The 144,179-nt window shown below is 36.3% G+C and overlaps 7 protein-coding genes across 10 annotated transcripts; 2 read left to right on the top strand and 5 right to left on the bottom strand.

Moving 5' to 3' along the window:
- The first annotated feature begins 22,328 nt into the window (after nucleotides 1–22,328).
- Nucleotides 22,329–24,902, top strand: LOC140887405 (gibberellin receptor GID1B-like). Of its 2 annotated transcripts, XM_073294635.1 has the most exons (3): nucleotides 22,329–22,404; nucleotides 22,626–22,867; nucleotides 23,425–24,902. In XM_073294635.1, exons 2-3 carry the CDS (start codon nucleotides 22,829–22,831, stop codon nucleotides 24,418–24,420), a joined length of 1,035 nt encoding a protein of 344 aa, XP_073150736.1. In that variant the 5' UTR covers nucleotides 22,329–22,404; nucleotides 22,626–22,828; the 3' UTR covers nucleotides 24,421–24,902. The 2 variants fall into 2 exon arrangements, with proteins under 2 accessions (XP_073150736.1, XP_073150735.1); XM_073294634.1 differs by having other exon boundaries at nucleotides 22,337–22,867.
- A 5,251-nt stretch (nucleotides 24,903–30,153) lies between these two features.
- On the bottom strand, nucleotides 30,154–33,146 carry LOC140891313 (pentatricopeptide repeat-containing protein At2g30780). Its single transcript, XM_073299752.1, has 2 exons — nucleotides 32,619–33,146; nucleotides 30,154–32,229 (listed from the first exon to the last, which is right to left on the bottom strand). Exons 1-2 carry the CDS (start codon nucleotides 33,045–33,047, stop codon nucleotides 31,117–31,119), a joined length of 1,542 nt encoding a protein of 513 aa, XP_073155853.1. The 5' UTR covers nucleotides 33,048–33,146; the 3' UTR covers nucleotides 30,154–31,116.
- A 673-nt stretch (nucleotides 33,147–33,819) lies between these two features.
- LOC140892923 (probable indole-3-pyruvate monooxygenase YUCCA10) lies at nucleotides 33,820–37,113 on the bottom strand. Its single transcript, XM_073301970.1, has 4 exons — nucleotides 36,446–37,113; nucleotides 34,464–34,697; nucleotides 34,212–34,334; nucleotides 33,820–34,124 (listed from the first exon to the last, which is right to left on the bottom strand). The coding sequence occupies exons 1-4, from the start codon at nucleotides 37,085–37,087 to the stop codon at nucleotides 33,960–33,962; spliced, it is 1,164 nt and encodes a 387-aa protein (XP_073158071.1). The 5' UTR covers nucleotides 37,088–37,113; the 3' UTR covers nucleotides 33,820–33,959.
- Nucleotides 37,114–41,125: 4,012 nt separating this feature from the next.
- On the bottom strand, nucleotides 41,126–43,202 carry LOC140891774 (uncharacterized). Of its 3 annotated transcripts, XM_073300411.1 has the most exons (3): nucleotides 42,960–43,163; nucleotides 41,747–41,969; nucleotides 41,126–41,371 (listed from the first exon to the last, which is right to left on the bottom strand). In XM_073300411.1, the coding sequence occupies exons 1-3, from the start codon at nucleotides 42,979–42,981 to the stop codon at nucleotides 41,284–41,286; spliced, it is 333 nt and encodes a 110-aa protein (XP_073156512.1). In that variant the 5' UTR covers nucleotides 42,982–43,163; the 3' UTR covers nucleotides 41,126–41,283. The 3 variants fall into 3 exon arrangements, 1 of the variants encoding a protein (XP_073156512.1); XR_012152602.1 differs by having other exon boundaries at nucleotides 41,126–41,969; nucleotides 42,902–43,202; XR_012152603.1 differs by lacking the exon at nucleotides 42,960–43,163 and having other exon boundaries at nucleotides 41,459–42,891.
- A 9,561-nt stretch (nucleotides 43,203–52,763) lies between these two features.
- On the top strand, nucleotides 52,764–56,329 carry LOC140887148 (protein TRANSPORT INHIBITOR RESPONSE 1-like). Its single transcript, XM_073294214.1, has 3 exons — nucleotides 52,764–53,323; nucleotides 54,508–55,000; nucleotides 55,277–56,329. The coding sequence occupies exons 1-3, from the start codon at nucleotides 52,869–52,871 to the stop codon at nucleotides 56,072–56,074; spliced, it is 1,746 nt and encodes a 581-aa protein (XP_073150315.1). The 5' UTR covers nucleotides 52,764–52,868; the 3' UTR covers nucleotides 56,075–56,329.
- Nucleotides 56,330–76,033: 19,704 nt separating this feature from the next.
- LOC140888812 (uncharacterized) lies at nucleotides 76,034–76,511 on the bottom strand. Its single transcript, XM_073296515.1, has 2 exons — nucleotides 76,481–76,511; nucleotides 76,034–76,428 (listed from the first exon to the last, which is right to left on the bottom strand). Exons 1-2 carry the CDS (start codon nucleotides 76,509–76,511, stop codon nucleotides 76,034–76,036), a joined length of 426 nt encoding a protein of 141 aa, XP_073152616.1.
- A 16,792-nt stretch (nucleotides 76,512–93,303) lies between these two features.
- On the bottom strand, nucleotides 93,304–95,709 carry LOC140892389 (uncharacterized). Its single transcript, XM_073301251.1, has 3 exons — nucleotides 95,395–95,709; nucleotides 94,085–94,194; nucleotides 93,304–93,844 (listed from the first exon to the last, which is right to left on the bottom strand). The coding sequence occupies exons 1-3, from the start codon at nucleotides 95,582–95,584 to the stop codon at nucleotides 93,551–93,553; spliced, it is 594 nt and encodes a 197-aa protein (XP_073157352.1). The 5' UTR covers nucleotides 95,585–95,709; the 3' UTR covers nucleotides 93,304–93,550.
- Nucleotides 95,710–144,179: the final 48,470 nt, after the last annotated feature.

The raw sequence follows: 144,179 nt of genomic DNA on the forward strand, positions 1-144,179 counted from the left end.
TTATTAAATCTCATGAAAATATGCTTGCAGATTTCTTAACAAGAGATAGAAGGAAGTGACGTAGATTCCATCATGAAAATGCAGAGGCATCTCAGGGAACACCTTGGGTTGCTTCAAACCGAGTTCAACCAGCTTGTCATAAGTGTCGATATGACGGGCAGGTTACAACAAGCTGATCGGATCAAAGTATCCAATCGAATCACAGGATGTATGCAAACTCAAACTCAACTATGGGCTGCTATTCAAGGGCCAATTATGCGTGCCATAGAAAAACCACTGGTTTCTCAAAAACAAGAAATACAGCCACCGGTTGTAAAATAATATGTTGAGGATTCTAATACTCAAGAAACAAGTGCTAATCTATCATTAGCTTTTGATGATCTAGATAAAGCAACAATTGATGAGGATAACTCATCAAGTCAACCCTCCGCCTCTGGGGTAAAAGATGAAGAGATCAATCTTAGGCCCCACACTGACAAGGGCAAATCTAAGATTGATACTAACCCAGCTGTAATTTCTCCATTTCAGGTTTATCAATAAAGATGGGAGAAATTAAGTACAAGAAGTGAAATCAACCCGATCACTTGCAGGGTTGATGTTGCAGGAATATATCCAAGGGTTTGGCTAAAAAACAATGTAAATCCTAAGGATGTAAAGCTATGGTATGAATTTGGGGCTCTAGCCTCAGTTTATACAACTTCACCAGGCTTCCAAGAAATATCACAACTACCAAAATGGATTCAGGAAGCAGTCCAAGAAACATGGAAAAATAATGATCATTTGTCCAGAGTAGATGTGCTCGAGTTATACTTCTTTAGTGCTGCTCCAGAACCAACAGGGAAAGGATCACACGAGCCCTTTCATTTAATCAAGATAAGGAGACCTGACATGAATAATCAAAGATTTATCAAGGATCCTATATCTGAATAAATACCATTGGTGTCCACCTTTGGAGAAAATGAAATTTCAACCAGAAGGGCATGGGGTATTTGGGTTTGTCTCACCGAGATGGATAAGGTCAAGTTTTCGTTCAAATTTTATCAAAATTCTGTGAACAGATCATTCATGTTAAACACAATGACAGGAAAAACTACGGCTTTTGCGGAAGAACTCTTCGAAAAGAAGAGGAACTTTTTGTGGAACAACAAGCTGCCGGGGAGTAAAGAAACTCGCCGAAAATTTTGTAACATGGCTCATATCGGAAGATGGTCAGAGAATATCTGCCCAGAATGTCCAAACCAGAAGGAGCCAGAATTCGGAAAAACCTTCAAACCCCGAACGGATCGAAAAAAAAATTTCGAGACAAGCAAAGGTGGACATGGACCAACAAAACCGCGTTTTCCCAAGGGCCCACTGCAAAAGCAAAAGATGCCCCGACAATGATGAAACTTAAAATTTGTAATTATTTATATGTTAAAAAGTGTGTTTTAAAATTAAAGTTTAATTAAAATTATGAAGTTTTATTATTTTAGTGTTATGTGTTTATATTTAAATATTTTACTAAAATGTCGTATTTTACGGTTTGCGCAGGTTTGATAAAAATAAAATTACTCAAGCTACAAAGGTCATAATGGAGTAATATTAAATCATGTAAAATCACAAAAGAGGCATCTTCAACTTTGTAGAAGACAAGAAATTCCAAAAACTTCATTAAGATGATCAAAATAATCAAACATCAAAATGGAGACAGATTTACTTTTACTATGACCAGCTTGGAGTAAAAATATCATAAATATTTTATATTTTATCCAAAAGGGGTGAATGAGTTGTCAAAACACATCTACAAACAAAGGGCTACGTGTTATATGTTTTGTGCAGAAGTAAAATCGGAATTCTAAGGCATCAAACATGCCAATTAAATTTGGGTCAATGTATTGACATTCAAGGAGACAAGCACCCACCAACTTTACTATTCCATATTTAATGAGTCTTGGACCCTTGCTCTTATTTGGCCTATAAATAGATGTGTTGTATAAGCTTTGTAGTGTGCAAGAGTGTAGATAATTCCTCATTTGTAAAATAAATATTGTGTGTGTGAGAATAAAAGTTTGAGTGTGCAAGTTTCTCAAGTTCAAGTATGAAATTTCTTTTATCTTTATTCTTGAGTTTCATGTTCAATGAAAGCTAAATCTTTTTATGTCAAGGTGAAAAAGTTTCATTGTTGGTCAAGTAAGATTGTTTATATTTTGTATATTCTTTTTTTTTCTATTTTTATTTTTACTAATTGATCTTTATTTGTAGGTATAATTTTGGATGATTTGTTGTTATCTATTTACATCAAATGCTTGGTACCTTGAATGTGGTTACCTTGATTTGTTGTCAAATATGATACAATAAATACTACAATAATTATATACTATAAATATATGTATCTATTTATAATAAAGTCATATATATTATTTAGACGATAGCGTGACTCTGTCGGTTGTTCTAAATAATATATTGTGATTTGAACTAACTTTTACTTTTCGCAACTAACTTTTACTTTCCGCATCTAACATTTACTTTTCCGCATCTAACATAAAAAAGGTCATATATTTTATTTAGACAATAGCGTGGCTCTGACGGTTGTTCTAAATGAAATATTGTGATTTGATCTAACAATTAATTTTATGTAAATTTATATTTATGCATTTATATATATATATATTATGGGTACCATGTATTAAATATCGATTAATATGATATTAATATAGTGGGAACTATATTATATGATATACTTGTTTAAATATTTAATTATTCTTTTATGTTTATATTTATGCATCTATATATATATTATGGGTACCATGTATTAAATATCGGTTAATCTGATAATAATATAGTGGGAACTATATTATATGATATATTTGTATAAATATTTAATTATTCTCTTATGTTTATTTTTATTTTAGTTTCTTTTATTTATTTTTGTTAAGCAATCTTAAATAAACCAACAATGAACCTTTGAAGCCTTGACAATTTTATAATTTGTGTATTTGAAGTTTTATAATAATATTTCCATCTATAATATATCATTGCTAAAATTAAACTTACAGCATCCTCTCCGTGGATCGATCTCGCACTCACGAGTATATTACTTGCAGACAACCTATACTTGGGTGAATTACAATTTAAGTTGTAGAAAGTTTTTGGCGCCGTTGCCGGGGAGGTATAAATTAAGTTTAATTTTGTTATTTATGTTATTATGTAAATAATATGCTGTTTTTAATTGTATTATTGTTTGGAGTCATAAACAAAGTGGTAGACTTGTTCGAGTAACTGAAAATATTTTAAACATGGAGGATAATTATAATAATCAAGATGATAATAATAATAATAATAATAATAATAATAATAATAATAATAATAATAATAATAATAATAATAATAATAATAATAATAATAATAATAATAATAATAATAATAATAATCAAGAACATGAACAACCAAGAACACTTAGGAACCATATGAATCCAATAAGAACTAGTATACCATCTTGTTTAGTTTTTCCTCCTGATGCATCTAATTTCAATTTTAAGCCACAAGTTATTCAACTTTTACCAAATTTTCATGGCTTAGATTCTGAAAATTCATATTTGCATTTAAGAGAATTTGAGGAGGTTTGCAACACTTATAATGATCAAAATTGTAGTATGGATACTGTTCGATTAAAGCTTTTCCCTTTTTCCTTAAAAGATAAAGCTAAAACATGGTTGCAAAATTTGAGATCAAGTTCAATAAGATAATGGGAAGAAATGCAACAACAATTTCTAAAAAAGTTTTTTCCTTCCCATAGAACAAACTCTTTTAAAAGACAAATTACAACTTTTTTCTCAAAAACAAGGGAAAACATTTTATCAATGTTGGGATAGATATAAAGAGTTACTTAATACATGCCCACATCATGGTTTTGAAATATGGAGGATAGTTTCTCACTTTTTTGAAGGTTTAATACCTAAATATAGACAAATGATAGAATTTATGTGTAATGGAACTTTTGAAGATAAAAACCCAAATGAAGTTATAGAATATTTGGAGTCATTAGCAGAAAATGCTCAAAATTGGGATAATATAGGCTCAATTGAACCACCAAGTAAAACCAATAATTCAACAAATGGGGGTGGTATTTATCATCTTAAAGATGATGTAGATGTTCAAGCTAAACTTGCATCTTTAGCAAGAAAAATCGAGTCATTAGAAATAAAAATGAGTGATCAATTAAAAAGTGTTCAAGAAATTGTTTGTCATATATGTGACACACATGATCGTCTTACAAAAAATTGTCCTACTTTGCCTTCATTTAAAGAATGCCTCCATGAACAAGTCAATTATGTTAACAATTTTAAAAAACCAACATTAGATCCTTTTTCACAAACATATAATCCTGGTTGGAGAAATCATCCTAATTTTAGTTGGAGAAACGATAATAATGCACAACCTTTACAACAACCTTTTCAAAATAACCAAAATCATCAAGGTTATGCTCCTTATATCCCACCTCCAAGAAAACATTTTGAAGATGAAATTCATGCATACATTCAAAAGCAAGAGTCTATCAATATTCAAAACATTCAATCTATGAATGATTTGAAAAAAACTCTTGCAAAATTTGCATCTGCACTTAATATTCATGAAAAAGGAAAATTTTCATCTCAACCACAACCTAATCCTAAAAATCAAAATCAAGATAAATTTGATCAAGTAAAAGCTGTTATTACTCTTAGAAGTGGTAAAATAGTTAATGATCCATATAGTGATGAAAACAAAGATCAGTCAAACTCAAAGAGTAAGGATGAAAATCTTGATATTTTCGAGAAAGATGATACTTTGAGTCCTAAGATTGAGAAAGTTGATGATAAATTATCTGAAATAATATGTGAGTCAAATAAACATGTTCCTTTTCCTCATGCATTAGTTAATAATAAAAAACAAAAAAATGATTCTGATATTTATGAAGTTTTTAAACAAGTAAAAATAAATATTTCATTATTAGATGCTATTAAACAAGTGCCTTCTTATGCAAAGTTTTTAAAATATTTATGTACTGTGAAAAGACAATTGCATATAAAGAAGAAAGCATTCTTAACAGAGCAAGTAAGCTCTATTATTCAAAATAATTCTACCTTGAAATATAAAGATCCCGGTTGTCCAAAAATTTCATGTATTATTGGAAAAAATAAAATTAAAAAAGCTTTGTTAGATTTGGGAGCAAGTGTGAATTTAATTCCTTATTCAGTTTATGAAAAGCTTAAGTTGGGAGATTTAAAACCTACATCTGTTACTCTTTTACTAGCCGATAGGTCAATCAAAATACCTAGAGGTATCGTAAAAGATGTGTTAGTTCAAGTTGATAAATTCATATATCATGTGGATTTTATTGTCTTGGATACACAACCAATAGAAGTGCATAATGAAATTCCAGTAATATTGAGACGTCCATTTCTAGCAACTTCAAATGCTTTAATTAATTGTCGAAATGGAATAATGAAATTGTCTTTTGGAAATATGACTTTAGAACTTAATGTGTTCAATTTATGTAAACAATCAAGTATTAATGAAGATGAAGATGATAATGCAATAGAAACAATCGTGGAAGAAAATATACACCAAGAAAATTTAAATCAACAATCTGAAGTTTGTTTAGTGCAAAGTTTTTATTCAAAAAATATTTTTAAATCAAAGTTATTTGAAGAAATTAATGAACTTGAAGAAGTAAAAGAAAATGATCATCCAAAACTTGAATTAAAACCCTTACCAATAGAACTAAAATATGCTTTTCTTGGTAAAAATCAAACATATCCTATTGTAATATCTTCTACCCTCTTACCAAAACAAGAAGAAGATTTAATAACACTACTTAAAAAACACAAAAATGCAATTGGATGGACTTTGCAAGATATAAAAAGTATAAATCCTTTAATCTGCACACATAGAATTCACTTGGAAGAAAATGCTAAAACATATCAACAACCACAAAGAAGATTAAATCCACACATGAAAGAAGTTGTTAAAAATAAAGTTTTAAAACTATTAGATGCCGGAATTATTTATCCAATCTCGGATAGTAAATGGGTAAGTCCAACACAAGTAGTACCAAAAAAATCAGGCATCACTGCTATAAAAAATGAAAAGGAAGAATTATTACAAGCTAGGATTCCATCTAGTTGGCGTATGTGCATTGATTATAGAAAATTAAATGATGCAACTAGAAAAGATCACTTTTCGTTACCATTTTTAGATCAAATTTTAGAAAAAGTGACAGGTAATCCTTTTTATTGTTTTCTTTATGGGTATTCGGGGTATTATCAAATACCAATATCATTAGAAGATCAAGAAAAAACTACTTTCACTTGTCCTTTTGGAACTTTTGCATTTAAAAGAATGCCATTTGGCTTATGTAATGCTCCGACAACTTTTCAAAGATGCATGCTAAGTATTTTTAGTGACATGATTGAAGAATTTGTGGAATTTTTTATGGATGATATAACTGTTTTTGGAAACTCATTTGAAAACTGTCTTAAAAATTTGGAAGAAGTTTTAAAAAGATGTGAAGAAAAAAATCTTGTTTTAAATTGGAAAAAATGTCACTACATGGTTAAATCCGAAATTGTGTTAGGGCATGTCATATCTGAAAAAGGAATTGAAGTTGATAAAGCTAAGGTTGATGTTATTGCTAATTTACCATCACCAAACACGATCAAAGAAATTCGATCATTTTTGGATCATGCGGGATTTTATAGAATATTTATAAAAAAATTTAGCATAATATCGAAACCAATTTCAAATCTTTTAACAAAAGATGCACAATTTGAATGGACTCAAGAATGTGAAACTGCTTTTAAAAAGATAATTAATCTTTTAACTACATCACCTATTTTACAACCTCCTGATTGGTCTTTACCATTTGAATTAATGTGTGATGCAAGTGATTATGCTGTAGGAGCCGTGTTAGGACAAAGAAAAGAAGGTAAACCTTATGTGTAGTAGCCCGTACCCGAAATCAGTGATTAAGTATTAATCAATTCATTCATCCTACTAATTAAGAGTAAACGTGATTAAGGGAACTCTTAATGGGTTAACGGAGTCCGGAATTGGATTCAGAACACTTGAAAATGGTTTGAGGGTCATCGAGTTCGGAGGCTTCGAAGTCAAGGTTCGGACGGTCCGAAGTCAGGGTTCGGACGCTCCGAACGTGCTGCCGACAGTCGTCATGGATGATGTCATCATGCTGATGTAAGCAATGACGTAATATCGGGTTCGGACGACCCGAAGACCAGTTCGGACGACCCAAAGTCCAGTTCGGACGATCCGAACTCCGTCTATAAATAGTAGGGCCGAGATTCAGATTTAGACGCATCAATCACCTCTTCTCTCTCGATTCCTTAGCCTTCTAACTCCAATCTAGGGAATTCTAGGCGTCCCATCGGGAATCCGGAAGTGGCATAGCGATCTAGGCGTCGTAGCGGAGCTGTGGCCTAGTTTTGAGGCACTCGACAGCAAAGGGCTAACGACGGACGAAGGTATAACTTTTGCTTTCTATAAATATTTAGGAGTATGCAATAGCTTAGTTAAGGCTTTTAGAGCACTTTAATGATAGTAATATCATTTGGCAGTGTAGAGCAGATTATAGGCGTGGATCTAGGGCTGATAGCACTTGCCTAGTATTTGAGGTACGAAAGTACTGTTCGAGATATCCTGACTGAGTATGCATGTATTATGTGACTGCATGATTTATATGTCATTGATTTATGCTGCATTTATTTGCATACTGAGCCATCTCCTTCGAGATGTCTGTTAGTAGGGTTTTTCCCTATCCTGTTAGTGGTTGGACTTCCATCGATTTGGGTCCGGCATATCCACTGGTATTATGGTATGGGAGCCACCTTCTGAAGCGACGGCACATCGTGCTACATACCAGGGCCCGGTCTGTCTCTGTTATCTGATCCTTGACCTCGAGTTTATAGGGAGTTCACTTTGCATGCATGTATACTCATACTCTCGTACTGAGCGTTTTATGTTCACGTCTCGTACTCTGTGTTTCTGAACACCCTATTCCATGGGGCAGGTTTGCGATTGGACGAGGCGGTGGATCCAAGAGGGGCTAGGCAGTTTTTGGCCAGCTGGAGCTTCGTCTAGGTTTTATTTCTGTTGTTTTGGGTTGATACAGCTATTCGATTTGGTTGTATATTATTTGGCTAAATTACAGATTCCTTTCCTTGGGATTGTATTTATGGTTTCCGCAAGTTTTATTCTGATATCTGTGTAATTAAGTTAATTGCATGCCTAAGTTCTGTTTAGTAGGTGATCCAGATAAGGGTCACTACATTTATGGTATCAGAGCATGCAAAAGTATTCTTGGGATTTAGTCTCATCATGAGGTATTTTTTGTAGATGACAAACTACGATGATGAGAGTAGCCACGGAAGTGGAGGCGGTCGTTGGGGCGATGCCAACCGAGAGCGTCATCGAGAACGGCGTCATCGTCATCATGACGACGAGAGTTTCACTGTGCGTCGATTCTTAGCTATGGGTCCTAAGCCCTTAGTTGGAGGTGAGTCTCCGGAGGATGCGAAGAACTGGTTAGACCGCATGGAGATGACTTTTCAGACTTTCCACTGCACCGAGGAGCAGAAGATGGAGACCCTAGTTTATCTTCTGGATGGACATGCGCGCAGGTGGTAGAGGTTTACTTCTGCATCTTTTGTTGCAGCGAGAGGAGTGGCCACCTGGGCCGAGTTCCGCACAGCTTTTCAAAAGCTGTATTTTCCTCCTGCACTCCGTCAGTCGAAGGCAGGCGAGCTACTGAGTCTACGACAGGGAGCCATGTCTATCGATGAGTATCAGCAAAAGTTCTTTGATCTGCTATCCTATTGCCCCGAGATTGCTGACAGCTCTGGGATGAAGTATAATCTGTTCCTTCAGGGCCTTAACCCTGAGATCCATGATCATGTGGCGGTTGGCGACGACATGTCCTACGAGGGTTTGGTGAGCCGTTGTCACCAGGCGGAGGACAACATTCGGCGGAACAGGTATTTCCCTCAGTCGAGGCCTGCTAGTTCTTTGGGTCCCCATGCCCAATCTTTCAAGAAGTTTGGATCTACTTCTTCTTCCTCTGACTCTACTGGTATTGTCCGTTTCGGTAAGAAGGACAAGTGTGATCACTGTGGGAAGAACCATCCATCCGACAAGTGTTGTATAGCTTCTGGAGCTTGTTTCCGCTGTGGAGAGACCGGTCATATTCGGAGAGATTGTCCACTATCTGGGGGAGGAGGTTCTGGTTCTGGTTCAGGATCTGGTTCTCAGGCCACCATTCAGCAGAGGTCGCAGGGACAGCCTGCTGGGAGTTCTCATTTGAGGCCACGAGCTTCTGGCCAGGTGTTTGCCCTGAGACATGATCAGGCAGTGGAGGAGAATGAGAAAGTCATCGCAGGTACATTTCTGCTTTATGGTATACCTGCTCTTGTACTTATTGACACTGGTGCATCTCATTCCTTTATTTCTGCACGTTTTGTTAAGAGGCATAAGTTACCATGCATTGTACTAGACGTAGTGATGTCTGTTTCTACTCCGATGGGCTAATCTGTTTTGGCTAAGCGTCTAGTGATGGGTTGCCCTTTAGAGTTCGAAGGGAACATTCTGTTAGCGAATCTCATGGTCCTGGCGATGGACGACTTTGATTGCATTTTGGGAATAGATATGTTGACTACCTATCGAGCTTCAGTGGACTGCTATCAGAGATTAGTACGCTTTCATCCGGAGGGGAGTGAGAGCTGGTTTTTCTATGGTGAGGGAGCGCGACCCCCGATGCCTTTGGTATCAGCTTTGAGAGTCTGTCGAGCTCTAGAGTCTGGCGGGGAAGGCTACCTTATCTATGCAGTTGATTTGTCCGCTGAGAGTATTGTGATAGAAAGCATTCCTGTTGTAGATGAATTCCCAGATGTTTTTCCTGATGAGATTCCGGGTTTTCCTCCGGCTAGGAAAGTCGAGTTTGGCATAGATTTGATGTCGGGTACTTCACCTATTTCTCGAGTACCATATCATCTGGCTCCGTCAGAGATGCGTGAATTGAAGAATCAGCTACAGGATCTTTTGGACAAGGGGTACATTCGTCCTAGTGTATCTCCTTGGGGAGCTCCTGTTCTTTTTGTAAAGAAGAAGGATGGGTCGATGCGGCTGTGCATTGATTATCGGCAGCTGAATTGAGTCACTGTGAAGAACAAGTATCCGTTGCCTCGTATTGATGACTTGTTTGATCAGCTGCAGGGAACGTCAATTTACTCCAAGATTGACTTGAGATCAGGGTATCATCATTTGAGAATCCGTGATCAGGACGTAGCCAAAACTGCATTCCGTACTCGCTATGGGCATTACGAGTTCCTAGTGATGCCATTTGGTTTGACTAATGCGCCGGCTATGTTCATGGATCTGATGAACCGTGTCTTCATGGATTATTTGGACAAGTTTGTCGTGGTCTTCATTGACGACATCTTGGTGTATTCGCGTAATACGGAAGAGCACGTTTCTCACTTGCGGTTGGTACTGCAGACTTTTCGAGATGAGCAGTTGTACGCCAAGCTGAGCAAGTGTGAGTTCTGGATGGATCGAGTGGTCTTTCTTGGCCATATCATATCCAGGGAGGGGATTTCTGTTGATCCAAGCAAGATTGAGGCGGTGCTTAATTGGTCGCGTCCGACGACAGTTGCTGAGATCCGTAGTTTTCTGGGTCTAGCAGGTTATTATCGTCGCTTCATTCTGAACTTCTCTCAGTTAGCTCGATCTTTGACGCAACTTACCCGCAAGGGTGTGAATTTCGAGTGGTCCTCCGAGTGTGAGGAAAATTTCTGTGAGCTTCGACGGCGGTTGACTTCTGCGCCGGTGTTGGCATTACCGTCAGGATCTGGAGGGTATGTGGTGTACACTGATGCTTCTCTTCAGGGGTTAGATTGTGTCCTGACTCAGAATGGGCATGTGATCGCATACGCTTCTAGACAGCTGAAGCTTCACGAGGACAACTACCCAGTCCATGATTTGGAGTTAGCAGTCATTGTGTTCGCTTTGAAGATATTGCTTCATTATCTGTATGGCGAGAAATTTGAGATCTTTACCGACCATAAGAGTCTCAAGTATTTGTTCACTCAGGCGGATTTGAACATGAGGCAGAGACTTTGGATGGACTTGCTTAAGGACTATGATTGCGAGATTAAGTACCATTCGGGAGCTGCTAATCTCACCGCTGATGCCTTGAGTTTCAAGGTGCGACTATCTGCACTTCATAATTGTTTGATGTCTAGTGCGATCAGTGACTGTTGTACTTCGGGATATACCTTCAAGCATAAGAAAGGTATGCAGAGTATCCAGATGTTTGCGATACTATCTGAGCCAGCTTTGTATTCGCGGATTCGAGATGCTCAGATGTCTGACTCGAAGACCCAGCGTTTAGCTCGTCTAGCTAACGAGGGTAGCTCGTCTGGATTTCATTATCAGTCAGATGGCTTTATGTGTTTGTCTGGTAGGCTTGTGATTCCGCAGGATGAAGAGTTGCGAGAGAAGATTTTGTCTCAGGTGCATCGCACTAAGTTGAGTATTCATCCTGGGAGCAATAAGATGTACAAGGATCTACGTACTCATTTCTGGTGGAAGGGTATGAAACGCAGTGTTTATCAGTTTGTTTCGAGATGTTTGGTGTGTCAACAGGTCAAAGCAGAGCACCGACGACCTGGAGGATTGCTTCACAGTCTGCCTATTCCTGAATGAAAATGAGAGTTTATCACAATGGACTTTGTGACCCATTTGCCGGTATCCCCGAGAAACTGTGATGCTATCTGGGTTGTGGTGGACCGACTCACCAATTCAGCGCATTTCATTGCCTATAGCCAGGAGTACAATGTGGATCGTATGGCTCGGTTGTACATTCAGGAGATCGTTCGACTTCATGGAGTGCCTGTGAGCATTGTTAGCGATCGGGACCCCAGGTTTACTTCTAGATTCTGGGGGAGTGTTCAGTGTGCGATGGGTACTACTCTCAGTTTGAGTACTGCCTATCATCCGGAGACTGTTGGTCAGTCAGAGCGCACTATCCGTACTTTGGAGGATATGCTTAGAGCGTGCGTCATGGATTTTGGTTCAGCCTAGCAGGATCATTTGCCATTGATCGAGTTCACGTACAACAACAGCTATCATACTAGTATTGGGATGGCACCTTTTGAGGCGTTGTACGGGCAACGTTGTCATACTCCACTCTTCTGGGAAGAAGTGGGGGAGAGACATGTTGAGGGACCAGAGTTTATCCAGCAGGCAATAGACATTGTTGATCAGATCAAGAAACGGATTAAGACTGCAAAGGATCGTCAGGCCAGCTATGCTAATACCAAGCGTAGGCCTTTGCAGTTCGATGTCGGGGAGAAAGTGTTTCTGAGAGTGTCACCTTTCCGTAAGATTCTCAGATTTGGCCTTAAGGGCAAGTTGTCTCCCAGGTTTATCGGTCCGTTTGAGATCTTGGAGAGCATCGGCGATTTGGCTTATCGACTAGCTTTGCCACCGCATCTATCCAGTATTCACGACGTGTTCCACGTATCTCTATTGCGACGGTATGTGGAGGATGAATCTCATATTCTGCAGCGGTGTGAGGTTCAGGTGAACAAGGATTTGACCTATGTTGAGAAACCTATTCGTATCATGGATTATAAGGATAAGGTTTTGCGAAACAAAATCATTCCTTTGGTTTTAGTTCAGTGGCAGCGCCGAGGCACTGAGGAAGCTACTTGGGAGCTTAAAGACAGGATGCGTGAAGACCATCCTGAGTTGTTTTGATTTCATTCTTTTAGTTGTATTCAGTTGCAAACTCTGTAAACGTTTGATTTGAATAAAGAATGTTTCTGATTTCTGTTTTACATTCAGTGCTTAAGATCTGTTTTCGAGGACGAAACATCTTAAGTGGGGGAGAATGTAGTAGCCCGTACCTGAAATCAGTGATTAAGTATTAATCAATTCATTAATCCTACTAATTAAGATTAAACGTGATTAAGGGAACTCTTAATGGGTTAACGGAGTCCGGAATTGGATTCAGAACACTTGAAAATGGTTTGAGGGTCATCGAGTTCGGAGGCTCCGAAGTCAAGGTTCGGACGGTCTGAAGTCAGGGTTCGGACGATCCGAAGAGTGGTTCGGACGCTCCAAACATGCTGCCGACAGTCGTCATGGATGATGTCATCATGCTGACGTAAGCAATGATGTAATATCGGGTTCGGACGACCCGAAGCCCAGTTTGGACGACCCAAAGTCCAATTCGGACGATCCGAACTCCGTCTATAAATAGGAGGGCCGAGATTCAGATTTAGACGCACCAATCACCTCTTCTCTCTCGATTTCTTAGCCTTCTAACTCCGATCTAGGGAATTATAGGCGTTCCATTGGGAATCCGGAAGTGGCATAGCGATCCAGGCGTCGTAGCGGAGCTGTGGCCTAATTTTGAGGCACTCGACAGCAAAGGGCTAACGACGGACGAAGGTATAGCTTTTGCTTCCTATAAATATTTAGGAATATGCAATAGCTTAGTTATGGCTTTTAGAGCACTTTAATGATAGTAATATCATTTGGCAGTGTAGAGCAGATTATAGGCGTGGACCTAGGGCTGATAGCACTTGCCTAGTATTTGAGGTACGAAAGTACTGTTCGAGATATCCTGACTGAGTATGCATGTATTATGTGACTGCATGATTTATATGTCATTGATTTATGCTGCATTTATTTGCATACTGAGCTATCTCCTTCGAGATGTCTGTTAGTAGGGTTTTTTCCTATCCTGTTAGTGGTTGGACTTCCATCGATTTGGGTCCGGCATATCCACTGGTATTATGGTATGGGAGCCACCTCCTGAAGCGACGGCACAGCATGCTACATACCAGGGCCCGGTCTGTCTCTGTTATCTGATCCTTGACCTCGAGTTTATAGGGAGTTCACTTTGCATGCATGTATACTCATACTCTCGTATTGAGCGTTTTATGCTCACGTCTCGTACTCTGTGTTTCTGGACACCCTATTCCATGGGGCAGGTTTGCGATTGGACGAGGCGGGTGGATCCAAGAGGGGCTAGGCAGTTGTTGGACAGCTGGAGCTTCGTCTAGGTTTTATTTCTGTTGTTTTGGGTTGATACAACTATTCGATTTGGTTGTATATTACTTGGATAAATTACAGATTCCTTTCCTTGGGATTGTATTTATGGTTTCCGCAAGTTTTATTCTGATATCCGTGTAATTAATTTAATTTCATGCCTAAGTTCTGTTTAGTAGGTGATCCAGATAAGGGTCACTACATTATGTGATCTATTATGCAAGTAGAACCTTAAATAGTTCTCAAATCAATTATTCAACAACTGAAAAAGAATTACTGTCAGTAGTGTTTGCATTAGATAAATTTCGATCCTATTTAATTGGTTCTACTACTATTGTTTATACTGATCATTCTGCCATAAAATATTTATCAAATAAACAAGATGCTAAGCCGAGATTAATAAGATGGATTTTGTTGTTACAAGAATTTGATCTTGTAATAAAAGATAAAAAAAGGAAAAGAAAATGTAGTAACCGATCATTTATCAAGAATAATTTTTGAATCATCTCAAAATGAAATACCAATAAATGAAAATTTTCCGGATGATCAACTATTTTATGCTACTACTATGCCTTGGTTTGCTAATATTATAAATTTTCTTGTGACAAATAAAATGCCTTCTCATTGGAGTTCACAAGATAAAAATAAATTCTTGAAAGAGGTCAAAAAATTTTATTGGGATGATCCTTATTTGTTTAAGTATTGTCCTGATCAAATTTTTCGACGATGCATACCCGACAATGAGGTAAGTAGTGTCATTAAATTTTGTCATTCTGAGGCATGTGGAGGTCATTTTTTGTCAAAGAAAACAGCTGCAAAAATCTTTCAATGTGGATTTTATTGGCCTTCTTTATTCAAAGATACGCATTCATTTTGCAAATCTTGTGAAAATTGTCAGAAAATGGGTTCAATTTCAAAACGAAACATGATGCCTTTAAATCCAATCATGATTATTGAAATATTTGACAGTTGGGGAATAGATTTTATGGGTCCATTCCCATTCTCTCTTGGATTTACTTATATTTTAGTAGTTGTCGATTATGTTTCAAAATGGATTGAAGCGATTGCATGTAGAACTAATGATCATAAAGTTGTGATAAAATTTTTGAAAAAAAATATTTTTATTCGATTTGGAATACCTAGAGCTATAATCAGTGATGGAGGAAGTTATTTTATAAATAAATCATTTTTTTCGTTGTTAAGAAAATACGGTATTACACATAAAGTTTCTACTACATATCACCCTCAAACGAATGGTCAGGTTGAACTTGCAAATAAAGAAATAAAACAAATTTTGAAAAAAACAGTCAATCCAAATCGAAAAGATTGATCTTTAAGATTAAGTGATGCATTATGGGCATATAAAACTGCATTTAAAACATCTTTGGGGATGTCACCATATAGATTAGTTTTTGGTAAGCATTGTCATCTACCTATTGAAATTGAACATAAAGCTTATTGGGCAATTAAAGCGTTTAATACTAATTTATATGATGCATCTAAATTAAGAAAATTGCAATTAAATGAACTAGAAGAATTAAGAAATGATGCATATGAAAATGCAAAGATTTATAAAGATAAAACAAAAGTCTTTCATGATAAAAATATTATGATAAAATCGTTTGAAATTGGACAAAAAGTTTTACTTTATAATTCTCGCTTGCATTAATTTGTTTCCAGGAAAACTTAGATCATGATGGACAGGTCCATATGTTGTAAAAAATGTTTATCCTCATGGTGATGTTGATGTTGAAAGTCCTAAAAATAATAATGTGTTTAAAGTTAATGGACAAAGACTTAAACCATTTTTAGAAAATAAAATTCTTAATGATGAGTTTATGCCTTTATATGATTCAAATTAATTATTACTTATATTTTTATTTTATTTTTGTAGAATTGAGTTCACTTCCCGGTTAAGTGGCGGATAACGGTACTCCGTGACTACTTTCAGTCGGTTTTATTTCAATTTCCCAAAATAATTGAATATATATATATATATATATATAAATATATATTATGGATGAAGCTATCAAAAAACTTGGTAAATATTTTCCATCTGTTTCTAAAAAAGTTCTGAGAATGATTTATGAAGGCAGATGTGAAAGATTGAGAATGCTTATCCAAAAAAGAATCCCGGAGGATATTCGTCTTATAATTAAAGCCAAGGTTCGATTAGGTGGTGAAGTTCCAAAATTCTTACTTGTTCAAAATATGTCTGGACTAGGAAAAAGTATCTATGCGAAGAAAAGAAGGGCTAAAAGGTTAGATGTTTGTCATAATTGTGCCAGATGGACTTGTAATAGACAATGCAGATCTTTGGGATATGTTTCCACAAATAGAGAAGATAAAATTGATTTCATTAAGAATGGGCTGAGTAAAGAGTCATTAGATGATATCTCATTGACTCTTGAGACGCATTTTAGTGGAGATGTGCAAGGTCAACTTCTCCGTTTATGGAAACTATTCCAAGCACAGCGTCATGGTAATGGTCTCGAGAATCTGACTAAAACAGACCCTATTTGCCAATTTATAAGAAAATTGGATGGTAAGCCAACCCTCGACTCATAAATATTGAAGGAACACTGTGAGCCACAATCACATCACTGTTTATACGCATGCATGCTATTATTGTATATTATTGGTTTTTACTATTTTCATCATTTTGTTCACATATGTATTCCTATTGCTATCTTATTCCTTGTTTTCCTTATAAAATCACTCAACTCTCTCTATATTTTTGAAAATAAAAAAAAAAATATGACAGGATCTTCTTCACAAAAATTGAAAAATATTTGTGTCTTTTGTGGTTCTAATACTGGAAAGAATGAAATATTTGTTGATGCAGCAATTAATCTTGGAAAAAAGTTAGCAGAGAGAAAAATTCACTTGGTTTACGGATGAGGCAATATTGGGTTAATGGGATCTATTTCAACAGCAGCTCATCTTGGAGGTAGTCAGGTTTTGGGTATTATTCCTACAGCTTTAGCTGAAGGAAATATTACAGGTGTTACGGTTGGGGAAGAGTTGAAAGTTTCATCAATGTACGAGAGAATAACTAAAATGATAGAAAATTCTGATGCTTTTATTGCCTTACCTGGTGGTTTTGATACTTTAGAAGAAATTTTTCATGTTGTTTCTTGGGCACAACTTAATATCCATAATAAACCTGTTGGCTTGTTGAATATCAATAACTATTATGATGGTTTGTTGATTTTTCTTAATGTAGCCGTGGAACAAAATTTTATTTCAGAAAATTCACGAATGATGTTCATCTCTGCTTCGAATGAAGACCAATTAATTGATGATCTCCAAGCTTTTGTTCATCAACCTGATTCGGCTATAACAAATATAAATTGGTCTCAACCAACCAGTAAGAAAAGGAAACTGGATCATTGATTCAACATGTCACGAAATGGTTTGTATTTGTTCCTTATCTTCAATAAATTCCAGGTGATATCTCTTTCATCATGTACTCTTTATTTTTCTTAAAAAAAATTAAAAACAATGTCATATTCAGGTTTGGGGGAGGGTTTATCTTTAAAAAAAATAAAATTTTAAAAAAAATATTTTTATAATAATATATATTTTTCCTTTTTCAATGGCAGAGTAAGGAGTCAAAAACTCCTGATACGCATTAGATTTTATTTATCATATTATCACAATAGATTAGATTTTAATATTTCGTATATATTTAAATTGCAAACTACTAAGAAAATGAAGTCTTTTTGTATATATTTTTATTTATTTTTCTTTTTATCAATTTAATAGAAAATATATAATTGATGGGATATAAGTTATAGATAATATATAATTGTGTGTTTTCAAATAACATATTTTCTAAAATTTTTATGAGTATATAATTAAAGTGATATTGATTGAATGAATAATAACATGTATAATTGAGGGAATTAATTTGTAAAAGTGCAATATTTACTCACATAAATTTTGTGGGTGAGAGGTGAGAATTGAAAAAACAACTTATAAGCTTTTATTGATTATTAAGAAATGGTTGATTACTAGATTAAACCCATTTTTTTAAAAAAAAATATTGTGCATATGAAAATTGGCTGCAAAGATTGTTTGAAGTTTGATTGTAAAGATGTAGAGTATTAATATCTCTACTATAATTATCAATGTAATAGATTTACCTCATAAAAAATAAACAAATAAATAAACTTTGAAAAAAAATATGTTACATTTTCAAAGTTTATTGAAGGTATTTGGTTATGTAAAAACAATTTTGCAGCCAAGTAAAAAATAGAAAAAAGAAAAAAAAAATAAATAAAAACAAAATAAAAACAAAATGGGTTTATTCTTTGTAAATTATCCTATCTTATTTTCAATATTAGGTTATTTGATTGTCTGTTTTACATATTAACCATTTTCAATGAGTGTATAATTTTCTTCCAACTCCATGAGTGAAAACCAGTTATATATATAAAAATATATATATATCATAACCCGAGAGAATATGGAATTGAAACTTTTACATTAAAATTCCTGAAGATATACATGTTATGAAAAGGATTTCTATTATCATTTTGATTATATTATTCTCAAAGTTTTTAGAAAATATTTATATAAAAAATTATATATATTTAATATTTTGATATTGTGTGAAATTTATATGTATACCCCATCCAATTATATATTAATATATTAGTTGATATCAAGATTTATAAATAAACATATGATCTTCTTACAAATATGTTTTAAAATTTCAAAGTTTGCAAATTTGAATATATATATTAAGGAATAAAAATCTAACTTGTGATTTTATGAAATTTTATTACTAAGAGACTAGTAATTAGCCGGTTTGGGGGTGTGATAAAACTTAAAATTTGTAATTATTTATATGTTAAAAAGTGTGTTTTAAAATTAAAGTTTAATTAAAATTATGAAGTTGTATTATTTTAGTGTTATGTGTTTATATTTAAATATTTTACTAAAATGTTGTATTTTACGGTTTGCGTAGGTTTGGTAAAAATAAAATTACTCAAGCTACAGAGGTCATAATGGAATAATCTCAAATCCTGTAGAATAAAAAAAGAGGCATCTTCAACTTTGTAGAAGACAAGAAATTCCAAAAACTTCATTAAGATGATCAAAATAATCAAACATCAAAATGGAGACAGATTTACTTTTACTATGACCAGCTTGGAGTAAAAATATCTTAAGTATTTCATATTTTATCCAAAAAGGGTGAATGAGTTGTCAAAACACATCTACAGACAAAGGGCTACGTGTTATATGTTTTGTGCAGAAGCAAAATCGGAAGTCTAAGGCATCAAACATGCCAATTCAAGTTGGATCAATGTATTGATATACAAGGAGACAAGCACCCACCAACTTTACTATTCCATATTTAATGAGTCTTGGACCCTTGCTCTCATTTGGCCTATAAATAGATGTGTTGTATAAGCTTTGTAGTGTGCAAGAGTGTAGAGAATTCCTCATTTGTAAAATAAATATTGTGTGTGTGAGAATAAAAGTTTGAGTATGCAAGTTTCTCAAGTTCAAGTATGAAATTTCTTTTATCTTTATTCTTGAGTTTCATGTTCAATGAAAGCTAAATCTTTTTATGTAAAGGTGAAAAGGTTTCATTGTTGGTCAAGTAAGATTGTTTATATTTTGTATATTCTTTCCTTTTCTATTTTTATTTTTACTAATTGATCTTTATTTGTAGGTATAATTTTGGATGAATTGTTGTTATCTATTTACATCAAATGCTTGGTACCTTGAATGTAGTTACCTTGATTTGTTGTCAAATATGATACAATAAATACTACAATAATTATATACTATAAATATATGTATCTATTTATAATAAAGTCATATATATTATTTAGATGATAGCGTGACTCTGTCGGTTGTTCTAAATAATATATTGTGATTTGAACTAACTTTTACTTTCCGCAACTAACTTTTACTTTCCGCATCTAACATTTACTTTTCCGCATCTAACATAAAAAAAAGTCATATATTTTATTTAGACAATAGCGTGGCTCTGCCGATTGTTCTAAATAAAATATTGTGATTTGATCTAACAATTAATTTTATGTCAATTTATATTTATGCATTTATATATATATATATATATTATGGGTACCATGTATTAAATATCGGTTAATATGATATTAATATAGTGGAAACTATATTATATGATATACTTGTTTAAATATTTAATTGTTCTTTTATGTTTATATTTATGCATCTATATATATATTATGGGTACCATGTATTAAATATCGGTTAATCTGATAATAATATTGGGAACTATATTATATGATATATTTGTATAAATATTTAATTATTCTCTTATGTTTATTTTTATTTTAGTTTCTTTTATTTATTTTTTTTAAGCAATCTTAAATAAACCAACAATGAACCTTTGAAACCTTGACAATTTTATAATTTGTGTATTTGAAGTTTTATAATAATATTTCCATCTATAATATATCATTGCTAAAATTAAACTTACAGCATCCTCTCCGTGGATCGATCTCGTACTCACGAGTATATTACTTGCAGACAACCTACACTTAGGTGAATTACAATTTAAGTTGTAGCAGACAACAATAAAGAAGGCATGCGAGGAGAATAAATCCAAAAGAAAAAGTCAAGCATGTGACTCCTTCACTAGTAAAAGATGTCATCGAGCATGTGACTCTCACTAGCAAAAGATGTCATCAATAATGGTATAAAGAATTCAAAACAGCTGTAAGATTCCCTGAAGTTTCTCGGTGAAACGAGTGGAACTTCGGCTATAAATACAGGATTTTAAGGGAGCTGAAGACATCGATCATTTCCTTCAGTTTTCTTACAAATAAAAGTAATATTTCTCTTTCTATTGTATTAAGTTGTACTTTTATGTATTTCAAAAGCAAGGCTACTATGAGTAGCTAAACAATTTATCTCATCCTCTTCAAAAGAGGTTGATTTATGTAATAATATGTTGTCTGAATAAATTTTCGAAGCTTTTCTCTATCATGATTATTTTATTTAAAAAATTAATCTTTTACTATACGCCCTAAGGTAGGAAACGAAATAGGGTTGTGCTAGCTGCTGCTGAAGGAGTCTGTGTCAGGAACCATCGGTTGCGATCGCGTGGTTTGGTTGTGAGGAACAACCTGTAAAACCCGGTGGACATAACCCGACAATAGTATGGTCAAAGAGGTATTCTGCTTTAATTTACTGATGGAAGCATGATGAGATTAAGCCTTTAAATTTTAAATAGGGAAATAAAGGGTGGAATGGGCATTATTTAGTTTTAAGGACAAATTCAAGAAACTATTTAATGAATCAGGGATATATTTGGAACATGAAAAGTGAAAGAGATATAATACAAAAAATGGAAAAGATACAGAGATATATTTAGGAATTGTCCCAGAATATTGGCAACAATATTGAAAATATTTCGTGGTTATATATGACATCCGATGTTGGTATAACCATCAACCATGTATCAAGACAATTTTCCAAAAAAAAAAAAAACGAAACTTTGCTAATAAAATTACAACTTTCTAAATAAATCAAGGACCTCGTTTCAAAAAAAAAAATTGCAAAATGACATTCAAACACAAAAGATATATACAAAGATTAAACAAAAGAAAAAAATCGAGAATATCATATTTCCAAATTGGGTTAGTTTATGCTACACTAGGAGTGTTTCTTCACCTATTTCAATACCATTAGATCACTTGTGACCCATATATTTTTATGAAAATTGACATATGTGTTGATTATCCATGGTTGATATTTGACCACATCATGAGGAGAGAAATAGTCCAGATGTTGCATAGAATAATCCTTCAAAATCAAGTTCAAAGAAAAATTATTTAGTTAAATAATTATCATATAGTTTTATTAATAATAATATTGATATATTTTAGTTATATATATATATATGATTTATTGATTGAGTCACAATTCCATTATATATAATATAATATTAAAACATAGATTGGTAAAAATAATATTATTTTATTATATTTTTATAAAATATTCTAAACATATATTATTTTTGAATACATTATTAGATAAATTTGCATTGATTTATTGTATTTTAATTAATTGAAAAGGCATGATAGTTATATTATCACCATATAATTTCTAAATAAATATTTTAAAAATATAACTTTTGGCATTATAAATGAACAATATCCGTTTTGTTTCCTAAACTCTAATCTATAAATACATGTATTTTTTTTAAAAAAAAACATATTTAAATAAATGGTTGGCCTTTCTTTATTGCCTAATTCGGCCGCCCTCCGTTTGTCGTCTCTCTCGTCTCCGCCCTGCCTCCGCCGTTCCTTGGTCTTTGACTCCATGCCCCTCTCTCCCTTCTCATCCTCATTTAGTTATTATTATGTATATATTATATATATGTATTATATTATGATTATTGTACTGTGTATATAATATTATATTATTCTCCTTTTTATCTGCCCTCTCCCATCTTTGTTTCTGTATGAATTTTTTGCTTTGTTTAGTGAACAAAACTGAAGCCCTTTCCTTTCTGTCTTTGCATAATTCAGAAGTATCTGCTTTCTTTGTTTGTTGTTCGGAGAAACCCAATAAAGACAAGAAGAAAACGGGAGCACCAGCTCACAATAACAGGGTGGCGTATTAGGGAAGGGGAGAATTGGTGCAAAAACGTTAATTTCTTTTCTTCTTGTATTTTTTTGTGTGGGGGATCACCGACTAAGATTTTTTGGGAGTGATTCTTGAACAGTTCCTCATGGCTGGTAGTAATGAAGTAAATGCTAATGAATCAAAGGTAATTAATCGTGTATCTTTAATCCGTTGTCTGGAATTCTTTGTTTTCAGTCTTGTTCTGAAACTAGGGTGATTTGTGATGTGGGTTTTTAGTTGTTTATTGTTTTTCGTGAAAAAATTGTGATTTATCTTGGGGCCTGAGAAAAGGTTTGAGGAAAAAAGGTCTGATTTGCTGAAAAGTTTGAATTTTTAGTATTTTTTTACCTTTGATCTTTGGGGTTTTTTTTTCTATATTGTCTCTGTATTGAGAGTTTTTCTTTCTTTTTCCCCATACTATTTTCCCCTCTTTGTTTTTTTCTTTCTCCGTGCTTCTGATTTAGCAACCCCATAACCCGATTTTATGCTGGATGTTGGGATTTTTTTGGGGGTGGTTTCTCTGCTTTCCTGTCTCCTTTCTTTTTACAGATGTGGATCCTTTTTCCTTATTTCCTTTCTTAGATTTTTCCGGAAAAGCTGATTACTTTACTGGGATAATCGTACTGATTTGTGATTCTTGTTTGTTATTGATAATTTTCTCCTGAAATTTGGTTTATCCAAGATTTTCTTGACTTCGTGCAGAGGGTGGTTCCACTTAATACATGGATCCTCATATCGAATTTCAAGCTTGCTTATAATTTGCTTCGGCGTCCTGATGGCACTTTTAACCGTGAATTGAACGAGTTTCTTGACCGAAAAGTGCCAGCGAATGCCAATCCTGTCGATGGAGTTTACTCTTTCGATGTTATAGATCGTGCAACAAGCCTTCTTAACCGTGTTTACTTGGCGGCTCGTGATAATGAGACTCAATGGGGTATTGTGGAACTTGAAAAGCCGCTGAGTGCTACTGAAATTGTACCTGTAATCTTATTCTTTCATGGGGGAAGCTTTGTTCATTCCTCAGCCAATAGTGCTATCTATGATACATTTTGTCGTCGCCTTGTGAACACTTGCAAGGCTGCTGTGGTCTCCGTAAATTATCGTAGATCCCCAGAGCATCGGTACCCGAGTGCATATGATGATGGATGGGCGGCTCTTAAGTGGGTTCACTCAAGATCATGGCTTAGAAGTGGGGAAAATTCGAAAGTTCATGTATATTTGGCAGGGGATAGTTCCGGTGGTAATATCGTCCATCACGTTGCTGCTCGAGCTGCAGAAGAGGATGTGGAGGTGTTGGGCAATGTTCTTCTTCATCCACTGTTTGGCGGGGAAGAAAGGACTGAATCGGAGACAAGATTGGACGGGAAATACTTTGTCAGGATACAGGACCGTGATTGGTACTGGAGAGCATACTTACCTGAAGGAGAAGACAGGGACCATCCCGCATGCAACGTGTTTGGGCCGAGGAGCAAAACACTCGACGACCTTAACTTTCCGAAAAGTTTGGTAGTTGTGGCTGGATTAGATCTTCTTCAAGATTGGCAATTACGCTATGTCGAGGGGCTCAAGAAATCCAGTAAAGAAGTGAATCTCCTGTATCTCGAGAAGGCAACAATTGGGTTCTATTTCTTGCCCAACAACGACCATTTCCAGTCTCTAATGGATGAGATCAAAAGCTTCATCCACCCTAACTGTTGATACGTTACTTAACCTCAAATTACAGGCAGCCACACAAGCTTGACATCTTAGTACTGGTGTGTAGTTATATGATTGTGTAGAACCAGTCTTCTTATTGTTCATAACTTGTTATGTGTAGAGGCTATATGATATTTCGAACCTAATGGGGTATCCTCTGTATCGTCGCAAGTTGCATTCCGCGCCAGAAGCTGAGTACATATGGCAAGGTACCTCAGAGTCGTAACTCGTTATTGGATTTAGTAGAAAGATTTCGAGTTTTAGATTTGTAGAACCACTTCAAGTGATGGAGGAGGTTCTTGGACCATCAGGGATCTATCCGGTGGCTCTGGTCTATTCGTAGTTATTCGCCCTTAGGCTACTGCTGTAAAAGCTTATTTCAGTACATGGGTTGAGGAAGTCCATGCTGTTGTGATCTGTATGTTATACTTTTTTCCCTAGAAATATATATTAATATGTGTTTATATGCAAAAAATGCATGAGCCTCTTTGTTTCATTTAGTGCATATACTTTTCTTGGAAATTTAGGAGCAAACATCTTTATGTTTGAAGATTAGTCAAATTGCTCTGACTCGAACCAGACAAGATTTCTCATCTTCCAATGCCGCTTCTTCCAAGTCACCACATCTTCTGAAATTGTTGGTTCATTGTATCCAAACTATTCATGTTTTTGTCTTGATAACCTTATAGGGGAATACAGAATATCAGATATGAGGAAACTTTTAACACACTTGCCTAACTATACCATATGATGGAAAAAACACTTCTTATTGCAAGAAAAATTCTGTTTATATCATCTCAACGGCGTCGATTTGGATTCGGAGAAAACAATAAACATTTAGTCTGTATATAGAAACACTTGCCTATATTACAAGACAACGTTTGAAATAATCTCTTGTATCCCACTATGGATTAATTGTCTCTATTCACCACCTTAAAGCCAGCAAAACAAAACAAAGCATTACATCTCCTTTTCCCCTAAAAATGTGTTCTTTTACACCGTTTTGAAGTGGTGGACCATTGAATCTTAAAGCCAAGACTCCCACGAACCCCGTCCATAAAAAACCCACATGCCAAATAAATTTTAAAAAAAAAATTAAAAGAAAAAATGATTAGACGTGAGTCCAAAGAATGGAATCTCACTATCATCTGACGTTGATTTGATTAATTCTTGGCAGCCGTTGGATAAGTTGTTCCAGAATGAGATGGAAGTATTTTGGCTTTTGGCATTAATAATAATGCCACCAATCATAGTGCTTTGTGGTAACCTCTTTTCTTGATGCTAATGAAACGAGTAAAGGTTGTCGATTTTGATTGGAAAACGTTAAAACAAAGGTGCTTTCTTCGTTTACTACTTTGGAAGGTTAAAGATTAAATCTTCTCCCTTCCAAATATGTATCATTACATGAACACAAGTGTTGCCAATTCATTGGTCCCATGATTTAGCAATTCGTCTCATTTATTATCTAATACTTCTAACATTTTTTCCCCCCATATATTATCATCGTTCATAAAAGCTTTGTTATCAATAATAAGTATTTTTGGTGAATCTTAACTCCGACAATAATTTATTCCAGCCAGATTAAAAATTAGCTCTCCATGCTCTCCATATTTCTTCCACAAGATCTCTCATTTCAACTCCTCACATTTAATTTCTCCACGATCTTGTTCATCTTTTTTATTTTTTGATTTGACTAAATTCATCGAATTGCATCTTGAATTTTGCTTGATGGATAAAATTTTACATGAAAGTGTATCGTATATCATGTCGTGTTCGTGTATATGTTTTTGAATACCATGATGTACAGTTAAGGGAAAATAAAACACTTAATAGTCGGAATATCATACATACATATAAATATATATATATATATATATATTGTTTGTATATAATGGTAAATAATATACATGATGTGTGTGCGCAATGAATGGTAGTTAATGGTGGCATAATCTTGAAAGATTATGGTGCCAAAAATACCTCATAAACGTGTGACATATTATTTTGTCTGTATTCAAGAAATAGGGACCACTTTGGGAGAAAAAAAAATGTACCCCCACAAACCCTTTCAAATTTTAGTTGTTGGGAATGCTTTTTTATGGCCACAAGATAATAGTAAAAACAGCTAAGATAGGAAAATGACATAAAATGATATTTAAACCAAACCCTTCTTTCGTGATTGACTTTCCTTTGCCAAGAAACTGTCCATCAACCCCCCTACTATGTAATTGTAATCACTTTTGTGTGTCTTTGTGTGTTGCACATTGGTGACTATTACATATTCCTATATGCTTTTGTCTTATTATTGTTTGTCTTTTAGGACAGCAAAAGATTTTTTTTTATGTTTGATGGGAATTTATGTTATGTTTTACTCATATTCTGTCCAATATATAAAATCTATCCACTCTGTGGCGTGTATCTAGCATAGACTAGAGTGGAGACAATATAATATTATTCTATATGGCATTGTAATTTTCAGTTGTAATTGATTGGATATTCATTCGATTTGCGAATATGGTCGGCTAATTAATATTATGTTGAATTTTGATAAAATAACGACTAAAACAATTGGCTTTGTTTTCTAAAAAATTTTTGCCTAAGTGTTTTAATTTTTTTTGGGTGTTTTATAAGTTATAAAAAAAAACTCAAAATATGTGTTTGGACAAGATTATTGAAAAATGATTTTTAAAAAGTGTGATTCAATTTTAGTTTAATGACAATTGAGATGTATACTATTATGTTTTTAAATTGAAAGAAATGATGGAAAATAAAACATACTAATGTTAAATTGTAAATATATTTGTATTTGTCGTCTAAAAGCATATTTAATTAATATTAAAACAACTTTTAAATTATCTTATAAAAAAATTAAAAACACTTTTATAAAAAATTTAATAAGTCTTAGTTATTTAGATTTGATCAACTATATATATTTATTTGAAATAAAAAAAAATTGACCACACACTTATTCACACGCCAAACAACAATTCATATGGAGGGTGGCTTTCTTTGTTAAAGACAATGCTAATTAAAGCGAAATTGTGATTTGTCAGCATCTCATCTTCTTGTTAAGCGAGAAATGAGATCATATCCTAAAACATTATTCTGAGATTATATTTATGAGAATTTTATCCATACATATTACATATGATGTCTATATTTTTTTCAATAATCCATATAAGATCTTTAGATATATTTTTTAGATATTATCTAAGAGAAGCATTCAATTTGAGTCATTCAATACTTGTCTAATTTTAATGATAGAGAAGTAAATTGTGTTGTGCTTAGTTCTAATTCCAACTTATTGCGATATTTTTTGGTTAGTATATGTTATATTGAGTGTTTTTTTTTTCTTTTCCAATACCATTAAATCACATAGTCTCTCACAATTTTATGAAAATTTGACATATGTGTTGATGATTCCCATGTTCGTGGGAATAGTCATTCCATCCATTTTGGATGAGAATGGTAATTCTCACTCTCCTTTCTTATTTTTGTAAGGAATTTTTTTTCTATATTTAGTTTATTTTTATCACCCGTCATAAAGCAGTCTTCTACTTCTAGTCGACTTGTGATTCTAACCCCCGTAGGAGATAGAAGAACTCCCGCTTATTCGTATCCTTCGATACGTGCCTGGTCGAAATGTTTGCTTCCGGGTAAGAAAGCCCGATTTTAGGTGTGGTGCACTTTTAGCTATACATATATTTTCACAAATAAACTGCTTTTTTTTTCTTTGAAAAAAGCAGTACAAGGAAACTTTTATTTAAGTCGGATGAGACTAAGCAGCTACCGACCGTTCCGATGCGCCTTCCTTCCAAGGACCCTTCTGTCCAATAATGAGTCTTCAGTACTTACTGCTTGCCGTATTGCCTAACGGCGCCATATCAACAAACTTTGGATTGGTTAAAGGCCAGCTCCTTAGCTCATTAGAAGGAAGAGCTGCTCCTCAACAAACTACTGAATAGTAGGGGAAGCTCTCGCCCTAACCTATCATATGTTATGGGGGGCTCTGACCGCGTGCCTGTTGAAGAATGAGCCGGCGTCCTTTTTCGATATAATTCAGCTCCACATCTAGGCTGGGCAACGCAACAATGTCCCTGAGGGAGGAGTTTAGAGGCCTTATAGTAGCACGGACTTCTTTTTCTTTCTAGGTCATGCGATCGCTCTAGGTTAAAATATAACCTACCACGATTTCTCTCGATTTCTAATCTAATACAAAAAGGAATTGGTTCGATCAAGCTCCTATCGTATGTATCGGCTTGGCTTCGTCCCGTCCCGAACCAAGGAGGCACTCTGGCGACTCAAGCATCACCGCTATCGCTAAGTCTTTATCCAACCTTATATAATAATAACAATAATATTTAATATTATATATAAAACAACAAATTATTATATAATTATTTTACTATTATATATAAATAATTATTATTACGTATATATCATTATTATTAATATGATTTATTATATATTTATATATCGATATTATTATTTAATAAATATTAATTTAAAAAATTAATATTTATTATTATCATTATATATTTTATTATTTTATTATTTAAATAATACTAATAATAATAATTATTATTATATTTTGAATTTTTATTATTATAATAATTATTTTTTTATTATCATAAAAATATTATTATATTAAAAAATAATTTAAAAAATATTTCGATTAATATATAAGATAAATGAAATAAAATAAAATGATTTTATAATATTATTAATTTAGTATTTAATAATAGTAATAATATTAATAATAATAATAACACATGTGTAGTTATTATTATTTTTCTTTTTGATTAAAAATATTTGATTTTTAAAATAATTTCATTCCATTTCATTTCATTTTTTTCAATATCAATCAATGGAATGGAATAAAAGAATCATTCCATTCCCGTTGTCATTCATTCCATTTCAAATTTGATTTTATTCCTTCCTTATTTCATTCTAACGTACCAATCATGCCCTAAGTGTGATATAAAATAATATATTTTTATACGCACATGAAGTAACCTTTTTAAGTGGATGGTTTTTTTAATTTTAAATTATACTGTTTTTCATACTGGAAATTGTTGGTATACTTTTTATGTTGCAATTTTTTCTTCTATTGGAATTCTATAATTAACTATAAAATAATATTTCAAGTTTTCAACTACTAGTATCATAATATTGATAAAATTTGATCTTAAATCTGTTAAGATTTCACAGTCTGGTTACTCGATTTTGTTGATAATAAATTTCTGTGGAGACTTGTATTTTGGATAGCAATCAACTTACATTTTCATCTCAAATTTAAGGTGTTGTCATATTTATTCTATCTTTTCAAGATAATATAAAATTTTAATCACAATTTTGAATTATTTTCAACATATTAAAAAAAATTTGGAACATATTGAGAATTTTAAAATAAATAAAATGTCATAAATATTTCTTGGAGTAAAAATAATCGTCTTTCCAAAAATATTGCCTCATACCGGCCTAGATGTATTTTGGACTTGGCAAGTTGCACGCGGGCCTTCTGGTTGGCGTTGCGTGTTTATAGTAGAAGTTTTTCAGTAAATACTCTTGCACAAAATATTAGAAATTAAATTTGAAAAATGTAAAATAAAATATAAGATTTTTCTGATTTTAATAAGTTATTTACACTAATTTGTCTATATTAAACTCAAACTTAATATAGTGTATATGATATATAATATATAAACCATACCGATCAGTCTAATTACATTTTATATATAAATAAATAAATCATGAATGAAATACTACTCGTAATAATGCCGATCCCTGATTATCCAAAGGTTTAATCAATCATATAACTGCAAAATATGAATCCCATTGAATAACTTGAACCGAAGCCATTTTTGTATCGTCGACTGAAATATGCTGCATGAGTATGCACACCTCTGGGGTAAGATTTATTGTACAACAAACACTAGAGAATATATCATTGAAAAGCATGGAACTAGATGCCAATTTCCAGGATCATCTCAGAATCAATGAACAATGAGCAAGAAGTTGATAAAGGTCTGATAAAAAGCATTACCATAGCCAGATACTCGGAGGGTATTAGTGTATTACCCACTCTGGGGTGGTTCCTCCTGTCAGCTTACAGGCAGCTTTTAAAAGAGATACATTGAAGGTTAAATAACGAGTGTACTCCGACGAGAGGATGAAAGTTGAATTAAACGGAGCATCTTTCAGCAAGGATCCCATGATCAAGTCTCAGACACTTGTATAACATAGTGAGATCGCTGATCCTGTATTGTATCTCCAAAGCGTACATAGGGGTCACAGGAGTTCCGAAGCCATCAAGAATCCAGATCTTAACATGACTCTTCATACGTTCTTTTCCAGCATTCTGAGAAATGAGATTGTTAAATGCGTGTCATTTACTATTGACGCGAACAAGGTTTTTGTTGGCTTAGCAGTGTAGAGATTTGTAATTTTGTATGTTGAAGTCCTAGTCATTGGTGAATGCTAAGACGAAGCACAATCACCTTTAACCTTTTGGGCTCTGAATATTTTGATGAAATAACTCAAATAAGAGGCATATCTACATAAGACAAAAAGCCATGATATAGACAAAGAATCAAATCTTTTCCTTCCATCTCTTTCATTGAGTGATCTAAGACCATTATTTCTTTCATTCTTGCGAAAAATTTCCCCACACACGGGGCTATTGAAGGAAGTAAAAAAAATTCATGTCAGTGGTCCTCTATAACCATGCTTGAACATCTGTCCAACAACCTGCTCAAGTTTACTTCTTTGACCATACTTTTGATATGCCTTATACAAGATCCAAAATGTTTTCTTTGAGCAGTGCATATTTACTTGATCCATTTCATCGAGAACCCTCTCCATTTCAGCGAGGCGCATTTGGGATGAGTACATGACCATTTTGCAATGGTAAAGAGACCGGCAGACTTTCCAACCTGCGTGCTGAGCACGACGCAAAAAGACAGCAAGTTTGTCCACTGCATTCTGCCTAAAATAACTTGAAATGATGCACCGCATCGCTCTAGTAGTTGTGACATAAGCATTACGCTCAAATGCCTCATTAATAGAGTCTTCCATTTGCTCCAACAGATCTTGCTTTGCATATAAACAAATCAAGATCACATTTAACCAAGGTCTGTACTCATTATCAGGAATTAGTCTGAGCAGTTCTTCAACCTTTTCAACCCTAGCAACATCAGTACTCCTACAGTATGCACATATCATGACTCTAATCAATGGAAATTCCTTATGGTTCACATGATTCCTTACCATCTCATACATTTGTTCCATCTGTTCTAGCTTACCAGAGTTTGCATATCCTCGAAGCATTAACAAATGGATATCCAGGTCGGGTTTGGGTGACCCTTCTTTCATTATCAAGTATGCCTTGTCCATTTCATCCCACATCCAAGCTGTAATATAACCAGCAATTAGAGCCTTGTATGTGGCAACAGTTGGGCTTAGGTTTTGATTCCTGATCTCCCTAAGGGTCGCGTCCATGTGATCAACGAGCATCAAGCGACCAAAGGCAGAAATAAGTATGTTGTACGTTATGATTGACGGAGTGCAAGTGGATATGCTTTTCAACTCCCGAAACAAGGACTGACATTTCATAGCCAAACCATTATATGAGTAAACGCTCATAAGTGCGTTATATAAAGACGTGGACTTCAGCTGTTTATTGGAAGCCTCTTTAAAAAGCTCAACAGCGAGAGCGACATTTTTCAACCTACCAGCTATCACAACACCCTTCGTATACTCCTCTGCTGTCATAGGAGAGGCATAGTCCAGCTGTTTCCTCCTCCACTCAAAAACCTGGCAGGAAGCAATTGAATATTAACAAATGTATACCAAGTGTTAGGATTCATAAATTTGGGTTCAAGAAAAGCAACCCATATATGAGCCGAAAATGTACTTCAAATTCTTCTTGTAAAGTTTCTGAATAAATGACATCATGTTATAGTTTAATCAGGCATCATCCAGCAACAAATTCGGCGAGTTCATATGCACATCCCGGACAAAATACTGACTACACCTTGCAATTAGACGCACACACTTAACTCATCGCCCCTGCCCCTGCCCCTGCCCGTGCCCCTGCCCCTGCCCCTGCCCATGCATATCTTTTCGGATTCATCAACACATAAAACATATTTTAGCAACTAGTGGAACAAAATAAAAGGCACAAGAACATGACAAATATTCACCTCTAGAGCTAAAACTGGAAAACTCTTTAGCTGTGTCAAGAGCTCAACCACAGCAGATCCATCGGTATATCTTCTAAACAAAGATACACCCTTTTCTTTCAAAACTCTCTCAATTCCCTCCATAGCATCCTTATGACTCAAAATCTCTTCCCGCAACTCCGAAGCTTTTTCTCTCAAATATTTATCCGCTTTCGACTCGGCAGAACGAGTGCCACATTTATCTAAAAACTGGGATATAATAGAGGACCACACCGTTTGACTTGAACTACTACAAGGGGTCTGCGTAACATATTCTCGAACAAAACGAGCTGAGATTGAGGATTTTACGATTATTTTACGAGTTTTGAGTGAATCATAGGCAATGTTTCGGCATTTCAGGAGAAATTGTTCGGCTTGAGCGAATTCCGACAATCCCCAAACGCGCTTCATTGCCGAGAAGTGAAGAAAATTGCAAGATCATGCATTTCCATCTGGCTCGTGGATGTTCATGAATTAGGAGTTTTTCTAGGGTTTGGGGCAAATCGAAGACACAAGAGGATCGGAGCAGCTACCGTGCACATGGCGGCGTTGTCCATTTTTTTAAGCAGTTTGGGCTTTCGCCTTTTCGGCCCAAAGTTTTTGGATAATTTTCGGCTGCTTATTCAAGAGTCCATGGAATTGAGAATTTTTGGGCTTATTGATTACATACAAATTATTTTAAAAAATTATCATCATAATATTAAAAAAAAAACTAAATTTTTTTAAAACTTTTAAGAAGAGGGATTATAATCCCGGTCTCAAACCCCACCCCCTCTTTGCAAATTTTTTTAAGATATATTATATACACTAAGGCCCAACTCAGCTTCTTTTAAATTATATTTTGAATAAGAATATAGTTATTAAAAGAGGTTTTTTTCTGATAAATATTAAATGAAGTTTTCAAGGAATTCCTAAACAAGGACCTCTTGTTCATGTAGCTTACAGCCAATTCCATCCATGGAGTTCACGGTACGACGTCTCACTTGTATAGACGTCCGTTTTTCAAGGAATGGGACTTAATGGAATGATATTTTGAGCTTTACTTATGAATACTATTGGATATACAACAAACAAGTTCAAAAAAGTAAAGAAGCGTATACGTAAAGAAGATGAGGGCATCGATAGTGTATCCAACAAAGATGATCGTAATACTCTATAACACATGATATCAAGATATTAATTGGGGCGATACAAGGTTAAATGATGGTGTATAATCAATTGTTCCGCCAAATTGAATGAGTAATTTCACATGAATTTATTTTTTTTTTTGTAAAGAAAAACCTAATAGCATAATTCAAATGTCCATAAAAGAGCTAGAAGCAATTACAATAGGGCCTTGATATCAGTGGCTATCTTCTGGGCATCAATGCCAGCTCCATAAATGGTTTTTCGGGCCAGCCCAGAGCAGTACAGCCCATTTTTACCCTTCCAGTGATTTGGGTAACTGGGCATCGGAAGCCCATCATCATTCAATAGATAATCATCTCCCTGCAAAAAAAATAAAAATAAATATATCTTTTTTCATTTTGTTGTATTTAAATATTTTAGGGAAAAAAAGAGAGAAAAGGCTTTTACCTTGAGCCACTCTTTTGTTGACCTTTTGAAGCCCGTGGCGAAGACAATTGCATCGAACGAATATTCAGTCCCATTCTCAAATATCACACTTTTGCCTCTAATGCTCTTAACCCCTGGTAATACCTGATTTATTTGACACCGATTCAACTTTAGTATTCTCAATGAAAAAAAACCTAAAATTATTGAAAAAAAATGGAAAAAGCAAGATTAAAAATTGAAATTTGATAACATAAAATTACGAAAATTTATAACCTGAATCTTTCCGTTTTTTATTTTTCGACAAGTTCCAAGATCGATAACAGGATATTTTCCATACTTGTCTTTCATAAGAAATGGGCCCTCATCTGGTCTTTGAATACCAAACGTGCTCAAATCTCCATACACGAGCTTGCTCATCATAATCAATATAGAATCAATCTGATTCAAACTTAAATACTTCAATAATAATAAACCCACATGCGTCATCGTCCTTGATAGTATATGAATCTGCATCCACAAGAATCATATTCAATGCATATTGGATATCGATGCTGTTTTTTAATTAATCTGTTGTGAGGCTTGAGTTTTTATTTAATCGAATTAATGTATATATGAAATTTAGGTAGTGTTTGCAACCTCTAAAAATAAGTGAAGAAGTTGCAAACACTATCTTAGATTATGAGCTCCTTTAGATCATGTTAATTTAGATAGTTAATAATCTACATAACTAATACTAGTGAGAATTAATATTCACGATCAAAACACGCTCATAGATTGGCTTAGAAACCGAGAAATCAAGCTTCCATTACAATATGCAATATATATCGAAAATCTAATGATCTTCCCAAAAAAAAAAATTTTAAAAAACAAATATGATGTTTTATGTTAGATTCGGAGAATGCCAAAAAAATTCGAGCAGGGATATCCAATCTAGCTACATGCATGTCTTATTTTATTTTTTTTGTAACGTGAGAACACGCAGCCGTTATCTTCGGTGCGCATTAGGTAAACCCTTGGACTAACGCAATAGCTTGCAAATTATGTTAGTTAGGTACATAAACCACACTAAGCAAACTCTGTGTGACAGACTAGTTCAAGAAAATGTTGGTATGAAGAATCGAACTCATGACCTCTAACCAAAAGTTCACCTACTCCATCAAATTAAACACCCTTTGAATCACCTACATGCACTTATTATTCTTGTGGGAACATGGTAGCGACAAAACACATGTATATATTAATCTACCACTCCACGGACCACGACATGCCACGAGACATATTAATTAATCTCCATTCACGAGCTATATATAATTTATTATTCCTATCATTATTTGAACCCAAAGCAAGTCGATTGTCTCGATCTAATAATTGGAGCAAAAGATTTAATATATAAACATAATGCTAAGATCGAGTGCATATATAATCAATATCATGAGTGGAGAAATATATACTTTTACGTGCATATATAATTGAGATATATATTACTTTAAGAGTAGCATGACATTTTCGTATAGCTAGCTCCGATCCGTCAATATGAATCACGTATCTAATAACTAAGAAATTCTATGCACGGTCTGCCAGATCCAATGGCCCCGGGCCATTGTGTATATCACCTCATGGTGATGTGCACAATGCCCGAGCCGATGGATTGCCCTTCGGGCACTACCCCGGAGGCCAGCTAAGAACTTCCCCGAATAACTAATATGTTTGAATCAGGTAGACCTCACATAAATAACTGGGTGCAATCGAGCCGAGCCAAGCCTGAGTAGCATACTACTCGAGGAACTCGTATTTAACTAGTCGAGCTCGAGCTCGACCGAGTAGTTAGTTTCGTACTCGAGTTCGAGCTCGAAAATTATATATATATATATATATATATATATATAAATACAAAATATATGAATAAATAAATAAAATATTATATACATTATATTTATATTATATTTTATATATGTGTGTTATCGAGTAGCTCGCGAGCTACTCGAACACATATATGATATATTTGAAACTCGAGTTACTCGAGCTCGAGTCGAGCTTTGACCAAGCTCCTCACAAGCTGTTCACGAGTAGCTCGACTCGTTTGCATCCCTAGTATATCTGACTTGAATGTAGGAGGATATACGACGGGGTCGACATGCATCCGTTGAGAATATGGGATTTGGCCGTGACCTCTCTTTCGTTATTGGATTTCATATGATTTAGCAGTATCGACCAAAATGAGGTGAGCAAACATATATAGAGTTAAAAGATCTCACCGGGCTTCGGACAACAATGGAGGTTTTGGCACCATAATTAGCAAGATCCAAGGAAATCTCCATGCCAGAGTTTCCACTCCCCACCACCAAAACACTTTTACCCTCAAACTTCTCCCCATTTTTATACTGCGTCGAATGCAAAACCTCGCCATCAAAGCTCTGTAAACCCTCGATCTCAGGCCAGAAAGCGTCGCAGGATTCTCCGGTGGCCACGACCAGAAACCTCGAACTGTACCCCTTGATCACCTCATCGGAGTTCCCCACAACGCCATGATATCTCGCCTTGACGTTCCATTTTCCCGCGACTTCGTCGTACTCCGCCGCTTCCACCGCCTGCCGGAAGATGGGTTTGATCCCGAAACGGGAAGCGTAGTCGTTCAAGTACAGTGTGAACTCCGCTCTCGATAAGTAGGCGGAGTAAGGTTTGGGGATGGGCATCAGCGGCAGCTCGGAGTACGGCTTGCGGAGGTGGAGGTGGACACGGTCGTAGGTGTATTTCTTCCACAGTGAAGCGATGCAGTCTTCTCTTTCGAGAAGTATATATGGGATCGAGAGGTGGCTTAAACAAGCGGCCGTCGCCAGGCCGGAGGGGCCGCCGCCGACTATTATCGCCGCCGTTTCTTCCGCTTGCTGCTCCTCCATGTGCTTTAATTTGTTTGCTATATCCACCTTCTGATTGATCTCTGTTTCAAAAACTAATTCACCTTTTTCTTAAATTATTGGATATATATATATATAGAGAATGACTGTTCACCGTTGCTTATTTTTTTAGATTTTGTTTATTTTTTTGTTGGATTGCATCAATTACTTTGATTAGGGTGTACCCAACACTAGCTTAGGGGTAGTTCGCTATGAGACTTTTTGCTCGTGTTATTTATGATTGAAATTTTATTTAAAAAAATTTAAAAAATCTTTTTTTTAAGCATTTTCAAACAATGTTTATATATGGTATCAAATTTTTTGATATTGAAAAAATTATATCGTTGTCGTATTGAATTTCGGTATGATAGTATCATACCAGTCTTCGATTTGCACAAACCACAAAAAAAAAAAAAAAAAGCTCAGTTTGTTAAATGAAAACGAGGGTTGAAGTGGTCTTGCTTTTTGGAAATTAAATACAATTATTTTTAAAATTGGTCAATTTGAATATTTGATCACCTTAGTTTTCTTATTTTATTTATAATTTCATTACTTAAAAATATTATATTTTTTATTCATAAATATTGTTTCGATTCCGATCTCTCTTTTGAAAACCACACGTCCAAAAATAAGATAAATTTATTTGATTTTTTTTAAATATTAAAAATTAATGCATGGTATGGTTTGTCATTTGTGGGATATATGATATATCTCCGTCGGTGCGCCAAGTTGCTATAATTTATCATTATACACAATAATAAAATCGAAGCATATAATTAAGGGAAAATTGTTTTTTTAATCACGTATGTTTGTCACTTTGCGATTTTGGTCTTTTATATTTTAAGATTTCAGTTTTAGTCTGTTATCTTTATTTTTTTTTTGCAATTTTAATCTTTTTTTGATGTGCCACCAATGCAATACTAATGTGGAGCTGATGTGTACAGTGTCACATAAGCATTTTCGAATAAAAAAAGACTGAAGTTGCCAAAATTGAAACATGTAGGACTAAAATTGTAATAAAAAAAACATAGGGGATCGAAATCGCAAAGTAACAAACATAAAAGATCAAAATTGCAATTTTCCCTATAATTAAACATATGAGCAACAAAATCCAGACAAATTCAATAAAGAATTTTAAGTCGTTTTTCTCATGAGCTACGAAAGTAGCTTTTGCAATTTTTAGCAAATTTTTTCTTATATATATATATAGTCTCAATCAATTAACATATTTGTGTAATTAGTATTTATCAAGGTGATGTCGCATACGCTAATTAATGGTATATATGGATCTATATATTTTTATTTTAAATTCAATTGATTTGATCAAAGATCAGCGTGAGCATCGCTCTAGTATATATCTAGATACAGCATAGACCCAATTAAACTGAGGAGTAGGGTCCCAAATTAATGATTGCATCGTTAAGGGTCATGCATATTGGTTTAGAATACAGTACTGATCCATGAATGGAGTACTACTTCAAATTAGGAGATATGAGGGCCGGACATCCGGCTCTCACATGGCCGGCGCATACTCCATGAATGAATATTGTTAATTATTTTGATGCACAATGAAATTGTTTGTCCCAAAGTACCAATTACGTTTGATGCATTAATTAATATGTCAGAAGAAGCTGCTCTATTGTGTGTATTAGGTAAAATTTCGGACTAATGCGAGCAATAGCTTGAAAAACTAGAGAGAATCGAATCCCGATCATTTTGTCAATCGCTCAAAAAGCTATTTCCAGCGCCGACAGAGTTTTGTAAATATACACCACAACTTTAACTGTTTGATCTGTACGTAGAAAATTGTATGTGAAAAAGACAAAACACCGTATGTGTTTCATTGCAATAATATATGCATGTGTTTTCCTGACATGACACGAACACTAGCTAGCTCCATTTCACAAATCATTCATATTTCACCCATTCATCATCATCATCATCATCATCATCATCAGTACTCCATCAATTCAACTGCATTTATTTCAGTTCCCAATTAATTACATTGTTTGCAAAATTTTGAATTAATGGGTCTCTCAGCAAGTACATTAATCTTGCTGTTAAGCTTGGCATTATTATCAATATCTGCGTTTGGAAAGAATCTGCCTGTTTCTGCTGTCTCTGCTGCGCCATCTTCGTTAACAGCTGGTACTTCAGGTTCTGAATTCTCTGACGCGGCGGCGCCGCCGGATATCTCTCCACTTCTGCCTTCAGTACCTGGTGGTGGTGGCTCTGGCCTTTCTCCGACCGAATCCTCGCTGCCCATTATTCCTTCTAATCCCGGTCCCGGCGGGGCGCTTTCACCAGGCCCTAGCGCGCCGATGGGGATGAAGCCGGAGTCTTCTTCTACGGGGTTGAGTGTGCCGGCAGGGGTTCTTAGGTTCGATTCTCATCTGGGTTTGTGTTTGGTGCTACTGTTTATGCATTAATTAGGCATATATTTATTATATAAAATAATGCATTCAATTTAATTTGTTTTGTGTGGCAAAATGGGCTAATTGCATTCACATCCCCTGTGAAAAGTCTAAAATACATAAAACTCTTTAAGAAATATTAATAGACTAATGAATTCCTCAATTTTTTAAAATGTAGCACATTTCACCCCTATGTTATACAAACTCGGGCACATTTATACCCTCTCATAGGGGTTTTTATGCTAATTTTTTTAAAACATATGGTCTAACATGCTATTAATTTTACACAAGGTGTTTTATGTTTTTTAGACTTTTCACAAGGGGTGTGAATGCAATTAGCCCGTGGTAAAATTGTTTTGTTATATCATTTAATTTGTTTGTTCTCATGTCGGGAAGATGGAGTATTAATTGTTAGTGAGAATTGAATTATTTAGAAAGAAAAAAGTAAAAAAAATAAAAAAAATAATAACAATCATGGCATTTTCAATTTACGATAATTTAATTTTTTAGAAAGAAAAAAGTAAAAAATAATAACAAACAAAAAACCATGTGAGTTTTAAACAAAAATTGTAGAGAGATGATGTAAAAATTTATTTGGATAAACGATTATATTTGAATAATGAGATAAAAGAGATAAGTATGTTGCATAAAATATAAATATAATTTATAGTCATTTTTTATATAACTTATAAAAGATGTGATAATTTAAGGGTAAAATGACATGAAATTCCGATGTGATTTGACACACAAAAAACGATTAATATTCGAAGTAAAACTATTATATAATAGTGTGTGTATATATATATATATGTATATTGTATAATAATGCCTCCAAAGTATTGTGCATTAATTAATAACTATTCTTGTTTAACCATGAACGCAAGTTCCAGCTTTCAGTTTAATATTCTTAATGGAATTTGGAAGCTATTGGTATGGAATGGAAATGAGCGAATTAATTAATGTATACGTTGAATTACACATGGTTTATTATATTCTCGTTGGATGCGGTTGCTCACGTGGAATGTTGACCTTTTGACTCATTTATAGTAAAGTGACAAGTGATTTTCAAAAAAATAATAATCATAATGTGATAAAGTGGTTTTGGATATAATTGTACAATGACCTATTAGATATTTGATACGATTATTCTTTTTGTAAAAGTTACTCCAATCATTTGACACTTGCAAGATAATTCTTGATTCTTGTGTTGTAGAATAATTGAAATTCGTTAAACTTATAGTTATCGCGTGGAATAATAGTTTTCTTTCTTTCTAAATATTTCATTTCTCGCAATCGACAATGGAGAAAAAACTTAAGAAACCAAGAGTTTTCTAGCCCAACTCAAATAATGGGCCTCCATTGCGTTAAACTTTTAGTTATCGTGTGGATAGTGGATACGCACAAACAGGCCCATAAAACTGTATTTATTATTTGTTTTTAGAAAACATGTAATTGAGGGCTTGTAACTAATCTCGAATCAAGCCCACAAGCTGGAAATGGAGGGGTTTTCAGATTTGAAATCCAATTGTAAAACATCCTCTCCATTTCAAAAAAGAAAATGTGTAATTAGCAAAAATACCAAAATGTAGAATAAATCACTAAGTTGCATTCGATAACAGAGACTATGTAAACATAATATATGGTCTATTAGCAACATGACTAATTCTTGCATTATTATTGAATTATAGTTGACACAGTACAAGATAATACGAAGTTAACCATATTAGAGTAAAATTTATCAACTCGAACAATAAGATGCAGAATGTGACAGTCCTAGGTTCCACATCAGAGAGGAGCTGCAAGGGGAGGTCCATAAGGATGAGGTCCACCGAAACAGCAACTCAACAGCCAACAACAGCTGAGACATGATAAGCTGCAAAATCAAACTCAAAGTCGTTAAGACCAGAAGAAACGTATCATGCGAGGCAAGATACAGGGGAATCAATGGATAAGAAAAAACCAGGTTTCTCAATCGTAACACATGGAAGCCAGAAACAAGTGACAACTCCATATGATAATTTGAGACAGGACATGTAGCACGCCTTCCTCTGAAGCTTATCACAATCATTAAATGATTAAAACTAATGTCTGAAAGTTAGATCAGTACCATCATTAATAAAAAAAGATCGAATCAAGATATGTGCACGCGCATAGGTACATTGTGGACGGTAGCCATTCCTGATAATGTATCCACACAAAAAAAGGGTTCGTACATCCAATGATGCTAACAATTCACAAATTTGCTTACCATGAAGTAATGATGTTGCAAAGTCCATCAAAGCATCCACCAAAGAAACCCCAGCCCGGTCCTCCAGGTCCAGAACCCCAGCCCGGCCCTCCAGGTCCAGCATCCCAGCCTGGTCCCCCAGGTCCAGGTCCCCAGCCAGGTCCTCCAGGTCCCGGTCCCCAGTCAGGTCCTCCAGGCCCCGGTCCCCCAGGTCCCGGTCCCCAGCCTGATCCAGGAGGTCCCCCTGGTCCCATTGCCCAATCTCAATCAAGTTTGTTATTAACAAGTTGTAGATTGAACATACAGAGTGATATTGATAGAGACTCAAGACAAAGTATAGTTCAGAAAGAAAACAATTTCAAGCAGCCAAACAACTTTCTCAACAACCTCATAATGCTAAACGTTAGAGTTTAGTGGGCATATATAAGAAACCAATGGGAAGAGTGTAATTAGTATTAGCTGGGAAATAATAGTGCAATCTACGACAACTGACTGATAACTATAAACCTTTCAGTCAAGCTTCACCCAAACCTAACATTCTTAGGATCTGCATTTCTCCAAAACCAAACATTCAAACAGTATCACTCTATGGTAAAAACCTGTGAAATAAATGTGCAGAGAGTATATACCAATTTATATAAAAAGTGGCACTATAACACAATATTAACCTAACAATGCAATTAAGATCATGCCACTGTGTTACTATTAAAAGCAAGAGTAAGAAAAATGTCACTCTTGACGTAATTCTCCAATAATCTCCAAAGGAAGTTCAGCTCGAGTCTTATCCATTTGTTCAAATCAAAATTTTGAGCGCAAAACAATTCCTTCTAGCCAGGCGAGGATCAGGTGTCATAGAGGTTATCAAATTCAAAAATTTCAACACCAACAAATCTAGTGAATTGAGACATGACCGTTATTTCAGAAAGAATGGGATCTACAGATTGAGTCACAACACTTTCGGAAAAAATAATTGTCCCCAAATTGAGCCGAAAATCACAACAATTCGAAAACCATGAATCTCAAATCATAAGTTGATTCGAACACAACTCCGTCAAAAAGTAAATATCGGTGACTGTAACGTCAAAAAGCTACTTTTTTTTTCCACATTTCATAAAACATCAAACAGAATAAAAAAAACCAATCACAATTTCCACACGCAAATGAACTAAAACTGGCCTCAGATTAGCATATTGGCACATTCACCATAGCCACAACGACCCCACGGAAAAAGTACCGTGGATGCGCAGTAAGGTCATCGTAGATTCTGCCAATAATCATGTCATCACCGGCGTAGATTAAATTCAATCCAATTAAAAATAATCAGCAGGAGTTTCCGTAAACACTCAACGCTGACAAATTATTAACTCAAGATTGCGCGAGAAGAATTAGGGCAGGCAGCAAACGATCGGTATTTGTTTTTCACAAAGGTTTTGAGATTTAAGGTTTCGTGGAACTACGGGATCTTCAAAGGACACGGCAAAATTGGGCTGGGGAATGGAAGAGAGCCCATCTTGTCTGAAAATTCGGCCCATAAAACATTTTTGCATTTATCACTTCGTATTAATAATATTTTAAAAACCATTTACTTATTAAAAAATTTTAGTCTACATTTTTTGTTATCACAATTCACAAGGATGTTAACCACAATTTTCGGGTTTATAAGCAACTTATCACAAAAGAGCATAATCATATTATAAATAAAAAGTATATTTAAGGGCAAATTTGAAATTTTCACCAAGGATATGTTGTATGAAAATTAAAATACAAAGTAAAGAATTAGAAAAATACATAATTTGTTCAAATAACATGGTAATTTGTCCCAAAAAAATATTATAAAAAATAAAACTAGGCGTGTTTATAGACAGCTTCGACGTAAGTACGAGTAAAAACTTTAGTAAAAGTAATGATGTATAGTATTTTTATTTTTCAACGTATGCATATAGTCTTCTTTAACTTTTTGGACCATAGTGCAGCTTTTTTTTATCAAGGGGTCCAATTGTTTTAAAGTTATCTATACTAGTGATGAGATTGAACTCAATGATTGAATTAAGGGCGGTGGATTTTGATTTAGGACCACTCTATTGCCTAATGAAAAGATTAAAAAAAAAAAAAGTATTTATTTCTATAAAAGAAAAAGATTTTAAAAAAAATATTTAGGCCCACCATCATTACCCATCAAACTTTCTACTACAACTCATCGTACCAAGTTAAATTGCTCCACTTTTCCTCACGAGCTAATTCTTTAATTTTATGTATGTATTTTTATTGTTGGCTTAATTGAGTCTGAACTTTCGAAACCCGATTCTAAACTTAAATTCTTGATGTCAGGTAGATTATACGTCAGTCAATATACATCCACACAGCATATGTTTTTATAGTTAGTGATATATCAATGTTGATTATCTTATTACAAATCATCATGAAATTACCTGGAACTAACGCAAGTACTTCTTTTGATTTTGGGAATATTCAATGCATGCATGCCACGCATTTGATTAATATGACAAAGTTTACTCACATTGGGTTTTTTTTTCCCACATTGAACATTGTTTTTTGAGTGTGAAACATGTTTGGTTACCCAATATGGTGTCATATATCTTAGGCAAAAGCTTATCCAAATTCTAGCTCAAGATTTTGATATTTGAGTTTGATTCCCACTTTCTAGCTATATTTATATTTTTTAAAATATAATATAATATAAAATAAAATAAAAACATATTGGTTTCATATTTATTGATCACATGGACTTTAATGAAATAAGGCATGTTAATAGATAGATAGTATATCATAAAATCTAAGAGAAAGGTTTGTATTTAGTTGACATTTTCCCATGCGTACGTACAAATCACTCCAAATAAAGACAAAGAAGATACATTCAATTTTGCATGAAATCTAACTATCTTCTTTGTCCGATGATTTTATCCATAATTCAGGTCTATTCATTGTGAGAGCTGTTTAATAAAGTTGAATTTAGGTTTTTTAGGTTGAAAAGTGTGAAAAGACAACGGTCAATGATTCTCTCAAGTCACGCACATATGAATAGATTTTACCCCCCAAAAAAATTCTCTAATACTAAATTGAATTATAAGATATAATCGACTTTGTGTTTGTAGTAATTGTTCGGATCAGATCATTTCTCCAGAATCGTAGTTCTCTCAAATGCTATCTGAAAGAACTGGAAAATCGTAAAAACATATATAATTTGATTAATAGATATATTCTTAATATAAAATGAAGATGAGCCAATTAGACGGTGAAGGGATGCAAGCTTTTGAAAAGTTAGGCACTAAATGTGAAAACTGAAGGATTAAGTGAGAAAAATAGGGATGGTTTGGCAAAAAGTTATCGGGTCCAAGGGCGGCAGTGGGCGGATTCAAGGCCAGGGCCCATTTATCTTTCCATTTCTACTATTGGGCCCCCACTGAATTTTGAATTCTTGACTTTATATATACATATTTATATCTTCCACCTTTTGCAGAAGCACTTCTTGGATTTATTATGTGCATGCTGATGCTATCCCCTTTTTGACTCTTACAAACTTTTCTCTCTCTTTTATATAAATAAATAAATAATAATGAATGGTTGGATTTATTATAAGAATTAGGCTGAAAATGAAATTGAACGAAATTCTTAGTTTTTTTACCGTAATTATTGCAAAAATTACATGATTAAAGCTATCTCGTGGGTAAAGGTATATTAAGCAAAATACTTAAAAATTATTGATTAGCATGCATATCCCCTTTACGCATTTTGCATTTTTTAGAACTTTTTCTAAAAACAATATTATTTCACAGAACTCTTACATTTAATTTTTACCCTACTTATTGCAAAAAATTACCTGATTCCGTGCAAAAATCCCTCAAAGCTATCAAAATTATTGAAGGCTATAATTGATTGCCAACTAGAGAGATGCTTCGATTAGTACACTTCGATCCGTTCTAAATACTAGTAAATATATGTACACGATGCGTGCATATAAATTAAAATTTTGTCGTGTATAACAAACTTTTATATGAAATCTAATAAGAATTGAGTAATTTTATATTTTATTTTTAAATTTTTTTATTAATTTTTATTATTTATTTTATTTAAAAAGAATTATGATAGTTATGGGCAAAGGTATTTTGGAGACAAAAAATGATATGACATAACATACTAAAAGTACGTAATTACTATGTAGGCCTCAAACTTAATAATATAGAAGAGATATACCGCATCATTAAATGAATTAACTATTTTCAACACTTTTTTTCTTATTAAATTTAAAATTTCTTATTAAAATTTACTTTTTCGATGTTTTTTTTTTGCCTATGTGAAAACACACGTATGCTAAATATATGAGATGCATGTAATATTTGATAACATTTTTACTTAATACACGCATGCTTACAGTTACACATATGATCTATCTATAATATTAAGTGAGAGACTATAATTAATTTATTGTATTATAATTTGGTCTCCACAAAACATCAATTCTATCTATAATACACACATGTAAGTACGCGAGTCAAGTAATATTATAGTGTATAAGTACGAGTATCAATCCACAGAAATTGATTTATGACAAAATTACCTCAAATATTATTATTTAGTTAATTAAGATGATATGGTGAATAAATTAATGAACGAGAAAAATATGATAAAAAAGGCAAATTAAATAAATTAAGTTCAGAAAATAAATAAATGATTGTTAGGATCTCGGTTCACTATCCCTTAATCTTCTTTAATGATTGAATTTCAATTCTCAAGTCATGCTTCTGGCATAATTCTCTAATCCATCAATATATTATGTTGACTATATTAATCTAATTGTCAAATTGCAATAACCAAGTGTTCTTGTGTTATTTAACAATTTATTATATTACTCTATCATGTTATAAAATCACCTTTCGATGTCAATTAGAACGTATACAATTAATTCGAAGTTGATCAATCTCCAAAGATTCAATAAACACAATAATATAATCAAGAATGCATAAAAAACCAAATTCAATCTTAAAAAAAAAAATCAAAACATAGTTTTGAGGGTAGGATCCCCTAAATCCGAACAAAATAAAGGAGAACACAGAAAACTAGTGTTTGCGGTTATTGTTCTTTTTCGAGTTCTTCACGCGGTGTCCTTCTTCTCATATTCCTGTCTTGGCTTGATGACCGCCTCTCTCTATCTGATCCGCCGTCCAAAGATCTCTCTAAGGGTACTTTTCTATTCTTTTTATATATATGTCCTTAAAAGTTCGTCAAATAAAGCCCATAAATCAAGACTTTAAAATTTCAAAACTGTATTTTTTTTTCTTTTTTCGCGCAGCTCGCGCCTAGGCGCCTCAAAATTTTTCCCAGGGCACGGGTGCGCCCTTCCCTGCGCTGCCCCTCTTTTATCGTCGGCGCTAGGACGCCCACTATTCTGCCTAGGCGAAAAATGTTCTGTCCGGATATTCGTTTTATATCATTCCAATCTCCGATTTCCATATTTTTTCCTACATAAAGTTTTAAATATATGAGTAGAGACCATAAAGCTAAAAAAATCGAATTTTGAACATAAATATGAAATACTAAAAAATCTATGCCTATAATATAATAAATATTGAACTCATTTTCATGCAAATAATATATCAAATATTAAACTCATTTTCATGCAAATTCCGACTTCTGTCAGATGACCCTTTTCTTAATCCCCTTATTTATACAAGAAAATAAAATTAGAATAAAATAAATCAACAATATTTATATAGGACTGTTACGTCAAATCGTCAATTATTCATTAATAAGTACTTCACTGTATTTCTTGCCAAGAAAATGAGAGATGCATTAATACCGACAATTGATGTGTTATATCATTTATTGATTTCAAGAATTAAATTTTAAATGTACGTGCAATAAATCAAAGTGTGCAATGCACGTACGAGAAGATAATCATGTTGTCACCTATGATGTGTAGTATGCCAAATGATCTCTATTTAAAATCTTTAATTAATTATAAGTTTCACCAATTTAGAAAATTTAGTCTTGGACGTGTTTCTTATTTAATGCGCCGGTTTGTCTATTTTGCCTCCAATGAGTGTAAAAATTAAGAAATCATTGATTACATTGTTTCCTTCAAACTATTTTCATTTTGTTTAACAAGATCTATTTACATATTTAACATATATGACATCATACAAGATTAAAGAGGCATTTAATGTCTATCAAGAAACAAAAGTTATAATCAATTACAATGTCGTGATTAAAAATTATGTGATAGCTCGGACCTCATGGTCCAGTAACTCGAGGTGCATGGTAATCCCGTCGTTTTCTTATAATTAAATTCAATGATTTGATTGATGTATGATAAATAATTAATGATTTGATTGATGTAAAATTATAATTAATAGATGGATAAATAATATGATGAGAATAACGTAGGATTAGAAAGGATAAATTTGTACATGTATTATTAATAATGGTACCAAACATAGCCTAATAATGTAACGAACTGTGATGTATGGGAGTGAAACATGTGCATTTGATCTATGATTGCAGGATTGAGAATTTGTTGTTATATATGTCAAAGATTATAATTGGCGCTGAGCTATTTTTATTTCAAATTGCGTGTATAAATTGGAAGCATGTTTCGATAATTATACCGACCATATTATATATTAGTTGCCCCCACAAGCATGATTTGGTGTAAATACTAGCACGTCAACATATAATTTAGACAAATAGTTACTAACATTTTTCTTTTTAAAAATAACGTCGATTCGTATATAAAATTTCACTTACGACATACTCTTAATTTACACACGTATATATATATATATTTGATATTTTGTGTACGTGGTGGTGTTGTTTTTTTTTTTTTTAGATATGTACATGTTGTTAAACACCACAAGATGTTCATGTGAATATTGTTGAAACATTTATTAATGCATTTCACAATAAGCGTCCGGTTTATATCTCCACACATAGATTAAAAAATATATATATATATATAAATCAATTCAGGCTTTTATGAAGAGGACCCCATCATTAAGGTTTTGATTAAATAATTAAAAGTTCTTAGGTTGAGCAAGTTTAGTTGAACTCCACCTTTTGAGCAGTTATTACAAGGTAATTAATTAGCGTTAATTTAATATACTTGCATTTAACTTTCCAATCACGTGTTCATGTTTTTTTTTTCTTTTTTCAAAATGAGTGGCTACAAGCTGGAATTTAACACTGCACAATTGGACTGTGATTTAAGTAAGTGATGATTATTAGTTCAATTTAAAGCGAACCACCCTTTGTTTGTCGTTTACTGGATTGTCATGTTAGGTAACATAAATAAATTAATAAACTAATTTGAAATCCATTTTGAATCAAATTTTGTGGGATGAATCACATATCAAACTTAAATTATAAAAAATATTATTTTTGTATATCAAATATATTAATTTTCAGAAAAATATGTATATATTGAACCGTCTTATAAATATAAATATGTGAGATTGTCTCACAAGAGACATATTAATTATTAATAAATTAACTTACTTGCATGTACACATTAATTATTTTGTTTATTATATATATATATATAAATTCAGTAAATAACTACACATACTTGAGGAAATTTACAATTGTTGAAACATGAAAATTTAATTAATTGTCTAGTCATAATTTTGATCTCGAACCTCTCCTTTTACGTGACATTCTTATAATGGTTGGAGGACAAAATTGTAGTATTCAATATTCGGAGTTTAATACAAATGACAATATTAATAAATGGGAACAAAAAAAATTATTTCATTGTCACTGTTTCATATTTTATATAATTAATCAAATAGTTTCAATAATGATTCTATATGCAATCTTGTAAAATGATTATGGAGTAATATACGCCAAAGTCCAAGCCAATGCCACTCTCAAGAGAGATTCCTGGGGAGCCATGCGTGGGCATATCAATCAAATCTAATTATTTAATTTTATTTTACATGATTCTCGAATAATTCTCAATGTTCAAATAAATTAATTATAAAACCCGAACTATTCATAAACAATCAATTTTCGTGCATTACAACTCACCACACTGTATATTGCTGTAGATTGGAAAACACACACACACACACACAAAGTGCCTAAATGTATATACTTTTTAAATAAAATTATATAGAAGATAAAAATTTAAATATATACGTATAAATTTAACGTAAAATTAACATGTCACATTTGGACGGATGATTTTGAATCTAAGGATTTCAAAATAACAAATTCACTTCTTTGTCATAGAGTAGACCCAGTATTTGACATTAATGAAGTTCAAATATATATTCAACTAGTTATATTTTTGAATAATTGTTATGGATATCGAATCGATCTCAATACGAAGTAATTTTAAATATTTATTTCAAAGTTACGTCCAATCATAACTCTCAAAGTTACAAAATTAACAACGATATCTTTCCATTATAATATGTTTTATGTTACATAGCTATGTAAAAAATTATCCTCCAAACAATGATCAAATTCATATCATACACACTTGTCTGGCAATATGTTGGAGTTTATTTTAAGCTTGATTTGAGGGTTCAATATTAATTTAAGTAAAATTTTTGTTTTTGTGGATTCGAGTTTTTTTTAATAAATAATTTATTAAAGATTTGGAAAATTGAAGAGAGAGGGAGAGAAGTATCAGCTTTAGACAAATGTAAAAGGGACAGCTCTTTGGAGTCCATACTCAGACTGTGCCAACCCATGATACCATGTCCCTATCATTGTTCTGACAATATTACCCTTCATTTACTCCGATGAGGGAATTTAATGACTTATTATTGTAAAGGGTAATTCCGTCATTAACACCTCCAAAATTAATTATACAACTCCAGTAGTTGCATCTGCAGAATCAAGTTGTTTCAGTTCAAGCCCAGCGTAGGGACACAAACAGGCCACAACCTTTTATATTTTATTATAGAATAAAATTTATTTTGGTAGTCAAACTATTGGTAAAATGTCAAATTGATATATGAACTATTGAAAATAATTTAATTGGTACATAATCAACTTATAAAGTCAATTTTACCCTTCACCTACATTATTTTAAATTCTAATATTTTTGTTAAATTGAAATAGTACACAATTTATTTTTAAAAATTATTTTATTAATACAATTATAAACATAAATTTATATTTATTTAAATTTTATATTATAGAAACATACACATACACATATATATATATATATAACAATTGATAAATTATATATTTAAAAATAATATATATTAAAAATATATAATAAAAGATATATATTTTTCTGTTTATCTATATTATAATATTATTCTTTATATTAATGAAATTAAAAATTATATATATGTGTGTCTTTCATTTATAGTCTATAAATTTTACGTTGAATATTTTTTCATATAATGATATATAATATTATTTTTATAGTATAGTAATTAGTAAATATGAATTTATATTTATAATTATAATTAACATAATAATTTAAAAGACAAAAATATGTATGTAGTTCAATTAATCAATTTAATAACAATATTCAATTTAAAATCAATTCAAGTAAATGACAAAATTGACTTTTGATTTTGATTATATACCAATTAAACCATTTTCAATAGTTTATGTACTAATTTGACATTTTATCAATAGTTCATGTACTAAAATAATTTTTACTCATTTATTATATATATATATATTTAAAAAAATCAAATTAAACTATTTTTTTTTAAATATTTGATACAATTTTTTTTATTAAAAAACTAGTACTTTATTATTAAATCACACTATTATATGATTATGTTTGACATCCTAAAAAATAAGTTTTCGCGGTATTCAAAACATAACAAATTTTTTCCTTACTTTTATTTGATTAATATATATATATATATATATATATATATTGTAAAAATTCAGTATACTTATTTAGAAGTACGCTTTATATCGAAATTTAAATATAAGTTCATTATTTTTGTATATTACCACTGTATTATGAAAACATATAATGCGTTCAAAAAGAGGGAAATAATATATATATATATATATATTATAGTATCATCTCAATTTTTTTTAAAAAAAATCTCAGACGAAAATTAATAGTTTAGCTTAAACCTGGATTAGTTTAAAAAATCAATAAAAAGATTTGTCATTTTGGCTGACCAAAATTGAAATTGCAAAGCATTTCATCTTGACATTAAAGATGATGCTACCCTAAAGCGTAAGATATAATGGAAAAAAACATACTTAAATTAATATGAAAACTCTAATTTATTTTTTACTCAAAGAAACTCCTATTTTTTTTTAAAAAAAATTTAATATATTTATATATATTTTATGTACGAGATTATTAATAATATTACTCAATCGTAATTTTGTGTGTGTATATATGTATATATATTCAAATACTAAATTAATAAATAATTTATATGTTTTTTTGGTATATTTCAAAAATCTATCCATTAATGGAATCAAATTAAACTGATTTTCAGAATAATAATTGGGAGACACATATTTTTTGTACATTTCGATTATGATTGTTGATATGCATCTCATGGTTAATTTACAGTACAAATATAATAACAAACACCACTTTAGTTTGCCAATTGACCTTCTAAAAATTATTTTTAAAAATACTTTATTATAAATAAATATTTGGATTAAACAAATTATGATAACTTAAAAATATCGATATTTTTTATTATATAATTTTTTTAAATGTTCTAGTTATAAAAGACATGATAAGATCCTTGTCACATATAATAAATTTTGTATAATTATTTAAGTCTTTAAAAATATCAAGATAACACTTCCAATAATAAATCAGAGTGCTTATTTTTATTTTTTGGAAAAAAAAGAACCTAAATAAAGTATATTTATAGAAAATAAATTTAAGTAAGGGGTGTGTAAGGGTAACAACGAAAATTTATGGTGGCAAGCTGCCTATAAAATCCAACGGTCAAAGAAATTACATACGTGTGAAGCCGCTCACACGCGTGAATTGGAACCCTAGTTAAATGGTAACCTGACCCGCAGGTTAAATACTTTAGAACGAAAACCTTATCTTCTTCTACAATTGGCCTCCCAATCCATTTCCACCTCACAGTAGACCCTCTTCTTCTTCCTCTTTCTCTTACTACAAAGCTCTGCATAGACCTGAAGTTACCATTTTGCCCTTCCCATGGCGTACTCTTTCCCGGAGGAGGTTCTGGAGCACGTATTCTCGTTCCTGAACACCGACAGAGATCGGAACGCGGTTTCGTTGGTGTGCAAGTCGTGGTACGAGATCGAGCGGTGGTGTCGCCGCCGTATTTTCATAGGGAACTGCTACGCCGTAGCTCCGGATGTGGTGATCCGGAGGTTTCCGGAGGTCAGAGCGCTGGAGATGAAGGGGAAGCCGCATTTCGCGGATTTCAACCTTGTGCCGGAGGGTTGGGGTGCGTACTTCTATCCTTGGGTGGCGGCGATGTCTGTGGCCTATCCGTTTCTCGAGGAGATCAAGCTGAAGCGTATGGTGGTGACGGATGACTGTTTGGAGCTGATCTCGAAATCGTTTAAGAATTTCAAAGTCTTGGTGCTCTCGTCGTGTGAGGGGTTTTCGACTGACGGTCTCGCTTCGATTGCAGCTAGCTGCAGGTGATTTATTTGGGGAATGAAGTGTTCATTTATTGTTTTCGGTCTTACTCTGTTTATTGCCTGATGGAGCAGCGAGTTAGAGCTGTTGATTTTGAGTGATATTAAGGTGAAAAGGTGAATAAAGTTTGGATTTTTGAGCTCTGTTGAGCTAAAGTTTTTTACTTTCCTGCTGTGTCGTTGAGGTGAATTTGCGATTTCTACGTTTCATGGAGCTAAGAGGCGGTTTTGCCCCTTCTTTTGCTACGTTCGGTTATGGACTTGCTACTCATTTTACTGTTCGCTTTACTTGAATGTAGACCACGGTGTTACTTTTGGACATTTTATTCCCTCTTTACCCCGGGGATTGTCTGAGAAAGATCTGAATCTCTCTGTATGGTTTGTTCTCTGGCTTTATATTAGCAATTTCTTGACAGAATCTCCTATGGATTGAAGTTCTCTGCTGCTGGAAAAACATTCTTTTATAACAAACTTATTATACTCATGGATCTTGCTATCGTTTGTGTACCAGTTTGTTTTTCACGTCGTAGAATAACGTGTTTTATTTTCATCTGAAATATTTTGACTTGTATAGTTCGTTGGTGGACTATCTGTTCTTTTCATAATTGAGCAGACGTCTTCTCCTGCAATGTCTGAGTGATGCTGAATTAGAAAGCTTTTTCTTTGGTTTCTCTATAGCTTTTACTCATTAAGTGGGATTTGATTGGATATAACTCTATGGTTCTATAATTATTGTTCGGGATAGAAAAACTAAATCAGTTTTTTTTTTAAAAAAAATCTTAGATCCCACAGAAGAAGGCAAGAAGCACAATGCTTTTTTTTACCTGGTTTGTGGTTGCAGGAAATGGTGAAGGAAATAATTTTGCAACATATTATTTTCCTTCTCATATTTTTTTGACTTGTGCTCCAAGCTTTACGTGGTTGTGGTTCTGTTCAGTTCTCATTGCATCCTTTCCTAATTTTTGGTAAATTGGTTGTGCATATTGGGAGGATTTCAGCAAATCTCTTGAAATAATAGCTCTTGCATTCCGTGGAATTACAGAATTCACGAATTTCTCATCTTGAAAACTGCTAGTTATATTTATTGCAACATCTCGACTTTTTTCCGGTGTTGAATGACCTTGGGTCTAATAAATTACTGTGCTTGTAGTCTTCCAGTTTTGATTCCTTATGTTGCCACATTGCAGAAATCTCAGTGAACTTGATCTGAGGGAAAGCGAAGTAGAGGACCCGAGTGGACATTGGCTCAGTCATTTTCCTAAAAACTGCACCTCACTGGTGTCTCTTAACATGTCTTGCTTACACTCTGAGGTTAATTTCTCCACCTTGGAGCGTTTGGTTGCACGGTCACCTAATCTAAAGACACTACGGTTGAATCGTGCTGTAGCCCTTGAGAAGCTTCCCAATCTACTTCGCCACGCTCCTCAATTGGTTGAATTGGGCACGGGCGTCTATTCAGCTGAAATACGGTCTGATGTCTTTTGCAACTTGAGAGAGGCATTTTCCTCTTGTAAGAATATTAAAGGCTTGTCTGGATTTTGGGATGTGGTACCAGCTTATCTCCCAGCTATATATTCCACCTGCTCTGGAATAACAACTCTGAATTTAAGTTATGCAACAGTTCAAAGTTCTGATCTTCTCAAGCTTGTCAGCCATTGCCGAAATTTAAGGCGTCTATGGGTATGTAAAATTCTACTTGCTTTCTATCATGCTATGCTATTAGTAAGCTTTAATGCGCAATAGTGAATCTTAAATGATTAAATTTTTAGTTGTGTTGGTAGAAAGGGGAAACACAGATGAATGTACATCGGTGGTTGCCATAATTTGAATCAGTAGCTGAATATGAATGCTTTCAAGCTTTTGTAATCTCAATTGCTAGAGGCCATTTGTTTTTACAATTTGAAAATTTATTTGCATTACGGACATTGAATCTTGAATTTATTTGTCCATGCACAGGTTCTGGATTACATTGAAGACAGTGGCCTTGATGCCCTTGCCTCATCTTGCAAGGATTTGCAGGAACTTCGGGTGTTCCCTTCAGATCCTTTTGGGGGAGAACCTAATGTATCTTTGACAGAAAAGGGGCTTGTCTCTGTCTCCGAAGGCTGCCCGAAGCTTCAATCTGTTCTTTACTTCTGTCGCCAGATGTCGAATGCTGCATTAGTTGCTATAGCAAGAAATCGTCCCAAGATGATACGCTTCCGATTGTGTATAATCGAGCCTCAAACTCCTGATTACTTGACCCATGAACCCCTTGATACCGGTTTTGGAGCCATTGTGGAAAACTGCAAGGAATTGCGACGCCTTTCCATGTCCGGCCTCCTTACAGATCGAGTTTTCGAATATATTGGAACCCATGCCAAGAAATTAGAGATGCTTTCTATAGCTTTTGCTGGGGAGAGTGACTTGGGCCTCCATCATATATTGTCAGGGTGTGACAGCCTCCGGAAACTGGAGATCCGAGACTGTCCATTTGGGGACAAGGCACTTTTGGCCAATGCCTCCAAGCTGGAGACAATGCGATCCCTTTGGATGTCTTCTTGCTTGGTGAGTTTTGGAGCGTGCAAGCTTCTAGGTCAAAAGATGCCAAAGCTCAATGTCGAAGTTATAGATGAAAGAGGTCCCCCTGATTCAAGACCCGAAACCAGCCCTGTCGAGAAACTCTACATATACCGGACTGTTGCCGGAAGAAGATTCGACATGCCTGGTTTCGTTTGGACAATGGACCTTCATTCAGAGTCGGGGTTCTCTTGATCGACGAAGCTTCGAAAAAAGGCATTTCTTTGGTACGAGCGAGCAAGCAGGAACATGCAAAATCGTCTGCTAGCCATCGCATTCACTAGTTTACTAATAAATTCTTAGAGTTTGCTTAATTTGTCTCTACCTTCATCTATGTACACTACGGGCAGACTTGTGCTATCTTCGGGTACACTGATTTACATTTGTTTAGGACAAAATCTGTTGTAATTTTTATTGGGTTTTCATCAATCTATCTTATTTAATTATATAAAGTGGTGTTTTTTTCGTTGAAGATTAGCTTAAGGTAATTTTAGTAAATTCCGACATTTTTCAACTTAGAATTTGACTAAAAAGACTAGGAGAAAATGGCCGACTTGCCCATGTGATTGATACTGAATGAGAAGAGTTCTGGGTGGGTAGATGTTGGCTATTATTTTGCTAAATTTTCACAAAGTACACACACAAAAACACACATATTATATAATAAATTAATTACGACAAAATTTTCTGGCTTCGCACAACACCTGAAGACCACTTTGGTCCAGACCAGGGTTTACCAGCGAGTAATTGCACATTTTTAGATTTTAAAGAGGCATAAAGGTAATTGAATGAATCTCTACGATAATTATATTACTAATAACCACACATTGTATAATCTATTTTATAATCTCAATATTTTTTTCCTCCTCTTGACAGTGAATCAGAGGGGAAAAAAGTTAGATACGGACAAATGGACAGATATTAAAATAACAATACCCCACAAATCATCGTGAAATACATTATCATGGTAAACAAAAAGTGGTAATATTACACTTGGGGAGAAATCAAGACTTCGGACGCATATAAAACAGTTTCGATTTTATTATATGTTTGTATATTAATTGGTTCGTAGAGAAAGGATAATAATAAAATTAAAGTTAACGTATACATATATAGAATAATGATAACTGTAAATAATAGATATATAAATATTGAAATTGTAAATATTATGTCGTTCGAAAATATTGCAACTATTTTTATTAGTTGCAATGTCGAAAATTATATTGATTTAATCTCTAGGATATTTATAGTTTTTCTTTCAAAGTTTTTATATTATTATCATGAAATCATTACTTAATTGCTTGTTAATATCTTATCATTTCAATTAATTTATTTAACCACACTATGAAAAAAAAAAATTAACGCACATAACTTTTACTAGTTATACTAATAAGCACACTTGTCAAAGACTAATACAACAACACGATTATAATTGACATTATGTATTATATTTTTAAAAGATACTAGATACATTTTTTGAAAAAAAATGTTAAGTGAACCGAAGTATAATTCGTAGAGTGATATTGGAAAAATATTATTTTTGGTCCAATAAGTTGTCCTTTTTTTTTGTTTTTGGTACATTATATTTTCAAAATTTGATTTTGGTACACTAACTTTTAATTTTCAATGATTTTGGTCCAATTCTTGACATGGTAACTAGACATGTCGGTTTTCTCGATGTCATTTAAGTATTTTCTGGTACTACATCAGCCGTTGAACCAAAATATCCGAAAATGAAAAGTTAGTGTACCATAAAAGTTTGAAATTTAATGGACCAAAACCAAAAAATAAAAAAGTTAATGAACAAAAAAATATTCTCTTTGATATATAATTTTTATATAAGCTGAAATAAAGGGATTAGTTTTCGATATACCGTATAAAAAATATTGATATGAAAAAAAATTCATACCGGTACGATAACGAAATTTCGAAATTTTGACATTTTATACCGTATAAATATCGAAATAAAATTCGATATACCAAAAAAATATCTAAATATAAAAACAATTTCTACACGATATCGTAAAAATTCGATATTTTGATTCGATATGCCAACATTAAGCTGAATAATTTTAGTGATGAATCAACGAGAGACCCGAACCCTTTTTTTTTAAGTCAAAAAATTTTATGAGACAGTCTCAAAAGATATTTTTTAAAGAAGAGTCTTATATGTGTTATCTATTAAAAAATATTATATTTTATGTTAAAAATATTACTTAATATTATAAATATGGATAGTGTTGAGCCGTGTTAAAGAAATGTTACTCTTTTTAATAATAAAAAAAAACTGGCCTTTGAATGAAAGGTAAATATCCCATCAAGGAAACCCGAAATAAGAAAAAATCCAACTAACCTGTATTCGGGAAGTTCTATGATCCACGAGGTGAAATTCACCCGGTGGATCTGGGCCGTTCATGGGGCCGGGCCCCATGAATAGAAGCCCGGGCCCCACAAAATTATGTGGGGCCCGGGCTATTTGAACGGTAGATGCTGCATCGGGTGAATTTCACCCGGTGCAGCATAGAATAAGCCCCTGTATTCAATGCAATTGGGACACGGATCCCCTGCTATGGGGATCCCACAGCAGGGGATGCTGTGGGAGTGAAACGGTTTCGTTTTACTCCCACAACCCCACTTTCAACTTTTTGCTTTTTTTTTTCTTTTTTTTTTAAATATTTTTTTGCATATATATATAAGTAATAAACTATATTTTTTTAAAGAAGTAAATAATAAATTTATATATTAAATAGTATTTTTTCCACCTATTAAAATGAAGATGTATAAATTATAACAAGAAAAAATAATTTTAAAAAATGGACAATATAAAAAAGAGGAATATATATATATATATAAAAGAAAATAAGAAGAATTATAATATAAAAATTGTTAAAACATTTTTTTTAAAAAAATGTTGCTATTGGGCAGTGGGAGTAAAATTAACAAATCCCTTACGTGTGTATGAAAACAAAAACCCTCTACAAACTAAGTAAAAATATAAAAAAATTAAATTTGTAAAAAATCAAGAAATTCGAGCTTTATATATTCGAGCATTTCTCTTTCCTATTGTAAATATTTTTTTTAAAAAATTGAATGGAAGAAAAGAAACGAAAAATGGTTAAGTTGAAGAGGGAAAGAAGAAAAAAAAAGTATAAATGAAATATAAAAAAATGTTTTGCTTCTACAACAAAAGAGAAATTAAAAAGCCCACAAAAATATAGAAACAAGAAATTCAAACAATAGAAAAATAAAAAAATTTAAAATATATATATATATATATATATATATATATATATATATATATGCAAAAAAAAATATATATAAAAAAAAGAAAAAAAAAACCAAAAAGTTGAAAGTGGGGCTGTGGGAGTAAAACGAAACTGTTTCTCACAACATTCTTTTTATGCCAAAAATATTAATTTTTATTATAAATATAGGTAGAATTGACCCGTCTCATGAATAAAGATGCGTGAGACCGTTTTATGAGAGACCTACTCATTTATTTAAAATCATTAATTTAATTTTTTAATGATAATTATTACTTTAAATTAAATGAATTAAACTATATACAGTATTTCATATAAAATAAATTTAACAAGAATTTAAGAGTGAATTGTGAATAAATCCCTAAACCCAAACCTAACCTTTTTATAAATCCCTACAATAAAAATTCTTTCTTAAAACTCCCTAGTACCACCAAACTTGGTCAAATCCAATGTTTAATTCTTGTACCCAATTTATGCATTTATGTACTTCATTTATGCTAATTTTGTGCTCAATTATGATACTTGAATCATTCGCAAAAATGGTATCAGAGCTTTAGGTTAATTATTCAGACTTTATATTATTCGTTAATTCATACTTTTCTTTGTTGAGTAGAAGATTTTCTACAAAAGATGACTTCAAACGAAGGTTTGAATCAAGAGGATTTTATTCATATAAAATCCTATAAACAAGTTAATCTACTCATAATAGATTACTTAAAACAGGTTGCGATTAATGCTCTTAATTTTGAAGGGAGTAAGAAAGATGATCTCTAACTCTAAATTTTTAGAGATTATCCCAGATTCCTCTAAACTCTCCGGAGATCTTAGAGAAATTCAAAAGACGGTACAATATTACATCAATCAGCTGTATGAAATACCTCGGCAAATTGAAAAAATCCTTAAGAAACAAGAAGAAATTCTTGGAACTCCAAAGGATCTTCAAAATAAAATCATAAATCTAGAATACACTTCTGGTTCTAGAAAAGGAAATACAGGAGGAAGGTTACCACTCTCGTTTGGTACTGAACCTTTGTTACATCAGAAAGGTAAAACCAAAATGGTTCAAAAACCTTTAACTGATGATGAAAGGATGATTAATCTTATAAAAGCAGTATCAGAAAAAAAACACTATCTGATGACTACTTTAAAAAGATTAAATCTCGAGGATCTACAAGATCTTGCGGATTCTTTTGCGAATCTCAAAATAGTAGATCTAAAAATGAATTCTCCTGAGGGTGAACAACCCATAGGAAATCCCCCAAGATATGTGGTTAAAACAGAAAAACCACATAGTGAGTTCCAGGTTGGAGAAAATTCACATCCAGCAGGAACCAGATCAAGGAGTAAAATCCCACTCCATCAAACTCCTTACGGAAACACTGTTTTAGATCCAATACATCCTTACGGGGTTATGTTAAACCTTGATATTTTGGACTTCAAAAACAGAGAAGATCTTATAGATGATTGGACGTCAGCTATGAGAATTGCAGCAGGGACATTAGATCTCAATAAAGAAGGATTCATTAAACTTCTAGAAATGAGTCTAATAGGATCTGTCAAGATTGCATGGGAGATGAATACGAAGGAATCAATCTTAGCAGGAGAATCCCTCAGCGAGATTGGAGAAAGAATGATCACCCTATTTAAAGCACAATTCATAGGGGTAGACTATTTCAATAATCAAGATACAGAGAAAAAGAGAAGATATACTCAAGCTCTGTATAGCCTCGAGTTACATGATATCTGTTTAGTTGATGAATACATTATGTTATTCACCAAATACATATGGAATTCAGGAGTCGAGGAAAATGTAGCTATTCAGCTATTTTTCGTAAAAATGCCAAGTCCCTGGAAAGAAATGCTGATTAAAGAATACGTTCCAGGTCATCTAGATACATTGGCAAGACACGCGTCCTTTTTGAAAGGAAAATTGGCAGAATGGTGCCATATGACAGCATTACAGAAGAACTACAAGAAAATAAGGGGTATAGATAAACGTACACCTTTATGTTGTAGAGAAAATGATCTTTCAACGATCATTGGAAACAGATCACAGAGATTTAAAAGGAAGAAATTCAGAAATAATCCCTATAATAAAAGAATGAGAAGTTCTTGGAAACCAAGAACATTTTGGTCCAAACAAAAGGCCAGATCTTATAGATCAGGAAGAAGAAGTGGACCTACAAGAACATCCCAGTAACAAGCTCATCACAAGGCAGGGGAAGAACACCATCAAGAAGAACTTTCAGAAGAACTCATACAAGAGCAAGTGAAAGTTTCAAGGATTGCAACTGCTGAACATGTGGAGCAAGAGGACATATATCTACAAATTGTCCAGAAAACCAGAAAAAAGGAGTTAAACTCTTTGAAGCAACACCAGATATGGATGATGCGGTCTTCTTTCAAGATCTAGTCCAAGTATATCAATTTGAGGATATCTCATCAGATGAAATCATATACGAAGAAGAGATATTGTTTAGTCAAGAAGATTCTGAGGATGAATCAGAATCAAAATCAGAATCAGAATAAAGAAGAAGTGTTTTGGCAGGAAACACATGAAAGTTTGGCTGGATTCTTTAGCAAAACCACGATATCTCATAATATGGTCCAAAGGATTATGAGAGAAAATCCAACATTACAAAAGTACCAGGGATTTTCGGCAGGACAAGTAGAAAGAGTCTTAGGCAACCTAGGGCTTAGACAAAGAAGACATAATTTGATTTACAAAGTATCCAGAAGGGAAATGACAATCCCCATGGAGTTAACAAGTAATCAAATAGAGATGCAGTTAATTCCTTTTGAAGAAATAAGAGAGAAATTGCAAAAGTTGAAAAGCAAGGACGATGTCTTGGATTCATATTGGAGCAATTCAAATAATGATTAAGGCAACTTTTAAAGAAGGAATAGATTCACCTATAGATATCGTAGTATGCGATAAAAGAATGGGGAATATTCAAGATGCTGTCCTGGGTACTATCTCTGGAAATCTTTGTGCAGGAAAAATTGTAGGAGTTATTTATCCAAGAATAGCCTACAATTTAGCTGACAGGGACTTTAGTCGAGCCTTGACGTTGCATCAAAACTTCAAGAAAAAAAAGACTAATGAAGGAAGGTAATAGGCCATATTCTATTACATATCAAATTTCATATGCTCTTTTTAATACTCACCATTCTGAATTATTTATTAGAAATGAGTTCATTGAAATTCCAGAGATCTTAGGGAAAGTTGCTCATGCGATATACCCAGAAAGAATCGAGTTTCCTTTAATTCAGGAAACAGACATTCAAGACAGACCGGTTCTATACAGAGACCTTAAAATAGAACCTCGAAGGTTATCTTTCCAAGGAAACCGAATGACAAGTAGGAGATGGGACAAATCTCCTATTCAAGAAATTTCACCAGAAGAAAAAGAGTTTTCTATAATAGGAAAACTTAGATCTCCAGAAGGATGGAAAGAAGTAAAATTAGTATTCGAAATTACAAGTCATCGGAACCAGTTCCCTTGTAACTCGATTTACTATTTGGAACAACAGGAAAAAGGAACTTACCAAGGATTAATAAATATTGGAGAATTGGAAGTTAAGATCTGTGGAATTCCAGGAAAAGAAGTGGATCAGCTCATTCTTGGCCTAGAGTTTCTGGAGGACCATAAACCATGGAAACGCCTTGAAAAAGGAATAGAGTTCATGGCAAAAGAAAAGACTTGGAGGATTCAATAAGAATTCTATGAAATGGAAAACCAAGAGAATTGGATAAGGGACAATCCCTTAATCAGATTCGAAAACTCTGTTTACAAACAGAGGAAAAAGCAATTGTTGAAATTAGTAAGTTATGAACATGATTTACTAGAACGCATTGAAGAGGTAGAAAGGAGTAACCATACTCTACCTTCTGAAGCCTTAGGAAGACTAAAGGCGAATAGTCTTAATCGGATTACTGAGTTACAACACATGCTGTTAAAAATGGCAGGGCCATTTAGTAATCCCTTTAAAAAATGACAACAAGTCCATTCTCCATATACTTTTGATAGGAATGTTGTATGAACAATATAAGGCTGAATACTTTGCAGCTTATATTGATTCGGGAGCAGAAATTTGTACAGCAAAAAGAGGAGTCTTCCCTGAAGAATGTGAAGAAGAATTACAAAAAATTGCTGGACGAGATTTCTCTAGAAGAATTTTAATTCTTTGTAAAGGAATAAAACAAGCAGAGATCCTTATGGGAGGAGCAGGCCAGACACCTTGGTACAAGGTAAAGACACCACCAATCTATTTCCATGATACAAGAGCTGATATCCTCTTGGGAAATAACTTCTTACAAATGTTTAAGAAGTACACACAAGACAATGAGTCAAGAAGGCTTATGTTCACTACAATTTGTGATCATAAAATTATCATTCAAAGACTCAAGGTTGCTTTTTATCGACAATTGCCGATAATATTTCGCAGCCAGCGTGGTGATAAAGGACAATTTTTTCACCCAAAAATGAAAGATCCAAAAAGGTTTGGAGAAACTATGTTGAAAATAACAACAGAACAAGAACTCCAAACAGAGGATATGGCGCTTCTCAAGGTAACTCTACATCACAGAGATATAGAGTTAGAAAATAAGGTATCCCTTGAAGATGTCAAAAAGAGGTTTAAAGAAAGTTATAACGAACATCCTTTGGCATGGTGGGATAGAAATCAACTCAAAGCCAGTCTTACTCTAAAGGAAGGCAAAGAGTATGAATTCGTCAGATATAAGCCTATCCCGATGAACTTAACAGATCAAAGGGATATAAGAATGATTATCAAGGAACATTTGGACAATCAAAGAAGGAGTTTCACCATATAGCAACCCAGGATTTCTGTTCAGAAATCATGGTGAAATAAAAAGAGGAAAACCCAGGTTAGCTATTAATTACCAAGGTATTAATAAAATCCTGAAATTTGATGTGTACATCATACCCAGTAGAGAACATCTAATTAGCTGTGTACGAAATGCTAGAGTGTTCTCAAAATTTGATTGTAAGTCTGGATTCTACCAGATAAGAATGGAAGAAGACAGTAAGAAATTTACAGCCTTTTTTACTCCACAAGGACACTATATTTGGGAAGTTATGCCTATGAGATTGGCTAATGCACCCCAAATATTTTAAAAAAATATGGATAACCTTTTTAAGAATTATTTCAACTTTATGTTTGCTTATATTGATGATATTCTTATAGCATCAAAAAACATCGACGAACACGTTAAACATTTAGAGATTTTCTCTAAAATTTGCAAACAAGAGGGATTGGTATTATCTGAAAATAAAGCAGTCATAGCAACAAGGAAAATTGAATTCCTTGGTATTGAGATTGATGAATCCGAAATAATTCTACAACCCCATATTGTGGAAAAGGTAAAGAATTTTCCAGATAAATTCAAAGACGTAAAACAACTCCAGAGTTTTCTTGGAGTAGTTAATTTTGCAGGGATGTTCATTAACAACCTAGCAATGTACAGAAAGGTGTTCAGTCCTTTGTTAAAAAAGGATGCTAAGTTTATATGGACCGATGACCATACTAAAGGGGTAAACCAATTAAAGGAGATATGTAAGAATCTCCCAAAAATGGCTATACCCATAGATGAAGATGATCTGGTGTTATTCACGGATGCCAGTGACGAATGGTGGGCAGCAGTCCTTACCAAGATCACCCCAGATGGAGAAATACCATGCAGATATTGTAGCGGTCTTTTCAGAATCAGAGGCCATCAGATGACATATCAACGAGAAGGAATTTTATGCAGTTAAAAGGGCTTTCGAAAAATGGCCATTATTTTTATTTGCTAAAAAATTCACACTCAAGGTTGATAACACCCGGGTAAAAGCTTTCCTAAAAAATAAGATTGAATCTAAACCTGTGAAATCTAGGTTATTAAGATGACAAACATTATGTCAAAATTATATTTTTGATATTGTTATTATTAAATCCATGAAAATATTCTTGCAGATTTCTTAACAAGAGAGGGAAGACAGTGATGTGGATTCCATCATGAAAATGCAGAGGCATATCAGGGAACACCTTGGGTTGCTTCAAACCGAGTTCAACCAGTTAGCCATTAATGCTGAAATGGCCGACAGGTTACAACAAGCTGATCGGATCAAAGTATCTAATCGAATTACAGGATGTATGCAGGCTCAAACACAACTTTGGGCTGCTATTCAAGGGCCAATTGTGAAGGCTATAGAGAAACCATTGGTTTATCATAAACAAGATATTCTAAAACCACTGGTTTTACAAAAACAAGAAATACAACCACCAGTTGTGAAACAAGATGTTGAGGGATCTAAAACTCAAGAAACAAGTGTGAATCTATCATCAGCCTTTGATGGTTTGGATGAAGCAACAATTGATGAGGATAACTCATCAAGTCAACCCTCCGCCTCTGGGGTAAAAGAGGAAGAGATCAATCTTAGGCCCAATACAGATAAGGGAAAATCTAAGATCGATACTAACCCAGCTATTATTTCTCCATTTCAGGTTTATCAACAGAGGTGGGAGAAATTAAGTACAAGAAGTGAAATTAACCCTAACACTTGCAGGGTTGTTGTAGCAGGGATATATCCAAGGGTTTGGCTAAAAAACAATGTCAATCCTAAGGATGTAAAGCTCTGGTATGAATTTGGGGCTTTGACCTCAGTTCATACAACGCCACCAAGCTTTCCAGTGATATCACAGTTACCAAAATGGATTCAGGAAGCAGTCCAAGAAACATGGGCAAATAACGACCATTTGTCCAGAGGAGATGTGCTTGAATTATATTTCTTTAGTGCAGCTCCAGAACCAACCGGGAAAGGATCACACGAGCCCTTTCATTTCATCAAGCTGAGGAGACCTGACATGAATAATCAAAAATTCATCAAGGATCCCCTATCTGAAGAAATACCATTAGTATCCACTTTTGGAGAAGATGAAATTTCAACCAGAAGGGCATGGGGTATTTGGGTTTGTCTCACCGAGATGGACAAGGTCAAGTTTTCGTTCAAATTTTATCAGAATTCTGTGAACGGATCATTCCTGTTAAACACAATGACAGGAAAAACTACGGCTTTTGCGGAAGAACTCTTCGAAAAGAAGAGGAACTTTTTGTGGAACAACAAGCTGCCGGGGAGTAAAGAAACTCGCCGAAAATTTTGTAACATGGCTCATATCGGAAGATGGTCAGAGAATATCTGCCCAGAGTGTCCAAACCAGAAGGAGCCAGAATTTGAAAAAAACTTCAGACCCCGAACGGATCAAAAAGAATTTTCCGAGACAAGCAAAGGTGGACAGGGACCACCAAAGATGCGTTTTTTCAGGGGACCACTGCAAAAGCAGAAGATGCCTCGACAACAATAAAAAAGGCATGTGAGGAAGATAGAGCCAAAAAAAAAAGGACAGCATGTGACTCCTCCACCAAAAGATGCCATCAATAATGGCATAACAGGACAAGGTGGATAACGGGTGACTCATCTACTAGCTAAAGATGCCATTAATAATGACATAAAAGGACAAGACAAAATAGCTGTAAGATTCCCTGAAGTTTCTCGGTGAAACGAGTGGAACCTCAGCTATAAATACAAGCGTTCAAGGAAGCTGAAGATATCGAGCATTCCCTTCAGTTTTCTTACAAATAAATTGTTGTAATATTTCTCTTTCTATTGTAATAAGTTTTATGTTTATTTATTTCAAGAACAAAGCTACTATGAGTAGCTAAACAAGTTGTCTTCTCCTCTTCAAAGGAGTTGATTTATGTAATAATATTATGTCTGAATAATTTTTCTAAAGTATCTTGTTCTTTCATGATCATATTTTATAATTAAATTCATATACCGTACGCCTTAAGGTAGAAAATGAATTAAGGCTGTGCTGGGTGTCGTTGAAGGAGCTTGTGCAGAAACCATCTGTTAGCTTGTGCAGAAACCATCTGTTGCGACTGCGTGGTTGGAGTGTGAGGAGCACTTCGTAAAAATCGGCAGGTATGACCCGAAGACACTATGGTCAAAGAGGTATTTGAATTTAATTCATCTTACGGAAGCATGTTGGACCCTAATCCAGAGTATATCGGCTGGAAACCTTGCGTAACTGATAGTTCTGACTTGCCTGAACGGGTTCGATAGGTTAAACAATGCCACATATAAAGGATTAAATGCTAAACACTTTGTTAAGACAAATTTGGGGACCACTAGGGAGTTGAAACAAAGAAATTTGAGTGTACAACCGAGCCATACGATCCATATTATACTCTCGGCTATAGGCAATGAAATGCGCTGACTTGGTGAGTCGGTCCACCACAACCCAGATAGCATCACAGTTTCTCGGGGATACCGGCAAATGGGTCACAAAGTCCATTGTGATAAACTCCCATTTCCATTCAGGAATAGGCAGATTGTGAAGCAATCCTCCAGGTCGTCGTTGCTCTGCCTTGACCTGTTGACACACCAAACATCTCGAAACAAACTGATAAACACTACGTTTTATTTCCTTCCACCAGAAACGAGTACGTAGATCCTTGTACATCTTGTTTCTTCCATGATGAATACTCAACTTAGTGCGATGCGCCTGAGACAAAATCTCCTCTCGCAACTCTACATCCTGCGGAATCACAAGCCTACCAGACAAACACAGAAAGCCATCTGACTGATAATGAAATCCAGACGAGCTACCCTCGTTAGCTAGACGAGTTAAACGCTGGGTCTTCGAATTAGACATCTGAGCATCTTGAATCCGCGAATACAAAGCTGGCTCAGATAATATCGCAAACATCTGGATACTCTGCATACCTTTCTTATGCTTGAAAGTATATCCTGAAGTACAACAGTCAGTGATCGCACTAGACATCGAACAAGTCTGAAGTGCGAATAGTCGCACCTTGCGACTCAAAGCATTAGCAGTGAGATTAGCAGCTCTCGGATGGTACTTAATCTCGCAATCATAGTCCTTAAGCAAGTCCATCCAACGTCTCTGCCTCATGTTCAACTCCGCTTGAGTGAACAAATACTTGAGACTATTATGGTCGGTGAAGATCTCAAATTTCTCGCCATATAGATAATGACGCCAGATCTTCAAAGCGAACACAATGGCTGCCAATTCCAAATCATGGTCTGGGTAGTTGTCCTCATGAAGCTTCAGCTGTCTAGAAGCGTATGCAATCACATGCCCATTCTGAGTCAGGACACAACCTAACCCCTGAAGAGAAGCATCAGTGTACACCACATACCCTCCAGATCCTGACGGTAATGCCAACACCGGCGCTGAAGTCAACCGCTGTCGAAGCTCACAGAAGTTCTCCTCATACTCGGAGGACCATTCGAAATCAACACCCTTGCGAGTAAGTTGCGTTAACGGTCGAGCTAACTGAGAGAAGTTCAGAATGAAGCGACGATAATACCCTGCTAGACCCAGAAAACTACGGATCTCAGCAACTGTCGTCGGACGCGACCAATTAAGCACCGCCTCAATCTTGCTTGGATCAACAGAAATCCCCTCTCTGGATATGATATGGCCAAGAAAGACCACTCGATCCATCCAAAACTCACACTTGCTTAGCTTGGCGTATAACTGCTCATCTCGAAGAGTCTGCAGTACCAACCGCAAGTGAGAAACATGCTCTTCCGTATTATGTGAATACACCAAGATGTCGTCAATGAAGACCATGACAAACTTGTCCAAATACTCCCTGAAGACACGGTTCATCAGGTCCATGAATATTGCCGGCGCATTAGTCAAACCAAATGGCATCACTAAAAACTCGTAATGCTCATAACGAGTACGGAATGCAGTCTTGGCTACGTCTTGATCTCGGACTCTCAACTGATGATACCCGGATCTCAAGTCAATCTTGGAGTAAACTGAAGTGCCCTTCAGCTGATCAAAGAAGTCATCAATACGAGGCAAGGGATACTTGTTCTTCACAGTGACTCGATTCAGCTGCTGATAGTCAATGCACAGCCGCATTGACCCATCCTTCTTCTTCACAAAGAGAACAGGAGCTCCCCAAGGAGATACACTAGGACGAATGTACCCCTTTTCCAAAAGAACCTGTAGTTGATTCTTCAACTCACGCATCTCTGACGGAGCCAAACGATACGGTGCTCTAGAAATAGGCGAAGTACCTGGCATCAACTCTATGCCAAACTCGACTTTCCTAACAGGAGAAAAACCCGGAATCTCATCAGGAAATACATCTGGAAATTCATCCACGACTGAAATGCTCTCTATCACAATGCTCTCAGTGGACAAATAAACTGCATAGATAAGTTAGCCTTCCCCGCCAGACTCTAGAGCTCGACAGGCTCTCAAAGCTGATACCAAAGGCATCGGATATCGCGCTCCCTCTCCATAGAAAAACCAGCTATTACTCCCCTCCGGATGAAAGCGTACTAATCTTTGGTAGTAGTCCACTGAAGCTTGATAGGTAGTCAACATATCTATTCCCAGAATGCAATCAAAGTCGTCCATCGCAAGAACCATGAGATTTGCTAACAGAATGTTCCCCTCAAACTCTAAAGGGCAACCCATCACTAGACGCTTAGCCAAAGCAGATTGGCCCGTCGGAGTAGAAACAGACATCACTACGTCTAGTGCAATGCATGATAACTTATGCCTCTTAACAAAACGTACAGAAATGAAGGAATGAGATGCACCAGTGTCAATAAGTACAAGAGCAGGTATACCATAAAGCAGAAATGTACCTGCGATGACTTTCTCATTCTCCTCCACTGCCTGATCATGTCTCAGGGCAAACACCTGGCCAGAAGCTCGTGGCCTCAAATGAGAACTCCCAGCAGGCTGTCCCTGCGACCTCTGCTGAACGGTGGCCTGAGAACCAGATCCTGAACCAGAATTAGAACCGCCTCCCCCAGATAGTGGACAATCCCTCCGGATATGACCAGTCTCTCCACAATGGAAACAAGCTCCAGAAGCTTTACGGCACTTGTCGGATGGATGGTTCTTCCCACAGTGATCACACTTGTCCTTCTTTCCGAAACGGACAACACCAGCAGAGCCAGAGGAAGAAGAAGTAGATCCAAACTTCTTGAAATATTGGGCACGGGGATCCAAAGAACAAGCAGGTCTCGACTGAGAGAAAGACCTGTTTCACCGAATGCTATCCTCTGCCTGGTGACAACGGCTCACCAAACCCTCGTAGGACATGTCGTCACCAACCGCCACACGATCATGGATATCAGGGTTAAGGCCATGAAGGAACAGATTATACTTCATCTCGGAGCTGTCAGCAATCTCGAGGCAATAGGATAGCAGATCAAAGAACTTCTGCTGATACTCATCAATAGACATGGCTCCCTGTCGCAGACTCAGTAGCTCGCCCGCCTTCGACTGACGGAGTGTAGGAGGAAAATACAGCTTCTGAAAATTTGTGCGGAACTCGGCCCAGGTGGCCACTCCTCTCGCCACAACAAAAGGTGCAGAAGTAAACCTCCACCACCTGCGCGCACGTCCATTCAGAAGATAACCAAGGGTCTCCATCTTCTGCTCCTCGGTGCATTGGAAAGTCTGAAAAGTCATCTCCATGCGGTCTAACCAGTTCTCCGCATCCTTCGGAGACTCACCTCCAACCAAGGGCTTAGGCCCCATTTTCAAGAATCGACGTACACTGAAATGGTCCTCATCTCGATGACGATGGCGGCGTTCCCGACTAGGCTCCCAGTCGGCATCACCCCAACGCCCACCAATACTGCCATGAGAACTCTGGTCGTCACGATCTGCCATCTACAAAATTAACCTAACGGTTATCTTATGTAGAATCTAAATCCCAAGAATACTTTGCATGCTCTGATACCATAAATGTAGTGACTCTTACCCGGATCACTTACTAAACAGAACTTAGGCATGCAATTAACTTAATTAAATGGATATCAGAATAAAACTGCAGAAACCATAAACAATATACAATCCCAAGGCAAGAAATATGTAAATACCCAAAAATATACAACCAAATCGAATAGTTGTATAAACCCAAAACAACAGAATAAAAACCTAAAGAAAGCTCCAGCTGACCAACCACTGCCTAGCCCCTCTTGGATCCACCCGCCTCATCCAATCGCAAACCTGCCCCATGGAATAGGGTGTCCAGAAACACAGAGTACGAGACGTGAGCATAAAACGCTCAGTACGAGAGTATGAGTGTACATGCATGCAAAGTGAACTCCCTATAAACTCGAGATCAAGGATCAGATAACAGAGACAGACCGGGCCCTGGTATGTAGCACGTTGTGCCGTCGCTTTAGGAGGTGGCTCCCATACCAAATACCAGTGGATTTCCGGACCCAAAGCCATGGAATTCCATCCACTAACAGGATAGGGTACAACCCTACTAATAGACATCTCGAAGGAGATAGCTCAGTATGCAAATGAATGCAGCATAAATCAATGACATATAAACCATGCAGTCACATAATACATGCATACTCAGTCAGGATATCTCGAACAATACTTTCGTACCTCAAATCAGTGCAAGCTCTACCAACTCTAGGTCCACGCCTATAGTCTGCTCTACACTGCCAAATGATACTAATATCATTAAAGTGCTCTAAAAGCCTTAACTAAGCTATTGCATACTCCTAAATATTTATAGGAAGCAAAAGCTATACATTCGTCCGTCGTTAGCCCTTTGTTGTCGATGCCTCCAGAACTTGGGCACAACTCCGCTAAGACTATCGAACGCCTCGCCAACCCCCGGGTTAAGCCTATGAAGACTAGAACTACTCCAATAGGACTAGAATGGAAAGGAAAACTCAGAATTGGCAAATGAAAGTGAAGCCTCAGCCTTCTATTTATAGACATCGATCGGAACCTCCGAACCTTGCTTTCGAACATTGTTATCTGCCACGTGTCAAAATATCACTGGTTGACTTCGGATAGGGGTGATCAGAGCTTCCGATCCTGATCGGAGCTTTCGATCCTGCCACACGTCATGCCTGACGTAATACCATCGGAGATTCCGATCCTGCATCGGAGCTTCCGATCCGTCTGGTACCCAATTTATTTAATTAGCGTTGATTAATCCCTTAATCACTGATTTTGGTTACGGGCTACTACATCACATGTGTCTAATTGTAAAAATTGTCTCTCTCCCTCTCTTCTCCCCTCTGTTTGTCAACGTGATTTTGAATATATGGTATATCTATGTACGTGTGTATCCCTATCTATCTATCTATCTATCTATCTATCTATCTATCTATCTATCTATCTATCTATCTATCTATCTATCTATCTATCCTGCCTCCATCTCCATGGATCATCGGTTGGCGGCGTCGGCGGCAGGGGAGACGGTGACGGCGATGGCGCGGCGAAGAGATGCAGGTGGCATCATGCACCCCTAGAAAATCTGTAGATGCGGCGGACCGGCAGTGGAAAGAGATGCAGGTGGCATCACACAACCCCTGGCAAAACCGCATAATCAATCGGCGATTTAGATCCAGAGGGAGGGATAAAGCGGCGCAATCATCGAAGGAGGAGAGAACAGAGAAATGGCGAGATTTGGAAGTGGAAAAAGAACGACGACAGTTCTGCAGATCTGGACGTGATTGGTGAGATGGAGAAGGTGTGGCAGTGCGCTGCGAAGAAGAAAGAGTCGCTGCAGCTTCAGAACGGTCGTGGTGTCTGAGATTCAACGACGATGATGGATGACGGCTCCAGTTTTGCGAAGAAGGAAATGTGGCGGCCACTAATGGTTTCCGGCGGTGAGTTAGCGGCGATATGGTGGCGAATCAGAGGCGAGATGGAGGCGATGAATTCTTTGGGCCGTGCGAAAGGGAGATAGATACATGTATACACACATGCATATATACACATATCTATTCTCGATTTTGCCATATAAATATTGTGTGAATAGTTAACAATAATTATCTTCCCGTTTGTTTTTATTCATGATGTACCTTAGTATAAAATCGTGAATACTCTTATTTTATCTATTTTATTTGTTTTGCCTAATGCTAAAAATATTATCACTTGATAATATTGTATTGTGTGGTAGTTTTAAGAGAATGGAGTATATATATTTTTTAAAATATATATATTTTTGCAGGGTGTCCATCTCGGGGTAAGATATTATCCTTGTTGATGGCGAATCGAAGTAACGATCTATCTCCGCACACGGAGTCTAGTGACAATATTGATTTTGATGACTGTCTTTCGCCTTTGAGTGATTTAGACACCCCCTTGCCGCGTGATCCGGAGAGTCCAAACCCCTTAAAAATTGTTAGTAAACTTGACTATTGCGAGAGGAGTAGATCCGGAGGTTTATCGGAGGGGGTTGAGGAGTGTGTATTGGAAAATTCAAAAATTTCAACCTCGTGCGAGAAACTTGACTTATTGACAAATCATATTATGAAAATTCCGAAAAAAGAAGATTCTTGTCACTACCCTCCCACGGGATATTTCGCCGTTTACTTGGAGTATTTTAATTATGAGTTTTCGCTTCCTCCAAATGCCATTTTGATAGAAATTGTTTGTAGGCTTGGTGTGAGTTTTAGTCAATTGACCCCGGGGGCTATCCTTGTATTTTCATGTTTTCTCCGTAGAATGAGCGAACTTCAATTGATTCCGACTGCGGAGCTATTTTTCTCACTCTTCGTGGTGCGTTGTTCCATGCCCGGCTCTTATATCTATTTTCAACCTCGTGTGGACTGTAAATTTTTATCCCGCTTTTCATCTCCAAAGAGTTCGTGGAGATCGGAATTTTTTTTCGTTTGGGATTATAGTGGGGGGGTTCCCACGAGTTGGAGTCCGGGGCCTAAAAAAATCATACTTGGTAAGACTCATCGCACTTTGCAGCTTGACTGTCGATCCTTGGGTCTTTTTGACGAAATAGTCGATCCTAGGAGTTTGGTTCATACTAGTAATGCTTTGTTCAAGTTGAATTTTGATAACTGTATTTTGCGTCTTCTTGGGATTCTTCCACCCGTGTTAATTTAAAATTTATTAAATTTATTTATTGATCATTCTCTCTTTTCTCTTTGTGCTTGTTTGTAGGTGACAAAATAAGTTTGGCGGAGGTTCGCATTTGCATAGAGAAAAACGAGAAGAGTTCGTCAAAGATGTCGAGAAAAGAGTCACCAATGGATCGAGGTAATCATAATTCCCAAGGGATTCCAAGGAGGAAGAATTCTCTGGGGCCATCCGACCGTGTCAATCGTTCTGGTCCTCCAACTAGAAATATTGATGCTCGTGACCGAAGGAATGGTTGTAGAAGAAATGATGCTGACCGTGATACCCGTATTAGGGTGAGTGATAATGGTAAAATAAATCCAAAAAGAAGACGTGATGATGAACGAACAGTTCCTCCCGACACTCGTGAAGGTCGCCACTTGTTCTTGGAGGGAGTGAACCAAAATAATAATGCTGGATCTTTTTGGGATTTGAAAGATCCAGAGATTGGTTGGAGAACGGGAGCGGACCTGATTGGAGATCATGATAGGTTGCATTTACTCCCTCAACCTACCGAGGTGTTAACTCGGTCTCTTGCTTCGTCCGCCTTCCAGGTATATTATTACTTGTTTTTTGTTATTTATTATGATTTTTACATAATAAATAATTTTTTTATTTATGGGTGTTTACAGATTTTATCGCTTGCTCACACTTTTCAATTTCGAGAAGAGAGGTCTCGAAATTCCGGGAAAAAATTTGATGACGAGCTGACGTCCTTAAGGGGTAAGTGCCAAAAACTTGGCAAGGAAAACACTAAGGCTCAAGATGATTTTCTTAAGTCGCAAAAGGAACTTGAAGAAAAATCCAAAAAGTACGATGCCTTGTGCAAGGAGATGGAGCAACTTAAGGGGAAATATTCCTATGAATCGGAGACCGGAGAGAACTTTCTCAACTCGACAGTAGGCAAGAGTCTTTTGCGAAGTACCGGAGAAAAAACGATTGAAGGCTATCGAGCATCCTCAGCTTTTAGAGATGAAGTGATTCAGAGGACGATTGTTATTCATGATAAAGTTGTAGTGGATTGTCGCAAAGAACTGCGGAAAACATAATTAGTTCCGGAGGAAATTATTATGAAGATTTATCCTAAAATTCCGGAGCCTAGGACTGCATCTGAAAGAGTTGAAGATGACTTAGACCCAGCCTTAGGAAATTTATTGGGAGGTCTGGGTGATGAGGAGATGATCGAAGCTTTGCGTTCAAATTTTTAGCTTATACAATCAATAATGACGGTGTGTGTCGAAGCTACATGGAGATTAATCTTTGGAGCCGTGGAGCAGTTTATCTTTATTATTTCTTGCCACTTTTGGGCAAAATTTTTTTTTGTAACAAAGTCAAAGTCATAGACTTTGTCCGTTCTTTTTGAGTAAGTAAGTAGTTGGTGGAGGAGCAAAGGAAAAACAATAATTCCTTTATATATATATATATATATATATATATATATATATTCAATTTTGTCGATTATCATATCTCTTTTGCATTTTGAATTTGCTATTGCATACTTGTTTGATGAATAAAATACTATCGCTTTAATATTGAAGTACTTGGGAGGGGATCAGTCTCCTAAGATTTTGTCTCATGGGGAAGTTCTAAACCCACTTAGTACGTGGTGAGGTATCCCGGGACTTGTAATATTATTATTTCGTCTTGACCTCTTACAACGTCATAATTTCAAATGTCCCATGGGGCTGGCCAAGCCTCTTATTGTTGGGAATTTTTTTTATGATTGCTAGGGTCTATGACGTTTACATCGTAAGTAAGCGTTAGTATAAGAGAGGAGATATGATAAGCTTTCGACAAAGTGATCTGCTTGTATAATAAAATAATCATATTAGTTGAAAACTACATAACAAAATTGTAGTATCAAAACATAAAGAAAATATGCTAGTAACAAAAAAGGTAGATTTATCCTATTATTGGCGAGAGTTGCAGTTTATGCATAAAACTTCTTCAGGTTGGCCATGTTCCAAGGTCTGGGAAGTATTTTTCCATCTGAATGTTGGAGGCGATATGCTCCCATCTTCACAATCTCAATTACTTTGTACGGACCTTCCCATTTTGGGTCTAATTTACCCACAGACTTCAAGATGTCGGATTTTCTCAAGACCAGGTCTCCTACTTGGAAAGTTCTTGGTTTGACTCTGTCATTGTATGCTTTATTCATACAAGCTCGATATCTCTCGGCTCGTGTCGAAGCTTCATCTCTCAGTTCATCCACCAAGTCCAATGAAATTTGGAGGGCTTGGTCATTCCCAGATGAAGTGTACTCTTTCACTCGCCATGATTGCTCTCCAATTTTGGCAGGAGCCACAGCTTCCGCTCCGTAGGCTAGGTTGAAAGGAGATTCTCCAGTTGAAGAGCGTGGAGTGGTTCGATATGCCCATAGAAGACTTGACAACCCATCCACCCATTTTTCTTTGGCATTGCCTAGGCGTGTTTTGAGGTGCTATAGAATGGTCCGGTTGGTGACCTCGGTTTGCCCATTTGCTTGAGGATTCCCTACAGAAGTGAAGAACTGCTTGATAGAGAGTCCTTTGCACCAGTATTTTATCTTCGCTCCTGAGAAGTGAGTTCCATTGTCTGAAACCAAGGTTTGAGGAATGCCAAATCTGCATACTATATTCTTCCATAAGAAATTGATTACATCTCTCTCGGATATTTTGGCCAATGGTTCAGCTTTGACCCATTTGGTGAAATAATCCACCGCTACTATCAGAAATTTTCTTTGTCCGGTAGCAGGAGGAAAAGGACATACCAAATCCATTCCCCATTGAGCAAAAGGTAGAGGACTTTCCAGGGGCTGTAAGATTGTAGCCGGCTGGTGATGGAAGTTACCATGCTCTTGACATGCGTGACAATGTTTTGCTAACTCAACAGCGTCTTGCTTCATCGTTGGCCAAAAGTACCCTTGGCGCAATGCTTTCCCCGCGAGAGCTCTGCCAGCTAAGTGATTTCCACATATTCTTTCATGAATTTCACGGAGCACATAGTTTCCCTTAGCTGGCGTTAGACACTTTAGGTAAGGAGAAGAGAAACCTCTTTTGTACAGTTCTTCGTCAATGATCGTGAACCGAGCAGCTCTCACTCTAAGTTTTCGAGCTTCGACTTGGTTAGCAGGTAGTTTCTCCTGCTTCAAATAGTCGATTATTTTATCTTTCCAACTAGGTTCTTCGCTGTCAGCACAGAAGATTGTAACATCACTTCCATCAGTTTCTTCCTTGTCATATGTTAGGAATGTAATTTTCCTATTATCAACGTTGGCCAAGGATCTTGCTAACTTGGCGAGACGGTCCGCTGACTCATTCTCCATTCTAGGTATCTGCTTCACATCGTAGCTGTCCAAACGTGAGAGAAGCTCATTCACTTGAGTGAGGTACCCAAACATTTTATCTTCCTTCGCTTCATAATTTTCATTAACTTGACTGACTATAAGTTGGGAGTCGCTGTGTATCGTCAGTCTCTTTGACGACCCGTCGACATAAACCATCTATGTCTGGGTGGAGCTTTCCTCTTGAGTTACTGTCATCTCTACTAGAAAATCAGCCAGAATTTGTGCTTTAATTGCTGGACGCGGGCGATATTCAATTCCATATTGGCTCAATTCGACAGCCCACTTAACCATTCTTCCCGATGCTTCAGGACTCGAGATAATTTGTTTGAGAGGATGATTGGTGAGTACAATTATTGGATGAGACTGAAAGTAAGGATGTAGTTTTCTTGCTGCAGTTACCAAAGTCAGTGCCAGTTTCTCGATCTTTGTATATCTTAATTCTGCTCCATGTAAAGTTCGGCTGATATAGTACACTGGTTTGTGCTCACGTCCTACTTCAGATACCAATACTGCACTTACCGCCTCCGCAGATATTGCTAGATAAATCAGCAGGGTGTCACCCTCCTTTGGTTTTACCAACAACGGCGGAGAGGTCAGATGTCTTTTCAACTCGTCAAATGCTTGCTGACATTCTTCTGTCCATCGAAAAACTTTTCCACTCCTCAACAGTTTGAAGAATGGTAACCCCTTGTCTGCAGATCTTGAAATAAACCGGTTGAGGGCGGCCAAATGTCCTGTTAATTCCTGGATGTCTTTCACACTTTTTGGAGGATTCATGTTCAAAATTGCTTTACTTTTTTCAGGGTTGGCTTCTATTCTTCGTTCTGACACCATCTAACCAAGGAATTTGCCTCCTCGTACGCCAAAAGTGCATTTGTCCGGATTGAGCTTCATCATGTATCTTCTGAGTATACTGAAGCATTCCCCAAGATCTTTCAAGTGATTATATGCTTGGGTACTTTTGACGAGCATGTCGTCTATATAAACTTCCATGTTATGTCCGATCAAGCGTTCGAACATGGTATTTACCAGACGTTGATAGGTAGCTCCAGCATTCTTTAGCCCAAACGGCATAACATCATAGCAATAAATCCCCCTATCGGTGATGAAACTTGCTTTTTCGGGCATGCTTTATTGAGATCAGTGAAATCTATATACAAACGCCATTTTCCTCCAGGTTTTGGTACTAAGACAACATTTGCAAGCCAATCTGGGTATGTAACTGGCCTGATGTATCTTGCTGCTAAGAGTTTTTCCACTTCAGCGGCTATATGTCGATTTTTCTCTGGGCCAAATGCTCTTTTCTTTTGCTTCACCGGTATCATTTTCGGATCAACGCGGAGGTGATGGAGCGCATATTCATTGGGTATTCCGGGCAAAGGCTCATCACCCAAGCAAACACGTCCAAATTGCGACCAAGGAAATTTTTCAACTTCTCTTCCAGCTCAGGAGGTAATTCGGTCCCGATCTTTAGGGTTTTCTTGGGATCAGCTGGAATGATTGCCACATATTTCAGAGTTTCGGTTGCTGTTATTCTCTCTTTGCTCTGGGCTTCTTCATCCACCAAATGTATTCCGTTTTCACGTAAAAATTTTCCAGGTTTCGGTGCTCTTTCCTCACTAGAAACTTGTCTTTTACAATTTCCTTATGAACCCCGCAATGTCACCGCATGACATTCTCTGGCTAGATGATGGTCACCAATGGCTTCTCCTACTCCTCCTGGAGTCGGAAACTTCAGCTTCATATGATATGTCGATTCGATGGCTTGGAATATATTGAGACTTGGTCGTCCCAATATCACATTGTACGCAGATGAAGCTTTTACTACAAGGAATTTCACCATCTTAGTAGACCGTTTGGGGTAAGAAACTAAGGAAAGAGGAAGCGTTACTTCTCCCTAAGTTTCAACTATTTTTTCGGAAAATCCGACTACTGGAATGTTGATTGGAGTTAACTGTGCATTACTAATACCCAACTTCACGAATGCATCATGAAAAATTATGTCGGCCGAACTTCCTGAATCCACTAGAATTTTCTTTACCCAAAAATTGGAGATTGTGATTGAGATGATTAAAGCATCATTATGTGTGCCCCGAGGGTTCTCCAAATCTTTGTCACTGAATGCTAATCCATCTTGGATGGTTCCAATTTCATATATCGACAAGGATGTGGGGCTAGATAAATTGTTGGTTCCTTTTGCTGCCCGTAGAAGGGCTTTTCTTGCATTGTTTGAGTCGCCAAAACAGGCCCCCCAGTGATTACGGCGATTACCCCTCCCGAGGGCAAATTTTCATCAACTCGTTCATGTTGTTTCCCAGTTTCATCATGGAGCTTTTGATAGTCACGTTTTGGTTGTTCGTCCCGACGTCTGTCATCTCGCTTTTCACCACGGAATTTGTTTACAAAATTTCCCAAATGCCCGCGTTTTATGAGTTTTTCAATTTCTGCTCGCAAACTGAAGCAATCTTCTGTAGTATGACCTTTATCTTTATGAAAATGGCAGTACTTGTCCGAACGCTGGCGCTTTGGGTTATTTTGCATTGGACGAGGGGGACGCAACAACCCTTGTTTTTCAGCCACTACCAGTATATCGATCAGACGTGCATTGAGGGGTGTATTTTGGAGGCGGGGGCTCTGTGCTGTTCGCTTCTCGTCTCGCTTTCTAATATCTGATTTATCTTCTTCTCTCTTTCTTTTATTCAAGTAGTGTGGCTCTACATATTCTTCAACCCGTATGTATTTCTCAGCTCTTTCCAATAATTCCTCTAAGTTTTTGGGTGGCCTTCCCGCTATTGATTCTTTGAACTTCCGATGGCGCAAGTTTTGTTGCATTATTCCAGCTGAAAAATCATGGTTCACGTGTAAGATTTCGTGCACCGCATGAGTAAATCGTCGAACATAGTCCCTCAAACATTCTCCTTCTTTTTGAATGACTGTGAACAAATATGCTGCTGTTTTTGGGTATTTTTTGTTAATTGAGAATTGCTGGATGAAGCAGTCAGTAAGTTGCTCCAAATTGGCAATAGATCCAGAGGGTAACTTATTGAACCATGTGAGTGCTCTTCCAGATAATGTTGTTCGGAAAATTTTACAGTATGCAGCATCTGTGATATCATACAAATCCGCTTTCACGTAAAATTTGTCAATATGGTCTTGGGGGTCACTCGTTCCATCGAACTCAGGTAAGCTGGTGATTTTGACTCCCTTTGGTAATGCTTCAGATAATATGTCATCAGTGAAGGGGCTTCGACATGATGGCAAAATTACGGACATATTCTCCAGTTACATGTGTGCGAGATCCATCCTTCCGAGCTGGATTAGTGATCTTGTTTTCGCCAGAAGTGTCATGAACTGTGTGAACACTTGCTTCACCGTCTTTCTGAGTAGTATTTTTCTTGGTCCCCCCTTGATCTTTATCATTCACTTTAGACTTATCTTTATTTGGGTCTCCGTTATTAGGGTCAAGAGATGACGAGCCTTCAGTCTGAGCCTTTTTCTTGCTGCTTTTGCGCTTGCGCGTTTCTAGGTACTGAGCAACTGCATCTTTTGCTACGAGTGCTGTTGTGTTTTCCATTAGCGCAGTCAAGTCTTCACGGGTGAGAGTAATACTCGGCGGTGCATTTCTATTGTTATTATTTCCTTGAGACATTTTTGAAGTAATATGTGTTCTCAATGACGTAGTGAACGGTTTCCCACAGACGGCGCCAAGCTGATGTAGCCAAAAATCACTTGTACTCGATACGTTGCTTCCGCAAAGTCCGGAGTATGAATAAATCCTTGCACGTTCCCATGGGAGATCTTCAGTGGGTTGTTCCTACGTCACAAAATAAAGTCCGAGGAGCCGGGAGGGTTCCCGGCAAAGACACTCCGACGCTCAAGTTAGTTATTACTCAAGGAATAATAATCGAGAGTAAGCGTTATAGTGCTAAATAAAATGTGTACCTTAATAATGAGGTGACTTGAGCTATTTATAGATATTCGAAGAGTTTCACGGGCTTGAGCCTCTTATGGGATTTTGTAGAATTCAAGGTCTGTTTGAATTAAATATATATAATATTTAAATAATCTTGAGCTTCAAAAATATTTGGAGTGTACCTTCATGATTGGGCTCAGGCCCAGTTAAATTTTCAGGTGTAACATATCACTCCCATAATTATATTTTGTTTATATGAAACTTTCCTCAAATATTATTAAATATATTCGTTTTCATATTATGGTTGAGTATATATAATTAATATCCTCCTCCTCCCGATGACCGACACATGAAACTTGAGCTACATTTCGAAATATTAAAATTACACACAAAATGTAACTTTTGATAACACGACAATGACTTTATCATATACATTATCTTGAGTTTTTAGACAATTTTACTAACTGATTTGGTGTTTTGGTTACACTAGCTAGTACTTATACTCCACAATTGTTATAGATAAACAAAATTGAGAAAAAAACTATTGCTTCCCCACCCCAACCGGAAACCTATGGTAAATGGAGAAATGACCAAAAATAAGGGGAAAAAAATACTCCTCCCTCTCCTTCACACACTGTAGTTATTAATTATTAGGGGACATATATACCTAACTCCAACTATTCAACATCACACAAATATATTTTTAGCTAACAAGTTTTGGCACCGACTAATGCATGTATGTAATATGTTAAATCTCAATATAAAATATAATTTCATTCAAAAAAAAATTCATATAATGTCTAGTTATCTATAATTTTTTTTATTTTTTTGAACTTTTCATTCTTAATTATTATATATCTTATTATTTTTAGATATCAAAAAATGATTTGGTAAAAAAATCCAAATGTTAAAGGTGGTGTTTTAGAAAGGATACATAAAATACACCAAGAGATTCATGCAATTATTACGTTGTGCTTTTCCTTAATAAAACATACATATATGATCATATATTATGTATAAATGTTATATATATATATATATATATATATATATATATTCGCTTTTATTGTAATGTTTTTGAAATACTAAATATTCTCTTTTACTTAAAAAAAAAGGGTGACCCCCACCCCCAAGGGCCTCACACAGAGCCGCCCCAAGCCCCGGCGTGAAGGGAGGTAAATCAGGGTTATGCCTGGCCAGATAAGTACCCAAGGAGAGGAAGGCTCGCAAGCGCGATAAACAAGGCCAAATACACCTTTTATGGGATTTGAACACTCGTCACCTTCTTTTTCACCAAGACCTTTGCCAGTCCAGCTGTGCCTCTGGGGGCTAAATATTCTCTTTTACTAGTATATATGTGGTACGTAGTTCATGATAATTATTTTAATTATTGTTGTTATAATCAGACCAATTAATCATTGTAAATAGTTACGATAATTATTTAAATTTACACAAAACCAGGCCCAACAGAAAAAAGTCAATAATTAATTAGTCTAATTATAAACAAGTCAATAATTAAAATAATAATGAACTAACGTACCACATACTGCTTTATATATTCTTTGAAAAGCAATGATGATTTAATTAGGAGCTCGTGTTCTTGGGGAGATAATAAATCCAAAAAGTTTGGAAAAATAAAACAAGCTGGACGTGTGTTTATTAATTTACAAAAATAATGAAAATTCATCTAATATATATATAGATAGATCAGATCCACTGCACCTAGGGTGCAGGAAATTTTTGTGCGACCACTAAAACCCGATATTGGGTTTTAGTGGTTTTTGTTTTTTTTTTTTGCACCACTAAAACCCACCACCGGGTTTTAGTGATCGCACACAGTTTTCGTGCACCCTAGGATGCAGGGGATCAAAATTATATATATATATATATATATATATATATATATATATATATATACAGTTTTTTTATGCTGCCCACTTTCTGTATCCACCACCATGCTCACGTATGAGGTGACACTCATCCATTTGATGAACCATTTGTATATGATTCATCTCATCCATTGAATGATTGTCACCTCATAGATGGACATGAAGATGTACACAGAAGGTGAATAACATAGCATAATTTATATATATATATATATATATATATATATATATATAAAACAGGCATTTATGAATTTGTTTGTGCATATAATTGCTTTGATTATTTTTATTTAGTGAATTTTTATGTTTATTTCATATATCATGTAGATGGTGAGATAGGATAACTCGAAAACAAATATTATTTTTATAACAGGCATTTATGAATTTGTTTGTGCATATAATTGCTTTGATTATTTTTATTTAGTGAATTTTTATGCATTATATATATATATATATACATATATATATTCATAAAAAAATTTTACCAAATTATTTTTAACATATTATATTAAAACACAAAGATACACAAAAAGTAAATTCAATTCGGTTACCAATCCTCATGAAGCTGCAACGTTATAGGTTCGTCATGGGGAAGGATCTGCTGTTTAGGGTTCTTGTACACAATGTATAAAATTATCTGGGCAATTCCTGTTGAATCTCACAGCAGAAACAAGAACAGAGAAATAACCAAACTCACAAATATAACAGCATAACAAGAAACAAGCTATCAACTCAGAAAATCAACACGAACACAGGGAATTACTTGGTTCGGATTATAACAAATCCTACATCCAAGGTTCTGGATTTTCATCCAAATGAATTCACTAATACTCAATCAAAGATCTCGTCCTTTACAACCCCAAATCACATGAATCAAGAGCTACACCAGAAACTCAATTGATATACACAAGAACAAGAAGAATACAGGGATAATCGATGTTCCAGCTCCTTCAAGATGCTCCTCGACTTTCTATCTCCAAGATCAGGAGATTTCCCTTATCTGTTCTTCGAATAAATGATTAGGCGGAAAAACGATGATCCTCTCTCGTGGCTAGCTCTCTCTGATTGTTTTTAATCTTCCTTGTTGCAGTTCGTCCCCTTAATTCTGTTTTGAGCTAAGTTAACGATATCAACTAACTGAGAGTTAATCCAAGCCATTGGATCAAGACTTAACTCCAAGACCAATCTTGACCCTCCATTGCAACTAATTGCAAAGTCAATCATAAAGTCTTCACAAATCTCCACCTTTGACTGAATTTGTTGAATCAAGTGAATCCATCTGAGTTCCTCTTAAAGTAAAGCTTTGATTAATCCAGTAGCTTGAGCATACCCAATGATTGATTGAGTTTGCTCAATGGTATTACTTTCGTCAGCATATCTGCAGGATTGATCATCGTATCAATCTTCTGAATCTTTACTAAGCCTCTAGATATGATGTCTCTCACAAAATGCAATCGAACATCTATGTGTTTTGTCCTTTCATGAAAAACAGAATTCTTGGACAGATGTATCGCACTTTGTGAATCACAAAATACTGTTACATTTTCCTGCTCAAAACCTAATTCAGAAATGAATCCACCAATCCAAAGACTTTCTTTCACTGCTTCAGTCAAGCTAATGTATTCAGCTTCTGTTGTTGATAAAGCAACAACACTTTGTAAGTGTGATTTCCAGCTTACTACATTACCACCAACTGTGAATACATATCCTGAAATCGATCTCCTTTTGTCAAGATCAGCCGCGTAATCTGAGTCACAATAACCAGTAACTTCACATATATTTGCAGTGGTCTTTGAGTATTTTAACTTCAGCTTTGTAGTTCCTTTCAAGTATCTCATAAGCCACTTAACTGCCTGCCAATGCTCTCGAGTTGGTCCACTCATGAATCTATTTACAAGTCCTAGAGCATATGTGATATCTGGTCTTGTTGAGACCATCATATACATAATACTCCCTACTGCATTAGAGTAAGGAATATTCTTCATATGAACAGCTTCAAGCTCCTCTTGATCTTGCGTCACTGCCACTAACTTGAAGTGTGCTCCAATAGGTGTATTTACTGTCCTTGCATCAGTCATTTTAAAGAGATTTAAAACCTTGTTTATGTACCTCTCTTGCGACAAGAACAAAGTTTTCTGTTGTCTATTCCTCATAATCTCAACACCTAATATTTGTTTTGCTGCACCAAGATCTTTCATTTCAAATTCAGTATTGAGTTGCTGCTTTAAACTTTGAATTTCCCTAGGATCTTTACATGCTATGAGCATATCATCTACATAGATCAATAGATAGATGTATGACTGATTTTGAAGTTTCTTGAGATACACACAGCTATCATACTTTGATCTATAATATCCTAGTTGTAGCATAAAATCATCAAACCGTTTATACCACTGCCTAGGAGATTGTTTAAGGCCATAGAGAGATTTCTGTAACAAGCATACTTTTCCAGATTGATGTCTAACTTCAAAACCTTTTGGTTGAGACATCAGAATCTGTTCTTCAAGATTTCCGTGTAGGAATGCTGTTTTAACATCTAATTGCTCTAGTTCAAGGTTTTGTATTGCAGTGATAGCAAGTAGAATTCTGATAGAAGAATGCTTAACCACAGGAGAGAACACTTCATGATAATCGATCCCTTCCACTTGTGAAAAACCTTTAGCAACTAATCTGGCCTTAAACCTTGGTTCTTCAACTCCTGGAACTCCTGGTTTCCTTTTGTATATCCATTTACAACCAATCACCCTTTTATCTTTAGGCTTATCAACCAATACCCAAGTGTTGTTCTTGATTAAAGACTTGAACTCATCTTGCATAGCCCTTAGCCACAATGCACTGTCCCTACAGTGCATAGCTTCTGTATAGGTGGTTGGCTCTTCCAGATCCACCAATTCAGCCACATTAAGAGCAAAGGCTGTAAATTCAGAAGATGCAAATCTTGATGGCAGCTTTATTTCTCTTCTGACTCTGTCCCTTGCTAGTTTATAATCTTCCAGATTATGATCTTGATCCTTATCATCACCTTGTGGATCTCTGTTTTCTGTTAAAACATGATATTCTTGATTTTCCATGTGACTGATATCATAAGAATCCTCAGATTGTTGGTGATTAGCTCCACCTTCATCCTTATTCTGAGTATTGCTGTATGAGTGAACCTGATCAGTTTCCTGTAAAGCCTGCTCACCTTGTTTAGAGCTGGCTGCTGCTGGGACATCTTTGTTAGCATAAAAGACAGACTCATTAAATACCACATCCCTACTGATTATGCACTTTTGCTCATCTAAAAGCCAGATTTTGTATCCTTTTACACCAGTAGGATATCCTAAAAAAATACCCTTCTTAGCTCTAGGACTTAACTTTCCCTGATTAGCATGAATATACACAACACAACCAAAAATCCTTAAATGCTTATAATTTGGTTTCAATTTAGACCACTTGTTTTCAGGCACCATAAATTCAATGGCAGATGAGGGTGACAGATTTATCAAATAACAAGCAGTAGAGGCTGCCTCTGCCCAGAATTTTGGTGGCAAACCACTTTCACTAAGCATGCACCTTACTTTGTTCATTATTGATCTATTCATGCGCTCTGCTACTCCGTTTTGTTGTGGTGTGTAGGTACAAGTCCTATGCCTAGCAATACCATTTTTAACACAATATTCATCAAACTCATGATTACAAAACTCTAAACCATTATCAGTTCTCAAGATCTTTATTTTATTTCCAGATTGGTTTTCAACTAAGGTTTTCCAATCTACAAACTTAGCAAAAGCTTGATCTTTTGTTTTTAGGAAATAAAGCCAAACTTTCCTAGAGAAATCATCAATAAAGGAAATAAAATACTGAGATTTTGATAGTGATAGAGGTACCTGTGGAGAGCCCCAAAGATCAGCATGTATATAATCCAGAGGTAGTTTCGTATTATGAGAAGCTGTGTTAAAGCTCAATCTATGAGTTTTCCCAAGGACACAATTTTCACAGAAGTCCAAAGCAGTGATCTGTTTTTGATCCAGGAATCCTTGTTTAATGAGTTCTTGTAGTCCTTTCAAACTCATATGGCCAAGTCTTTGATGCCAAAGGTGTGTATGATTCTTGTCAGTTGTAGTAACATTGATTTCTGATGTCAAAGTAGTTCCTTGAAGAATATACAATCCATGCCTTAGAATGACCTTCATAATAACCAGTTATCCTTTTACCACTTTAAGAGTGCCACTTTGTGCTTTATAACTCAGCCCCTTTTGATCTAAGGTACCCAAAGAGATCATATTTCTCTTCAAGTCTGGAATATATCTTACATCTGTTAAGATCTTGATGGAACCATCCCACATTCTCAGCTTAATAGAACCAGTCCCTTGAATTTTACAGGATTGATTATTCCCAAGAAGTACATATCCTGAATCTGCTCCTTGAAATTCAGTGAACCAGTCTTTCCTTGGAGACATGTGATAAGAACATCCAGAGTCCAATATCCATTCTTCCTTAGGATCTTCAGTGGAGATGGTTAAGACCTCAGCTTCTTCATATCCTTCAAGGATATTTGCAGCATCTGTAACAGGAAGATTCTCCTGTCCTTGATTCAACTTTCTTAAAGGGCAGAACCTCCTAATATGGCCCTCTTTCTTACAGGACCAGCATGTTCTCTTTGGTCTTGACTTAGATCTAGACTTTGATCTCCATCTACTTGCTGATCCTTTTTTTTCAAGTGACCTACCTCTTATGTTCAAACCTTCTCCAGTAGATTTATAAGGCTTGCCATTAGCCTTCAAATCTAGTTCCTTGGAATAAGCAGCTCCTGTTACTTCTTCAAGAGTTAGAGTTTCTTTGCCATACTTCAAAGTATCTCTAAGATGATCATAGGCCTTCGGCAGAGAATTAAGTAAGAAAATAGCTTGATCTTTTTCATCAATTTTCACATCCATGTTCTCAAGATCTGATAACAGTTTTGTGAACTCATCAACATTCTCATCAATCGACTTATTTTCATCCATCTTATAACTGTAGAACTTCTGCTTTAGATAGATTCTATTAGGCAACGCTTTTGTCATGTATAATTGCTCTAATTTGAGCCACATATCAGCTGCCGTTTTCTCCCTTACCACCTTCCTGAGAATTTGGTCACTTAGGCTGAGAACAATTGTGTTTCTAGCCTTCTTTAATATTTCAAGCTTATTCTCGGTTGTGTCTGGAATCCTTGATTCTCCCTTCAGTGCTTCATCTAATCCTAAGTTTCTCAGGTGTGCCATCATCTTCTCCCTCCATAGATTAAAATCATTCTTTCCATCGAATTTCTCCACTTCAAACCTTGATGTGGGCATCGCTAACGAATATCCATGGCCAGTAGACATTCCTTAAAGATTGTTCACTCAAGAGATAAGAAAGAAAAGGGAATGACCGGACAATTCAGATTTTGAAGAAGAAGGAGATCACCTACTCAGAATCTTCCGCCCCAAGATCTTAATCTTGAGGCTCTGATACCACTTGTTGAATCTCACAGCAAAAACAAGAACAGAGAAATAACCAAACTCACAAATATAACAGCATAACAAGAAACAAGCTATCAACTCAGAAAATCAACACGAACACAGGGAATTACTTGGTTCGGATTATAACAAATCCTACATCCAAGGTTCTGGGTTTTCACCCAAATGAATTCACTAATACTCAATCAAAGATCTCGTCCTTTACAACCCCAAATCACATGAATCAAGAGCTACACCAGAAACTCAATTGATATACACAAGAACAAGAAGAATACAGGGATAATCGATGTTCCAGCTCCTTCAAGATGCTCCTCGACTTTCTATCTCCAAGATCAGGAGATTTCCCTTATCTGTTCTTCGAATAAATGATTAGGCGGAAAAACGATGATCCTCTCTCGTGGCTAGCTCTCTCTGATTGTTTTTAATCTTCCTTGTTGCAGTTCGTCCCCTTAATTCTGTTTTGAGCTAAGTTAACGATATCAACTAACTGAGAGTTAATCCAAGCCATTGGATCAAGACTTAACTCCAAGACCAATCTTGACCCTCCATTGCAATTAATTGCAAAGTCAATCATAAAGTCTTCACAATTCCGAACGTAAACCTTAAAAATGTTTCGTGCCTATTTACGAAATTATACAAAATATATAATATCAATATATATACTGTTAAAAGATTCCACAAATTACAGTGATTTATATATAATACACAATAAAAAATTTTCTTCACTTATACTGCAATGTAGTAATCCATGATGAAAAGACTCCAATCTACGACGCGCTTCAGACAACATATACGTGGATACAACGATCAATCTGAATGCCATTGTAATGAACACAAGGAGTAGTTTTGCGGAGAAAATCTTCAAAATTATATTTAAAAAATGAAATAAGTTTCAAGAATCTAATATCAAGAACTAGCTAGGGATGATGGAATATATATAAATATTACGTACTTTGGATTCTTTTATTTCATATATCATGTAGATGGTGAGATAGGATAACTCGAAAACAAATATTCGAAAAGTTGGGCTGCAATTCCACAAATAACATGCTAAGAGATTGATATATGTCACATAAATTCATTTCAAGAAACACGAAAAAAGATGATATATCGAATTAACAATGATTAAGTGTTTGATCGGTTTCTTACACCGGTGCGAGGTACACCAATAATGAAGCGAAGTCGCCCCAAAAAATCGATAAAAAAAAGTGATGAAGTTAGTATAAAATCTGTTTTAGACCCAACAACTTGCTAACCAAAAAAAAATTCAGGGATTGAAAAAAAATATCAAGAATGCCAAAACAGAAGGCCACCTCATGATAGGCAAAGAAAACTTCCATTCTTGGAGGTTTTCTTTCACTCTTAATCAATTTATATAGGCATGAATCTCAAATCATAAATTAATTTGAACACATCTCCCATCAAAAAATAAAGATCGGTAACTGCACCGTCAAAAAGCTACGTTTTCCCACATTTCATAAATCATCAAACAAAATAGAAAAAAAAAAAAAAAAGAAAAGAAACCAATCAAAATTTCCACAAGACTGACTAAAAATGTACTAAAACTAGCCTCAGATTAGCATTTTGGCACATTCACCAATCACCATAGTCACAACGACCCGCACGGGAAATAAAATAAAATATATAGGACAATGCATCATGAAATTACATAGAACTAACGCAACTTCTTTTGACTTCGGGAATCTTCAATGCATGTCACGCATTTGATTAATATATAGGACAAAGTTTACTCACATTGGGTTTTTTATTTTCCCACATTGAACAACTGTTTTTTGAGTGTAAAACATGTTCTGAGAGTTTGCTAACATTTGTCTCCACCTTCATCTATGTACATTAAGGCTAGACTTTTGCTATCTTTGGGTACACTGTTTGAAAAATTGGTACTGGTTTGGACCAAAGTGGTCTTCAGGTGTTGTGCAAAGCCAGAAACATTTGTAATAATTAATTTATTATATAATGTGTGTTTCCATGTGTGTGTGTGGTGTGAATGTGTGAAAATTTTACAAAATAATTGCCAACATTTACATCTCTTCTCATTCAGTATCAATCACATGGGCAGCAGAGTTGATGCCATTTTTTCCTTTTTTAGTCAAATTCTGAATTGAAAAAATGTAAATCATTGTACCCAAAGATTTTTTTCGTTGATGATTATTTTATGGCAATTTTCGTACTTGGTGAATTCCGACATTTTTTCATGTCGGAAAAAATAAACAGCTTCCATCGGTGGAAAGCTCTATAATTTGAGCTCCTCTGGCTATTCGATACACACATTTCATTGGTTTGTGCTTCCTTTTAACATATAACTTTAATAAATGGTATGGGTGTTTTGCAGAGCCAATACTGTTCTCTTTTTGACAAAAAAAAAAAAAGGGACTAAGCTAACGTGAAGTTTATTTATTTATTTTTATATGTAACTAATTTCTTCAACTGCAACATTAGCATTTTAGTTATCTTTTGGGTTTTTCATTCTAAATAAGAAAAGTTAAGCCGTGGATCTTTAGCATTCACTTGTTGACAATTGTTTTTTAAAAAGAAAGAGAATTTATTTCAAAAATAATTTAAGAGGGATATGGAAGTTGAGAGGAGAGTGGGGTTGTGGGAGTTTAAGGTAGAATAAAATTATATTATAATTTTTTTATGTCATACCAACATAAAATTCGGTTTTTAAACATTTTTCACCTCTTAATAAAACTAGTAAAAAATGCACATACTTTGTGCGTGTAGAAAAAGTTTTTTTTTTTTTTTAAAAAAAAAACAAATCATGGAGTTAGTGGAAAGTTTTTAGTAAAATAATGGTTAAAAAGGGTAATTTTGGAATAAATTATTTTGGTGTCCCTAAGGTAGTTATTCTAACCCACACATCTTTTATAATATAGATAATATAGAATAGATAAAAGATATGGTTGAAATTTTGACATCATTTTTTAAAAAAAAGAAAAACGACAATTTTATTCTCTCTCTTTTTTATCAAATTAGTTTGGGTAATGAGTAGAATAATTTTATTTAGATCAAAAGGGTTTATTTATTTATTTTTAGGTAACTTTTTTTAAAAAAATAATAAATAGCAGTAAAAATTACATGGGAAGAATTTAAACAGCATTACGGGTTCGATCCTCGTGTGGAACATATTTTCTGCTGAAATATTGTGGGGTATGCTTTAGGGGTTGGAAATGTTGATCTCTCCCTCAGGTCCCTTCTGCTCCTGCACATCACTCGATTTAACCCCAGAATGAGCAAATGAGTCTCTAAATCGTGTGGGATGAGGTCCCTTTCGAGGTCAACCATTTGAAAATTATTTATTTGTAGGCTACTTTAGTCTTCTTGCTGCTTCGGCATTCGGACATGGTACCTTAATGAAAATAAATAGTAGAACTCCTATGCGTTATTGAATATATTTAGTCTTCTTTTTACTGAATGAATAATGAAAATAATTCTAATTTTTATCTGACTACATTCCAATTAAGTACAAATCCAATAATTATTTATCAACATTTTGAGGACGTAACCTAGAAAAATAAAAATCAAATCTAAATTTTTTTAAATTAAGTATAAAGTTTGATTTGATATATATAACAACAGTGGAGCACCTTTTTTTTTTTCTTCTTCTTCTTCTTCTTTAATAAAAAAACGTGCTTTAATTTTATTATCTTATCTCCATTCTCTACAAACCAATATGCAAACAAACATCTAATGAAATCGAAACTGTTTTATATGCGTCCGAAGTTTTGATTTCGTCCCAAGTGTTATATTATCATTTTTTACCATGATAACGTATTTCATGATATTTAATTAGTTAAATAATTTAAGACCACTTTCTCCAAACATCAATATTTAATTTGGCTTTGGAAACAAATTTTATTTGAATCATAATAACCAAAAAATTTCCAACCATTCAAATGCCCATCATATACGCATATAGTGAGTTGCGTGCTGACACTGTAATATCCCATCACAATATAATTTCATTAATCTAGCATTGCTCACATGCATCTCTTACTTTGATGCTTAATACCCACCCTGCTTTGTTTATTGTACTTTCAAAAGCTCTTAACAAGGCTAATTATCTTCTTATTTATCACAGTAAAACGTGGATCGGACATAAACCTAGAGAGGGTTTCGGTCCAATTTGACAGTACAAACATGAAACTGAACAAATACACATATTTTCCTTGCAAACATTACTTTGGCGTTCAAATGTAGAAAGAAGGGTGACAGAATAAATAAAAAAGCAGTGAAATTTTTCGTGATTTGATTCTTGATTCTGACAATACATGAGACTTTTGGTATGTAATAATGTTCTGAAAGAAGCCAACAACGTTTTCGAATATATAAATACATAATTTGAAGAGGAGTAGTCACACTTCAGCTATATATGGTATTCGAGTTATTAATGTCGAATCAAACTTTGCACCAATTTGGGGACAATGAAATCTAATTAAGGTCCCCAAAAGTAATATAGACTTTATACTTAGACAGCAAGGCCAAATTTATGTCAGGCTTTGGGGAGCGAGAGCTTCAGGAAAAAGCCCAACTAGAATAAAAAGGATTATACCTCATAGCTACAAATAAAACCGACTAAAATCACTGGACACTTATTTACAATGAAAAATACATGACATTTTAGGAAAAAAAATTACATGCAAATGCTGGTTTATCAATTAGAAGCAAAATTCCCTTGTATTGAACACAAACTTTCCAGTGAAGGGATTCATCATTGTGGACAAAAAACATCATGTTTCAGCAATAAACTACAACACTTTTGACCGTCCAACCGAAAATAGAAAATACAACGAGTAAAACGGTTTTAAAAGTTCAAGCACTAACTTGTGGAACCTTGAATTGTTTCCAGAAGATGCTCGATTCGGTATTTCATTACAGGTTGACCTGACTTCGTTTTCTTATACATTTTCTCCTTCAGAACTCTTCTTCGTGCCTCAACTTGCTGTATCTCTCGCTTCTTTGCCTGAATAGCTGCTTCCCTGTCTGCCCTAGCTTTTTCGTCCTCTTCACGCTTCTTTTCACACAGTTGTTGAAGACTTCGTGTGCTATGAGTGTTTTTCTTGTTCTGTCGACTAACATGATCACGATCACCTCTCTCGGCTTCATTTCTTTTCTGTGAGGAAAAATTATAAATGCTGATGAGAACAAAGGGTCTACCAATTAAGTATGTTTGGGTCTGAGTAGTAAAATCAACGAAAATATAAAATGTTCTAGTTCACTTTCCCCTGAGGATTCTGCAGTTTATACTTCGCCACGGGATTACAGAAATCGAGGCAATCCTAATGGCTAATATCCCGAACACAAAACAGACTCCAAAGAGAAAAAGGGCAGGTACGTTAAACCAAATTTATACCTCATATGGTCTTATGGTGGCGGAAGGAATGTTCTCCTGCTCTAGATGCTTTAACGTCTTCTTGTATTTTCTCAAGTGTTTAGCATTCCTATAGAATTCTCTTTGTTTTTCTGATATATGAAAAGACAAAAGAAGAAATCAGAAAATCAAGATATTGCGACTAGCTAAGAATCAAGATATAATAGTTCAAAAAAAAAAAAAAGAATCAAGATATAATAATCTGATTATGACCTCTAATTTCTCAAGCATAAACTCCCAGTAATTGAAGAATCAAGACATGTCTACTGAAAGTTCAACAAATACACATATCATGAATCCACAAAAAATAGTACTTGAAGAAATGGAGATGTTCATATTTCATTGCTTCCAAAGTCTATTGGATTCAACGCTTCCCTCATGTAAACTAAAGAGACTTGCAAGTCATAGATATTATAAAACTACTTTTTTGTCCTAAAATCACTCTGTTGCCCATCTAAAGCTCAGATTATGTTTGGATTGATGGGTTTAATTTGGAGGGAATGATTTGAGTAATAAATTTCAAATAACAATCATCTTAGGTATATTTGAAATCCACCATTATTAATATACGGAATGCTTAATTTACTGTATCATGCATTTTGGAATTCATTTGAATTTTGTCCGACCAAACAAGTTAATGCATTCAAATCATATAAAAATTTCAAATCTATCAATTGAAGCACAATCTCACATAATTTGGTAGGCTGAGCTTCAGAACTTCATAGAAATACCTAACTTGCACATCACTCCCAACTTATTCTAAAAGAGTTGACCAACACAACTGTACCACATTCTAATTGTGTACAATACACACTGTCCATGATCTCACCTAATCATCGTGGATGCAATGATCGGATGCTTCCGTTCTAGATTCGGACCTGCTTTTAGGCCTCAGTACTTGGAAATGAGTTTCACTCGTACATACTTCAAACCAAACGTTGTTGCACAACAACTTGGTTAAGAGTCTTGGAATAATTTTATTCACTAAACCAGTCATCAACTCGAATTACCCCAGTTCCTAATTCAGATACTCACTGAACTAATAAAAAAGAAGAATCATAGCGCAAACAAATCTGCCCCCAAAAATGAGTTCAATATGCATCATTGATAAAATTTCAGCCACAATAGAAAAATCCATCAACCCGAGTAAACATCCGAGCACAATTCAGTTTGAGGACGCACTAGCACTAGCACTCGCACTCCATAGCTACCATGAAATTCACATAATATTGCTACAGTAAATAAGAAATTAACAAAGCCATAAAGGGAGAGAAAGAAGCGAAGCAGCATACTGATCAAGGAAGGATTATAGCTGCCGCTTCTAGTTTTAGCATTCGCGAATGATTCCAACGACAGACCACCTCCATTTCCACCCAATCTCTGCATATTCTTCCTCATCTTCTTGTTCTCTATCGATATATGAACGCCAAATTTCCTGCTTTTATTTTCATTGCGGTCCGAATTTCCTCCACCTTTTTTCATCGCGATGGCAAACCAGAGCTTAGTGCAATATAGATTCGAAACCCTAATTCAGACGACACTCCAAATACGGTTGATTAGCCACTCTTTATTTTCTGAATCGAGAATCCCCCAATTTTTCTAGGGCTTTTGATTAGGGCATACGAATAAATAATAATAACGACGGTTCCATTTTCTTTCGTAATTTTGTTTTTGGGCCTTCGGTCCAAACAGGCCCAATTACAATATTATTATTTTTATTATTATTATTATTATTATTATTAATAATAACTAACGTTTACCACATGCAATTCGTGTGTTTATTAAATTATCATATTAAAAAAAATTATTAATAAAATTTATTAATTTTTTTAAAAAAATAAGAAAATTATTTGAAGCAGGTAAACACATGTGGGTTAGTTTATGAAATTTGAAATTAAAATTTATTAAACGAGAAATATGAAATAATAGAAAAGTTGCATGAACTGCCCCATCCCCCAACTCAACACACACACACACAATGTATATAAAAAATTTTTTAAAAAAATAAGAAAATTATTTGAAGCAGGTAAACACATGTGGGTTAGTTTATGAAATTTGAAATTAAAATTTATTAAACGGGAAATATGAAATAATAGAAAAGTTGCATGAACTGCCCCATCCCCCAACTCAACACACACACACACAATGTATATAAAATTTTTTTTAAAAAAATAAGAAAATTATTTGAAGCAGGTAAACACATGTGGGTTAGTTTATGAAATTTGAAATTAAAATTTATTAAACGGGAAATATGAAATAATAGAAAAGTTGCATGAACTGCCCCATCCCCCAACTCAACACACACACACAATGTATATAAAAAGAATCTCTAAGAATAGAAACAAATAGACATCAATTGCCCCAAGTGGGTAATTTGGTGGAGTAAGTGAACTCCTAACCTGTCAAAAGTTCAATTCTCCATGACTCCATACCAACACTCTTGGACTAACCTGAAACATTATGTTTTTTGTCTACAATAATGAATCCCTTCACTGGAAATTTTATGTTCAATACAAGGGAATTTTGCTTCTAATTGATAAACCAGCATTTGCATGTAATTCTTTTTCCCCCTAAAATGTCATGTATTTTTCATCAAACTTGTAAATGAGTCTGCAGTGATTTTTATATAAGAACATTTCGCTTGCATTAAATTTAGGTCGTTGGATACCCAATGCTACGCTAATGGGATAGCATCGACACAATCGAATTTAGTCGGTTTTTTTTTTTTTTTTTTTGAGCCAGAAAAAAATTTAGTCGGTTTTATTTGTAGCTATGAAGTAGAATCAATTTTAATCTAGTTGCCCTTTTTTCCTGAAGCTCTCGCTCCCCAAAGCCTGACATAAATTTGGCCTTGCTGTCTAAGTATAAAGTCTATATTACTTTTGGGGCCCTTAATTAGATTTCATTGTCCCCAAATTGGTGCAAAGTTTGATTCGACATTAATAACTCGAATACCATATATAGCTGCAGTGCAGCTACTCCTCTTCAAACCATGTATTTATGGGTCATTCACCCCCTCTGCAAATGAATGGCCCGGATTGGCCAAACCATAATTTCCATCTGGGCCCCACATGAAAATTGTGGGGCCCGAATGGAAATTGGCCAATCCGGGCCATTCAAATACAGAGGGGTATTATCCTTTTGTAGGGTTGAAGGACTCATGTCTATATATATTCGAAAACAACATTTGCTTCTTTCAGAACATTATTACGGAAAATTCTATGCTAGTTCCCGTTTGCCAAAATCAATGGTCCCAAATGATGTGCAGATCAATCTGGACCATTGATCTGCCCTTGGGTAGCCAATCCTAAGAACAGCATAGACAGACCCCATTATTACATACCAAAAGCCTCATGTATTGTCAGAATCAAATAAGGAAAAATTTCACTGCTTTTTATTTATTCTGTCACCCTTCTTTCTACATTTGTACGCCAAAGTAATGTTTAGTGCAAGGAAAATATGTGTATATGTTCAATTTCATTTTTGTACGGTCAAACTAGACGCTCTATAGGTTTATGTCCAATCCACGTTTTACTGTGATAAATAAGATGATAATTATTAATTAGCCGTGTTAAGAGCATTTGAAAGTACAATAAACAAAGCAAGGTGTACTAGTCTAGAGCGTCAGTAGGAGATGCATGTGAGTAATACTAGATTAATGAAATCGAGAGCTTGTGATCAGTAGCACTTTTCAGCACAAAATTGTATTGTGATGTTTAGGGATGACAATTTTCCCCGCGGGTTTAGGTACTGGCAAAAAAAAATCGAAACAGGGCGGGTTTGGGGGAGTATTTTCGGGTATGGGTTCGAGTTCGAGGATTTTTAAAAATCCCCGAAATATATTGGGGTGGGTATGGGGATGTTATCCCCATCTCCGAACCCGCCCCGATAATAATAATAATAATAATAATAATAATAATAATAATAATAATAATAATACAAATATTATTTTAATTATAAAATTTTATTAAATCTAAAATATTATTAAAAAATTAAAATTAAAGTATTATTATTTCGTTAATATATTTTTTTATACATTATATATAATACATTCTTTTATGATAGCTTAGTTTTTTATAACATAAAAATATTATTTGAATCTCATTCATATTACATACACATATAAAGTATTTATATTAGTCTAAATATATATTATTTATTTTGATAAATTTAAAAACAATATATAATCTTAATAAATTTTTGATATATAGTATTTTTCTTTAAAATATTAATTTTTATTTATAGAAATATTTTGTATTTAAAATATTTTTATTAATTTTAAAAGTTAGTTTTATAATAAAAAATTTGACCCAAAATATTTTAGGTATTTTATTATAAAATTGAATAATAATTTTTATATTTTATATAATAAAATTTACTAATTCATATATATATATATATAAATAAATAAAATTTATTTATAATATAAATAAATAAATATATATATATATATATATATATATATATATTCGGGTATGTGTATGAGGATGAGGATTTGATCCCCGCGGGGATGTGTATGGGGACTCCTCGATAAGAATTAATGTGGATTGTCGTGGGTATGAGGATCAGATTTGAATTCGGGAATGGGGATGGAGAAGACATCCCCGTCCACGAACCGCCCCATTGTCATCCCTAGTGATGTGATATATGCGTATATGAGCATTTGAATGGTTGGAATTTTTTTGGATATTATGATTCAAATAAATTTTTTTCCCAAAGAAAAATTAAATATTGATGTTTGGAGAAAGTGGCCTTAAATTATTTAACTAATTAAATATCGTGAAATACGTTATCATGGTAAAAAAAATTAATAATAATTGGTAGTATTACACTTGGGACGAAATCAAGATTTCGGACGCATATAACACAGTTTCGATTTTATTAGATGTTTGCATATTGGTTTGTAGAGAAAGGAGAATAATAAAATTAAAACATGTTTTTTTTATTAAAAAAAGAAGAAGAAGAAAAGGTGCTCCACTGTGGTTATATATATCAAATCAAAATTTATACTTAATTTTAAAAAAAATAGATTAAATTTTTAATTTTCTAGGTTACGTCCTCAAAATGTTAATAAATAAATATATATATATATAGATATATATAGATGGTAAAAATCAGTTCTTGACAAGACAACTCTTGTCTAAAATAAAGGGCATAATGTTTACTGCTATTTATTATTTTAAAAAAAACAGTTATCTAAAAATAAATAAATAAACCCTTTTGATCTAAATAAAATTATTATTCCCATCACCCAAACTAATTTTTTAAAAAATAGAGAATAAAATTGTCGTTTTTCTTTTTAAAAAATGATGTCAAAATTTCAACCATATATTTTATTTTATTAAAAGTGAGAAGTGTTTAAAAATCGAATTTTATGTTGGTATGACATAAAAAATTATAATATAATTTTATTCTACCTTAAACTCCCACAACTCCACTCTGCTCTCAACTTCCATATCCCTCTTAAATTATTTTTGAAATAAATTCTCTTTCTTTTTAAAAAACAATTGTCAGCAAGTGAATGCTAAAGATCCACGGCTTAACTTCTCTTATTTAGAATGAAAAACCCAAAAGATAACTAAAATGCTAATGTTGCAGTTGAAGAAATTAGTTACATATATAAATAAATAAATAAACTTCACGTTAGCTTAGTCCTTTTTTTTTTTGTTTTATCAAAAAGAGAACTGTATTGGCTCTGCAAAACACTCGTACCATTTGTTAAAGTTATATGTTAAAAGGAATCACAAGCCAATGAAATGTGTGTATCGAATAGCCAGAGGAGCTCTATTTATAGAGCTTTTCACCAATCACCAATCACCAATCAGAATGGAAGCTGTTTACTTTTTCCGCCGTGAAAAAATGTCGGAATTAACAGAGTACGAAAATTGCCATAAAATAATCATGGACGAAAAAAATCTTTGGGTACAATGATTTACATTTTAATTTTTCAATTCATAATTTGACTAAAAAAAGGAAAAAATGGCATCAACTGCGCTTCCCATGTGATTGATACTGAATGAGAAAAGATGTAAATGTTGACAATTATTTTGTTAACTTTTCACACACACACACACGGAAACACACATTATATAATAAATTAATTATTACAAATGTTTCTGGCTTTTCACAACACCTGAAGACCACTTTGGTCCAGATTTGGTATAATGGACCGGGTGCATCCCTCTGCCTCTTGTTCGTCTGGTCTCAGTTTTGGGGGTCCGCGACCATACTCATGATCTTCTCTCCATCTAAAAAGGAGAGTTTTTGTCCTCCCCAGGATTCGAACTTGGACCACCAAACATATATCCAAATTCAACTCAATCCTGGTACCACTAAGCTGAATTTGGATGTATCTATGGTGGTCCAAGTTCGAATTCTGGGGAGGGCAAAAACTCTTTTCAGGTGAAGAGAAGATCAAGAGTATGGTCGCGGGCCCCCAAAGCTGAGGCCATATGGGACAGGGGCAGAGGGATGCACCCGGTCCATTACATAAAATGACGCTATGTAATGGACCGGGTGAGGCCAGATGGACCAGAGGCATAGGGATGAACCCGGTCCATTAAATAAAAGGGCGCAGTTTAGTGGTACCATTATTGAGTTGAATTTTGATATATGTCTCGTGGTCCAAGTTCGAATCCTGGGGAGGCAAAAACTCTCCTTTTTAGGAGGAGAGAAGGTCATGAGTATGGGCATGGGCCCCTAGAGCAGAAGGCCAGATGGGCTAGCAACAAATGGACGCACCCAGCCCATTACATTAGGGCTGGGGAAAAATATCGAAATATCGGCATATCACCTATATCGTACAAAAAAAATCGTATATATCGAAAATTTTGGTATATCAAAAATTTCGATACGGTATCGGTATGATACCGTGTATACCGATAATTTATTTTTAAAAATAGTTAAAAATGTACATACGCGATATCATACCGATACCGTACCGAATTTCGATATACCGAAATTTTTCGGTAAAAACGGTATGGATTTATCTTATACCGAAATTTTCGATGCGGTATGCGGTATTTGTTTAATACCGCGATATATCGTACCGAATCACCCCTAATCGGCTAGTCCGGACCAGTTCCAAATTTGCAAACAGTGTACTCAAAGATAGCAAAAGTCTATCTGTAGTGTACATAGATGAAGGTGGAGACAAATGTAAGCAAACTCTCAGAACATGTTTTATACTCAAAAAACAGTTGTTCAATGTGGGAAAAGAAAAAACCCAATGTGAGTAAACTTTGTCCTATATATTAATCAAATGCGTGGCATGCATTGAAGATTCCCGAAGTCAAAAGAAGTTGCGTTAGTTCTATGTAATTTCATGATGCATTGTCCTATATATTTTATTTTATTTTCCGCGGGGTCATTGTGAGTCTGTGACTATGGTGAATGTGCCAAAATGCTAATCTGCGGCTTGTTTTAGTTCATTTTTATAAGGACGCTGGCCGCTGCATTTCCTCTATTTGCAATGGAGGATTGCAGTAGTTTTGCAATCCATCGTCACTTAGGATATTTTTGAAATTTATTTATTTTTTTAATTAATAATTAAAAAATCCTACGTTAGCCAGATAAACCACATTAGGCAAGCCCTATATGCAAGGACGGATTCAGAAATTAAAATTAGGGTGAGCTTGAACTTAATTTAATAAATTATATATTATTATAAGAAAACATAATATATTTTATTTATAATATATTTAGAAACTAATTTGAAAATTTCATGATAAATAAGACCCAAAATTTTCATTTTTTTCAACCACTACAATGTATTTTAATGCAAAGAATAATAATTTCATTATTTAAATAATAATTTTTTCTCTCAAATCACAAAAAATATCATTTTTAATACATTAATATCATACAACTATTATAATTTTAAAAATGAATCTGAAACAAAAAAAGATATTTTATTTGTATTTATATTTGAGATTTGAGAAGCCGAATTCATAAGCTGAATTTTATATAAAAAAAATTAAACAATAAGCACATACAAAATTTAAAATTTACTATACTATTAATTAATTTTGAAATTATATACATATATAACAAAAAAAAAAAGGGATGTGCTAGGCTAACTTGGATTCGTCATTGCCTGTGTGACAGGCTAATCAAAGAAGGTGTTGGTAGGGGAATCAAACTCCTGATTTTTGGCCAAGAGTTCACCTACTCTACCAACTTGAACACCCCATTAGGTGCCCTCACATGCATCTCTTACTTTATGATGCTCTAAACTAGCTAGTACACCAAAAAGTTCGACCCTATCCCATAGGTATTACGAAAAATTTCATCCTACCCCATGAGTTTTACCCATGTGATAGATAGAAGCACATGATTGGTCAAATTATGCGGGCCCCACATGATTGATGTGAGGCCTCCATAATTTAAACCAATGAAAGAGTTTCACCTACCCTTAATTAATTATATAATTAATAATGTTTAATAAAATTATATTTAGTAGTATGATCATTTTTTTAAAAAAATTCTAAATTTTGAATTTGATAATCGGACTGAAAAATTATTAAAAGAAAAAATATAAAATTTACGGTTAAAAAAATTATATTGATTAAATAAATTTACGATTTAACTTAAATTTTGATCAGTTGAGTTATATATTTATTTTAATCGTTTGAATTTGTGGAGATCTCTCGTTTACGTGGATAAATCTAGAGTAGTTAATTCAAATCTATTTAAACCGAACTGATGCAAAAATATTACAAAATTTCTCAATCCGAATTCAAGCCGAAACAAAATCATCTCGAAAATTAGAATACGTGTACTGCCTGACTTAGGCATCGGAGGGGTCATGCCGGAAGAAATCTTGGCGCCTCTAACCAGTTTATTCATTATTTTCAGACAAGTACAGTCGGAGGATTCACAAAGACCACAAAGGAATTTTCTGGATGTCATCACTAATTCTCGTTGGAAAAAAAAACAGCGTAACTATGAGATTTCTGGGACGCTTCTTCTCAATTATTTCTGCTTCTCCAATAATTTTGGATTGATTTTCTTGCCTCTTCATCCCTCGATTTTAACTGCTTCATCTCATTGGAATCTCGGCTTCTCGTGGGCAGAGACGGACCATAGTGGTGGGCTAGCCTTGGCTCTAGCCCAGGCTAGCCCACCATGCTTATTGGGTTATATATATAACCCAATAAGTTAACTTGCAAAAATTATACCCAAATTTATGAAAATATTATATATAAGTTAACTTTAAAACATATTTTAAAAATAAATAATAACAAATTTATTTCATCAAACCTTTAAATAAATGTTTGTTAAAGAAATCCAAATATTAAAATACAATATAATACTATTTTTTAAGCATAAATAATCAAATTTAGTTTTTTTTGGGTTATTAAAAGTGTTAGTGGCCTTCAAGAAATCAGGAAAATAAATTAAGAGCCTGATAACACAATATATATAGGATAATCCCTTAATTTTTTATCCATAAATTTTTTAATATAAAACTTAGCCCTCCTCGACCCAAATTTCTAGTTCCATCGTGGGGTTTCAATCACGATGCACAGAAATTTTCTTGGTAGAGGGCAGCTGCTGTGAATCGAGCTTGGGGTTTCGGGTTTTGTTTTTATTGATTTAACTCGTGTTTTTGTGAGATTTTGGTGGCGGATTGGGGATTGTACAGCTGCTGGGGCTTGTATCTGCGTTTGGGCAGATTTGAATCTGCGTAGGGGCTAAGTTCGCCGGTTGCTTAGCTGCTCTGTGTTGGTTATCTGGGTTAGAGTGGTTGTTTCGTGTGTTGTAAAATTGTTTCGAAGGCGTTCTTACATGGGTTGGAGGCGAGAATCGTGTTGTATCCCCTGCTACCTCGTTCCCCTCCTTTCGGCAGCTTGCGTTCCCGCAATGGTGTAAGTCAGGTTCGAATTGATTCAGGAAAGGGCTGGATTGCTTGAGGCATGCTTAATGGTTGATGTGAAATTGGTTGGATTGGGTTTGGAGCTGGTTTACAATCCCCTTGTGCTGCTAGACGGATTGTCTATTTCTTGTTCGCCAAGTGCTTGTGTTATGGCCTCATGTTCCCGGTGACTCGGGATTCTGTTTTGTTCCAGAGCTGGCCCGAGGAATTCATGTTGATTGAGATGATCATCTCTTAATACCGAGGCAGCGCGGATGGAAACATTCGAGTCGAATGATGAGCTTGAGCCTGAGCTGTGAGTTGGGAATTGAAACTTTGTGGTTAAAGTTGCCAGGGTCACGAACGGAACTCGAGAATCCCAGTAAAAATTTGAGTTGTCTTTAGAGGAAGAAATGGAAATCCAGGGCATCTCACTTGATATGAGCACCAACTTGAAGAGATAAGTCTTTTTTCTCTTAGCGTAAAAACAACAAGAATCTCATCTTGCTAGTTTAATCACGTTTCATCTGATGTTGGGTACCTATGTTGGGATGATATATTGTTTATTCCTACTGGAGCTCGCAAGGCGTAATTGTGTCAGGGGATATTTTGGTTGGCTTTGGAAGATAGATTTCATATTGATGTTTAATGGATCAAACTCTATCTTGAGCAATATACTTTTGCTTACATAATTAACAAAGAAGCCCACTCACGAGGATAGTTCTAATATTAAATTGCATAAATCCATGAAGCATTAGTGGAGGTAAAATACGAGAATCTTTGGAGAATTATTTTAATATGGTGGTTTCAATATGTGAAATGAATTTATATGTGACCATGGAGTCGCAGGTAGAGGGGAAATATTTTATGGAGGTATGATGTGAAACATCCTAAAACTACTACTGAATTTTTTTTTTTAAATCTCTTATTATAAAATAATGAATATAAATATATATATGCCCATACATATATATATCGTACTTAAAAATAACTTTACTTAATTTAAAATAAAAATACACAAAAAATACAATAAAGGTACACGCATGCAATTAAATACTTAAAACTAATTACTAAATAATAATTTATAAGAATGTCATAATAAAATTTCTAAATAATATTTCTTTCACAAAAATTCATGAAAACTTAGAAAATAATTACTTAAATGTAAAATCCATGCATATACAAAAAATCTATAATAATAATACATATGCGGAAATATATGTTCTAGTCTCAACATAAAAATCATCTTAGAGCAATGATCACGGGTTCTAGCCGCCTGGATACTCATATGCCCTCGCCACCAGTCGGGAACACATTAACTTCATTAACATTCTGCTCACCTGCACCATTTAAATCTAGTGAGCCTAGAGGCTCAGCACGTTCTATCCTTATATAACAAAATGAAACCACACACAAGCACACATCATATAAAATACGTGAATAATAATTATACGTGCATGCTCTTAAAATATTATGCATATAAACATGAATAAATAATTATAATGCTTCATCATCATGCTAAACATAAACATCATATTTAATAAATCTCATAAAATGTCTTATCATAATTTCTTAGTTCTCAACAGGTCGTATCCATGTCGGTGGCATCATACTGAGCGATTGATCAATCTATAAACCAACGTACGCGGCGGTGGGGTTTTCACCTCTGTGCTGCCACTTCACCAGCCCTCTCAGCTGGATCCATAAGCTCATCATACTTATACATCATTAGGAAGGTCACCGGGCCCAAGTATCCCGGCCTCCAACCACATCACTTTCCACCTTCACTTCAACTTCCATACAAATATATTTTTCTTAACATACATTTAAACTTATCATAAAAATTCTTACATGATGCATGAACTTAAAAAAATATCATTTATTTCTTTATTTCATGAAAATTTGTCCGTAAATATATATTTAATTTATTTTCTTAAAAATCATACTTATATATCTAATAAAAATGCATGCATGAATTAAATATATATTTACGGACGTTTATTTTTCCAAGGACTTGTTCGAGCTGCTGACCACTTAACTTAAACCCATAAATTTTTAGACTGACTCAAAAACCCAAAAGCCCGACCTGAAAGGCCCATTAAGCTTCATGGGCCCCCAGGCCTATGGAAAACTAATGGGCTTACTAAAAACATAATTTAGGCCCATCAAGTTATTAACTTAAAGTTAAATTAATAAAATTATTAACTAACCATTAACTTATAAATTTGACCGATAAAATTACTAAACCCGCCACAACTTGGTCCAATAATTTTCATGGATCACACGGCCCATGACAAATTAGTGGGCTCACTTCATTAATTAATTAAGCCCATAATTAAAATTAAACTAGTCTAATTAATTAATTAACTCGAACCCAAACTCATTTATTATTAACTTAATCTCTTATTTAATTCAAAATAAAAATACCCGAGTCCAACTAATATAAACCAAACCCGAACCAAACTAACTTGACCCATTATATTTTAGACCCAACCCGGACCCGAAAAGCCGAGCCCGGCCTGCCAAAACACCAGACACAACCCTAGCTTACCTCTCCCTAAGCCCAACTCGAGGCAGCCCTGAGCGGCTTCCGAAAATCTGATCGTGCCGCCTGCTCAGGCCACCTTTGGATGTGAAACCACCTCCCATACTTATCCAACATCCAGACGGTTCTAACCCAACAAATTTGACCTTAAACCGAGCCCTGTAGAAGGAGAACGAACCAAAACAACAGAGCCCCTTTGCTGCTGTTCGTGCAGAACGCGACCGCTGATTCCGGCCGTTCGGCTGCCAATATCCGGCCACCACTGGCCGAAGAACCACCTGGAAAAACTTTACAAAGGTCTTGGGATTATAACTAAACTAGAACCAACCTAAAACGCATCCTGTGGACCAAGAACGAGCCCTCGCACGCAAACCGCTCAGTTTGCGTCTAAACCTGCGTCCAGCATGAACCTAGCCCAAACCAACGACTAAAGCCACTGAACCGTCATCCAAACACGACCCTAGGGACCCTATATCAACCCTAAACCCGTTGGTCAGCAAGCTAGAACAATCCATGACAGAAAAACGTGATAAAATTGATTCATAAGCTTTAAAAACGTAGGTTCTATGCATGTTCATGAATGTTCTTCATTAAAACCACATATATCATGCAAGATCATAATTTTCATGCTAAAATCAGAATAATATGACTTAAATGGTGTTCAAGAAGGGATTCAAACGTGCCTTGATGAATATTTGCAAGAAATAACGTTTATGTCGCGTCGTACGGCTCTCCGGGACGAACAGATCTCCAACCAATATAAAATCTTAAAAGCTCGGCTACGGGGCTGTGAAAATCTTGCTGGAACGATGAAGATGATGGAGAAAGGTTGAGGGAGGCGGCTAGGGAGTTGAGGCGTGAGATAGGGTAGAAAATCTTAGGATAATATTTGGGTAGTCTAGATTAAATATTTAAATAAATACTTTGGGTAGATAATTACTAAAATTTAAACTAAAAAAATACATGATAATTTGCTAAAAACTTAAAAATCCCGAAATAATAAAATAGGTGATTTTTAAAACTTAATAAAAGTCATTAAAATGATTTATTTTGGGTAAAAACGGACATCTAAATATACATATATATAAATACCATAATTTTCTTCAAATTATACCTTAAAATAATATTTTAAGGCTCCTAAAAATCTCCGAAAATATTTTGGGTGAAAACAAACATCTCGTCCATCCACGGCCCCGCCTACGCGATCATAAAATAAACTTTCTCAAATAAATTCATAAACCACAGAAAACAAATTTAAATGCCGAAAAAATATTTAAAACATGAAAATAAATCACATAATTTAAATAATCACTCATAAAAACAATTTAACACATTTTCACATTATTTTAAACTTATTAAATCTCTTAGTTATGCATGCGGATTTACGTAGCAAATTTGCGGACGTTACAATTCTCTCCCCCTTAAATGGAATTTCGTCCTCGAAATTTGATTTAACTTAGTCGTCTAATAACACATGACTAAAATGTTTCAAAACTAATTTTTTAAACTTAAATCCCAAAAACATAACTTAATTTATATATCTAAAATTCAACTTAAATCTCAAAAAGAAAAAAAAATTCCTAACTTGTCAAACTTAAAATCTAAAATCATAACTTAATCTACAAATCTAAATGTCAAACTTACGTCTCATAAATTATCAAACTTAATTTTTTAAACAAATATCATTCTAGTCATCCTGGTGTGTAACGTGTCTCAGAAACATACTGTAATTTCCATAAATTCTCTACGTAACCGCATTGCATAACTAATCTTTTTTTTTTTAACTTTAAGACTTTCATAACTTAAAATTATCATTTTCATAAATCATTAAAACAAAAATCATGTGTCCCATGCATAAAACATAATTTAAAACATTTAAAACTTACAGACTGGCAGTGCGGCTTCTGAGCTCCGTGTAGCAGGCTAGTAACCCTCCAAGGACCATGGCTCTGATACCAAATGAAACATCCTAAAACTACTACTGAATTTTTTTTTTAAATCTCTTATTATAAAATAATGAATATAAATATATATGCCCATACATATATATATCGTACTTAAAAATAACTTTACTTAATTTAAAATAAAAATACACAAAAAATACAATAAAGGTACACGCATGCAATTAAATACTTAAAACTAATTACTAAATAATAATTTATAAGAATGTCATAATAAAATTCCTAAATAATATTTCTTTCACAAAAGTTCATGAAAACTTAGAAAATAATTACTTAAATGTAAAATCCATGCATATACTAAAAATCTATAATAATAATACATATGCGGAAATATATGTTCTAGTCTCAACATAAAAATCATCTTAGAGCAATGGTCACGGGTTCTAGCCGCCTGGATACTCATATGCCCTCGCCACCAGTCGGGAACACATTAACTTCATTAACATTCTGCTCACCTGCACCATTTAAATCTAGTGAGCCTAGAGGCTCAGCACGTTCTATCCTTATATAACAAAATGAAACCACACACAAGCACACATCATATAAAATACGTGAATAATAATTATACGTGCATGCTCTTAAAATATTATGCATATAAACATGAATAAATAATTATAATGCTTCATCATCATGCTAAACATAAACATCATATTTAATAAATCTCATAAAATGTCTTATCATAATTTCTTAGTTCTCAACAGGTCGTATCCATGTCGGTGACATCATACTGAGCGATTGATCAATCTATAAACCAACGTACGCGGCGATGGGGTTTTCACCTCTGTGCTGCCACTTCACCAGCCCTCTCAGCTGGATCCATAAGCTCATCATACTTATACATCATTAGGAAGGTCACCGGGCCCAGGTATCCCGGCCTCCAACCACATCACTTTTCACCTTCACTTCAACTTCCATACAAATATATTTTTCTTAACATACATTTAAACTTATCATAAAAATTCTTACATGATGCATGAACTTAAAAAAATATCATTTATTTCTTTATTTCATGAAAATTTGTCCATAAATATATATTTAATTTATTTTCTTAAAAATCATACTTATATATCTAATAAAAATGCATGCATGAATTAAATATATATTTACGGACGTTTATTTTCCCAAGGACTTGTTCGAGCTGCTGACCACTTAACTTAAACCCATAAATTTTTAGACTGACTCAAAAACCCAAAAGCCCGACCTGAAAGGCCCATTAAGCTTCATGGGCCCCCAGGCCCATGAAAAACTAATGGGCTTACTAAAAACATAATTTAGGCCCATCAACTTATTAACTTAAAGTTAAATTAATAAAATTATTAACTAACCATTAACTTATAAATTTGATCGATAAAATTACTAAACCCGCCACAACTTGGTCCAATAATTTTCATGGATCACACGGCCCATGACAAATTAGTGAGCTCACTTCATTAATTAATTAAGCCCATAATTAAAATTAAACTAGTCTAATTAATTAATTAACTCGAACCCAAACTCATTTATTATTAACTTAATCTCTTATTTAATTCAAAATAAAAATACCCGAGTCCAACTAATATAAACCAAACCCGAACCAAACTAACTTGACCCATTATATTTTAGACCCAACCCGGACCCGAAAAGCCGAGCCCGGCCTGCCAAAACACCAGACACAACCCTAGCTTACCTCTCCCTAAGCCCAACTCGAGGCAGCCCTGAGCGGCTTCCGAAAATCTGATCGTGCCGCCTGCTCAGGCCACCTTTGGATGTGAAACCACCTCCCATACTTAGCCAACATCCAGACGGTTCTAACCCAACAAATTTGACCTTAAACCGAGCCCTGTAGAAGGAGAACGAACCAAAACAACAGAGCCACTCTGCTGCTGTTCGTGCAGAACGCGACCGCTGATTCCGGCCATTCGGCCGCCAATCTCCGGCCACCACTGGCCGGAGAACCACCTGGAAAAACTTTACAAAGGTCTTGGGATTATAACTCAACTAGAACCAACCTAAAACTCGTCCTGTGGACCAAGAACGAGCCCTCGCACGCAAACCGCTCAGTTTGCGTCTAAACATGCGTCCAGCATGAACCTAGCCCAAACCAACGACTAAAGCCACTGAACCGTCATCCAAACACGACCCTAGGGACCCTATATCAACCCTCAACCCGTTGTTCAGCAAGCTAGAACAATCCATGACAGAAAAACGTGATAAAATTGATTCATAAGCTTTAAAAACGTAGGTTCTATGCATGTTCATGAATGTTCTTCATTAAAACCACATATATCATGCAAGATCATAATTTTCATGCTAAAATCAGAATAATATGACTTAAATGGTGTTCAAGAAGGTATTCAAACGTGCCTTGATGAATATTTGCAAGAAATAACGTTTATGTCGCGTCGTACGGCTCTCCGGGACGAACAGATCTCCAACCAATATAAAATCTTAAAAGCTCGGCTACGGGGCTGTGAAAATCTTGCTGGAACGATGAAGATGATGGAGAAAGGTTGAGGGAGGCGGCTAGGGAGTTGAGGCGTGAGATAGGGTAGAAAATCTTAGGATAATATTTGGGTAGTCTAGGTTAAATATTTAAATAAATACTTTGGGTAGATAATTACTAAAATTTAAACTAAAAAAATACATGATAATTTTCTAAAAACTTAAAAATCCCGAAATAATAAAATAGGTGATTTTTAAAACTTAATAAAAGTCATTAAAATGATTTATTTTGGGTAAAAACGGACATCTAAATATACATATATATAAATACCATAATTTTCTTCAAATTATACCTTAAAATAATATTTTAAGGCTCCTAAAAATCTCCGAAAATATTTTGGGTGAAAACAAACATCTCGTCCGTCCACGGCCCCGCCTACGCGATCATAAAATAAACTTTCTCAAATAAATTCATAAACCACAGAAAACAAATTTAAATGCCGAAAAAATATTTAAAACATGAAAATAAATCACATAATTTAAATAATCACTCATAAAAACAATTTAACACATTTTCACATTATTTTAAACTTATTAAATCTCTTAGTTATGCATGCGGATTTACGTAGCAAATTTCCGGACGTTACATGATGAGCTTTATAAGATATGCATGTTTTACTTGTTATATGCTTCTATCTTGCATGCACATGCTTCTCTTTTTCGATTTTATGGATGCTTTGTTGTTGGCAGTCCATGCTCTTGCAGGACATTAATATGATAATGGTGGGGACAAGCATTATTACTCTGAAGCTGGTGTTTGTATAGAATTGGAAGCTTATTTATCACCTTTAAATGCTGGAATTTATTGCACCTCAAAGCTCACGTGCCATGCTCCAGATTTTTGTGGAATTATAGATCGAGCATAAGCCAGGACACTCTACAATATTGTTATGCCACCTTTATCGTCCAACGTCACAAATCGGTGATCATTAATAGTTATTTTATTATTCTCTCATATCTCTAATTGCTGGATTTAGAGCGTGAAAAAATATTATTTCAGCAAATGCATTTTCGGGCTTTAATTCATTATGAGAGTTATTGTTGTTATCTTCATTATATTGGACTCTAAACAAATTACATTTTACTCGGCTCACATTATTAATGCTAGACAGAGCACGAAGTTTAGCCAAGAGAATTTGGAGGATTGTTGTACTTTTGGCTCATTTCAGCTTCTTACCACACTGCTGACATCTTCCAAGAACTGGGACACTGCTCTCCCACTCGCCTATGATAAGGGATAAGTCTTAATTTTATTTTATTTGTTGCATGAATGTATGCTCGGGACTGCACCATTCACTCCCTAGAAGCACCCTCATGGGATTGGATCAGGCAATGCATAGATTAATTAATTAGTGCCTTGTCACCTCGATCCACTAACTTAACTATGCTAGAATAAAGAAATGATTATTTCTATTGGGGAGTTGATTTTGCTTATGATATTGCTATCAATTTATTTAACTTTTGTTGGGCTGGGGAGATACGTGGCATATTTATACTAAGTGGACTAAATACTATGTATTCAATTAAACTTTGTCTACGTGGATTAGCAAGGAGTTGCACATTATCTTTTATAATACTTGGGCCCACAAGTGATCAATGAATAAACATACAATCTGGTGTCCATCGGTTTCTGCCATGTTTTGTCAAAGTGGTTGTTCGAAATTTGCTAATTACACGTGCATGAATTAAATTAATTCAAAATCCGGAGCACTCACTCACTTGGATTTTAAGTGAGTATATGTGGATATTGCCGATAAGTGTTTGGATTTGGGCAAGTTGTGGCAGAAGCATTAGTAGCTGTAGGTGGTGATAGGTTTCATGAGCTGTGTGCTTTTATTTTTAACTTGGTTTATTTTGCATTCAGATGCCAAGTTCCATGAATTCGAGATTGTATGGTTATGGAGATGCTTTAAAACTCGGTATCGCATTATGCGTTCGGATTACGAGATATTATTATCTAGGATTCTTGTTGCCTTGGTTTCATGTTTTCTTGCAGTCGCACTCAGCTCGGGTATGCGATCTAGCAGTAAGTTTCGCCAGGATTTATTTATAGGGCATGCAATCTAGCAGTAAGCCCCGCCAGATTTATTTATCAGGCATGCGATCTAGCAGTAAGCCCCGCCAGGATTTATTTATAGGGCATGTAATCTAGCAGTAAGCCCCGCCAGATTTATTTATCAGGCATGCAATCTAGCAGTAAGCCCCGCCAAGATTTATTTATAGGGCATGCAATCTAGCAGTAAGCCCTGCTAGATTTATTTATCGGGCATGCGATCTAGCAGTAAGCCCTGCCAGGATTTATTTATAGGGCATGCAATCTAGCAGTAAGCCCCGCCAGGATTTATTTATCGGGCATGCGATCTAGCAGTAAGCCCCGCCGGATTTATTTCTCGGGCATGCAATCTAGCAGTAAGCCTCGCCAGGATTTATTTATCGGGCATGCAATCTAGCAGTAAGGCCCTGAGATCTTTATTTAAAGTCCCGGAGTTTCAAGGCCCGGACACTCATTTAAAAGCCCATGGCAATATCTCCGCCATTGCAGTCCAGAAAAGCCCATGGCACTGTATACGCCATGGCATCCAAAGTCCGGGAGGTTCCAGGCCCCGACACCCATTCAAGCCCAAGGCATATATAAGCCCTTGACATTATATAAGCCCGGGAGGTTCCAGACCCCGGCACCCATTCAAGCCCAAGACATATATAAGCCCTTGACATTATATAAGCCCGGGAGGTTCCAGGCCCCGACACCCATTCAAGCCCAAGACATATATAAGCCCTTGGCATTATATAAGCCCGGAAGGCTCCAGGCCCCGGCACCCATTCAAGCCCAAGGCATATATAAGCCCTTGACATTATATAAGCCCGGGAAGTTCCAGGCCCCGTCACCCATTCAAGCCCAAGGCATATATAAGCCCTTGACATTATATAAGCCCGAGAGGTTCCAGACCCCGACACCCATTCAAGCCCAAGGCATATATAAGCCCTTGTCATTATATAAGTCTGGGAGGTTCCATGCCCCGGCACCCATTCAAGCCCAAGGCATTCTAAGCTGTAGCGATCCGACCCGGATCCACTACCTAATCAGAGTTAAGAGCATAATTAAGCATGCATTAAATCAAATTACTGCGGAATACTAAATACAAGTAGACCGGCAGAATACAACCGGCTAATCAAACTCGATTTAAACAACCCAATCGAATTACTTTATATAAAACCTACAGCTAATCCTGCTGTCTTCAAGGTCACTGGCTACTCCAGGCTCCTGGTGCTCAATCCTGCACCTATACCTGCCCCATCGAATAGGGTATCCAGATACACAGAAAATACTGGACGTGAGCTCTAAGCTCAATACGAAAGCACGGATAAACATACAAATATGATGCATGCAAATGATCGGGTATCCATATCTGGGATAACTGTATACAAACTGCTCAAACTGGCGCCTGGGACATAAGCTCGTCACATCGGGGTAGCTAACCACTGTGTGCGACCACTCATTCCCAAATCCCGGACGCGGACCGCGGAGTCCTCGAGGTATCAGTACCTAAGGGTACTCAATATCAAACGTCCAAACAGGGCTGAGCAACCCTAACTGGCTCATCTCGAAAGATATACAGATGTACATGCACAAGATGATATGCACATGCCGCATAACAATAATAACATGCAAACACATAAATGCAACATATAAGCACGCATATCCGCTGGCAATCTCAGTCAGTACTTACGTACCTTTCTAAGGCAGTCCTAGTAGTCCCACTCTAGGTTCCAAGCCTATCATCAAGTCTACAATGCAAATACCCATGCATCATTCAATAAGCGCTAAAAGTCTTAACTAAGATATTGCATACTCCTATATAATTAAAGGAGACCATAGCTATACCTGCGTCCGTTGTCAGCCCACTGATGGCGACTATCCTGCAACTAGGGCACTCCCCTACTGCGAATCCACAGCCTCGAACACGGCTCTACAACACGAGCGCTGCTCCGCTACTATGTCAGACACTGTCTGACTATACTAAAATATGTTCCCTACTCCAACTCTAAAATAAGAGTACCCAAAGCCCTAAAATAGAGCCACGAGGGCGAAGGAAAGGAACTCGGAATTGGCAAGAAATGAATGCCTCGGACCTTATATTTATAGGCATCGATCGGAACCTCCGATCCTCGATCGGAACTTCCGATCCTTGATCGAAACGCCCGATCCTGCCATCGGAGCTTCCGAACATCCTTATCTGCCACATGTCAAAATCTTACTGGTTGACTTCGGATAGGGCGATCGGAGCTTCCGATCCCGATCGGAGTTTCCGATCCTGCCACACGTCAAGCATGACGTAATATCGATCGGAGCTTCCGATCCTGCATCGGAGCTTCCGATCCTGTATCAGAGCTTCTGATCTCACTTTCGGAGCGTCTGATCCTTCAGATACCAAATTGGTTTAATTAACATAATTAATCCCTTAATTACCAATTTCGGTTACGGGGTACTACATTCTCCCCCACTTAAGATATTTCCTCCTCAAAAATAGATCTTAAGTACCGAATGCACTACAAGGTACAGAAACATTCCTTATTCAAATCAAACGTTACAACCGAATACAACTCAAAACTGAAATTAAAACAACTCAGGATGGTCTTCACGCATTCTTTCTTCAAGCTCCCAAGTAGCTTCCTCAGTGCCTCGGCGCTGCCACTGAACTAAAACCAAAGGAATGACTTTTGTTCCGTAAAACCTTATCCTTATAATCCAGGATACGAATAGGTTTCTCAGCATAGGTCAAATCCTTGCTCACTTGAACCTCAGACTGCTGCAGAATATGAGACTCATCCGCCACATACCGTCGCAACAGTGATACATGAAACACGTCGTGAATACTGGAAAGATGCGGTGGCAAAGCTAGTCGATAAGAGAAATCGCCAATGTTCTCCAAGATCTCAAACGGACCGATAAACCTGGAAGACAACTTGCCCTTAAGACCAAATCTGAGAATCTTACGGAAAGGTGAAATTCTCAGAAATACTGTCTCCCCCACTTCTTCCTAGAAGAATGGAGTATGACAAGTCGCCCGTACAACGCCTCAACAGGTGTCCTCCCAATGCTACGATGGTACCTATTGTTGTACGCGAACTTAATCAATGACAATTGATCTGGCTAAACTGAACCAAAAATCCATAGTACACGCCCAAAACATGTCCTCCATGGTATGGATAGCGCTCTCCATCTGACCATCTGTCTCTGGATGATATTCAGTATTTAAACTGAAAGCAGTGCTCGTGGCACGCTGGACACTCCCCCAGAATATGGAAGTAAACCTGGGTCTCGATCGCTGATAATGCCCACCGGCATCCTTGAAGTAGAACGATCTTTTGGATGTATAACCGAGCCCTACAATCAATAGAGTGCTCTCGACTGCTCTTCAAATACCCACTGCTCCTGCGAACCTTAGCAGTGATAGTTCCTCGTCAAGTCTACCACTTGATACCGATTATCTCTCTTGCTAGAATCAGTTTGTACTAACGAGAAGACCAGATACAACCAACCTGTATCTCCACTGGTCTAACACTGACATCAAATCCCAGAAGTAACCGCAAGTGTTAACCAATCGATTCCCACTTGACGTCCTGCCACAGATAACAACCAATCCCGAAAGTTCCTAGCATCGACAGACTTACATACCGTACTTATTTTCTTCGATGCTGACTAATATTCTCAAAGAATATCACCGCTATAATGCTGAACACATAGATGGGACCGCAACATCTACAACATTAGTAGTCTAGATTAAAGATCACCACTATCTCGTCACTCGAGATATCAATTGAATTCGCAACACTGGTTATCCAACCCAATGTTATATCCCGTCGTGACTGTTACCAAAACTCTAGACTAAGTAGCCTTCCCACCGCCAAATCCTGAAGCACGAAGGCTTCCAGGCATTCTCCGAAGTACGAAAAACTCCTAGAGTAACACTGGCATAGGGCCGCGCTCCATCATGTCTAGTCATGGTCCTAGTCCACAACTCTCGGCATATACCTATCTTGGTATCCCGATGAAATCCCATCATCACGAAGTCTCAACCTATGCAGGTCAATCAGACTACTGTCCTAAGGAAACAACTTAGAACAAAAACTCAAAATTCCAAACAAGATCGATATTTCCATGCTCCCAGATGAATTACCTCATCAATGGCACTAACTCAGTCAAACGACTAATTAGGTCAGCCCTAGGAAGATACTTAGACTAAACCCATGTCAATCCATTACCGTTGGCTTACTCAAAATCCATGAGCTATCCTAGTTGATTAGTCAACTAATCCCAAGCCAAACTTTATAAAATTACTTGCAATCAATCACGAATTGCTGAATAAGTAACACATGTATCATTACTTCAAGTTATGTACAATTTCCTTTATTACAATCCCATGTAATACATACAGTATTCAAAATACAACAAAATGTACATCCAATAACTTGAACTGATACAACCAAATTCTGATGATTCATTACAACTGAAATACTGTTTACAAATACATCAATACAGTATTTAAAATCGTCGAACTTTTCTTCATTCCTTGAGCATGAAGCTTCCAATCGACACATGCATCGATACAAGCATACTTTCGTCCAAGTCTCTCTACATGTCCTCCAGCGAAGAACTCCGGAGAAATAGCACGTGATAGCTAACCAGCTATGCTCTGCGTCAGTGCCTGTCAGTCGACTTCTTCTGCTCACGATCTACCATCAGCGTTCTTTTTGTATCTAAATCATGCTTTTGAACATGAAGTTTTCCGTATGCCTACCAAAAGCATCGATACAAGCATACCGGCAAAACCATGTTCTGCAAGAGGTTAAAGACCTCACTCTCGAAACCTGTCATGTTTTAGGCACTCGAGACATTCTCTGGTGAAGGTCTATCTGACAATCTCTCCAACTACGAGTGGAGAATCTTCAAGGACTGGAACCACATGGATTACTAAACACCATTCTTTCCAAAAAGCCCTCAGAGGTATCTGACGCAATATAACCGATCTTCTCTTCCAGTCTTCCCTGGCTGGAATCCATATGTTCTTCGATCAACATCCCAATGCATCGAATGATGAACCGTCCACAGCAGTCAGTCTATATATCGATATGCTACTATTGGTGTTCTCATCACTGTTGCATTCCTTATAGTAAAAACTTCTGCCGCAAACCTTGGCACTGAAGAACCAAATCTTCTTTCGCTAGCCTCAATCAATCCTACAAGGATAATCAAGAAGTCTTATTATCAATTTCCTAAGTCCCTTGCATGAAGTGCTCTGATACCATAAATGTAGCGACCCGACCCGGATCCACTACCTAATCAGAGTTAAGAGCATAATTAAGCATGCATTAAATCAAATTGCTGCGGAAGACTAAATACAAGTAGACCGGCAGAATACAACCGGCTAATCAAACTCGATTTATACAACCCAATCGAATTACTTTATATAAAACCTACAGCTAATCCTGCTGTCTTCAAGGTCACTGGCTACTCCAGGCTCCTGGTGCTCAATCCTGCACCTATACCTGCCCCATCGAATAGGGTATCCAGATACACAGAAAATACTGGACGTGAGCTCTAAGCTCAATACGAAAGCACGGATAAACATACAAATATGATGCATGCAAATGACCGGGTATCCATATCTGGGATAACTGTATACAAACTGCTCAAACTGGCGCCTGGGATATAAGCTCGTCACATCGGGGTAGCTAACCACTGTGTGCGACCACTCATTCCCGAATCCCGGACGCGGACCGCGGAGTCCTCGAGGTATCAGTACCTAAGGGTACTCAATATCAAACGTCCAAACAGGGCTGAGCAACCCTAACTGGCTCATCTCGAAAGATATACAGATGTACATGCACAAGATGATATGCACATGCCGCATAACAATAATAACATGCAAACACATAAATGCAACATATAAGCATGCATATCCGCTGGCAATCTCAGTCAGTACTTACGTACCTTTCTAAGGCATTCCTATTAGTCCCACTCTAGGTTCCAAGCCTATCATCAAGTCTACAATGCAAATACCCATGCATCATTCAATAAGCGCTAAAAGTCTTAACTAAGCTATTGCATACTCCTAGATAATTAAAGGAGACCATAGATATACCTGCGTCCGTTGTCAGCCCACTGATGGCGACTATCCTTCAACTAGGGCACTCCCCTGTTGCGAATCCACATCCTCGAACACGGCTCTACAACACGAGCGCTGCTCCGCTACTATGTCAGACACTGTCTGACTATACTAAAATATGTTCCCTACTCCAACTCTAAAATAAGAGTACCCAAAGCCCTAAAATAGAGCCACGAGGGCGAAGGAAATGAACTCGGAATTGGCAATAAATGATTGCCTCGGACCTTATATTTATAGGCATCGATCGGAACCTCCGATCCTCGATCGGAACTTCCGATCCTTGATCGGAACGTCCGATCCTGCCATCGGAGCTTCCGAACATCCTTATCTGCCACATGTCAAAATCTCACTGGTTGACTTCGGATAGGGCGATCGGAGCTTCCGATCCCGATCGGAGTTTCCGATCCTGCCACACGTCATGCATGACGTAATATCGATCGGAGCTTCCGATCCTGTATCGGAGCTTCCGATCTCACCTTCGGAGCGTCTGATCCTTCAGATACCAAATTGGTTTAATTAACATAATTAATCTCTTAATTACCAATTTCGGTTACGGGGTACTACATTCTCTCCCACTTAAGATATTTCGTCCTCGAAAATAGATCTTAAGTACCGAATGCACTACAAGGTACAAAAACATTCCTTATTCAAATCAAACGTTACAACCGAATACAACTCAAAACTGAAATTAAAACAACTCAGGATGGTCTTCACGCATCCTTTCTTCAAGCTCCCAAGTAGCTTCCTCAGTGCCTCGGCGCTGCCACTGAACTAAAACCAAAGTAATGACTTTTGTTACGTAAAATCTTATCCTTATAATCCAGGATACGAATAGGTTTCTCAGCATAGGTCAAATCCTTGCTCACTTGACCTCAGACTGCTGCAGAATATGAGATTCATCCGCCACATACCGTCGCAACAGTGATACATGGAACACGTCGTGAATACTGAAAAGATGCGGTGGCAAAGCTAGTCGATAAGCGAAATCTCCAATGTTCTCCAAGATCTCAAACGGACCGATAAACCTGGGAGACAACTTGCCCTTAAGACCAAATCTGAGAATCTTACGGAAAGGTGACATTCTCAGAAATACTGTCTCCCCCACTTCTTCCTAGAAGAATGGAGTATGACAAGTCGCCCGTACAACGCCTCAACAGGTGTCCTCCCAATGCTACGATGGTACCTATTGTTGTACGCGAACTTAATCAATGACAACTGATCTGGCTAAACTGAACCAAAAATCCATAGTACACGCCCAAAACATGTCCTCCATGGTATGGATAGCGCTCTCCATTTGACCATCTGTCTCTAGATGATATTCAGTATTTAAACTGAAAGCAGTGCTCGTGGCACGCTGTACACTCCCCCAAAATATGGAAGTAAACCTGGGTCTCGATCGCTGACAATGCCCACCGGCATCCTTGAAGTAGAACGATCTTCTGGATGTATAACCGAGCCCTACAATCAATAGAGTGCTCTCGACTGCTCTTCGAATACCCACTGCTCTTGCGAACCTTAGCAGTGATAGTTCCTCGTCAAGTCTACCACTTGATACCGATTATCTCTCTTGCTAGAATCAGTTTGTACTAACGAGAAGACCAGATACAACCAACCTGTATCTCCACTGGTCTAACACTGACATCAAATCCCAGAAGTAACCGCAAGTGTTAACCAATCAATTCCCACTTGACGTCCTGCCACAGATAACAACCAATCCCGAAAGTTCCTAGCATCGACAGACTTACATACCGTACTTATTTTCTTCGATGCTGACTAATATTCTCAAAGAATATCACCGCTATAATTCTGAACACATAGATGGGACCGCAACATCTACAACATTAGTAGTCTAGATTAAAGATCACCACTATCTCGTCACTCGAGATATCAATTGAATTCACAACACTGGTTATCCAACCCAATGTTATACCCCATCGTGACTGTTACCAAAACTCTAGACTAAGTAGCCTTTCCACCGCCAAATCCTGAAGCACGAAGGCATCCAGGCATTCTCCGAAGTACGAAAGACTCCTAGAGTAACACTGGCATAGGGTCGCGCTCCATCATGTCTAGTCATGGTCCTAGTCCACAACTCTCGGCATATACCTGTCTTGGTATCCCGATGAAATCCCATCATCACGAAGTCTCAACCTATGCAGGTCAATCAGACTACTGTCCTACACTAAAATTTCTTTGTTTCAACTCCCTAGTGGTCCTCAAATTTGTCTTAACAAAGTGTTTAGCATTTAATCCTTTGTACGTGACATTGTTTTTACCTATCGAACCCATTCAGGCAAGTCAGAACTATCGGTTATGCAAGGTTTCCAGCCGATATTGTAACGACCCTAACTCTCTAAATATAAATAAATATGCGGAATTTTTTCTTTTTTTTTTACACTTACTAAGTAAAAATATGTACATACATGCCCATACATATATGCACAGAATAAATAAATTTAAAAATAAATAACTTAAATAAAAATGCAACCTTTATTAAATTAAATATCTGAATCAAACATTTAATAAGATACTGACATAAGCAAAATAAATAAAATTTGCATGCGCTGAAAATATTTAAATAAAATAAGTAATAATATCCACCACTGAAAATAAATAAAATGTATGACATGATAAAAATATTCAAAACATGACGTAGACTCAGACAACGGTCACGGGGTTACTGCATGTCTGCTCATAGGTCCTCGCCACCGGTGGGTACTACGTCCTCCTCTACATACTCACCTGCACCATATCAGTGTAGTGAGCCTAGAGGCCCAACATGCTAACATAACAAGGGTTTAAAATAATTTAAATCACTTTAATACTAATACATAACATATACATGAATGAGCTTGCTTAAAAATATCATGAACATAACATAAACTTAAATTAAACTTGAATATCATAATAATACATAAACATTGTTGAGCAAAGTATTTTCTAACATCGAAAGGTTGTCTCCATAGTGTAACCATACATACATTAAATACTGATCAGCGTGGTAAACCAACGTACGTGGCGTTGACGAATCACCTCTTAAATTGACAGTAAACTGCCATTCAATAGTTCACATATGGGGACGAATCCATCTTAAATTGTCACACTACTTCAACTTCCAACATAAAATTATTTTCTTTTGCTCAACCTTAAACATTAAATCATGCATAAAAATTATTTCATGAATGCATGTACTTAAATAAAATATGTGTCCTTCATATATATTTAATTTAATTTCATACTAACATATAAATATTAAAAATAACTTTCATGCATAAAAATAATTAAATATATATTCAGGACACATGCAATTTCTCATGGGTTGTACTGAACTGCTGACCCATTAACACTGAGACTGACCCATTAACACTGAGACTGGCCCATTAACACTGAGACTGACCCATTAACATACTTATGCCCAATAATAATTATTCAAAGCCCAAATAATTAATTAAAGCCCATTAAAACAATCCTGGCCCAATAACACTCTACTCCGGCCCAATGGGCCCAAAAGCCCAAAGACTGGCCCAATAATTTCCATGGGCTCTAAAGCCCATAAAAATTAGTGGACTAACTTAAATTAATTATTTAAGCCCACTAAGAAAATTAAATATAGCCCATTAATTTAATTAAACTAATTAGCCCAATTAAACCCTTAAACTTATTAATTAACTTAAAAATAAAATACCCGAGCCCAACTAACTTAACCCGGACCCGAACCCAACTAACTTAACCCACTTACTTCCAGACCCGACCCGGACCCATAATTCGACCCGGACCCGCCCTGAAAACCCTAAACCTGTTGCCCCTACTCTCGTTCCTGCTGCGGCCGTGAGCAGCAGCCACTCCTTGGCTGCTGCCGGCCTGCTCCGGCCGCCCCTGGCCGGAGCGCCACCGCCCAGACGTAGCCCACGTCTGGGCGGTTCGAACCTAGCCCTTGACCCAGCCCCATGCACCCTAGAGCCCTTAGCCGAACCCTTCTTCCCGTGAACCCTAATCTGCGTCTCCCATGGAAGCCGTCTGAACATTGTGGTTTCCTGGGCTCGTTTGGCTCGAACCACTTGAGCCATTCGAGTCCAGGCCACCCCCACATCGCCTAGGAACCCTGACCAGCAGCCTAGACGCAACCATGGAGGAAAACATGAGCATGAACAACCAACACAATAAGAACCGTGCTCCTTCAATCATAAAACGAACCCTTTTTCTGAAAACTTTGAAATTTCGATGCATACACAATACACACACCATAATATCTGATATAGTACGAAAAGCAGGGAAGAAAATCATGCCTTTCATCGATGTTTGAAGAGAAATAGGCGCGTGGAACGATTCCGGAACGACGGGGCGACGACAACTTGACTTGGAGCTTCAAAAACGTGGCTATGAAGTCCTAGGGGGTGATGGCCGATGAAGAAGATGAAGAACAAGGGAGGGAGTGGCGGCTGAAAAATTTAACGTAGGATTTTGGGGTAGGTTTAGGGTAATTAGAATAAAATAAGGTTTAGGATAATTAAAATATTAATAAGGGTTTTAAATATACAATATATATAACTTAAAAACTCTAAATAATATTTAAAATCTGATAACTTTAATAAAATCCCGAAATATATAATTAAGGGAATTTTAAAGATAGTAAAAAGTCATTATTTTGGCTAAATTTGGATAAAAATGGACTCCTAAAATTATATAAATTAAATATTGATAATTTTGAGGAAATAAAACTCAAAATAATATTTTTGGGCTCTAAAAATGCTCATGAAATAAATTGGATAGAAAGTTGTCATGTCGTCTGTCCACGGTCCCGTCTACGCGATAAAATAATTTAAATACTAAAAATCATAAAAATCTCAAATTATGGGTTAAATGCTTGAAAATAACTTAAAACATGCACAAATAATTCACATCATAATTTAACCCATAAATCTAAAATTCTAAATAAATAAAATATCTAATTATGCATGCGAATTTACGTACTAAAAATACTGGGTGCTACAATTCTCCCGCCCTTAATTTTAATTTTGTCCTCGAAATTAAAGTACTTACCCGAATAACTCCGGGTAGCGAGTCCTCATGTCTGCCTCGGTCTCCCAAGTAGCTTCCTCCTCCGAATGATTCAGCCACTGGACTCTGACCATCGGTATGACCCGCGTCCTCAATCTGCGCTACTCCCTAGCCAAGATCCGTATAGGCCTCTCCTCAAATGCTAACTCCGGTGTCAACTGAAGAGGCTCAAAATCCAACACATGTGACGGGTTCGAGATGTATCTCCGAAGCATGGATACATGGAATACATTGTGCACTGCCGCTAGCCCTGGTGGTAGAGCTAAACGGTAGGCCAACGTGCCAACTCTCTCCAAGATCTCGAATGACCCTATATATCTAGGGTTAAGCTTGCCTCTCCGGCCAAATAGCACTGCTCCTTTCATAGGTGACACCTTCAGGAATACGTGATCACCTACAGCGAACTCCAAATCTCATCGTCGAGTATCTGCATAACTCTTCTGACGACTCTGAGCAGTCCTCATGCGATCCCGAATCTGGGTCACAATATCAGCAGTCTGCTGCACTATCTCAGGACCCAATAGGATTCTCTCTCCAACCTCATCCCAATGAACAGGAGATCTGCACCTGCTCCCGTACAATGCTGCATAAGGAGCCATACCTATAGACGACTGAAAACTGTTGTTATAGGTAAACTCCACTAATGACAGTCTAGTCTCCCACGAGCCCTGAAAGTCGATGACACAAGCTCTCAGTAGATCCTCGAGAACCTGGATCACTCTCTCAGACTGACCATCTGTCTGGGGATGGAACGCTGTACTGAACAAAAGTCTAGTCCCCAATGCAGTGTGCAAACTCTTCCAAAACGCAGACGTAAATCTCGGATCTCTGTCTGATACTATCGACACTGGTATGCCATGCAGTCTAACAATTTCATTTATGTAAAGCTCTGCATACTGTGTCAATGAGTAAGTAGTCCTCACCGATAAGAAATGAGCTGACTTGGTGAGTCTATCCACGATCACCCAAATAGCTGTGCAACCTCTGGCACTCCTCGGTAAACCAACTACAAAGTCCATCGTAATGTTCTCCCATTTTCATTCCGGAATAGGAAGAGGTCTAAGAAGTCCTGCTGGACGCTGATGCTCAGCCTTGACTTGCTGACAAGTCAAGCACTCTGACACAACTCTCCCGATGTCTCTCTTCATCCCGGGCCACCAATACAATAGCTGCAAATCTCGGTACATCTTCGTATTTTCGGGTGAATGGAGTACGAAGATGTGTGAGCCTCTGCTAGAATTTCAGCTCTCAACTGATCGACGTTCGGTACCCACATCCTACTAAGGTACTGAACAATGCCATCCACAACTGTATACAGAAAACCACCCTTGGCCTCATCTCTCTGTCTCCAACGCTGCAACTCCTCATCTGTAGGCTATCCCTCTCTGATCCGATCCCGTAGAACCGGCTGCACCGTCAACAGTGACAAGCTCGGTGCATGACCACTCGAGTAAAACTCCAAATCAAACCTTTGAATCTCACTCTGCAGTGGTAACTGCACTGACAAACACGATACCACTGACGACTTTCGACTCAAAGAATCGGCCACTACATTAGCTTTACCCGGATGTTAGCTAATGTCACAGTCGTAATCCTTAACCAAATCCAACCATCTCCGTTGCCTCATGTTCAACTCCTTCTGAGTGAAGAAGTACTTGAGGCTCTTGTGATCAGTGAAAATCTTGCACTTCTCGCCATACAGATAGTGCCTCCAGATTTTCAAAGCGAAGACCACTGCTGCTAACTCCAAGTCATGTGTCGGGTAGTTCTGCTCATGAATCTTCAACTGCCTCGATGCATAAGCAATAACCTTACCACACTGCATAAGTACTGCGCCTAAACCTAGCTTAGACGTGTCGGTGTACACCACTAACTCCTCGTGTGGTACTGCCATCGCCAAAACCGGTGCGGTAGTGAGTGCTTCCTTCAGCTGATCGAAGCTCCTCTGACAGTCTGGACTCCAAACAAACTTCGCCTTCTTCTTGGTTAAGGAAGTCAAGGGTACTGCAATAGAGGAAAAACCCTTGATGAACTTCCTATAGTATCCTGCCAAACCCAAGAAACTGCGAATCTCCGAAGCATTCTTCGGAATACCCCATTTCTGCATTGCCTCAACCTTCGACTGATCTACTGCGATCCCATCTCTCGAAATAATGTGGCCAAGAAATGCCACCTGCTCGAGCCAAAACTCGCACTTGCTGAACTTGGCATACAAACGATGCTCCCTCAAAGTCTGCAAGGCTATCTGTAGATGCTGCCTATGCTCCTCAACGCTCCTAGAGTAGATCAAGATATCATCAATGAAGACTATGATGAACTGATCAAGATACGGCTGAAAAACCCGGTTCATGAGATCCATGAAAACCGCTGGAGTATTGGTCATCCCAAATGGCATCACTAAGAACTCGTAATGCCCATAACATGTCCGGAAAGCAGTCTTGGACACATCTGCATCTCTAACTCGCAGCTGATGATAACCAGATCGCAGGTCGATTTTGGAGAACACTGAAGCTCCCTGCAACTGATCAAATAAGTCCTCTATTCTCGGCAGTGGGTACTTATTCTTCACTGTGACCCTGTTGAGCTCTCGATAATCGATGCACAATCTCATACTGCCATCCTTCTTCTTCACAAATAATACTGGAGCTCCCCATGGAGAAAATCTAGGACGAACAAAGCCTTTCTCTAATAACTCCTGTATCTGCTCCTTCAATTCTTTCATCTCGGTAGGAGCAAGTTTATATGGTGCCTTAGAGATAGGCACGGTGTCTGACACTAAGTCGATGCTGAACTCCACATCTCTCACTGGTGGAATTCTTGCAACATCCTCCGAAAAGACGTCCGGAAAGTCACGAACCACCTCTATCTCTGATAATGATCTGCTAGATGGTCCTGAGGCCGTGACAATACTTACTAGAAAACCTTGGTAACCCCGTTTCAACAGCTTCCTCGCATGAATAAGAGATATCACCTGAGGAATATCACTGCTCTGAGATGCATGGAAGGTAAACGGGTCACCTTCTGATGGTTTCACTGACACTGATCTCCGACAAAAGTCAATCAAAGCTCCATTGACTGTCAACCAGTCCATACCCAATATCAAATCAAATCCATTCAACGGCAAAACCACCACCTTTGCGCGAATGGAGTGCTCCTGATGCTCCAACTCCAGTTCTCGAATGACACTAGAGGTAGAAATAATCTGTCCTGACGGCATAGTGACATCATAACCACTGTCAACAATCTCAGGCGTGATGCCTATCCGTTTGATAAACTCCAGGGAGATAAACGAATACGTAGCCCCTGAATCTAGCAACGCAAACGTGGAGTTGCCTCCAACTAGAATTCTCCTAATCCCAACGATTTCATACCACTACTAAACTTTCCCCCAAAGATAAGTCACTAATAACCCTTAATTCTAATCACAAGTAAAACATGCTTCTTATTCTAACATGCAGATAGAAAAATCCCAAATACAAATTATTTCACAAAGAAAAATCGAAATTCTTAACCAAAGGAAGAAATTATAAAATACTAGGGATAAGATATACCGGTGATCAAGGAGGTGTCTGGGTCTGCCTCCTCTACCTGCATAACGAACACTCTACCAGCAGTGTTCTTCTTTCTCGGGCAATTAGCTATCTGGTGCCCTGGCTCTCTACAGTGGAAACAAACTCCTGCTCCGAGAAGACAAGGTCTCGAATTCATCTTCTGACACTTCGGGCAAGTAGGAAAACCTGCAGTATTAGGGGCCCCGCCCCTCGGCTGCTGTGGCCTCTGCTGCTGGTTCGGGCCCTTAGACGGCCCAGTATACTGCTTCTTCGCAGGAGGCTGCGAAGATGGTCGCTGAAATCCAGACTGAATCTGTCTCTTCCCCTGCTGCTCTCGCTGTATCTCTCTCCTACCCTCCTCTGACCTCAGTGCTCTACTAACTGCCACCTCATATGTAGCGACGTCTATCATACGTACGTCATGCTTGATATCCGCCTTCAGTCCCTCCACAAACTGCCTCATCTTCTCCGGTGGACTGTCTGAAATCAGAGGCACAAAATGACAGCCCCTCTCGAACTGTCTCACATACTCAACCACTGACCTGTCCCCCTGTCGGAGACTCATAAACTCCCGGATCATGCGACTGCGCACATCCTCCGTGAAATACTTGGCGTAGAAGATACGCCTAAACTCCGCCCAAGTCAATGTAGGAAGATGTACTCCCCTGGCAGCACCCTCCCACCAAAGAGCTGCATCTCCCTTCATCATATAAGTCGCACAGTTCACCCTGTCGGCGTCAGTAATCCCCTTGTATGCAAAGATGGACTCCAAAGAGCGAATCCACCCCTCAGCCACCAATGGATCGGTGGTACCAGTGAACTCCTTCGGTCCCTTCTTCTGGAACCGCTCAGCTACGTCCTCCTCGTGGGACAGTCTAGGACGTGCAGTCTGCTGCTCCAATAGAGCAGTAATCCCTGCCATCATATTAGCATTGGCCTGCTCCAATGCTGCAAGAGGGTTCTGCGGAGGTGGAGATTCCCCACGTCTGTTCATAGGTCTCGGAGGCATTCTGCACCACCACATATTTTTTTTTACGTAAATCGCCATGCATAACTAAGTTTTTTAACATTAATGCTAACTTAAATTATTAAAAGTAAATCATGCTATAAACACTTAAAACTTACAGACCGGTAGCATGGATTTCTGAGCTCGCATAGCAGTAATGACCCCTCCAAGGACCGTGCTCTGATACCAACTGTAACGATCCTAACTCTCTAAATATAAATAAATATGCGGATTTTTTTTTTTTACACTTACTAAGTAAAAATATGTACATACATGCCCATACATATATGCACAGAATAAATAGATTTAAAAATAAATAACTTAAATAAAAATGCAACCTTTATTAAATTAAATATCTGAGTCAAACATTTAATAAGATACTGACATAAGCAAAATAAATAAAATTTGCATGCACTGAAAATATTTAAATAAAATGAGTAATAATATCCACCACTGAAAATAAATAAAATGTATGACATGATAAAAATATTCAAAACATGACGTAGACTCAGACAACGGTCACGGGGTTACTGCATGTCCGCTCATAGGTCCTCGCCGCCGGTGGGTACTACGTTCTCCTCTACATACTCACCTGCACCATATCAGTGTAGTGAGCCTAGAGGCCCAACATGCTAATATAACACGGGTTTAAAATAATTTAAATCACTTTAATACTAATACATAACATATACATGAATGAGCATGCTTAAAAATATCATGAACATAACATAAACTTAAATTAAACTTGAATATCATAATAATACATAAACATTGTTGAGCAAAGTATTTTCTAACATCGAAAGGTCGTCTCCATAGTGTAACCATACATACATTAAATACTGATCAGCGTGGTAAACCAACGTACGTGGCGGTGACGAATCACCTCTTAAATTGGCAGTAAACTGACCTTCAATAGTTCACATATGGGAACGAATCCCCCTTAAATTGTCACACTACTTCAACTTCCAACATAAAATTATTTTCTTTTGCTCAACCTTAAACATTAAATCATACATAAAAATTATTTCATGAATGCATGTACTTAAATAAAATGTGTGTCCTTTATATATATTTAATTTAATTTCATACTAACATATAAATATTAAAAATAACTTCCATGCATAAAAATAATTAAATATATATTCAGGACACATGCAATTTCTCATGGGTTGTACTGAACTGCTGGCCCATTAACACTGAGACTGGCCCATTAACATACTTATGCCCAATAATAATTATTCTAATCCCAAATAATTAATTAAAGCCCATTAAAACAATCCTGGCCCAATAACACTCTATTCCGGCCCAATGGGCCCAAAAGCCCAAAGACTGGCCCAATAATTTCCATGGACTCTAAAGCCCATAAAAATTAGTGGACTAACTTAAATTAATTATTTAAGCCCACTAAGAAAATTAAATATAGCTCATTAATTTAATTAAACTAATTAGCCCAATTAAACCCTTAAACTTATTAATTAACTTAAAAATAAAATACCTGAGCCCAACTAACTTAACCCGGACAGACCCGGACCCGGACCCAACTAACTTAACCTACTTACTTCCAGACCCGACCTGGACCCATAATTCGACCCGGACCCGCCGTGAAAACCCTAAACCCGTCGCCCCTACTCTCGTTCCTGCTGCGGCCGTGAGCAGCAGCCACTCCTTGGCTGCTGCCGGCCTGCTCCGGCCGCCCCTGACCGGAGCGCCGCCGCCCAGACGTAGCCCATGTCTGGGCGGTTCGAACCTAGCCCTTGACCTAGCCCCATGCACCCTAGAGCCCTTAGCCGAACCCTTCTTCCCGTGAACCCTAATCTGCGTCTCCCATGGAAGCCGTCTGAACATTGTGGTTTCCTGGGCTCGTTTGGCTCGAACCACTTGAGCCATTCGAGTCCAGGCCACCCCCACACTGCCTAGGAACCCTGACCAGCAGCCTAGACGCAACCATGGAGGAAAACATGAGCATGAACAACCAACACAACAAGAACCGTGCGCCTTCAATCATAAAACGAACCCTTTTTCTGAAAACTTTGAAATTTCGATGCATACACAATACACACACCATAATATCTGATATAGTACGAAAATTAGGGAAGAAAATTGAAACGACCCTAACTCTATAATTAATAAATAAATATGCGGAATTTTTTTTTTTTTTTATATATACTTACTAAATAAAATATGCACATATATGCCCATACATACATGCACAGAATAAAAAGATTTAAAATAAATAAATAAATAACTTAAGTAAAAATTGCATTCTTTAAATAAAATAAATATGTGAGTCAAACATTTAATTAAAAATACTGCATAAGAAAAATGATGTAAAATTTGCATGCACTGAAAATATTCAAATAAAATATTCAAAACCACAACCACTGAAAAATAATTAAAAAGTGTAACATGCTGACATAATTAAAACATGCAATGTGACTCAGACATCTATCACGGTCACGGGGTCACTGCATGTCCGCTCATATGTCCTTGCCGCCGGTAGGAGCTACATCCTCCTCTACGAACTCACCTGCACTATACCAGTGTAGTGAGCCTAGAGGCCCAACATGCTAACATAACAAGGGTTTAAAATAATTTAAAACAATTAAATATTAATACATAACATATACATGAATGAGCATGCTTAAAAATATCATGGCATAAATATAACTTAAATTAACTTGAATAACATAATACATAAATATTGTTGAGCAGTTAAATTTCTAACATCGCATGGTTGTATCCGCAGTGTAACCTTAAATCATACATTAAATACTGATCAGCGTGGAAACCAACGTACGTGGCGGTGACGAATCACCTCTTAAATTGGCAGTAAACTGCCCTTCAATAGTTCACATATGGGGACGAATCCCCCTTAAATTGTCACACTACTTCAACTTCCAACATAAAATATTTTATTATGGCTCAACCTTAAACATTTAATCATACATAAAATTATTTCATGAATGCATGTACTTACATAAAATGTGTGTCCTTCATATATATTTAATTTAAATTCTTACTAACATATAAATATTAAAATAACTTCAATGCATAAAAATAATTAAATATATATTCAGGACACATGCAATTTCTCATGGGTTGTACTGAACTGCTGGCCCTAAACTCTCAAGCCCATTTACTTAAATCTGGCCCATTAACACACTTAAGCCAAATAAAATTATTCTAAGCCCAATTAAATTAATTAAAGCCCATAAAACATTCTAGGCCCAAAAACGACTTAAACTGGCCCAATGGGCCCAAAAGCCCAAAGACTGGCCCAATAACTTTCATGGGCTCAAAAGCCCATAAAATTAATGGACTAACTTAATTAAAATTTTAAAAGCTCAAATAAAATTATTTGGGAGTCCAAATAATTTTATTTCTAATTAATTGGCCCAAAAACCAATTAATTCATAAAATACTTTAAAAATAAAAAGACTCGAGCCCGGCCCACCAACCCGGACCCGGACCAACTTAACCCGACCCACTACCCTACTGACCCAACCCGGACCATAGACCCGACCCGGACCACACCCTAACCCTAAACCCGAAGCTCCCCCTCCCCTTCCCTTCTCGGCCGCCGCGTGCAGCAGCCCTTCTAGGGCTGCTGCCGCCCTGCTCCGGCCACCCCTGGCCGGAGCCCCGCCGCCCAGATGTAGCCCACGTCTGGGCGGACCAACCCAGCCCAAGGCCTCAACCCCATGCACCTCCTACACCATAGCCGATCACCCTTTCCCCAAAACCCTAACCTGCGCCGAACTAGAACACCCGATCGCCTAGCTTGCTTTCTGGGCTCGTTTGGCTCAAACCACTCGAGCCATTCGAGTCCAGACCACCCTTACACGACCTCAAGACCCCTGGCCAGCAGCGAGACGCACCATTAACCAAAAACATGAACATGAATGCCCAAAACGTGAACAAGTGCATACCTTCAACTCTTCTCGATTTTTTTCCTGAAAAATTCTTAAAAAAATGATGCTCACGCACACACACACGTATAAATACTGATATAGTACGTAAAAATAAGAAGAATCATGTCTTGCACCGAAGTTTGAAGAGAAAGGAGTGCGTGGAACGATTCCGGGACGACGGGACGACGACGACTTGCTTTGGACCTTCAAAAACGTGGCTATGGTGTTCTTGGAGGTGTCTCGGTCAAAGGAGATGATGAACAGTGGGGGTGGCGGCTGATGGAGGTGAGTGATCGGGTGAAGGGAGGGTTTTGTGTAGATAAGTTTTGATTTTAATAAAATAGGTTTTTAGGAAATTAAATATATTACTAAGGATTTTAATAAATAAAATATATAACTTAAAAAAAATTCTAATTAAGAAAAGAAATCTGATAAATATCTTAAATATATTAAAATCTCGAAATATCAATTTAATGGAATTTTAAAAATACTAAAAAGTCAATATTTTGGCTTATTTTGAATAAAATGGACTCCTAAAATTATATAAAATTAAATACTAAAAATTTTGAGGTAATAAATCTCAAAATAATATTTTAGGGCTCTAAAAAGGCTTATGAAATTAATTGGCTAGAAAGTTGTCATCTCGTCCGTCCACGGTCCCGTCTACGCGATAAAATAATTAAAATACTAAAAATCATAAAAATCATTAATTATGGGTTAAATGCTTAAAAATAAATTAAATCATGCACAAATAATTCACATAATTATTTAACCCATAAATCTAAAATTTAAATAATTAAATACCCTAATTATGCATGCGGATTTACGTATTTAAAATAACGGGTGTTACAATTCTCCCCCCCTTAAATTGAATTTCGTCCTCGAAATTTAAAGTACTTACCCGAACAACTCCGGGTAGCGAGTCCTCATGTCTGCCTCGGTCTCCCAAGTAGCTTCCTCCTCTGAGTGATTCAGCCACTGGACTCTGACCATCGGTATGACACGCGTCCTAAGCCTCCGCTCCTCCCTTGCCAAGATCCGCACTGGCCTCTCCTCATACACTAGATCTGGTGGCAACTGCAAGGGCTCGAAATCCAACACATGCGACGGGTTGGAGACATATCTCCGAAGCATGGATACATGGAAAACGTTGTGCACTGCCGCTAGCCCCGGTGGTAGAGCTAAACGGTAGGCCAACGTGTCAACTCTCTCCAAGATCTCGAATGGCCCTATATACCTCGGATTAAGCTTGCCTCTCCGGCCAAAATGCACTACTCCCTTCATAGGTGACACCTTCAGGAATATGTGATCACTTACAGCGAACTCCAAATCTCGTCGTCTGGCATCTGCATAACTCTTCTGACGACTCTGAGCAGTCCTCATCCGATCTCGAATCTGAGTCACAATGTCAGCTGTCTGCTGCACAATCTCAGGACCCAGTAAAATCCGCTCACCAACCTCATCCCAATGCACAGGAGATCTGCATCTCCTCCCATACAATGCTGCATAAGGAGCCATACCTATAGACGACTGAAAACTGTTGTTATAGGTAAACTCCACTAATGGCAGTCTAGTCTCCCAAGAGCCCCGAAAATCAATGACACAAGATCTCAGAAGATCCTCGAGAACCTGGATCACTCGCTCAGACTGACCATCTGTCTGGGGATGAAATGCTGTGCTGAACAAAAGCCTAGTCCCCAAAGCCGTGTGCAGACTCTTCCAAAATGCAGATGTGAATCTCGGATCTCTGTCTGACACAATAGACACTGGTATGCCATGCAGTCTAACAATCTCTCTGATGTAAAGCTCTGCATACTGTGTCAAAGAATAAGTAGTCCTCACCGGCAAGAAATGAGCTGATTTGGTGAGTCTATCCACAATCACCCAAATCGCTGTGCAAACTCTGGCACTCCTCGGTAAGCTAACCACAAAGTCCATCGTAATATTCTCCCATTTCCATTTCAGAATAGGAAGAGGTCTAAGAAGTCCCGCTGGACGCTGATGCTCTGCCTTTGCTGACAAGTCAATCACTTTGACACCACTCTCCCGATGTCACTCTTTATCCCGGGCCACCAATACAATAGCTGCAAATCTTTGTACATCTTCGTACTTCCGGGGTGAATGGAGTACGGAGATGTGTGAGCCTCTGCTAAAATCTCAGCTCTCAACTGATCGACGTTCGGTACCCACATCCTACCACGGTACTGAACGATACCATCCACCACTGTATACAAGAGGTTACCCCTAGCCTTATCTCTCTGTCTCCATCGCTGCAACTCCTCATCAGTAGACTGTCCATCCCTAATCCGATCTCGCAGAACTGGCTGCACCGTCAACACTGACAAGCTCGGTGCATGACCACTCGGATAACACTCCAAGTCAAATCTCTGAATCTCGCTCTGTAGTGGTAACTGTACAGTCAAACATGAGACCACTGACGACTTTCGACTCAAAGCATCTGCTACTACATTAGCTTTACCCGGATGGTAGCTAATGTCAGAGTCATAATCTTTCACCAACTCCAACCATCGGCGCTGTCTCATGTTCAACTCCTTCTGTGTGAAGAAGTACTTGAGACTCTTGTGGTCTGTGAAAATCTTGCACTTCTCTCCATACAGATAGTGCCTCCAGATTTTCAAAGCGAAAACCACTGCTGCTAACTCCAAGTCATGCGTCGGGTAATTCTGCTCATGAACCTTCAGCTGCCTCGATGCATACGCAATAACCTTGCCACACTGCATAAGTACTGCGCCTAAACCCAGCTTAGACGCATCGGTGTACACCACTAACTCCTCGTGTGGTACTGTCACCGCTAATACTGGTGCAGTAGTGAGTGCTTCCTTCAGCTGATCGAAGCTCCTCTGACAGTCTGAAATCCAGATAAACTTCGCATTCTTCTTGGTCAAGGAAGTCAAGGGTACTGCAATAGAGGAAAAACCCTTGATGAACTTCCTATAATACCCTGCCAAACCTAAGAAACTGCGAATCTCTGAAGCATTCTTCGGAATACCCCAATTCTGCACTGCCTCAACCTTAGAATGATCAACTGCAATCCCATCCCTTGAAATAATGTGGCCAAGAAATGCCACCTGCTCAAGCCAAAACTCGCACTTGCTGAACTTGGCATACAGACGATGCTCCCTCAAAGTCTGCAACGCTGTCTGAAGATGCTGTCTATGCTCCTCGATGCTCCTAGAATAGATCAAGATATCATCAATAAAGACTATGATGAACTGATCTAAATACGGCTGAAAGACTCGGTTCATGAGATCCATGAAAATCGCTGGAGCATTGGTCATCCCAAATGGCATCACTAAGAACTCGTAATGCCCATATCGTGTCCTGAAAGCAGTCTTGGACACATCTGCATCTCTAACACGCAACTGATGATAACCAGATCGCAGGTCGATCTTGGAGAACACTGAAGCTCCCTGCAACTGGTCAAATAAATCCTCTATCCTCGGCAGTGGATACTTGTTCTTCACTGTGACCCTGTTGAGCTCTCGGTAATCGATGCACAGTCTCATACTGCCATCCTTCTTCTTCACAAATAACACCGGAGCTCCCCACGGAGAAAAGCTAGGACGAACAAAGCCTTTCTCTAACAACTCCTGAATCTGATCCTTCAACTCTTTCATTTCGGTAGGAGCAAGTCTGTACGGTGCCTTAGAGATAGGCACGGTGTCTGGCACCAAGTCGATGCTGAACTCCACATCTCTCACTGGTGGAATTCCTGCAACATCCTCCGGAAAGACATCCGGAAAATCACGAACCACCTCTATCTCTGATAATGATCTGCTAGATGGCGCTGAAGTCGTGACGATACTCGCTAGAAACCCCTGGCAACCCCTTCTCAACAGCTTCCTCGCCTGAATAAGAGATATCACCTGAGGAATATCACTGCTCTGAGATGCATGAAAAGTGAACGGGCCGCCTACTGTAGGTCTCACTGACACTGATCTCCGACGAAAATCAATCGAAGCTCCATTGACTGTCAACCAGTCCATACCCAAAATCAAATCGAATCCACTCAATGGCAAAACCACCACATCTGCTCGAATGGAGTGTCCCTGCAGCTCCAACTCCAGTCCTCGAATAACCTTCGAGGTAGAAATAATCCGCCCTGACGGCATAGTAACATCATACCCACTGTCAATACTCTCAGGTGTGATGCCTACCCGCCTGATAAACTCCAGGGAGATAAACGAATGCGTAGCCCCTGAATCTAGCAACGCAAACGTGGAGTTGCCTCCAACTAGAATTCTCCCTGCACGCAGAAAATTCCCAACAATTTCATACCACTACTAAATTTTCCCCAACGAGTCGCTACTAATTCTTAATTCTAATCACAAGTAAAACATGCTTCCTATTCTAACATGCAGTTGAATAGCCCAAATAACAACAATTCCAAAATAAAGACGAAATTTTAACCAAAGGAAAATTATTAAAATGCTAGGGGTAAGATATACCGGTGATCAAGGAGGTGTCTGGATCTACCTCCTCGGCCTGCATCACAAACACTCTACCAGCGGTGTTCTTCTTCCTCGGGCAGTTAGCTATCTGATGCCCTGGCTCCCTACAGTGGTAGCAAACTCCTGCTCCCAAAAGACAAGGTCCCGAATGCATCTTCTGACACTTCGGGCAAGTAGGATAACCTATGGCATTAGGGGCCCCGCCCCTCTGCTGCTGTGGTCTCTGCTGCTGCGGCCTCTGCTGTGGATTCGGGCCCTTAGCCGGCCCTGTAAACTGCTTCTTCGCAGGAGGCTGCGAAGATGGTAGCTGATACCCAGCCTGAAACTGCCTCTTCCCCTGCTGCTCCCTCTGGATCTCTCTCCGACCCTCCTCGAAACGCAAGGCTCTACTGACTGCAGACTCATAAGTAAGGACGTCTGCCATGCGAACATCATGCTTGATATCCGCCCTCAAACCCTCCACAAACTGCTTCAACTTCTCTGGTGGACTATCTGAAATCAGAGGCACAAAGCGACAGCCCCTCTCGAACTGGCTCAAATACTCGACCACTGTCTTGTCCCCCTGACGGAGACTCATAAACTCCCGGATCATGCGACTGCGCACATCCTCAGTGAAGTACTTGGCGTAGAAGATACGCCTAAACTCTGTACATATCAGTGTAGGAAGGTGAACTCCCCTGGCAGCACCCTCCCACCAAAGCGCTGCGTCACCCCTCAGCATGTACGTCGCACAGTTCACCCTGTCGGTGTCTGTGATCCCCATATAAGCAAAGATGGACTCCAGAGATCGAATCCATCCCTCAGCCACCAAAGGATCGGTGGTACCAACAAACTCCTTGGGTCCCTTCTTCTGGAACCTCTCAGCAACGTCCTCCTCATGGGACAACCTAGGACGAGTAGCCTGCTGCTCTAACAGAGCAGTAATCCCTGCAATCATATTCGCATTGGCCTGCTCCAATGCTGCTAGAGAGTTCTGCAGAGGTGGAGGTGGAGGTGTAGGTGGAGATCCCCCACGTCTGTTCATCGGTCTGGGAGGCATTCTGCACCACCACATATTTCTTTACGTAAATCGCCATGCATAACTAAGTTGTTTAAAATTAATGCTAACTTAAATTCTAAAAATTAAATCATGCTATAAACACTTAAAACTTACAGACCGGTAGCGTGGATTTCTGAGCTCGCATAGCAGTAATGACCCCTCCAAGGACCGTGCTTTGATACCAACTGAAACGACCCTAACTCTATAATTAATAAATAAATATGCGGAATTTTTTTTTTTATATATACTTACTAAATAAAATATGCACATATATGCCCATACATACATGCACAGAATAAAAAGATTTAAAATAAATAAATAAATAACTTAAATAAAAATTGCATTCTTTAAATAAAATAAATATCTGAGTCAAACATTTAATTAAAAATACTGCATAAGAAAAATGATATAAAATTTGCATGCACTGAAAATATTCAAATAAAATATTCAAAACCACAACCACTGAAAAATAATTAAAAAGTGTAACATGCTGACATAATTAAAACATGCAATGTGACTCAGACATCTATCACGGTCACGTGGTCACTGCATGTCCGCTCATATGTCCTCGCCGCCGGTAGGAGCTACATCCTCCTCTACGAACTCACCTGCACCATACCAGTGTAGTGAGCCTAGAGGCCCAACATGCTAACATAACAAGGGTTTAAAATAATTTAAAACAATTAAATATTAATACATAACATATACATGAATGAGCATGCTTAAAAATATCATGGCATAAACATAACTTAAATTAACTTGAATAACATAATACATAAATATTGTTGAGCAGTTAAATTTCTAACATCGCATGGTTGTATCCGTAGTGTAACCTTAAATCATACATTAAATATTGATCAGCGTGGAAACCAACGTACGTGGCGGTGACGAATCACCTCTTAAATTGGCAGTAAACTGCCCTTCAATAGTTCACATATGGGGACGAATCCCCCTTAAATTGTCACACTACTTCAACTTCCAACATAAAATATTTTATTATGGCTCAACCTTAAACATTTAATCATACATAAAATTATTTCATGAATGCATGTACTTACATAAAATGTGTGTCCTTCATATATATTTAATTTAATTTCTTACTAACATATAAATATTAAAATAACTTCAATGCATAAAAATAATTAAATATATATTCAGGACACATGCAATTTCTCATGGGTTGTACTGAACTGCTGGCCCTAAACTCTCAAGCCCATTTAATTAAATCTGGCCCATTAACACACTTAAGCCCAATAAAATTATTCTAAGCCCAATTAAATTAATTAAAGCCCATAAAACATTCTAGGCCCAAAAACGACTTAAACTGGCCCAATGGGCCCAAAAGCCCAAAGACTGGCCCAATAACTTTCATGGGCTCAAAAGCCCATAAAATTAATGGACTAACTTAATTAAAATTTTAAAAGCCCAAATAAAATTATTTGGGAGTCCAAATAATTTTATTTCTAATTAATTGGCCCAAAAACCAATTAATTCATAAAATACTTTAAAAATAAAAAGACTCGAGCCCGGCCCACCAACCCGGATCCGGACCAACTTAACCCGACCCACTACCCTACTGACCCAATCCGGACCATAGACCCGACCCGGACCACACCCTAACCCTAAACCCGAAGCTCCCCCTCCCCTTCCCTTCTCGGCCGCCGCGTGCAGCAGCCCTTCTAGGGCTGCTGCCGCCCTGCTCCGGCCACCCCTGGCCGGAGCCCTGCCGCCCAGACGTAGCCCACGTCTGGGCGGACCAACCCAGCCCAAGGCCTCAACCCCATGCACCTCCTACACCATAGCCGATCACCCTTTCCCCAAAACCCTAACCTGCGCCGAACTAGAACACCCGATCGCCTAGCTTGCTTTCTGGGCTCGTTTGGCTCAAACCACTCGAGCCATTAGAGTCCAGACCACCCTTACACGACCTCAAGACCCCTGGCCAGCAGCGAGACGCACCATTAACCAAAAACATGAACATGAATGCCCAAAACGTGAACAAGTGCATACCTTCAACTCTTCTCGATTTTTTTCCTGAAAAATTCTTAAAAAAATGATGCTCACGCACACACACACGTATAAATACTGATATAGTACGTAAAAATAAGAATAATCATGTCTTGCACCGAAGTTTGAAGAGAAAGGAGTGCGTGGAACGATTCCGGGACGACGGGACGACGACGACTTGCTTTGGACCTTCAAAAACGTGGCTATGGTGTTCTTGGAGGTGTCTCGGTCAAAGGAGATGATGAACAGTGGGGGTGGCGGCTGATGGAGGTGAGTGATCGGGTGAAGGGAGGGTTTTGTGTAGATAAGTTTTGATTTTAATAAAATAGGTTTTTAGGAAATTAAATATATTACTAAGGATTTTAATAAATAAAATATATAACTTAAAAAAATTCTAATTAAGAAAAGAAATCTGATAAATATCTTAAATATATTAAAATCTCGAAATATCAATTTAATGGAATTTTAAAAATACTAAAAAGTCAATATTTTGGCTTATTTTGAATAAAATGGACTCCTAAAATTATATAAAATTAAATACTAAAAATTTTGAGGTAATAAATCTCAAAATAATATTTTAGGGCTCTAAAAAGGCTTATGAAATTAATTGGCTAGAAAGTTGTCATCTCGTCCGTCCACGGTCCCGTCTACGCGATAAAATAATTAAAATACTAAAAATCATAAAAATCATTAATTATGGGTTAAATGCTTAAAAATAAATTAAATCATGCACAAATAATTCACATAATTATTTAACCCATAAATCTAAAATTTAAATAATTAAATACCCTAATTATGCATACGGATTTACGTATTTAAAATACCGGGTGTTACAAAAATCATGCCTTTCACCGATGTTTGAAGAGAAATAGGCGTGTGGAACGATTCCGGAACGACGGGGCGACGACAACTTGACTTGGAGCTTCAAAAACGTGGCTATGGAGTCCTAGGGGGTGATGGCCGATGAAGAAGATGAAGAAAAAGAGAGGGGGTGGCGGCTGAAAAATTTAACGTAGGATTTTGGGGTAGGTTTAGGGTAATTAGAATAAAATAAGGTTTAGTATAATTAAAATATTAATAAGGGTTTTAAATATACAATATATATAACTTAAAAAATCTAAATAATATTTAAAATCTGATAACTTTAATAAAATACCGAAATATATAATTAAGGGAATTTTAAAGATTGTAAAAAGTCATTATTTTGGCTAAATTTGGATAAAAATGGACTTCTAAAATTATATAAAATTAAATACTGATAATTTTGAGGAAATAAAACTCAAAATAATATTTTTGGGCTCTAAAAATGCTCATGAAATAAATTGGATAGAAAGTTGTCATCTCATCCGTCCACGGTCCCGTCTACGCGATAAAATAATTTAAACACTAAAAATCATAAAAATCTCAAATTATGGGTTAAATGCTTTAAAAATAACTTAAAACATGCACAAATAATTCACATCATAATTTAACCCATAAATCTAAAATTCTAAATAAATAAAATCTCTAATTATACATGCGAATTTACGTACTAAAAATACTTGGGTGCTACAGATATACTCTGGATTAGGGTCCAACATGCTTTCGTAAGATGAATTAAATTCAAATACCTCTTTGATCATAGTGTCGTCGGGTCATACCTGCCGAGTTTTACGAAGTGCTCCTCATACTCCAACCACGCAGTCGCAACAGATGGTTTCTGCACAAGCTTCTTCAACGATACCCAGCACAGCCTTAATTCGTTTTCTACCTTAAGACGTATGGTATATGAATTTAATTATAAAATATGAGCATGAAAGAACAAGAGACTTTAGAAAAATTATTCAGACATAATATTATTACATAAATCAACTCCTTTGAAGAGGAGAAGACAACTTGTTTAGCTACTCATAGTAGCTTTGTTCTTGAAATACATAAACAGAAATTTTATTACAATAGAAAGAGAAATATTACAACAATTTATTTGTAAGAAAACTGAAGAGAATGCTCGATGTCTTCAGTTTCCTTGAACGTTTGTATTTATAGCTGAGGTTCCACTCGTTTCATCGAGAAACTTCAGGGAATCTTACAGCTATTTTGTCTTGTCCTTTTATGTCATTATTAATGGCATCTTTAGCTAGTGGATGAGTCACCCGTTATCCACATTGTCCTGTTATGCCATTATTGATGGCATCTTTTGGTGGAGGAGTCACATGCTGTCCTTTTTCTTTTAACTCTATCTTCCTCACGTGCCTTTTTTATTGTTGTCGGGGCATCTTCTGCTTTTGCAGTGGTCCCCTGAAAAAATGCATCTTTGGTGGTCCCTGTCCACCTTTGCTTGTCTCGGAAAATTTTTTTCGATCCGTTCGGGGTCTGAAGTTTTTTCTGAATTCTGGCTCCTTTTGGTTTGGACACTCTGGGCAGATGTTTTATGACCATCTTTCGATATGATTCATGTTACAATCTTATTTCTTAGGAAAGCTTTTGCCTGAGTGTTATCAACCTTGAGTGTGAATTTTTTAGCAAGTAAAAATAATTGCCATTTTTCAAAAGCCCTTTTAACTACATAAAATTTCTTCTCGTTGATATGTCATCTGATGGCCTCTGATTTTGAAAAAAGACCGCTACAGTATCTGCATGGTATTTCTCCATCTGGGGTGATCTTGGTAAGGACTGCTGTCCACCATTCGTCACTGGCATCCGTGAATAACACCAGATCATCTTCATCTACGGGTATAGCCATTTTTGGGAGATTCTTACATATCTCTTTTAATTGGTTTACCCCTTTAGTATGGTCATCGGTCCATATAAACTTAGCATCATTTTTTAACAAAGGGCTGAACACCTTTTTGTACATTACTAGGTTGTTAATGAATATCCCTGCAAAATTAACTACTCCAAGAAAACTCTGGAGTTGTTTTACGTCTTTGAGTTTATCTGGAAAAATTTTTACCTTTTCCACAATATGGGGTTGTAGAATTATTCCGGATTCATCAATCTCAATACCAAGGAATTCAATTTTCCTTGTTTCTATGACTGCTTTCTTTTCAGATAAGACCAATCCCTCTTGTTTGCAAATTTTAGAGAAAATCTCTAAATGTTTAACGTGTTCGTCGATGTTTTTTAATGCTATAAAAATATCATCAATATAAACAAACATAAAGTTGAAATAATCCTTAAAAAGGTTATCCATCTTTCTTTGAAATATCTGAGGTGCATTAGCCAATCTTATAGGCATAACTTCCCAAATATAGTGTCCTTGTGGAGTAGAGAAGACTGTGAATTTCTTACTGCCTTTTTTCCATTCTTATCTGGTAAAATCCAGACTTACAATCAAATTTTGAGAACACTCTAGCATTTCGTACACAACTAATTAGATGTTCTCTACTGGGTATGAAGTACCCATCAAACTCCAGGATTTTATTAATACCTTGGTAATTAATAACTAACCTGAGTTTTTCTCTTTTTATTTCACCGTGATTTCTGACCAAAAATTCTGGGCTGCTATATGGTGAAACTCCTTCTTTGATTAGACCAAGGTCCAAATGTTCCTTGATAATCATTCTCATATCCCTTTGATCTGTTAAGTTCATCGGGATAGGCTTATATTTGACGAATTCATACTCTTTGCCTTCCTTTAGAGTAAGACTGGCTTTGAGTTGATTTCTATCCCACCATGCCAAAGGATGTTCGTTATTACTTTCTTTGAGCCTCTTTTTGACATCTTCAAGGGATACCTTATTTTCTAACTCTATATCTCTGTGATGTAGAGTTACCTTGAGAAGCTCCATATCCTCTGTTTGGAGTTCTTGTTCTGTTGTTATTTTCAACATGGTTTCTCCAAACCTTCTTGGATCTTTCATTTTTGGGTGAAATAGTTGTCCTTTATCACCACGCTGGCTGCGAAATATTATCGGCAATTGTCGATAAAAAGAAACCTTGAGTCTTTGAACGATAATTTTATGATCACAAATTGTAGTGAACATAAGCCTTCTTGACTCATTGTCTTGTGTGTACTTCTTAAACATTTGTAAGAATTTATT

This window comes from Henckelia pumila, chromosome 3 (assembly GCF_033568475.1).
Source record: "Henckelia pumila isolate YLH828 chromosome 3, ASM3356847v2, whole genome shotgun sequence".
Classification (NCBI taxonomy): domain Eukaryota; kingdom Viridiplantae; phylum Streptophyta; class Magnoliopsida; order Lamiales; family Gesneriaceae; genus Henckelia; species Henckelia pumila.

Bases quoted from the DNA above. Each gene is read 5' to 3' on its own strand.
- LOC140887405 (XM_073294635.1), top strand. From the start codon at position 22,829: ATGGCTGGTAGTAATGAAGTAAATGCTAATGAATCAAAG. The intron at 22,868-23,424 runs GTAATTAATCGT...GACTTCGTGCAG, and splicing joins TAAATGCTAATGAATCAAAG to AGGGTGGTTCCACTTAATAC.
- LOC140891313 (XM_073299752.1), bottom strand. From the start codon at position 33,047: ATGAAGCGCGTTTGGGGATTGTCGGAATTCGCTCAAGCCGAACAATTT. The intron at 32,230-32,618 runs GTGAATATTTGT...GCTTCCTGCCAG, and splicing joins TTCCAGTTTTAGCTCTAGAG to GTTTTTGAGTGGAGGAGGAA.
- LOC140892923 (XM_073301970.1), bottom strand. From the start codon at position 37,087: ATGGAGGAGCAGCAAGCGGAAGAAACGGCGGCGATAATAGTCGGCGGC. The intron at 34,698-36,445 runs GTGAGATCTTTT...TTGTGGATGCAG, and splicing joins CCATTGTTGTCCGAAGCCCG to ATTCATATACTATCAAGGAC. The intron at 34,125-34,211 runs GTAAAAGCCTTT...TTTTTTTTGCAG, and splicing joins CAACAAAAGAGTGGCTCAAG to GGAGATGATTATCTATTGAA.
- LOC140891774 (XM_073300411.1), bottom strand. From the start codon at position 42,981: ATGACCTTACTGCGCATCCACG. The intron at 41,970-42,959 runs GTACTTTTTCCG...CAATGGGACCAG, and splicing joins GACCTTACTGCGCATCCACG to GGGGACCTCCTGGATCAGGC. The intron at 41,372-41,746 runs GTAAGCAAATTT...TTGATTTTGCAG, and splicing joins TGCAACATCATTACTTCATG to CTTATCATGTCTCAGCTGTT.
- LOC140887148 (XM_073294214.1), top strand. From the start codon at position 52,869: ATGGCGTACTCTTTCCCGGAGGAGGTTCTGGAGCACGTATTCTCGTTC. The intron at 53,324-54,507 runs GTGATTTATTTG...GCCACATTGCAG, and splicing joins TCGATTGCAGCTAGCTGCAG to AAATCTCAGTGAACTTGATC. The intron at 55,001-55,276 runs GTATGTAAAATT...GTCCATGCACAG, and splicing joins GAAATTTAAGGCGTCTATGG to GTTCTGGATTACATTGAAGA.
- LOC140888812 (XM_073296515.1), bottom strand. From the start codon at position 76,511: ATGGGTGGATGGGTTGTCAAGTCTTCTATGG. The intron at 76,429-76,480 runs GCATATCGAACC...CTTTCAACCTAG, and splicing joins GGTTGTCAAGTCTTCTATGG to CCTACGGAGCGGAAGCTGTG.
- LOC140892389 (XM_073301251.1), bottom strand. From the start codon at position 95,584: ATGAAAAAAGGTGGAGGAAATTCGGACCGCAATGAAAATAAAAGCAGG. The intron at 94,195-95,394 runs GTATGCTGCTTC...TTCATATATCAG, and splicing joins CTATAATCCTTCCTTGATCA to AAAAACAAAGAGAATTCTAT. The intron at 93,845-94,084 runs GTATAAATTTGG...TTTTCCTCACAG, and splicing joins CCACCATAAGACCATATGAG to AAAAGAAATGAAGCCGAGAG.